Source organism: Triticum aestivum, chromosome 3B (genome assembly GCF_018294505.1).
Source record: "Triticum aestivum cultivar Chinese Spring chromosome 3B, IWGSC CS RefSeq v2.1, whole genome shotgun sequence".
NCBI lineage: Eukaryota > Viridiplantae > Streptophyta > Magnoliopsida > Poales > Poaceae > Triticum > Triticum aestivum.
In genome coordinates this window covers 829306177-829448491 of record NC_057801.1, presented here as the reverse complement: position 1 = coordinate 829448491, position 142315 = coordinate 829306177, and the positions used below count along the sequence as shown (strand labels likewise).

The 142315-nt window shown below is 44.6% G+C and overlaps 8 protein-coding genes and 2 pseudogenes across 12 annotated transcripts; 4 read left to right on the top strand and 6 right to left on the bottom strand.

Annotated features, from left to right (window-relative positions):
* Positions 1-3580: 3580 nt before the first annotated feature.
* On the bottom strand, positions 3581-15586 carry LOC123068060 (probable Histone-lysine N-methyltransferase ATXR5; annotated as a pseudogene).
* A 5528-nt stretch (positions 15587-21114) lies between these two features.
* On the bottom strand, positions 21115-23995 carry LOC123066908 (probable Histone-lysine N-methyltransferase ATXR5). Its single transcript, XM_044489890.1, has 6 exons — positions 23640-23995; positions 23421-23519; positions 22324-22547; positions 22141-22241; positions 21848-22060; positions 21115-21765 (listed from the first exon to the last, which is right to left on the bottom strand). The coding sequence occupies exons 1-6, from the start codon at positions 23974-23976 to the stop codon at positions 21606-21608; spliced, it is 1134 nt and encodes a 377-aa protein (XP_044345825.1). The 5' UTR covers positions 23977-23995; the 3' UTR covers positions 21115-21605.
* Positions 23996-28223: 4228 nt separating this feature from the next.
* LOC123072733 (uridylate kinase) lies at positions 28224-31890 on the bottom strand. 2 transcript variants are annotated; one of them, XM_044496360.1, is made up of 7 exons: positions 31597-31890; positions 30992-31139; positions 30846-30899; positions 30496-30587; positions 29614-29840; positions 28676-28852; positions 28224-28599 (listed from the first exon to the last, which is right to left on the bottom strand). In XM_044496360.1, exons 1-7 carry the CDS (start codon positions 31797-31799, stop codon positions 28442-28444), a joined length of 1059 nt encoding a protein of 352 aa, XP_044352295.1. In that variant the 5' UTR covers positions 31800-31890; the 3' UTR covers positions 28224-28441. The 2 variants fall into 2 exon arrangements, with proteins under 2 accessions (XP_044352295.1, XP_044352296.1); XM_044496361.1 differs by having other exon boundaries at positions 30992-31136; positions 31597-31875.
* A 15669-nt stretch (positions 31891-47559) lies between these two features.
* On the top strand, positions 47560-49291 carry LOC123066907 (uncharacterized). The gene is made up of 2 exons (XM_044489888.1): positions 47560-48630; positions 49060-49291. The coding sequence occupies exons 1-2, from the start codon at positions 47563-47565 to the stop codon at positions 49114-49116; spliced, it is 1125 nt and encodes a 374-aa protein (XP_044345823.1). The 5' UTR covers positions 47560-47562; the 3' UTR covers positions 49117-49291.
* A 3837-nt stretch (positions 49292-53128) lies between these two features.
* On the top strand, positions 53129-58448 carry LOC123072732 (uncharacterized). 2 transcript variants are annotated; one of them, XM_044496358.1, is made up of 10 exons: positions 53129-53372; positions 54175-54231; positions 54337-54459; positions 54551-55568; positions 55677-55821; positions 56026-56287; positions 56475-56694; positions 56796-56919; positions 57496-57714; positions 57959-58448. In XM_044496358.1, exons 4-10 carry the CDS (start codon positions 54628-54630, stop codon positions 58370-58372), a joined length of 2325 nt encoding a protein of 774 aa, XP_044352293.1. In that variant the 5' UTR covers positions 53129-53372; positions 54175-54231; positions 54337-54459; positions 54551-54627; the 3' UTR covers positions 58373-58448. The 2 variants fall into 2 exon arrangements, with proteins under 2 accessions (XP_044352293.1, XP_044352294.1); XM_044496359.1 differs by lacking the exon at positions 54337-54459.
* An 8085-nt stretch (positions 58449-66533) lies between these two features.
* Positions 66534-70625, top strand: LOC123066906 (cysteine-rich receptor-like protein kinase 15). Its single transcript, XM_044489887.1, has 7 exons — positions 66534-66913; positions 67005-67149; positions 67394-67655; positions 67862-68081; positions 68181-68304; positions 68965-69183; positions 69467-70625. Exons 1-7 carry the CDS (start codon positions 66618-66620, stop codon positions 69878-69880), a joined length of 1680 nt encoding a protein of 559 aa, XP_044345822.1. The 5' UTR covers positions 66534-66617; the 3' UTR covers positions 69881-70625.
* Positions 70626-72543: 1918 nt separating this feature from the next.
* LOC123068059 (DNA-directed RNA polymerase V subunit 1-like) lies at positions 72544-83373 on the top strand (annotated as a pseudogene).
* A 547-nt stretch (positions 83374-83920) lies between these two features.
* Positions 83921-85328, bottom strand: LOC123072731 (protein MITOFERRINLIKE 1, chloroplastic). The gene has a single exon (XM_044496357.1). The coding sequence runs from the start codon at positions 85243-85245 to the stop codon at positions 84121-84123; it is 1125 nt and encodes a 374-aa protein (XP_044352292.1). The 5' UTR covers positions 85246-85328; the 3' UTR covers positions 83921-84120.
* Positions 85329-86217: 889 nt separating this feature from the next.
* On the bottom strand, positions 86218-91159 carry LOC123072730 (PH, RCC1 and FYVE domains-containing protein 1). Of its 3 annotated transcripts, none has more exons than XM_044496355.1 (6): positions 90856-91159; positions 88022-90046; positions 87790-87936; positions 87228-87642; positions 87104-87167; positions 86302-86761 (listed from the first exon to the last, which is right to left on the bottom strand). In XM_044496355.1, exons 2-6 carry the CDS (start codon positions 89942-89944, stop codon positions 86632-86634), a joined length of 2679 nt encoding a protein of 892 aa, XP_044352290.1. In that variant the 5' UTR covers positions 89945-90046; positions 90856-91159; the 3' UTR covers positions 86302-86631. The 3 variants fall into 3 exon arrangements, with proteins under 3 accessions (XP_044352289.1, XP_044352290.1, XP_044352291.1); XM_044496356.1 differs by having other exon boundaries at positions 87104-87117; XM_044496354.1 differs by having other exon boundaries at positions 86218-86761; positions 87104-87642; positions 90856-91157.
* Positions 91160-103751: 12592 nt separating this feature from the next.
* Positions 103752-106978, bottom strand: LOC123066904 (uncharacterized). Its single transcript, XM_044489886.1, has 10 exons — positions 106341-106978; positions 106023-106214; positions 105534-105641; positions 105406-105444; positions 105216-105311; positions 105036-105128; positions 104785-104901; positions 104655-104687; positions 104500-104550; positions 103752-104410 (listed from the first exon to the last, which is right to left on the bottom strand). The coding sequence occupies exons 1-10, from the start codon at positions 106905-106907 to the stop codon at positions 104321-104323; spliced, it is 1386 nt and encodes a 461-aa protein (XP_044345821.1). The 5' UTR covers positions 106908-106978; the 3' UTR covers positions 103752-104320.
* Positions 106979-142315: the final 35337 nt, after the last annotated feature.

Genomic DNA, 142315 nt, shown 5'->3' with positions numbered 1-142315 from the left:
ACCAGCTCGGAAAGCCAGTCGCGCGAGGTTCAAGAACTCAAGGCACAAGTGGCGCGGATTCCGAAGATTGTCCAAGAGCAAGTGCAACAACAACTGGGAACGACGCTCACCGCCATTGTGCCTACCTTGATTCAGGGGTTGTAGACGTGGATTGCGGGCGGCCAACAGAGGCCGCCCCCGGTTCCCAGCTTCACGGCCAGCAACTCGCACAACGCGCATGCGGCGCCATTGGTGTCTCCGGCGGATGCGGTATTGGTGTCTCCGGCACCGGCACGGGCATTGGAGCTTAATGCACCCGGGTGTACGCTGGCCGGCACCTCGGCAGCAAGCGGCCCCTCCGTCAGTTGCATGCCCGTCGTTGGTGGTACCTCGACATTAGCCGAGCTCGACGCCATCACGGTAACTAAGCCTCTCGGCTGATGACTTGCCTTTGACTGGGCATCCCTGACGCCCTACATGTTTACGCAGGGTGCCGCCGACGTTCCATGCACTCTCCTACACTTCGTGGGCGGTGAGTTGATCGATGTCGCCAAGGGCAGGGCAACCCCGTGTTCCATGGTAATCCGATGCCACCCACCGTGTATTGGGTTGAACTGGTTCGGGTGCTGCCAGGCTGCGACGAGTTGTTACCTCCGATTTGACCCGCTAGGGCCGACGAAGATGATGTGATGACCCTCAGCGCCTTCGTAAGCTGGCCCCTGCTTTGGCCGAAGAGCCAGATTCGTTTGGGGGCGGGGGACACCACCCCACAGACAACACCGCCAGTCGTGCCGGCGCCAAGCCATGGCAAGACCGCCGCAATGCTACCGGACATGCCGGACATCCCTATGGCACAGGATCCGGACATGCATATGGCACAGGATCCAGACAACAACGACAACGACTACGGTACATTTACCAACGTCAATAAGTACTTTGCCGAACATGGGTATGGTGACGAATTCTTCGGGCCTCCTTCTCAAGAACCCAACCCTGAAAAAGACGACCGCGATCTAGCTGGTACCATGGAGAAACCCAATTGCAACAGGCGTCGTCTGGCGTTTAGTTCTCAGGAGACGCCTCCAGCTTCCGCCTTCACCGAGCCTCAGATAGCCGAGGTGCAAAATATTATCAGCCCCAACACACTCAAGAAGGCGGTCTCTGAGCAGAACTCGATCCCGTTACAGCAGCAGAAGAAGAAGGGACGGAAACGAAAGAATAACAAGGGCGGTGCGAGCCAGCCGGCACCGAGTATGATCCGTGCTTAGAACGGGCCACCTTCACCTAAGGATATCTCGAGGAGGGTGCATGTGGCGGGTAGGCCGATGCTACCGACTAATCTGCTCAATGCTGCAACCGGTGCTATGTGGAGTCTGCATGACAGTGTTCTTTCTTTGGAGAAGCGGCGTCTCTCCGAGAATGATGTGGCATACCCGGTTTTCGTGGCCAAGGTGCCAGAGGGCAAGGGCTTTGTGGATAGCGCCATCGGGGGTATGATCGTCCTGCGGTTTGATGACATCTTTGCTATGTTTAACCTTCATCCGCTGCACTACACCTTCGTTCGGCTATTTTCGCCGAGTATGGAGATGCAGATCATTAGAGACAAGACCCCGGACATCGTGATAGTCGACCCCTTCTACATGCGTGCCAAGATCTTGGGCAGTGCTGGGGACCGGCAAGTCACGAGTTCACACCTCGAAGGCATCATTCTGGCAAACCCAGATAAGGATAACCTCCTCGTGCCTAACTTTCCCGAGTAATTCATCCCCTCACCACCCCGTAACATATGATTTCTTAGATTTTGATCGTTCTTTTTTTTCTAACATTCCGTGTTTTGTGCAGTGACACACATTGCACACTCATCCTCTTAAGCCCGAAATATTCCATGGCCATGTATTTCGATCCGGACCGTGAGTAGAAGATAGACTATACAAATATCAAGAAAGTTCTTGATGATGCTCTCCCCGGCTGCGCCAGATCTGGCGGCACCTTCAAGAGGCCAATTCGTAGGTACGGCAAGCACGTGTTCACCCACAATATGACGTTCCCCTGCGTCAAGCAGCCGCCTGGCGGTCAGAAGGATGCCTACTACGCCCTCCATCACGTGCGGGTGATCGTATGGGACCATAATCACCTTCTGCTACCAAATAATCTCAAAGATTGGGCCACACGCTTGTCAGCAATCCAGGACGCGGACATCAGACAAGAATTCTTTCGCATCTGGTCGGAGTTTGCGGAAATCATCCATCAAGATGTCCTTCGTACCTCGGGGCAGTTCTACCTCAGATCTCAACCGTCCAATAGCGAGATAGAAACAACGCTACAAATGCAGGCTTACAACACCCGCGATTTCATGACCATCACGAACGACGGAGGCTTCATCCACGCTCCGGTCCCTGAGTCGAGTCGAAAGTAGTCATGCTATGTAGTTCTGAAATGTCGATTGGCTCATGTTGTAATATTAAACTTTAATGAACTTGTATGTCTCTTTGGTTTGGACAGTCGTTCAACTTATATGTAATCGATGCTATTTATTAGTAGGACCATGAATCGTGCTATTAATGTGTTGCTTTTCTCTTCCGATCCTTTTGTTGCATACTTATATATTGCTTATGTAGTATCTGTGAATTGCTACTAACGTTTTGTTTGGCTGGTGCATAGAGATGTTGTCGTATGTCGTGTACAAGGGTAAGGTTCCCGGAGTCTACGACGACTGGGAGGAGTGTCGGAGATAGGTTCACCGTTTTAGCGGTAACAGTTACAAAGGGTACACCACTAAGGCGGAGACGGAAGTTAGATACGTGCGCTATCTAGCGGGAGAGAGGAGGGAGCGTTGGAGGAACCGGATGAAGACCAGTTTCATCGTGATTATGCTCATCGTGATGACCGCAGCTCTCTTCTATGTGATGGTAGTTTAGATGATCGATATCGACTTGTAATGTGAATACAAACTCGCTACTCGCGTCTCAAGACTTGTAATGTTCTAACTTTGTTCGGTATTTTAAATTCAGAGACTAATATGATAAATTGTATTCGGAGACTAATCTTCTATTGTATTCGATAAATCTGTTGTTTATATGTTGTTCTCTCCATATTCTGTGCAGTAATATATTTTGTAACCTATGCAAATATTAGAAAAAAAAATCCCTAATATTCATACTAGTGGCGCACCACTCAGCACTTTAGTGGCACACTGGAAAAAGCACACTAGTGGCGCATCATCAACAAGTGCACCATTAGTAAGCCAGAGCACATGGGTAAATATGACACCCTGGGAGGCATACTAATGGCGCACCGTGGGATATACTAATGGCGCACTGCCTGGTGCGCCATTAGTATACCAGATACTAATGGCGCACCTGTGGTGCGCCATTAGTAAAAAGTTCTAATGGCGTGATGCTAGTGGCGCACCTGTAGTGCGCCATTAGTAGCCAAAACAGGTGCGCCACTAGTAGGCCTTTTCCTAGTAGTGTAGGGAATTCTTCTGGCAACGGAACTACATAGAAGTTAATAGATTTCAGAGGCAATGTTGAAAATGCCACCATTAATCCCTATTATCACCCAAACTCCTTGATGTTGGGCAGGTCAGAACTATTGGGAGTTAGACAAAATTAAGTGTTCGGTACGCATACTCATGCCCATTATAGTCATAGTATAGCTTCTTGCCACAAGCTAAGTCGTGGCAGAGATCAACAAGACATGGCTCTCACCATCGATGTCGTATCTCACACACTTGATGTTCTGCTTCTTCTTGCCATCCATGAAGGAGTTCGATGATATTAGATTAGTATAACTATATAAGTGATGCCTAACACATTTTACGTCCATAAGGTTGGAAGTGACTACTAACGGAGTGCGGTCGTTGTTGCCATTAATAAGTGGGGGGTGTTGCCCCGTCTGTGAAGGAAAAATATCAAGCTTCTTGGAAGTATCCGCTGGTGATAGTCTGATATATGGGTCATTATACTATCACAACCATCATTCTCCTTGATCCAAATAATCAAGGTCAAAAGTGTATTTTGTAAAGAATATCATATCCTTACTAACTGCATCAACCTGCATATACTAAAGCTAAAAAGATAAGTTGTGTTAGTTTACTTCTTCTGTACTAGAAATCACAAATATGATAGAAGCATAATGGATCCAAGAACATACCCCTCGCGGGAATCAAAAACCACAAGAAGTAGATGGCATCCTCGTCTGTTTAACATGTTTTTGCAAAGTTCGATGGTGTCTTTATCCTCTCATGAAAGAACCTCGAAAGTAAAAGAGTGTATTGTTAGGCACCATGAAATAACAAATACAGTATCCTATTTTAAGTAGAAATTTGCTAACCTGCATATCACCTTCCTCCAATTTCGATTTAGGGGCCATACTAGGCACATAAGTCAGCTCATTACTGAACTCCATTTTTGATGATGTCAAAGGTGGTGGCCGTAGAAGCCATCTGTCCATAGACATAAGTCAGCCACAATAGGCATATGGAAACCCCATTTGCATAGGAAGAAACAATAGAGCTACTTGTCCATAGAAAGAAAGAAACATGGGCACATATGTACTCCTAGATAAAGGGACATGAATCCCCGAAGCCGAAAGTAACCTACTTGTTTTTCTCACAAAAGCATCTTCGGGAGGGCACGGAGGCCCTCCACCACCATTAAGAATACTTTTCCAGATTATGAAGGAAACTAGGCCAAAATTATCGAGAGTATGGTGCTACCAGTAAAAAGAATTGGAAGACGGGGAGTGATGTACTTAATTTGAATTGATAATTTATGTGAGATTTGTAAACTACTTCCACCTCTTTTGATAGTATGGTGCTACCAGTGTATATGCCATTTGTTTTAGCAATAACCATGATGGCTCTATATTTTACGCATTTTTAGAGCTCATATGTTGCATGTTCTCTTTATATATCATGTCTCATTGAACCAAATGTATGTCCATTATGCATGATTACCGATTTTTGCGCTTTTCATTGTGAGTATTGCACATTTTGTATTTATTTAGTTTTTATTAGTTTTCCTTCATTTCCTGTGTCTATAGTTGTATTGGAGCAACCTAGGAACAAGCACAATGAAAGGAGCAAGGATGGATTCAATACGGGGTCAGTCAGGGGTCAAACTTAGCCATTTCGAAGGTCGGAAAAAGTCATTTTTCTAGAGTGCTCCTGTAAGTGCATCTAGTGCTCCTTAGTGATTTTGGTGTATTGAAGACTTATAGGTTAAGGGTCTAATGTGTTTATGAGTGTACACAGGTCTATAAGTCTATGAGGAGTTTGATATTTACAGAGAAAGTCGACCCCTAAAAATGAATATCTTCGACTGAAGATTTTGGTATTTCTGAAGACTTTCATGAAGACTTTGAAAGTGAAGAAATTGGTGTGTCCGTGAAGACTTGATATACATGCGAGGAATATGAAGCTTGAAGACTTTCGTTTTCATAGTTTTGTTTTTCTCCTTCTTGAGTCATAGGAAACACCGTACTGTTAAAGGGGGTCGAAGAAATACTAAGGAAAAATTTCCATGTGATGCTCAACTCAAAATCCTACACCTAGCAATCCCTTCGAGTGAAGCCATTGGAAATCTCATACAGTTCGGTCAATTTCTTCAGTGACAGAGACAAAGTTCTTCTGGTCGCTGAGGAATTTCTTCTGACTGAGGAGTTAGGAATTTGCCAGTGCGGATTGCCTACACAGTGAGGAACATGATAGCCCTGAGGAATTTGAGAGTCAAATTTCCGACCGTTGCTGTGCTACGCGCCAGCTATCCCAAAATATCTTATCAACATAACGGTCATATCATTGAAGGGCATTTATGTCTTATCATGTCGGGCTGCTCCCTAGGCTATAAATAGCCGCCCCCTACAACCACTAGCTGGTTGGCTGCTCCGAGAGAAACTGACACTTGTCATTTGAGAGCAACCCATCCTCCGAGGACTTTGAGCGAAAATCATCGAGTGAGGAAAATCCAAACCCAAACACCCACAAACCCAAAGTGATTGAGCATCACTGAAGAGATTGATCCTGCGTGGATCCGACGCTTGTTACCTTTGAAGACTGTGCTTCTTCCAGACGGTTAGGCGTCATGGTCTAGAGCATCCAAGAGGAATTGTGGATCGCCGAGTGACCGAAGTCTGTGAAGGTTTGGAAGTCGCCTGAAGACTTACCACGAGTGATTGGACGAGGTCTGTGTGACCTTAGTTCAAGGAGAATACGGTGAGGACTTGGTGTCCTGAGCTGCGTGCTCAGTGACTGGGTGTCCGGGACTGTGTGTCCTCGAGTTTAAATACTCAGCCGCTCCAACCAGATGTACAACTGAGACAGCAGTTGGAACTGGTCTACCAAATCATTGTCTTCACCAACCTTACTGGTTCTATTTCCTCAACTCTTTCATTTCCTCATTACTGTGTTGAGTGTTTGTTCATATCTGTGTTTGAAGACTTTGACTGAAGACTTTCTCAATTTCCTCAGTTCAATTTCTTCAGTCTGTTTGTCTTCATCTTGTGTTATCCTGTGTTTACGCTTTCTGTACTCTGTGTCTGTCTTCATTTCATCATGATGACCATGTGTGTATTCTGTCATGCTTACTTCTGAGTACTTATTCCGCTGCAAGTAGTTCTTCGCTAAGAAATTTCCTCATCGGCAAATTCCTCAGTGAAGAATTCATAAAAATCGCCTATTCACCCCCCCCTCTAGTCGATATAACGCACTTTCAATTGGTATCAGAGCAAGGTACTCCCTTGTTCTGTGTGATTTTGGTTTAACCACCTGGAGTTCTAGTTATGTCGACCGCAGGTATGATCAAGGTCTCTGCTGGGTGTCCTACCTTCGATGGCACGGACTACCCCTACTGGAAGAATAAGATGCGAATGCATCTTGAAGCAATTGACAACGATCTCTGGTACGTTGTGGAAAATGGTGTTCCCTCAGTCACACCTTCCCTGAATGCTGCTGATGTGAAGAGATTCAAGCAACTCGATTCTCAAGCGAAGAATATCATATGTGGTCATCTGAGTAAAGGGCAGTATGGTAGAGTGAGTGCTTTGGAAACTGCTAAGCTTATCTGGGATAGGCTCTCCAAAGTAAACGAAGGAGTCTCAACTCAACGTGACTCTCGTGTTGACGTTCTTCGCAATCTCTTCAACCGCTTCAAAAGACTCGACAATGAAAATGTTCAGCAAACCTTCGATCGCCTCACTGATATCTCAAATGAGCTTCAAGCGCTCGGTGCCACTGACATCACCGATCATGAGGTGGTGAAGAAATTGCTGAGATCACTCGATTCGTCATTTGACACTCTGGCACTGATGATTCAAGAGCGTGCTGATTACAAGTCACTAGATCCCGCTGATATCCTCGAGAGGCTAAATACTCATGAGTTCCAGCTTGCTGAAAAGAGAGATCTCTATGGTTCAAGCTATGGCAAACCACGTGCCCTGAAGGCCAAGGCAGTGTCTGAATCGGAATGTGAAGATTCTGGTAGTAGCCTTGGTGATCCTGAAGAATTGAGCCAGGAGCTAGCACTGCTCGTGAAGAAATTCCAGAAATTCTCAAGACGTGGTCGCTTTGGAAAATCTTCAAGGAGCAGTGATTCCTCATCAAGTGACTATAAGAGAAGGCTATGCCACAAATGCAAGAAGCCTGGTCACTACATTCAAGATTGTCCTCGGTGGGACAAGGAACTAAAGAAGAAGAAATACAAGGATTACAGTTCTAATGATGCCAAGAGGAAGAAGAAATCTTCAAAGTCTTCATCATCAAAATCCTCGAAGTCTTCATCTCACAAGAAGAGCAGCTCCAAGAAGGCTCGGGCATTCATTGGCAAGGAAATGGATTCTGAGGCTGAATCTGAGGATAATGAGGAAGAGGAGGCATCCGAGGAGTCTGAGTCAGGTGTGGCAAGTCTAGCTCTTGCTACCGCATTTGTCAGCAAGTCTATCTTCAACTCTGAAGAAAATGGCAACACCAACAATGCTGATGAAGGCAATGACGACTACGCTCCCACCTATTGCTTCATGGCAAAGGCTGCCAAGGTAACTAAATACCCCTCCTCTGAATCAAGTGAGGATGAATCTGATGAAAATCTTAAGCCTAGCTACTCCAAACTTGCTAAGATTGCTGTGAAACAACAAAAGGCTATTGAAAAACTTCAAAACATGCTAGACAAAAGTGATGATATGTTGGGTGATGAAATGGACCGCACTAAAGACTTAACTGAAAATCTTCAGAGACTTCAGTCTAAGTTTGACAACCTTCAAAGTCATCATAAAACCCTCTTAACTGATCACGAGAAGCTTTCTTATGAATTTCTTCAAAGAAAGCAAGATCTTGAGAAGCTAAGAGTGAGTTATGAAGATCTTCAGAAGGAGCGCGATTCATTACTTGCTCAACAAATCAGCGCTACTCGGGAAGAATTTGATCCTCCATGCTTAAAGTGCATTGAACGTGAATCTGCTAATTCTTCACCTGAATGTTCAAATGCTTCAAATGTTACAAATTCTTCACCTGCCTCTGCTATCACTAATTCCTTATCTGAGTACATTGCTAGTATCACTGACGATGCAGGGCTGAAGGAATTGTATATGACAGGCATGTACAAAAGTCTCAAAGGGCATCAGACTCTTTGTGATGTGCTTAAAAAGTAGATCCTCCACAGAAATCCTAGGAAAGAGGGTATTGCCTTTGAGAGGAAACTCAATGCTGATGGAACATATTGGAAGCCTGAGCAGTACCCCAAAACCTCATGGGTTGCTGCAAAGGGACCTCCAATTGATCCATCTAACTTATCTGGCTTTACATGTGAATCTCCTCATTCTTCTGATGAGTCATTTGACTCCAACTATAAACTGTTCAAAAATCAGAATGGTGAAGTATTTGCTAGATATGTTGGCACTAACTGCAGGAACGGTTCCCCTATGAAGAAAATCTGGGTTCCCAAAAGTTATGTTGAAAGTCTTCAGGTGAATGTCCTCATGACACCACCAGTGAAGAATAGGAACCCCAGATCAAACTCTTCATATGGACCAAATTCTTCATATGGATCCAAGTCCTCATACGGACCAAATTCCTCACATGGATCAAATTCCTCAAAAGGATCAAAATCCTCATATGAACATCATCGTGCTAACAACTCTGTTTCGCAGGGTAGAGCTAAGGGCTATGAATATGTGCATTATTCTTCAAATCATTATGTTCATAAGTCCTCAAAGAATTTCTCTGCTTATTCATATGCTTACCCTAACCCCTCTTATGTGAAACGAAATGGTTTGGCATCTTTGCCACCTTTCTCATATGGTGCTCGCAGAGTGATGAACTCTTTGCCACCCCTCCAGATGTGGGTGGTGAAGAAAAAGAACTAATCTCTTATGCAGGGTCAGGCCTCTAGACGTGCTTTAACGTCTGAAGAATTTGCTGGGGGGCTGACAAAATGCCTGAAAGGACACAGGCGAATCATGATGAAATGAACCTTCATTTCACCCGTCCTCATACTGATTATCTGATCAAATTACTTGATGAAATTGAACTGATGATACTGATGTCATATTCTTCACTGATGAAGTATATGAGTGTGTAAGCTGCACTAATTCATCTGCAGGATGATCAACCCAAAGCAAATGAGTGGGTCCTCGATAATGGATGTACAAATCACATGACTGGTGACAAGAATCTATTGATGGATGCTCCATTAACACCGTCACATCTGAAGCATATCATCTTCGCTGACAAAGGCAAAAGTCAGGTATTGGGTCTAGGTAAGGTTACGATCTCTAAGGATCGACACATGGACAAAGTCATGCTTGTCGAGTCCTTAGGATACAACCTCATGTCTGTCTCAATGCTTTGTGATCTTGATATGGTTGTTGTCTTTGGCAAGTATCATTGTGTTGTGATCATGGAAGCTGACAATTCCAAAGTCTTCGAAGGCTTTAGGAGAGGAGACTTGTACATTGTTGATTTCTCTACAGGACCACAACCTGCCGTGTGCTTACTTGCAAAAGCTTCAGAAGGCTGGCTATGGCATCGACGACTTGGTCATGCTGGCATGAGGAATCTGCACACGCTCGCGAAGAAGAAGCATGTCATTGGCATTGAGAACGTCAAATTCCTCAAGGATCACCTGTGTGGTGCCTGTGAAGCTGGAAAAATGACCAAGGCCAAGCATCCAGCAAAGACTATCATGACCACCACTCGACCATTTGAATTGCTTCACATGGATCTCTTCGGTCCTAATCATTATTCTGCTGTGACTAATGATGCATCTCTATATGGCTTTGTTATTGTTGATGATTACTCTCGTTATACATGGGTACACATTGTTACTTACAAACATGAAGTGCAGGAAGTCTTCAAACGATTTTCCTCGAGGGCTTCAACCAACTTTGGTGTGAAGATCAAGCACATCAGGAGTGACAATGGAACTGAGTTCAAGAATTCCGGTCTTGATGGCTATCTTGATGAACTTGGTATTACTCATGAGTTATCTGCTCCTTATACTCCTCTAGCAAAATGGCGTCGTGGAGCGCAAGAACAGAACTCTTGTTGAGATGGCTCGCACTATGCTTGATGAATACAAAACGCCTCATCGGTTTTGGATTGATGCAATTGATACCGCGTGCCACATCATCAACAGAGTATATCTTCACAAATTCTTCAAGACGACTGCCTATGAACTCCTCACTGACAAGAAACCCAATGTGAGTTATTTCAAAGTCTTCGGTGCTAAATGTTGGATTAGAGATCCTCATCACAATGCTAAATTTGCACCAAAAGCACATGAAGGTTTTATGCTTGGTTACGGAAAGGACTCGCACACCTACAGAGTCTTCAACATCACTCTTCACAAGATTGTTGAAACTGTAGATGTGTGGTTCGATGAAACTAATGGCTCGCAAAGAGAGCACCTACCTTCTGTGATAGATGAACCAGCACCTGAGGATTCTATCAAGTTCAAGACAACTGAGGATATCATTCCTACCGAAGAATCTACTGAAGAATTTATTCCAGAACGCGAAGATCGACGAGCTGATGTACCTGAGGAAAATGCTGAAGAAAATGCTGATCAAATTCCTCAACGACAACCAGCTCATCCTCGCGTTGCAAAAGAAGTGCAAGTTGAAAAGATCATCGTTGACATTGAAGCACCAGGTCCTCTCACACGCTCAAAAGCTTCACATTTATCTAACTTTTGTGGGCACTATGCTTTTGTCTCTATCACAGAGCCCACTAAGGTAGATGAAGCATTTCTGGAGCCTGAGTGGATTCAGGCCATGCAAGAAGAATTACATCAGTTCGAGCTCAATAATGTCTGGGAACTGGTCAAACGTCCAGATCCTCGCAAGCATAATATCATCGACACAAAGTGGATCTACCGCAACAAGCAAGATGAAAATGGCCTTGTGGTGAGGAATAAGGCACGACTTGTAGCTCAAGGCTACACACAGGTTGAAGGAATTAATTTCGATGAAACTTTTGCACCTGTTGCTAGACTTGAGGCTATTCACATATTACTTGCTTATGCTAACCATCATAATATTATCTTACAACAAATGGATGTGAAAAGTGCATTCCTCAATGGTAAGCTTGAGGAAGAAGTATATGTTGCTCAACCCCCAGGTTTTGAAGATCCAAAGAATCCTGACAAAGTCTTCAGACTCAACAAGGCCCTCTATGGCCTCAAGCAGGCCTCAGGCATGGTATGATACTTTGAAGGAATTCTTCGTGAAGAATGGCTTCACACCCGGTTCACTTGACCCTACTATCTTTACTAAATCTTATGATGGTGAACTGTTTGTGTGCCAAATATACATTGATGATATTATCTTTGGCTGTACTGACCAACATTATAGTGATGAATTTGCCTATATGATGAGTGAAGAATATCAAATGTCTATGATGGGAGAGTTGAAATTCTTTTTAGGTCTTCAAATTCGTCAACAGCACAATGGCATATTCATATCTCAGGAGAAATACCTCAAGGAAGTTATGAGGAAATTCGGCATGCAAGATTGCAAAGGAGTCAAAATTCCTATGCCCACAAATGGCCATCTATGCACTGATGAAAATGGTATTGACTTCGATCACAAGGTATACCACTCCATGATTGGTTCTTTATTGTACTTATGTGCATCTAGGCCAGATATAATGCTTAGTGTTTGCATGTGTGCCCGATTTCAAGCTACACCGAAGGAATCACACCATAAGGCTGTGAAACATATTCTTCGATATCTAGCTCACACACCAACACTAGGATTATGGTACCCCAAGGGCTCTACTTTTGATCTCATTGGATATTATGACTCTGACTATGCTAGTGATCGTGTGGACCACAAGTAGTTCTTCGCTAAGGAATTTCCTCACCGGCAAATTCCTCAGTGAAGAATTCATAAAAATCGCCTATTCACCCCCCCCCCTCTAGTCGATATAACGCACTTTCAGCTCCAAATCAAGATCTAAGACTATAAATGGATCGGCATCATTCATACGAATCCAATGAGCTCAAGAACTTCAAATTCTGAGTTCGTATGAAGAAATGGCTGTCGTTTTACTAGAGAGAGATTGCACAAAAAGACAGCGTTCTGCGGTCATTTGACGTAAGACAGTGAAGGAAATATGCCCTAGAGGCAATAATAAAGTTGTTATTTTATATTTCCTTATTTCATGATAAATGTTTATTATTCATGCTAGAATTGTATTAACCGGAAACTTGATACACGTGTTGATACATAGACAAAATACCGTGTCCCTAGTAAGCCTCCACTAGACTAGCTCGTTGATCAAAGATGGTTAAGTTTCCTAACCATAGACATGTGTTGTATTTGATGAACGGGATCACATCATTAGTGGAATGATGTGATGGACAAGACCCATCTGTTAGCTTAGCATAATGATCGTTCAGTTTTATTGCTACTGCTTTCTTCGTGTCAAATATATATTCCTCTGACTATGAGATTATGCAACTCCCGGACACCGGAGGAATGCCTTGTGTGCTATCAAACATCACAACGTAACTGGGTGATTATAAAGATGCTCTACAGGTATCTCTGAAGGTGTTTGTTGGGTTGGCATAGATCGAGATTAGGATTTGTCACTCCGAGTATCGGAGACATATCTCTGGGCCCTCTCGGTAATGCACATCATATGAAGCCTTGCAAGCAATGTGACTAATGAGTTAGTTACGGGATGATGCACTACGGAACGAGTAAAGAGACTTGCCGGTAATGAGATTGAACTAGGTATAGAGATACCGACGATCAAATCTCGGGCAACTAACATATGATGACAAAGGGAATAGCAATGTTGACATTGCGGTTTGACCGATAAAGATCTTCGTAGAATATGTGGGAACCAATATGAGAATCCAGGTTCCGCTATTGGTTATTGACCGGAGAGGTGTCTCAGTCATGTCTACATAGTTCTCGAACTCGTAGGGTCCGCACGCTTAACGTTCGATGACGATTAATATTATATGAGTTATATGTTTCGGTGAACGAAGGTTGTTCGGAGTCCCAGATGAGATCACGGACATGACGAGGAGTCTCGAAATGGTCGAGAGATGAAGATTGATATATTGTAAGGTTACATTCGGACACCGGAATGGTTTCGGGAAGTTTCGGATATTTTTCGGAGTACCGGGAGGTTACCAGAACCCCCGGGGAAGTAATGGACCAACATGGGCCACAGAAGAGAGAGGGGACAGCCCACAAAGGGTGGCCGCCCCCTCCCCCATGGGAGTCCGCATTAGACTAGGGGGCGGCGCCCCCTTTCCCACTCCAACTCCCTCTCCCTTTCCCCCTTTGCTACTCCGGAAAGAAGGAAAAAAGGGGGGCGAATCCTACTAGGAGTGGAGTCCTAGTAATACTCCCCACCATGGCGTGCGCCCCTGGTGGTCGGCCTCCTCCTCCCTCCTTTATATACAGGGGCAAGGGGGCACCCCAAAGGCACAACATTGTCTTAGCCGTGTGCGGTGCCCCCCTCCACCGTTTACTCCTCCGATAGTATCATCGTAGTGCTTAGGTGAAGTACTGCACGGATCACATCACCAACACCGTCATCACGCCGTCATGCTGACGGAACTCATCGACTCCATCAACACTCTGCTGGATCAAGAGATCGAGGTACGTCATCGAGCTGAACGTGTGCAAAACTCAGAGGTGTCGTACGTTCGGTACTTGATCGGTTGATTCGAGAAGACGTTTGACTACATCAACCGCATTAAGTTAATGCTTCCTCTTTAGGTCTACGAGGGTACGTGGACACACTCTCCCCTCTCGTTGCTATGCATCTCCTAGATAGATCTTGCTTGACCGTAGGAAATTTCTTGAAATTGCATGCTACGTTTCCCAACACACAGCTCCGAAAGTTTCCCTTCTAGACGGAAATCTTCATAGATTTCGTCCCCGTTCGATCCCACGGGATCCTTGTCTCGTAAATAAGAGATTGGGAGAGGATTAGGCTCGTTGTGAGCCCCTGGGTGAATCCCATCAAGGGAGGAGGCTAGGGAAGCTCTCCATATAAGTAATACACAACCCTAGCCGCTGTCTCTGATGCTCCATCAACATTCATTGATCCACACAGCCATTATCCACATCCATTGTTGCTCCAAAACAACCTCCATAGAGAAGATAATGGCCAATCCAAGAGGAAGAAGAAGGGATGCATCTACCACGCGCACCGGCCTTCGAGCTGGTGCGGTCTTCACCGCTAGCGGGCCGTCAACACCATCACCGGCGCCGCTATGCTCCTCTCCTCCACCGACTTCATGCTGGCTTGTAACTTGCCCTGTCCCTCTATGATGTTTGAGTAGTTGTGTTAGTTCTCAGGATTTTGGTGAACCCTTCCATGATTAGGACTTTGTTGAATAAGCTATCCAATATTCTCTTTATATGTGTTGCGTTGATTTTCTCATGGTGTTGTGAAGGTTGCCACACAGCATTATCCCCTTGTGGACTTCAGACAAGTCATTGGTGAGAAGGATAGTTGTGGAGGGTAGGTGGTGACATGACATATTCTCGCTTCCTCCCTGATCATTGCAATAGGGATTAGTGGAGAACCATAGAATTTAAGGCCGTGACCACGGGGAGTTCACTCCCCTTAATCATCGTTGTGATAACCGGAGTGGGGAAGCACGGAACACGGTAACCTTAGTGGGGATGAGTACTTTATATGGCTCCACCCACGCGAGATCATATATAAGTGGCTTAGTGATACAATTAGATAGCCAAGTTTATCATGTGTTGTCAGCATCGTACTTGTGGTGATGACTCCAATTCCCTCGTGAACATTTACTACCCAAGCATCATTTCACGAAGTTAGTCTCTTTACTTTTCTGTCTTTTATTTCTTGTTCATAGTTTAGTAAACACTATCCCTTTTATTTGTGTTCCTAGCAACTTACTAAAGAAGGTTATTCCCTAATTACAGTTTGGGTGTGTATGCAGTTCATAAAGTGGCAGCGTAGCCGCGGGTTTTGTGGTGCCTTCCTATTCGCTTCATGTGGGTTTGACACTCTATTTATCACGAGAGTGCTATAACAGCCATGTGCACTTGCAGGCCATCAGACCTCAGTTTGTGTATATGACATTTTTCCAGCAATGCCCTCTAGCACCATCGCCCGCAGAGAAGTATTAGGTTCTTGGAAAGTTGTAAGTGACAAATTATAAATAATTGATTCCAGATCCTAATTATGTTTACATGTTTTGTCAAGGTGTAATGAAAATTTCTGGAATTTGTCAAAAAAAATCTTCGCAACCAATTGTGACTCCTTCTCTTACTTTCAAATAAAAACACCACAAATACGCACGGGCTAGTTGTGACAAATGAGGCGCCCGAAGTCTAAGGAGCAGGGTAACTAGGAAGTACTTGAGAAGTTGCAAACAATTTTACAGATTTCGAACTATTTTTTGAAATTATGAGCAATTTTTTACAAATATAAAGAAATTTAAAATTCCAAAAAAAAAACGTGAACATTCTTTGGTTTTGTAAACAAACCTTGAAAACACGAACATCATTTGAAATTCCGGACATCTTTTTAATAAATACAACCATTTTTAAAAATTCTAGAACATTTTTCTAAAATGGAAATGTCTTTTGAAATTTTGAATATTTTTGAATTTAAGAACAATATTTTGAAATGTTGAACCTTTTTTCAAATTCAAACAAATTTTAAAAGCAAAAAACTTTGTTTAAAATTTCTAACAATTTTTAAATTGCGTCTTTATTTTTAAAAAATAATGTTAACATTGTTTGAAATTTCTAACCATCTTCAAATTTCTAGGTGTGCCTTCTGCCTGCTAGTAGTGACAAATGAGGCGCCCGGAGTCTAAGGAGCAGCATAACTAGGAAATACTTGAAAAGTTGCAAACAATTTTTAAAAAATTAAACATTGTTTGAAATCTCTAGGTGTGCCTTCTGCCTGCTAGTAGTGAGAAATGAGGCGCCCAAAGTCTAAGGAGCAGCGTAACTAGAAAATACCTGAAAAGTTGCAAACAATTTTGAAATTTCTAACCATTTTTAAATTGCGGACAGATTTTAAAAAAAACTAACAATTTTTAAATTTCTAACCATTTTTAAATTGCAGACAGATTTTAAAAAAAACTAACAATTTTTGGAAACATGAACCATTTTTGTAAATTTGCAATTGTTTGGAACAAGAAAAAGAACAAAGAAAATGAATATAAAAAGGAGAAGAATCCAAAAAAACGATGAAGAAAAAACAACTGAAAAAGTGAAGAAAAGTAAAAAAAGAGAAAAATTAAATGAAGAAGGAAAAGAAACAAATCATGAAGGCAAAACCGATTCGGGAACCTTCTAGAAGGTTCCCAAAACCGGTCAGAACCTTCTAATCTTCCCAAAACCGGGATGTTCGCATAAAAAAACAATGTGGGTCGTCCCATGTTGCGAACTAGCTATGAACAGGGGTGCGTGAAAGCTTGCTATCCATGTGCCCGAACCATGAGTTGGTCGTGAGATTTTATGGATTTCACCTCTAGCCTACCCCAACTTGTTTGGGACTAAAGGCTTTGTTGTTGTTGTTGTTGTTGTTGTTGTTGTTGTTGTTGTTGTTGTTGTTTGTTTATTTGTTTGTTTGGGCCGTCCCATGTTGCAGCCAAGGATGTGTGTAGCCTTGACATTCTGTCACAAAATGCGACGACTAGGAAATTGCCATTACGTAGATATTTCCTCCGTTTTTATTTACTCTGCGTATTAGTGTTGACTAAAGTCAGACTTCGTAAAATTTGACCAAGTTTACAAAAAATAATATAGACATTTATCATAAGAAATCAATGTGGTGTGAAAGTACATTTAATAATAAATTTAATAGTATTAATTTGCTATTACATATGTTAATATTTTTGTTTATAAACTTTGTCAAAGTTTACAAAGCTTGACTTTGAGCAAAGCTAATACGCGGACTAAATAAAAAGGAACGAAGTACGTGGCTTAACCATCGTTGGCTCCTGCGTGGGATTGTGCATATGTTTGCTTGGCACGCATGTGTATGTGGGACCGGGTTTCAACTGAAAAAAAAAGTATGTGGGACTTATTTTGAGGTAAAAGAGTATGTGGTGCGGGGAAAAAGTCCATTTTAAACCCTGAATTTGTAGGGGTTCGGCGAAATGAATCCTCAAGTCGAAATCCCGGTCGATTACACCCTGAACTATGTAATCCCGGTCTAAATCGAACCTTCGGGTCGTTTGGATGGCCGGGATTCAGACATTTCGCAGAGGGCGCCCACCAGCTCCTGCTGGGCCAGCCCGCTTTATTTTTTCGGTTCAAAAACAAAAATCCGCAAAGGGCCCTACACTCTGCTCCCTGCTGGGCCGGCCCGCATAATAATTTTCGTTAAAAAACAAAAAAAACGGTCTGGCTCAAACACGAGACCCCATGTTGGTGTTGTTTGATCGAAAAAAAAGAAACTTCTGAACTAGAATTTCAAAAATAAAAAAAGTTCACAAGTTTTATTAAAAAAAGTTCACGGATCTAGAAAAAGCTCAACAATTTTGAAAACAAGTTCATGGGTTTTCAAAAGAAAAGTCCATGGATTTGGGAAAAAATCACAGTTTCTGAAAAACAAACTATTAAATTGAAAATGTGTTCGTGGATCTTTTTCTTTATTATTTCTTTTTATCTTTTCTTTTTTCTTTCATTTCTTTTTCACGGATTAAGGAAATATTCAATGTACTTTCCAAAAATTTCACTCATTTATAAAAACTTTCATCTTGTATTAGAAATTTGTTCAGTGTATATAGCACAATTGTTGAATATATTTTAGAAAATTGTTCAACATATATTACAAAAATGTTCATCTATTAATACTTTTTTCAAAAATGCTATCATATATTTGCCGCAAGTTTGAATTATCTTCCACACACCTTTTTCATTTTTGTTCGCGTTTCCTAAAATGCGCACAATACAAATTTTGTTTGCTTTTTCAAAAAAAAGTTTTTGTTTTAACTTTTATGTCGCTAAATTAAAAAAATCCTGTTATATATTTTCTAAAAATACTAAATACTGTTCACAATCTAAAAAAGTGTTCGTGTTTTTCATAATTTGTTTGTTTTCCTTTTTTTTAAAATTGTTCGCGTTTTTGGAATCTGTTTGGGGTTTGCAAATTTTGTTCGTGTTAATTTTTAAATCAGAATTACAAAACATCTTCACTTTTCCGGAAATATGGAATACAAAAAAGTGCGGTATCTTAAAACTGCTTGCAGTTTTCATGAAATATTTTTGAAAATGTTTTCCAATCTCAACTGTTGTCTATTCTTATAGATTTCTGCACCAACATTTTTAAGTTGTTGTGTACGGTGTAGTGGCTAATGGCTCGTGGTTCGTCTAGGCGGTCGTGGGGTCGAGTCATGGTACTCGCTAATTATTTTTTTCTCGCGGAAAGGGAAGCGAGACAACAGGCGGGTTGCTGGGCCGGCCCTGTCGTGCGTCATGTGCGTCGATTTGCTGACATGCCGCTCCTTGGCCCACCAGCTAGACAAATCCCGGTTGATTTTTGCCAGGGTTTGATTTAGACCGGGATTACATAGTTCAAGGTGCAATCGACCGGGATTTTGACTTGGGGGTTCATTTCGCCAAACCCCTACAAATTCAAGGTTTAAAATGGACTTTTTCCATGGTGCGGGCGCCCCTATGTCTGGCTTGACGCGGACAGGCCTTCAGCACTTTTATTTCTTCTGTTTTGTTTCACGTCTTTGCATTGGGTTTTCTGCATTACTTTTTTCATTTTTGCTTGTATTTCAAAATATTCTGATTATATCTATTATAAATATCACTTCATATACAGAAGTTGAAAAAATTTAATCATGCATAAAAAATGTTTCTAATATATAAAAAAATGTAAATGTGTATGAAAAATAGATATCAAAACATATATATGAAAATATGTTAATTTTGTATTTGAAAATGTATAAACTCTAAATAAAAAATATCCCTAATGTATATAAACAATATCCCAATGTTTAGGGGAAAAGTAAACACCAAAAAAAATATTAATCATGTATTTGAAAAGTGTTAAACGTGTATATAAGAAATGTTGCTGGGGTATAGAAAAAATATACAATGTGTATGGGAAAAAGTAGACAACCTGCTTGTATTTCAAAATATTCTGATTATATCTATTATAAATATCACTTCATATACAGAAGTTGAAAAAATTTAATCATGCATAAAAAATGTTTCTAATATATAAAAAAAATGTAAATGTGTATGAAAAATAGATATCAAAACATATATATGAAAATATGTTAATTTTGTATTTGAAAATGTATAAACTCTAAATAAAAAATATCCCTAATGTATATAAACAATATCCCAATGTTTAGGGGAAAAGTAAACACCAAAAAAAATATTAATCATGTATTTGAAAAGTGTTAAACGTGTATATAAGAAATGTTGCTGGGGTATAGAAAAAATATACAATGTGTATGGGAAAAAGTAGACAACAAAAGGTATAAGTTTTTAAAAATGTTAAACACATATTTGAAAAATGTTTAACTGTATATGAAAAATGTTGAGCATGCATAAAAAATGTGTTGGGTGTATAAGAAATATGTATGTTCTGTACGGAAAAAATTAGACATCAAAGCATATATTTGAAAGAAAAACATATACATATATAGTGTTGAACCTGTATTAAGAAATGTTTTATATGTATACCAAAAATGTGCAATGTGTATGAAAACATATACATCAAAGTATTTGATTTACTTGAAAAACAATGTTAATCATTTATTTGAAAAATGTTTAACATGTATTATAAAATGTTCTTGACGTGTACGAAAGATGTACATTGTGTAACAAAAATGTAGATATGTGTTGAAATAAATAAAAAATTAAAGAAACATAAGAAAGAAATGAAAGAAAACTGAACAGAAAAAGGAAACAAGAAAACCGGGAGGGGGGGTGGTGCAAAAAAGAGAAAATCAAGAAAGAAAGAAACAACCATAGAAAAACAACAAAAAGGCGCGAAAATGAAAAAAAATGTGAAAACGAGAAAGAAACAAATAAAACCAGTGAAAAAGCAAAGGAAACTAAAGTTATAGCAAAGAAAAAAGAAAACCCAAAGAGAACCAGTAAAAAAACGAAAACTGAGAAAGAAATAAAGAAAACTGAAGAAAACAGAGAAAAAAAAGAAAGAACCCAATAAAAACCGAGAAAGAAAGGTAAAACCCATTAAAACCCCAAAAAACCGTTGAAAATCAAAAGAAAAAACAAATAAATCCGTGAGGAAAACAACAACAAAATAAAGAAATGAAAAAATGGACCGAAACGTTCTAAAAGGTTCCCATAAACTTTGTAACTTGTAGTTGTCAAACTAAATTGATAGCATGACACATTTTGTTTCTATGGTGTCAAATCAATTATACATTTTGGTAACTTTTTAGTTATGGGTTCATAGCATAGCATGATCTAAACACATACACAGTAGCACTGCATACATTCTCTGCAAAAACTTTTCTTGGCGAAATCAGCAGCACTGGATCATCTTCAAGAGGTTACAAAGGCAAGGAAGTTCTGCTCGTAGCTTGCCACGGCTTCTGAAAGTTGGGAGGTGTCAAAGGAACAAATAAATAAAATACCCAGCAGCAATAGGGCAATAATAACAAAGTAAAAGAAAACCACAGCACCAACAGGGAAAGCATATTTCATCATCCGAAATAACTGAACATAGAGAACAATTCCCCAACAAATGGGGTGAACATTTCTCTTCCAGTTTCAAATGTACCACTAATTGGGACACAACAGCTACTTAACCATTCGACAGAGAGAGACAGGGGCAGATAGATATTTACTCCTATAGAAAGGGGCATGAATCCCCGAGAAAGACTCTAGTCGAGCAGGAACTCCGCAACAACAATGAATATGAATAAGACAACGACATCTTGGGAGGTCAGGAGAAAAAGAAAATGAAGATCCCACTTGTCTCTCTCCACAGCTGAATGAAGACTGTTTTCACTACTAGATACTAACAACATCAGCATGTATATTGTTCGCCATCGGGGACCTCTTCTGGCAATTGAACTGTATATAAGTTACTGGATTTCAGCGGCAATGCTGAAACTGCCGCCATTAATCGCCCAGACTCCTTGATGCTGGGCAGGTCAGAACTATTGGGGGAGTTAGACGAAATGATGCGTTGGGTACGCATACTCATGCCCGTTGTAGTCGTAGTACAGCTTCTCACCACGAGCTATATCACGGCAAGCGACCAGCAAGACATGGCACTCGCCGTCGATGTCGTACCTCACACACTTGACGTTCTGCTTTTTCTTTCCATCACTGCAGGAATTGGACGATATTAGAGTGGCGTAAGTAATGCTTAACACATGTACATTCATAAGGATAGGCAGCGACTACTTACGGAGTGTGGTTGTTGATGCCGTTAATAAAGCGGGCGATGTTTCCACGTTTGTCGGGGCAGATGACAAGCTTCTGGGAAGGATCCGCTGGTGACAGAAGGGTCATTATACTATCACAGCCATCATTTTCCCTGTTCTTTAAATAATCAACATCACCAGCGTATTCAGTTAAGAATGTGAGATCTTTAATATATGCATCAGCCTGCACAGTGAAGCTGAAAACAAATATGTGTTAGTTTAATTGCTCCATACTGAAAAATGAAGAAACGTCAGAAGAATAATTCCGAAAACATACCCCTCATGGGAATCAAAAACCACCAGAAGAGGAGGGCATTCTCCTCTTTTCAACATGCTTCTGCAAAGTTCAATGGTTTCCTTGTCCTCTTTTGAAAGAACCTTGAAAGTCAACAAGTGTATCGTTAGGCACCAAGAGATCAAGAAATACATTATACTGTTTTTAGGTACAAAAATTGCTAACCTGCATACCACCTTCCTCCAGTTTTGCTTGATTGGCAGATATAGGGGCCATACTCGGCACATAAGTCAGCTCATTGCTGAACTCCATTTTCGACGATGTCAATGCAGTGGCTGCAGAAGCCATCTGTTCAAGCCTTCGAACTCTATCTGCAGTGGGCACAAATGGCAGTAGCCTCCTCTTCTTCTTGTGCATAACAAGAGATCGTCTCTTTCGCCTCTTAGCATCTGTATACAAGTATGAAGTAATGAATAAATGCAGTGAGCTATATGCAGGATACTATTGGATTGGAGATATATGCAGTTGTTAAGTAGCTGTTGCGTCCCAACAAACTAAAAATTTCAGTTAATTGGAGATATATGCAGGATACAATTGGATTCACCGGTCAGACATCAAAACAAAACAGTTCATGAATCAACATACAACACCCCCTTTTCTCCCATCAGATGTGCATCCTACACGTATTTGGTCATGTTTTATATAAACTACAAAATGTGGCGGCTTTTTTATGGCTCAATGAAAGCAAGGGAGATCATCAACATTATGTACATGTAGCATATCCCCACGAATAAATGGAACACATTTAATCCGTACAAACTTGACCGGTCTATTTAAATAACACATCCCTATTACCAAAATAAAACTGTGGTATTAAGGTCAAATTAAAGCTTTTTAACGATGCTTTCCCGCGTATTTCCAGCAGTGATGTTTTTGCCGCGCAATTCTGGCGGCGGTAGCTTTCCCGCGCATTTCCTGCGGTGATAGCTCACTGCATTTCTCAATGTTCATAACCCTACTGTGACATATACATAGGATACTACTGTGTCGACAGGCCAGCCTAGCAAAACAAAACAAACAACAAACTAATCAACACACAACACCCACATAGTGTAAACCTTTAATCCTACCAGATGTGTATCATACACATAATCAGTCAAGTATTCAGATGAACTATTTGCACCTTATGGATTATCTGCACCATCAGCAGATGGCAATGCAGTGTGTGCAACAATTGCGCGACGATTCCTCATCGCAGACTCCCTAGCTTAGATGAACAAAATCCATGCGATTCAAAATTTGAGGGGATAAGAAAAAATTACCCTGAGAAAGCCCGCACTTTGCCGGCCGGACGGCGCCGCCCTCCGCGCCCTTCTCGATCCGGAAGAAATCGACGATCTTGCTCTGCTTCAACGGGAAACCTGGCGGAAAATCCAACCGACAAGAGGACGAGATGAGATGAAATTTTTCACGGCAGGCGAGGAAAGGGGAGGGGGGAGCGGGAATGGCGAGATCGAGCGGCGGCGGGCGGAGGGACGCACGGATGATGGAGGTCGGGGCGCAGTCGGGGCAGAGCCAGGAGCCGAGCGGGACGGCGGGGAGGATGGGGCGGAGGCAGAAGGTGTGGCGGGCGCGGTCGCAGATGTCGCAGAGGAGCAGCTCCTCGTCGCGGTCCCCGGCGCCGCACGCCCCGCAGAGGGCCATCACGTGGCGCGCGCGGGCGAGGGGCGGCGGCGCGTCGGCGGGGCGCGCCCGGCGCATCACGTCGGAGATCGAGCAGAAGCGGCGCGGCTCCGGCGGCGAGCGGGGCGGGGGCGCCGCCGCCGTCCGCTTCCTCCGCAGCTCCGGCGAGCTCGTCGACGGCGCGAGGGGTGCCATGGGGGGACGGGAGGGAGGGGTTGGGTGGGGGTGGGGTGGGGGGGGGGGCGGCTGTGACTCGGCGAGGCCGGTGGGCTCCTCTCACTCTGTGTCGCCTTCGCCGTTGGGGGGGGAGGTGCGTAAATAGGAGAAACCCGGAGGTGACCGTTGGAAATGTCGCCCCTCCCCAAGGCCCAACCCTCCTTGCTGCCTGCCAAATTCTGTTGAGCCCATCAGTTTCTTTCCTCTTAAGGATCCAAAATTTCAAAATCTTTTGAAATCCTTTCACACACACTCACATACATTGTGTTCACAAGCCAGGTGATTTTGTTTCGATCCTCTCGGACCAATGCTGGAGCGCGGGACAATGCGGGAGGGTACCGCGCGCGTGTTCGGTTACAGCGCGGGAATGAGTACGTGCGGTGCCGTGGCGCGAAGGGTTAACACATTCTTTTTTGAATTACGTGAGATTGAAAGCTGGTGTGGAAAATCATCAATGTTACAGCGCGGGAACGGGCACGTGCGGTGCGGTGCCGTGGCGCGAAGGGTTAAAATGTTTTTTTTTGTTTAATTACGTGAGATCGACCGTTGGCGTGAAGAAATCTGTTCGAGATGATAGGTTCACCTGCCGGAGGGTGATGCGAGCATGCCAGCGCCCGCATGGAGAGATAGAGACGGCATTATTGCGGTGGACTGATATTTTTGGAAATTAATAAACGCCGGCCAAAAAGAATATATTCTCTCGCTGGAAATGTAGACGGAATTAATTTCGGTCATTTATTATTTTCAAATTTCTACAACAGAAATATCTTCCTGTAAATTGGACGTTATTACTTTCGACCATTTATTATTTTAAAATCTCTAAAATGCAAATATCTTCCTGTAAATTGGATGTTATTAATTTCAAGCAATTATTGTTTTCAAATTTTTAAAAGGGAAATATCTTGCTGTAAATTGGTTGTTATTAATTCTGAGCATTTATTCTATTCAAAAATTGAAAAGGAGACCTCATTCTGAATTGCCACGCGGCCTTTTCCCCTGAACTTGAAATCGCTCCCTGGTGTTACCAATGGAGGTTTTTTTGGATGGTAATATCTGGGGAACGTTCTGTGGGAGCATTTTCCCAACGAACGCTCAAATTGTCATGCAATTTCAACTAAAGTTGTCATGGCAATTTTACAGAACTTTTCATGATCGGAAGATAAAGTTGCCATGTATCGCCAAAAAATGCCAATGATTTTGATTTATTTATTTTTGCCATCCATTTGATCTGAATCCAATGGTTGTGGGGGTGTTCACTAAGATCTCCCTCCTAGGGAACGTTGGACAGTTATTATTTCCCTTTTTTGTACTTATGAGTTGTTGATTTTTCTTCTAAGAGTTTTCGAGTTGTTCTTGGAGGTTCGGATAATGTAGAATGTTCTATTAATACATGGGAAAAATATGTGAGGTTGACGGAGTTATGAGGGTTGTAAAGACACTGTTCACTAGCAAATGGATGGATATGGGTATTCCGTACGATATCGTACCGTATGTATTCGAGTCCACGTGAAAACTTGCGAGCATAGAAAAATATAGGGTTCATTGTTCACCTACCGCGCTGGTGTGAATAGACCATCGCCCATGTGGAGAGATATGGACAATATTAGTGTAAGATATTAAACTACAATAGTATTACGATATATTCATACTTAGAGTAAATAACAAATGCCAGTAGTGATATTTATTCCACTATAAAAAAATTAGACTTTACGTTTTTCAAGCATTTTTAAAAGATTAGAAAAGAGATCCTCTCCATGTTACCATGTGACTTTAACTATTTTTCAAAATTTTAAAATCACACCATCTCTGAGATTACCAAAATATGGCATATAGATCAGCAATGTTTCTTTTCAGGGGACGGGAGTTATATTTTGGTCCTATTGGATTACTATCGAGGATGGAATAATGTAGTGTATTCCACTATGAACGATGAAATGAGGTTAATGTAGTTACATGGATTGTACGGACACAGTTACACTCGCACGTGAAAATGGATGTGTGTGTTCCATATGATGCCTTATCGCAAAGAGTTAATGCGTCTTTTGAGTCATAGGAAATCATTGTGCGAGCGCCGATAAATCCTAGAGATGATATGCTCACCTACCGTGGTGTAGTGAATAGACCACCACGTACATGGAGAGACAATGCTATTGTGATATGTCATTTGTTTCATAATTCAAATGAATCCATTAACGCTTTTCGATTTTGAGAGTGTGTTGGCCTGCTCTCATGCCGACTCGCCATGTCCACATAGTTGGTGTTATAGTTGACGGAAATCTGACTCGTGTGATCAATTTGTGTTATTTTTGAAGTTTTTTTATTTCACCCACCATGCAAGTTTGCGTACAATGGATGCAATTAACTCTATACACAATGGAAAACAATGAAACACACGAGGGCAATGACGTTGTGTAGGTCGTACAGACACTACCGTGCACATGCAATGGATATGGGTGTTAATTACGAGTGCGATGCCTTGTGGTGAAGAGTTGATGCATCTTTTCTATCGTAGATGTCATCATGCGAGTGCTGATAAAACCCTAGGGTTGATATGTTCACCTACTGCAGCATAGCAAATAGATCACCATCTTTTGAAAAACAAAACCTCATCCACATTATCATGTGGCTTTATTCTTATTTCTACCATTTTGAAATCACATAGTCTTGCTTCCCAGTTCTGTTAGTACCAAATTATGGCATATAGTTTAGCACTTGTCTCTTCAAAGGACATGAGTATTATTTGGGTCCTCTTAGACTATTGTTGGAGCGTAGAATAATGCAGTACGGTCTGTTTTGGACAATGAAAAACATGAGGTTGATGAAGTTATGCGGATTGTACGGATAAGCCGCGCACGTGAAATGGTTATCATATGGCACAATGCCTTGTTGCGGCGAGTTGATGTGCCTTTATGAGTCACATGAAATTATCTTGTGAGCACCGACAAATCCTATGTTTGGCAGCTTCACCTACCATGGTGTAGTGAATATATCACCAGCCATGTGGAGAGATAGGAATGATTGCTGTGATATGACCTTTGTTTCATATTTTAGATCCATTTTTTCTATAGAAGTAGATGTTACTACCTTAAAAAAAATCAAAAAGAGAACATATCCACATTACCACATGACCTTTTTTTTTCAGAATTTGAAACCACATTGTATGTTCCACCAGTTTCAAAGTTATGGCATATAGATTACATTTTTTGTCCTTCAGGGGAGGGGAGTTTTATCTTTGGTCCTATTGGACTATCGAGGGTGGAATGAACGATGAAGATGCATTAGGTCAATAAAGTTATGTGGGTCGTACGAAAACAATGCATTGACTCGTGAAATCGATATGGGTGTTTCGTATGATGCCTTGTCATGAAGAGTTAATGCATCTTTTTGTGTCAAGTGAAATCATCTCACGAGCGCTGACTAGGGTTGATATCTCCACCCACCGTAGTGTAGTGAATAGATTATCACCCATGTGGAGAGACAGGAACGATATTATTGCGATATGTCCTTTGTTTCATATTTTAAAAGAATTATTTCACAACAAAAAGTACATGTCATTACTTTAAGGCATTTACTGTTTTTGAATCTTACAAAGGAGAACCCTGTCCTCTTTAGTACTCGGCTTTTTCTTTTTTCTTTTCCAAAGTTTGAAATCGCATCTTCTCTCTCACTGAATTTGTCGGTGGTAAGTTACATCATTTGTGTTAGTGTTTTTTTTCTCTCCAAGGGGATCTTTTTTTCACTCCTTTTAGATTACAGTTGCGGTAGAATACTGTAGGAAGTTATATCATGAATGATGGAACCACCTCACTGGCACAAGAAATGCTTGAATTGTCAAATGTCATGTACGTTTTCTCCTGAAAATAACATTTACTTTTGGGCAACTTGTTACTTGCAAAAATATGTGGGTCATTTGGAAAACAGCCATGTGCTCCATGGTACTTTGCAGATTTTCTGTCAAGTCCAAATTTTGTACTCCCTCCATGGTATTGTACTAGCACAACATTGGACATTCTCTTTTCTTAGGCCCACATGCCAGTCACACATGGACGGCACATTTGAGGGCAGATATGTAATATCAAATGGCATTGATCTCAGTCTTGTAAATATTATCTACGTTTTTCAAAATAAAATATACCGTTTCGACCTCCCACAATTTTTCCAGTAAAGAAGATAGAGAGGAAACCAGACTAGAAACCCTCACCTTCTGTTGCTCACCAACACCATCAGGAGCAATAGAAGTATTATTTAGGTTCAGCCACCATACCATACATGCCACAGGAGACTACTCCTACATTCATTCTATCATACACAGCATAGCAGCAGTTTTCTGCGAATTTTTATGTCCGGAGCGGTTTCTCTTCTTCGAGTATTACAATTGAACCGGTACTACTTGGATAGCTAACCTATTCTATAATCCAGCTAGGGAGACAGACAGCTCTTGGATTCACCACTCACTAACCAAGATCTTGTCTTCTTGATCCAGCGAACCCTCCGTGCTTTCGCGGTATTCCAGATTCCTTGTGCAGCCTATGAAGGTACCGACCTTCTCGCCGACGATGGCTTTCGCGATGTTTCCAGTGTTTTGCAGGTTGAACACGACAACTGCAAAGTTAAGCACCAAGATTAAAATCGACGATCGGAAACAGTAAGAAGCCTCAGAAACCGATATCGCCCGTACCAGGAATGTTGTTCTCCTGGCATAGTGTGACGGCAGTCATGTCCATTACTGAGAGGTCTCTTGAGATCACCTCGTTGTAGCTCACTGTCTCGAGGATGCGGGCATTTGGGTTATGCTTGGGGTTCGCATCATACACACCATCAACGTTTGTTGCCTTGAGCACTACCTCTGCGTTGACTATACACATAATACAAGAAGAATGGTCAAGGCAAAATAAATAGAGAAAAAAAAAGTTACTATTCAAACAGTACTGTTCATTTCGAAAGTAGCCTATACCTCATAATAATATGTTTCTATAGGCACAACACAGATTGTCATTTATCACTGTTTATGTAAAGAAATTAGTAGACACACTATAACTAGAGGCCAACAATGTTGCCCATGGGCTAGCACAATACTGTAGATCTGTACTGTGGTTGTTTTTTTGCTAAACGTTGTGCCGGCCTGCGTGCTGGGCCAAGTTGACCATGATTGTAACCATACTGCTATTCACTAATTAATACAAAAAAAGGTAAATACACTGTAACTGACCCAGAAAAATAAAGCTAGAACCCGAAACCAGCTTAAATAGATGCATTGTTTCTCTAACCTACTTGTTGGACTGTTATTTTTCATTTTCAACTTAATACGCACAGGGATCTTCATTAATACTTAATATACTTAATACAACATCAAATAAACTCAGTGGAGTGCTTATGTGGGTGGTCATGTAGTCCCATTAGCCACAGTTGCAAGGAGCATGACCATTAATAAGATGAAAAAAATACACTGAATGTTTCACAGTATTACATATATGTAGCTAAACCTATGGCATGAGAAGACACTGGACGATCAAGAACCATTCATAAGCACCAGTTTTTCTAAGCGAAAGAAATTTCTCCAACTTTTAATGATTAAAGCGGTTCATACTGCATAGCGAAGATTAAGGACGAACTCACTTTCTGCACAACGGAGAGCAGCAGCTGTATCAGTTGTGAAGAATGGGTTCCCTGTCCCAGCAGCAAATATAACAACTCTTCCTTTCTCTAAGTGCCTGATTGCTCTTCGGCGTATGTATGGTTCTGCGACTTCTGAAATACGGAATGCAGTTTGGACACGGGTCGGTATCCCAATGCTCTCCATTGTTGCTTGAAGAAATATTGCATTCATCACAGTGGCCATCATACTGAATTGGCGGAAAGCAGGAAAAAGGTTGCACGGGCAGATTCAGCCCCAAATTATTTACTATAACGACAAATCATGTGGTTACTTAACAAGAAATGCCTTTGTAACAAAAAAAATAATGGACAGAAACTAGGTTATAAATTACAGGTAGCCTTGAGCTTGCACAAAAATGTAGACAATATATAGTCATGGATTAAATGGTTTGTAAGATGCAATTATTGTTACACTCAGTTAAGTTAATTAGTCAATGGAAATTCCTATTCTAGCAGATTAGGATGTGCTTACGCGATGGGTGCGGTGAGCCATGATACTACAGATATTATACTAGCAAAAAAGTTGGCATGAATTATGGTTTATGAGATGCAATTATAGTTACATTCAGTTGATTATTGAAATGAAATTCTTGTTCTAGCAGATATAAATGCGCTTACGTAATGGGCACAATGAACCATAATAGCACAAACATTAAACTGGCCAAATAGTTGGCATGAATCAAATAACAAGCACACTCTGCTCCTACCAAAATGTGTTGATATTGCATGGCTCGAGCTCATAGCACATCTCATGGCATTTGAACTTCTTTTCTAGGCTATTTGGCAGGTTGATAGAATTATTTAATACTGCAGTTTACAACAGGCATGGAGTATAATTCATACCCGATGTAATCCGCCGAGGAGCGGTCAAGACCACTACATCCAGCCCAAGAGGCCCCACGGAAGATATTGCCGCCACCAACAACAATAGCAACCTGCAATTGCTCTCCTTTTTAAATGCACAGCACATTATTTTACTAGAGAAGACAAGAGAAACATATACATATAACATGAGAACTCTGGCTTGGGATGCATTGCAATTCAAGTGTTGAATTAATACCATCAGACCGAAACAACCCAAATTCACTTCATTTGGTGCCAGTCTATCTATTTGGAATGAATCAGTTTCATTGTCCATAAACGTAACCCAATAAATAACCAGCAAAAAAATGAAGGCATCACGGATGGCACACCTCTACGCCTAGTTTGGTGACGGAAGCAACCTCTCTTGCAATTGCCATTGTAACCTGCGACAGACCACGTAATTACATTAACTACATGATGCACACACACATGAGCCGTTCAAATTCAAAGATACACCTCCAAAAAGCAGCCTCACCTTTGGGTCAATGTTTTCCGTATGATCCCCGGCAAGCGCTTCGCCGCTTACCTTTAGCAAAACCCTTTGCCATTTATACGGCCTTTTAGACCTGGAGCTTTCATCAAGCATAAGGCCGCTGAACTGTGGCATCAGCGATGCCTGACTGCTGCCAAATGAAAGAGGGCAGGGTGCATCATGAAAGTGCTTCAACTGAATGAAATCGACAGGCAAGCAGCTAACTGCATCAGGACCTAAAGAGAAAGTCGTAATTGACGATCTTTGCCTTGCATGACAACAAATAGAGAGAAATTGATATTGATATGTATGTAGGAAGCCACTACCGACTCAAATAAGCTGCCTATGGCTATGGATGGACGCGGTTCAGTGGCATGACCGCTACTGGTATCATCTAGTGAAATATTTAGCACTGTCAGTGACGCCGTCCGCTGCAGCTAACTTATCTGGCCTTGGCTCTCCGGGTGAACAGACTCGGCACGACGCGGAGGCATTCCGTCGAACACCCCGCAGGCGCACTCGCCACGGCGACATCAGGCCAGAGCGCGCGGCCTTGCCGCGAAAACAAAGGAAAAACGAACCGTGCGGGGCACGGCGGGGCCGCGTACCCGTTACCGGAGTAGGAGCCGTTGCCGTTGCTGGAGTCGGCGGCGGCGGCGGCGACGGAGGCGCGCTGGGGCGCGGCGGCGAGGGAGAGGAGGGGCCGGAGCAGCGCCGGCGAGGAGGAGGGCGGGGAGGCGGCGGGCTGGGGCGAGGGGAGGCGCAGGTGGAGGAGGGAGGAGGGGGGCACGCCGGCGGCCGCCGCAACCATGGTGGCCGGGGGGAGTGAGGAGGATGGGAATGGGAATGGGAATTGCTTCACGAAATCCACGCGAGCGAGCGAGAGATATTTTTTTGAACCGGACGGCATCGGATAGCAGTCCGTGCCCGTGCGTGCCTTCGCTTTCGCCGGGGTCGGAGCTGGGCCTTCGCTTTCGCCGGGGTCGGAGCCGGGCCTGCTGGACCGTCGACGGGCCAAGAGAGCAGCCCAACGCCCAGCAAGCTCGAACACCACGGATTTTTCTGTTTCAGAACCGAGCGCGGGAGATCCTAAGCCGCGCCTTTAGCGCCGCTATGGCTTACTAGCGCCCACGCGGTTCCCACCTAGGCCTGGCCCAAACAAGGCCGACGCGACCGTTCGGGACGCTGTTAAGAACGAAAAAACAGCAAAAAAGATGACGTTTGGAATGTTTTTTTTTCATTTTTTCACAATTTTAAAAAATGTTCCTGTTTTAAAAATTCTTCACAAATCCCAAAATGTGTTCATATTTGGGAATTTTAAAAATGTTCCTGTTTCATTTTTGCAGGAGATTCAAAAATGTTCCTTTAAAAAATGTTCACAAGTTTAAAAACTCGTTCAAATTTTGTTCAGGAATTTTGACATATGTTCAGATTTCCAAATTTTGTTTTGGAATTTGGAAAAATGTTCCTGTTTCAAAAGAATTGTTCATGATTTTCAAAAGTTGTTCACTATTTCAAAAAATTAATTTTGTTTTAAAAATAATTATTGTTTTCTATATTAGTTCACAATTTCGATAAATGTTCACAATATTTCAAAATTTGTTCTCGTTTTCAAAATATGTTCTCAATTTCAAAGAAATCCATATTTCAAAAAATGTTCTTGTTTTCATAATTTGTTCACAATTTCAGAAAAATGTTCATGTTTCAAAAAATGTTCGGGAATTTCAAAAAATGTTCTCGTTTTCAGATAGAAACACAATTTCAGAACAATGTTGATGTTTGAAAAATGTTCGCGGTTTCAACATTGTGATCGCAATTTCAAAAAATATCCCTGTGTTTTTTGTTCGCATTTCCAAAACACATATGAATACAAATATTGTTCGCATTTTTAAAAAATATTCATGTTTTATTTCTTTTGGGTTTGAATTAAAAAAATGTGTTTTTCAATTTTTGTTTAAAAATATAATTTGTGGTCTTAGAAAATATTTAGGAATTTCCAAAAAAGGAAATAGAACATCACTTTTTTCGAAAACTGTTTGTAATATATAAAATAATTGCGTGATTTCAAAACTGTTTGCAACTTTGAAGGAATGTTTTTCAAATCTCAACCTTACTGTGTATTCTTATAGTGTTTTGCACCTTTATGTACATCCGCCATTCTCTGGCTTAGTGGCTAATGGCTCACAGTTATGACAGTTATGACTGTGCATGTGCACCTTTATGTACGTGCGACTGTGCTGTGCTATCGCGTGATAGGAAAACAACGAACGGGCGCGTTGGTGGGCCGGCCCAGTCGCACGTCCACCCTGTGCGTCGAGTTTCTTCATGACGCAAAATGCGTCGTATAGGAACTCGCATTGAAGGAATCAAACCAGCAACCATAGGCTTGCACATGCATCCTCCCAACTACTCCAGCTGTCTTCCATTGCTTGTACCAAACCAACGCGCAACTTAAATAACCGAGCACAACCGGACTTGTCTACTGTATCAAACCGGATCTAGTTACTCTACCGAACATCTTTAAAAAAAGTGCACATTTTTTCTGAAATTGTATATTTTGAAAAAGTGCGAACATTTTTTGAATATCTGAAAAAAATCATAGACAGGAACATCTTTTCGCATATGCAAAAAAATTGAAAACTGCAGGAAATGTTTCAAAAAAACATGAACCATTTTCTGAAGTTCTATACAAATTATGAAATACAAAACAAATTTCAAAACTGCAAACATTTTTTGAATTTTTCAACAAATATTTGAAAATGCAACATTTGATGAAATTACGAAAATATGAAACCGCACACATGTTTTGAATTTGTGAACAAATATTTGAAAATGGAACTTCATGAAATATCTAACAAAAAAATTTGAAAGCACGAACATTTTTTTGATATTCCTGTACACTTTGAAACGTGAACTTTCAATTTCGGATCAAATTTTGCAACTGCAAACATTTTTTTACAATTTCAGAGGTATATTTGAAATATGAACGTTTTCTAAATTTGTGAACAAATTTGCAAATACATGAACATTTTTTGAAATTCTGGTACATTTTTTGAATTTAGGAACATATTTTCTAAAGCACAACATATTTTAAAATATGAAAAATGAATTTAAAAATAAGAAATGTCAACATGAAAAAGGAAAAAGGTGAAATAAAATGAAAAATTAAAAAGGAAAGGAAAAGACAGGAACATTTTTTCGCATATGTGAACAAAAAGTTGAAACCGCAGAAAATGTTTTCAAAAAACCTGAACCAGCTTTTGAAGTTGTGAACAAATTATGAAATTTTGTACAAAATTTGAAACCATGACAATTTTTGAATTTTTGAACAAATATTTGAATATGCAACATTTGATGAAATTATGAAACCACAAGCATTTTTTGAATTTGTGAACAAGTATTTGAAAGTGAAACTACATGAAGTATCTAACAAGAAATTTAAAACCACGAACATGTTTTGAAATTCCAGAAAACTTTTTCAAATGCGAACATTTTTTAATTTCAGACCAAAATTTGCAACCGCAAACATTTTTTTACTATTCCAGAAGTATTTATGAAATATGACATTTTCTAAATTTATTAACAAATTTTCAAATACATGAAAGTTTTTTAAAATTCTTGTACATTTTGTGAATTTATGAGCATATTTTATAAAGTGGAACATATTTTAAAATCAGAAAAAATTGAATTTACAAAAATACAAATATCAACATGAAAAAGGAAAAAGAAGGCGAAAATAAAAACTGAAATGAGAAAGAAAAAGGAAACAGCAAAATGAAAAGAAAAAATAAACAAGAAAAAAAACACTAAAAGAAAAAACGAAATCCAAAAAGAAATAGGAAAACCGGTTCAGGGAACCTTCTAGAAGGTCCCAAAACCAGGAAAACTGGCTGGGAAACACTAGATGGTTCCCAAAACAGAAAGTGCTGCAACCCCGTTAGTGAGCCGGTAGTGTGCGAAAGGTCGACATTTAGATGAAACGTGCGTGTAATAGGGAATTCCCGCCTTCGGCGCCCCCGTTAGCGAACCCAGCGCCCGCTGCGTCGCTTGCATGGGCTTGCCCCAGCAACGCGCGCTAGCCGTCCACTCGATCGCTTGTTTTTTCTTTTCTCTTCCCCAAAATTGCTACATTATGTCATGATTTCTGTTAGGAAAAAAACCAACCGGTTTTCTACAGTACATACTCTTGTTCTTAGGAAAGAGTTCATCGAATGTGAAAAAAAGTTCATTGAAATTTAGAAAAAGTTCATAGAATTTGCAAAATAGTTCATCAATTTTGAAAAAAATAATCATCGAATACGAAAAAAGTTCATTGAATTTGAAAAAAGTTCATCAAATTTTAAAAAATTCTATCGAATATGAAAAAAGTTCATTTATTTTCAAAAAAAGTTTATCGAATTTGAGAAAAAGTTCATTATATTCAAAAAAAGTTCATCGAAGTAGAAAAAAAGTTCGCCAGATTTGAAAAAAGTTCATCCATTATGGAAAAAGTTCAGTGAATTTGTAAACAAAAAGTTCATCCATTTTTCCGGAAAAAAAGTGAAGAAAGAAATTATCTCGAATTTGAAAAAAGGGAAAAAGGAAAGATGAAAGAAGAAAGGATAAAAAAGATGTAAGTTATCACATCAAGCTTGGTGGCGCGGCGGTTGTTGCGTCGTCTCATGTAGCGAGAGGTCCGACCGTTAGTAGCGAACGAAGGGAGGGGGTGTGCGTGCCCGTTTGTGGAAACAACTGTATCGGGCGGAAAGGACGCCAAATAGGATTTGGGTTCAGAAAAATTGTTGTCATACCAACGGCAAGAAGAGGAGGAAAGACTAACTCGGCAACAAACAAACTAGCAGGGGGCCAAGACACACCTCTTCTAGAGAGGGCGGTGGCTGAGGCCACCTATGTTTGAGTCAAGAGGTATGGCACCGCGAAGATTTTAACCTTGGGCCCATGACCAAAACTCATCCTTGAAGCACAAGTACCATAAAAAATGGTTAATGTGAAAGACTAGATGAATTTATGCATAATGGGGGGAGGGAGAGTTCATTGAGAGAACAACACTCCCCCTATGTCCATGCCTACACCTAAACTAGACAACATGTTGAATGCGGTGGATGTGCAAGGGTTCAAGATACATTGCTCGAATCAATGATATTTAGCTCATGCCTTAACTCACGAAATCTTGCTTCATCCAAGGGCTTAGTGAAAATATCTGCAAGGTTATCATGAGTGTTGACATACTTGAGCTCAATCTCCCCTGGACTAATGTGAACCCGAATGAAGTGATACCGAATCTCAATATGCTTCGTCTTGAAATATTGCACCGGGTTGAGAGATATCTTGATGGCACTTCCATTATCACACCAAAGAGGCACTTTGTCACAAATGATACCGTACTCCTTTAAAGTTTGCCTCATCCATAAGAGTTGTGCACAACAACTACCGGCCGCCACATATTCCACTTCGGTGGACGAGAGAGACACACAACTTTGCTTCTTGGAAGACCAACTCACCAAAGAGCAACCAAGAAATTGGCACCCTCCGGAGGTGGACTTCCTATCCACTTTGTCTCCCCGCCCAATCGGAATCCGTAAATCCTTCAAGCTTGAAGTTTGCTCCTCTTGGGTACCATAAGCCAAAGTTTGGGGTATGAGCCAAATATCGAAAGATTCGCTTGACCGCCACAAAGTGACTTTCCTTCGGTGCCGCTTGAAACCGTGCACATATTCCCACACTCAACATGATATCCGGTCTAGATGCACAAAGGTAAAGCAAGGAGCCAATCATGGAGCGATATACCTTTTGATCCACCACTTTACCATTGGGATCAATGTCAAGTTGGCACTTGGTAGGCATTGGAGTAGAAGCCGGCTTGACATCACTTAGCTTGAATCTTTTTAGCATGTCTTGAGTGTATTTGGCTTGGTTGATGAAGGTACCTTCTCTTCTTTGCTTGATATCGAAACCAAGGAAGAACTTCAACTCTCCCATCGAAGACATCTTGAACTTAGAGGTCATGAGAGCGGCAAATTCTTCATTGAAAGCTTTGTTAGGGGCACCAAAGATAATATCATCAACATATAGTTGGCATACAAACAACTCCCCTTTGACCTTCTTAGTAAAAAGAGTGGGATCAATTTGCCCAACCTCAGATCCATGATCTTGTAACAACTCGGTAAGGTGGTCATACCACACACGTGGGGCTTGCTTAAGGCCATAGAGTGCCTTATCGAGTTGATACACATGATCCGGAAGGTAGGGATCCTCGAACTCGAGGGCTTGCTGGACATAAACCAACTCATTAATAGGACCATTAAGAAAAGCACTCTTCACATCCATTTGTTGTAACTTAAAGTTGTGATGGGAAGCATAAGCAATCAACAAACGAATGGATTCAAGGCAAGCAACGGGAGCAAAGGTTTCACCGTAGTCGATACCCTCGACTTGGGAGTAGCCTTGTGCTACCAATCTTGCCTTGTTGCGAATGATACCATGGGCATCTTGCTTGTTCTTGAAAATCCACTTGGTTCCAATGACGTTGTGGTTCCCCGACGGCCTTGGCACCAATCTCTACACCTTGTTGTACTCAAAGTTGTTAAGTTCTTCATGCATGGCATTGAGCCAATCTGAATCTTCGAGCGCCTCATAGACCTTTTGGGGTTCAACACAAGAGACAAACACGTGATGTTCACAATAGTTTGCTAATTGTCTATGAGTGCTTACCCCCTTTCTTAGGCTTCCAACCACATTCTCCATGAGATGGCCTTTGGTGGTGAGCTTGGAAGCAATCTTCACGGCACGACACTCTAATTCCTCCTCGGATGTGGAATGAGGAGGATTAACTTGATTATCTTGAGCGCCGTCATGAACTTGTTCAAGATCTTGAGCTTGCTCTTGATCTTGAACTTGCTCGAGGGGGAGAACTTGACCTTGGGCATCATTTGGTGGTTCATCACCATCTTGAGGTTGATCTTGCCCTTGGTCTTGTTCACGAGGTTGAGGGCCTTCACTTTGTTCTTTGGAAGCGTGTGGGTCTTGGGTTGGTGATGGCTCCACTTGAGTGGAGCATTGTCCTTCTCCTTCGGCCACAAGGGGTTCCTCAATGGGTAGGATATGACCCACACCCATTCTTCTTATGGCTTGGGGAGGAATTTCATCACCTACATCACAAGTACCACTTTGCTCCACTTGGGAGCCGTTATTTTCGTCAAACTCCATGTTACACGTTTCCTCAATGAGTCCGGTGGACTTCTTGAGAACACGGTAAGCATGAGAGTTTGTAGCATAACCAACAAATATGCCCTCATAAACTCTAGCCTCAAATTTAGACAAACGAACACCTTTCTTGAGAATGAAACACTTACACCCGAACACCTGGAAGTACTTGAGGTTGGGCTTGTTACCGGTAAGTATTTCATAAGGAGTCTTGTTCAAGCCTTTGCGGAGATAGAGCCGATTGGATGCATGACATGCTGTGTTGATGGCTTCATCCCAAAAGTTGTATGGAGACTTGAACTCCGCCATCATGGTCCTTGCCGCATCCATCAACGTCCGGTTCTTCCTCTCCGCAACACCATTTTGTTGAGGGGTATATGGAGCAGCATATTGATGCTTGATCTCCTCATCACTAAGAAACTCATCCAAGGTGTAGTTCTTGAACTCGGTGCCGTTGTCACTTCTTATTGTCAAGATCTTTGCATCATGTTGACATTGAGCTTCATTTGCAAAGTCGATGACGGTTTGTTGAGTTTCACTCTTCCTCTTGAAGAAATATACCCAAGTGTATCTTGAATAATCATCCACAATCACCAAGCAATACTTTCTACCCCCAAGACTATCAAAGGATGGAGGCCCAAAGAGGTCCATGTGAAGGAGCTCCAAGGGTCTCTTAGAGTAGATGATAGTTGTGGGAGGGTGAGCCTTCTCATGAAGCCTTCCTTCGATGCAAGCACTGCAAGCACGATCTTTGGCAAAACTAACATTTGTTAGTCCACGGACATGGTCCCACTTTAGAAGACTTTGCAAAGATCTCATATTGACGTGGGCTAAACGGCGATGCCAAAGCCATCCCACATCAACTTTAGCTATTAGGCATGTCGCGGTCTTAGTGGGTCGCTCCAAAAAGTTTATCACATAGAGACCATTCTCGACATGCCCAACAAAGGCTACTTTAAGAGTCTTGCTCCACAAGAGGGCCACGGTATCAATATCAAAGAAAGTGGCAAAGCCCATGAGTGCAAGTTGATGAACGGAAAGTAAATTGTACGCAAGGGACTCAACAAGCATGACTTTCTTGATCGTTAGATCATGATAAATGACAACCTTGCCAAAACTCAATACCTTAGAAGATGAGGCATCACCCCAGTCGACATTGGTGGGCATAGATGGGATCTTTTGCACATCCACCACCAAGTCCTTGCTTCCAGTCATATGATTCGTTGCTCCACTATCGAGCAACCATGACCCCCCACCGGAAGAAAACACTTACAAGAGATCAATGCTTGGTTTTAGGTACCCATTGAGTAATGGGTCCTTTGATGTTAGTAACTAGGGTCTTAGGAACTCAAATAGACCATTCAATGTACTCATAAGGAGAACCAACAAATTTAGCATAAACATGCCCATCACTAGCACGGCACAACACATAAGAAGGGTTAAAGTCACCGGCTTTGTTGGAAGAAGTGGCTTTGCCCTTTTTGACATCATCATCCTTCACATTGTTCTTCTTCTCCTTAGGAGCACCCTCTCCCTCCTTCACAAAAGTTTGCTTAAGAGGGGGAGGTCGTTTGGTCTTATCGCTCTTCTTCTCGTTCTTCTTCTTATCCTTGGACTTGGGTGTGAACCCAACTCCCTCCTTGGCCACAACTTCCTTTTGATTGCTCAGAAGGTCATTGAGGTTCTTCTCACCTTGTATGCATGACACAAGGCCTTTCTCGAGTTGTTCCTTCAACTTGGCATTTTCCTCCACAAGATGCACATGCTCACAACACGGGTTAGTACGTAGCATTTGCGTTATCAATTAGGACCATGTGAGGAAAGGTGGCTTTCTCCTTGGTTAGCGTCACTTGGAGTTGAACATGAGACTCCTTGAGGCTAGCATGACCACCCTTCAAAGCCTTGTGAGCCTTGTCAAGTAGATCAAACTCCTCTTTGAGTCTAGCAAGGTCAACCCCAAGTTTAGCCTTCTCGGAGATTAACACACGAGAGACAACAAGAGTATGATCAAGATCTTTCTTTTATTTAGCATGGTCATCGTTGAGTGACTCCTCAAAAGCCAAACGGTGACCACGCTCTTCCTCAAGAGCGTTAGAGAGATCCGAAATCTCATCGGCATAGTCACGACTATGACCTTCCATCTTAGAGATGGTTCCTTCATGAGCCTCGATCATGTCATTAGCTTCACCAAGTTGTTCCAAGAGAGCAACAAAGTGCTTCTTGGATTTGCCCTTGAGTTTACTCATAAAGGACTCAAATTCATTCATCTCGTCATTAGTCCCCTCATTTTCATCAATGCAATCCGTCAAGGAGGGATTAGTAATGATGGTGGTTTTGATGTTGGTGGTTACCTTGTTAGTGGCTTTAGCCATGAGGCACTTGGCGGTGATGTTCTCCTTGGGCGAATCGAAGAGAGACACCCGGGGAGTTGTGGCAATGGCAACGGAGGCCATGGTCATTGTTTCTCCATCTTCAACATCATCGTCATCCTCATGGTATTCTTCTTGGACCACTAACCCTCGAGTAGGAGTCTTCTTGGTGAAGTTGTTCTTGTTTGGGAAGGACTTGGCTTTGTCTTTTCGAATGAGCTTGCCACCATTGTCTTCCCGCTTCTCGTAAGGACAATCCACAACAAAGTGACTCACATTGCCACAATTGTAACAAGTTCTCACTCGTTGCTTGCCCTTGAAACCACTAGAATTGGTCTTGTTGAAATTGGGCCCTATGTTCTTCTTGCTCCAAAATTGCCTTGAAGCAAGAGCCATGTGCTCATGATAATCATATTTTGTATCCTCGGGATTGCCCTCCTCATCTTCCTCTTCTTCCTCTTCTTCCACAATGACCTTGGCCTTCAATGCAAGATTGGACTTCTTTGTTCTTTGAGAACGGAGCACCGCGTTGTCGGCGGTCTTGTCCAAGATGCTCATTGCAACAAACTCATCCAACACTTCACTTGAGGTCATGGAGTGGAAGTCTGGTCTTTGACGGATGACGGACGACATGTCCTTGTTGTAGGGCATCATGGCCTTGAGGAACTTGCGCTTGATCCAATTGTCATCCGTGTCGTTGCTCCCATGATCTCGGAGTGAGACCACGAGTTTGGTTACTCTCCGAAAGAGCTCACAAGGTTCTTCATCTTCTTTCATTGCAAACTCATCGGCTTCATCTTGCACCACTTCATAGTTGGAGCGTTGAATGCTTGCGCTTCCCCGATAGAGTGACACAACACAATGCCATGCGTCTTTGGCCATGGCGTAGGGTCGAAGATGAGGGAGATCTTCGGGGAGAATAGCATCTTGGATGATGAAGAGAGCATTCTCATTGAATTGATTATCCACGACTTCTCTAGGGGTGAAGTTGCTTCGGTCATGTGGATAGAAACCTTCTTCAATTCTCCACAGGTTAGTATTCACATGATTTAAATGACGCTTGAAGCGATACACACAAGAATCAAAATCCTCATTTTTCACAATCTTAGGAGGAGGACCGACATGATTTAAATGAGTAGAGGGAATCGGTCCTCCGTAAGTTGGAGGTTCCACATGGGCAAAGATGCCGATGCCATTTCTACCACTAGTAGAAGGACCCTTTTCACTATTAGCTTCCCCCTTATCGGAGTTAGCATCCGTCACCTTGTTGGTGGGGTCACCCACTTTCATCGGCGAGGTAGATAGTTTAAGTCCTTCTAAGAATTTAGTAAACATGCTTTCAACCTCGGTCTTCATGGAGGTTTTCAATGTGTCCAAAGCCACATTGAATTCCTCACGAGAGACCGCGGTTCCCCCATCGGCCGTAGACGAGGTAGGATTCACACCGGAGTGCTCCTCCACACCGTCTGTGGTGTCAACCATACTCTTCGGACGACAAAGTCCTTAATAAAGAGATGAGGCTCTGATACCAATTGAAAGGATCGATATAGTTGACTAGAGGGGGGGTGAATAGGCAACTAATACTTTTTATACTTTTCTTTACCAAATTAAACTTTGCATCAAAGTAGGTTGTCTAGATATGCAACTAGGTGAGCAACCTATATGATGCAACAATGGCTAGCACAAAAGCAAGCAAGGGATACAACACAAATAAGCTTGCACAAGTAAAGGCACGAGGTAACCAAGAGTGGAGCCGGTGAAGATGAGGATGTGTTACCGAAGTTCCTTCCTTTTGAGGGGAAGTACGTCTCCGTTAGAGCGGTGTGGAGGGACAATGCTCCCCAAGAAACCACTAGGGCCACCGTAATCTCCTCACGCCCTCACGCCCTCACACAATGCGAGATGTCGTGATTCCACTATTGGTGCCCTTGAAGGCGGCGACCGAACCTTTACAAACAAGGTTGGGGCAATCTCCACAACTTAATTGGAGGCTCCCAACGACACCACGAAGCTTCACCACAAAGGACTATGGCTCCGCGCTGACCTCAACCGTCTAGGGTGCTCAAACACCCAAGAGTAACAAGATCCGCTAGGGATTAGTGAGGGGAATCAAATTTCTCTTGGTGGAAGTGTATATCTGGGCCTTCTCAACCACTCCCGAGCAAATCAACAAGTTTGATTGGCTAGAGAGAGAGATCGGGCGAAAATGGAGCTTGGAGCAACAATGGAGCTTTTGGGGGAAGAGGTAGGTCAACGTTGGGGAAGAAGACCCCCTTATATAGTGGGGGGAACAATCCAACCATTAACCCCCCAAGCAGCCCCGCAGAGAGCGGTACTACCGCTGGGGTGGGCGGTACTACCGCTGAGCCAGCGGTACTACCGTCCCACTTAGCGGTACTGCCGCACAACGAGAAGGAGCGAGGACCTAGACCCTGAGCGGTACTACCGTGGTGGTAAGGGCGGTACTACCGCTTGGGAGCGGTACTACCGCCTCTACTGCCGCTGCTAGTGCCGCAAAACCCGACACGAGAAAAGGAGCCCTCGAGTCAAGGTGGTAGGGGTGCGGAGCCGCAGCGGTACTATGGTGGAAGGCTCCAAGCGGTACTACCGCTTGTGCGCTTGGGCGGTACTACCGCTGTGGCCCGCGGTACTACCACTGGGACCAGTCAAAGCAGCCACAAAGAGGAAAGAGTACTCCATTGAAGCGGGAAGGTTCAGCGGGTGCGATAAGGAAGTGTACGTGTTGATTCCACCCTAGCCTTACCAAAGCGTACCCACTCTTGATAGTATGGTGACTCCTACGAAACTAGTCCACCAACATAGAAACGAAAGAGCTGCACCGTCTTGAATAACACACCGAGGGGAGGAAATCTTCTCGTGCCAAAAGATAAATCTCTGAAAAGCTCAATGCACACGATTAGTCCGCAAACGCATTGTCATCAATCACCAAAACACCTCAGGGGTAAATATGCCCTTACATCGTCTCCATGAGCGGTGGGGTTCAAGACCCTTGAAGTGAAGATGCGATGGTCCACGGAGTAGAACATGGGAGATGGATCGGCCCAATTTAGACACAATGCCCTAACGCCTCCCAAGCCCTACTCATCCTCCAAGGAGTCCATGACCTGTCCATCACCGGTGCTGGTGGACCTGAGGCTGATGATGGATGTGGACGGTCCGTCATTGTCCACCTGCCACATGCGCCCCCGAAAGTTGGACGGTAGCGTGTAGGACGTGAAGCTGGCGGCGCCCTCATCCTCGACCGCCTGCGCCACCTCGTAGAGCGCTCGCTGTTCAGCGATGAAGTTCAGGTTCCACTCGACCATGGCGGCCACAACCTCCATGCTTGCGCGCTGGTAGTAGATTTGTCCCTCCGCCAGCCGGTGCTGCTCGAGGAGGAACATGTTATACCGCTGCTCCTCCTGAGCTTGCTGGAACGCCGACATAGGCATCGGCGCAAGATGCTCCTCCCTGGTGCCGTCGAAGTGCGCCTGTGTTGCTCCATGGTTAAGCCGGCATGCACAGGTGCGGGGTCTCGCATGGAATCGTTGTTGGAGTCCGGTCCATCATAGGATCATCGTTGGAGACCTCGGGCGAGCTGACCGGCATGCCGTGCACGGTCCGCCGGGCGGCTGCAAAGGCGGCCACCTCATGCTTCTCTCCGACGACTGGCTCTCCCACAAAGCGCTAGAGCTTGCAGTCATGGCGAATACGGTGCAAGGGTGGAGGATGTGGAGCGGATGTGTTGTGCTGTGGAGTTAGCGCCGCCTTTAAATAGAGAATTCCCGTGAGGCCAAGCGTCAGGGTGCATCAATGCGCGGTGCCGGAGTTGGTTCCTCAGCCGGCGAACAGACGGGACTTGAACGGGTGTGGTAGATATCCGTCCAGCCCCATCAAGTAAACGTCTCTCCGGCATTGAATAGGCCTGGACACCGGGAACGCGACGCAGGCGGTGCCCTCGGCTGATGCGCCGTTTTAATGCCGGTGCCAGTGAGAGGCCGCGTCCGCTCTAGGCAGGCGTCAATACGAAGCAGCCGCTACACAGCGACATGAATGCCGGCAGTTGGCGTCGGGCGGGAAAGTACACAGGATAGGAGGATGGTTTTGGGTGTACCAAGTTAGTCAGACGCGAAGTAGCAGCGGTCCAGATGCCCGCAAAGCCACCCTCATTTTGTTTTCAGTTTGCGGGAAAAAGTGTATCCGGACCGCCGAGCGGACCGATACAGAACCGTGTTGGATGGTAAAATAAGTCCGGACCGCGCGGTCGAGACGGTTTGAGCTTTGGCGTTGGAGATGCCCTAAGTCCAGCATGATTTGCCGAGTTTCTCTTTTTTTTTTTGCCCTTTGCCAAGTATTTTGAATGCTCGGCAAACATATTTGTTTTGGCCGGTAGCAGTTATTTCCTGTAGGGGAAAAGTCTAAAATAAACCTTAAATTTGTACTTTGAGTCTGAATTGAACCCTAACCTCAAAATCCTTGAAATCGGCACCCTAAACTCTTTAATCCCAGTCTATCCCGGCGTTTTTTTTGCTGAGACCTCGTTTGTACTGGGGGGATTGCACATGTAACCGGGGGGAGGGGGGAGGGCAGCGCTAGCTGGGCTGGCTATGGGCCCTACTTCAATCGTTCTCGCCCCGTGGGCTCTCACCATACACAAACCCAACTGAAGCCTCCTTCTTCATCGATCGGTATTGTGGGCTCTGCAATTGCATTGCTCAGTCGCATGCATTGCGCTGCACAGTGCTAGCAGGATCAACCGATCTCCCTCGTCTCCGCTCGACCTTGTACGTTCCCGTGCTCGTTTTACTTGCTGGCTTGGCTGGCATGGCCGAGGAGCAGCAGCACAAAGTGGCGCGCGTCGTGGCGTGCATGATCAGTAAATGCATGTGCTTCTGCTGTAATCAATTTGATAACGTGATGGTGTGCAGCTGCAGCTGCGGTGCTCTGTCTTAGCTGCACGTTGTGCTATATCCCGGAGAGCGCCGTTGCAAAGAACGGGCTTCATGGAGTCCCTTTTCAAAAAAAAAATATTCAAAATATATTAAGAAATTTCAAATAACTGGCAAGATGCCCGTGCGTTGCACGGAACATCATGATGCATTTTTTTTACAAAACACCTGTTGTGGAGTGGCGTAGCTAGGGGATGGCCAGGGTGGTCCATGGACGACCCTGTAATTTCTCCATAGCTTGTATTTAGTGTAGTAAAAAAATTCTTTAAAAATAAATAATCTTATGTAAATGTTTCTATTAATGGACAACCCTGGCGTATTGGGCTGGCTACGCCACTAGAGGAGTGGGACGCGGTAGTGATTGATGGTCGGACTTAGCGGAGGCATGGGGATGGACGATGTCGGCAGCGGCCACCATGCCAGATTGTTCCAGAGGCTTCCTTTTTTATTTACTCAACAATGAAGTTGTGGGAGATAAGGATGAACGAGAGAGGAGTGGGTATCCTTTTGCAAAATTGCCATAGTTTCTTTCTATCCGTCAGATATAGATCGGACGATCTATATTGTAAGATGGCAGGCACACCATCATCACCAACTCGGTTTTTTTATAACAGTAGAGATATTTTTTTGGAAGAAATACATATGCATGTTCTTCAAGTATGTACAAAATTTTAGCAAATTTGATTATTTGCATAGTGCATAAAAAGGATAAATATCAGTCCCAAAAACAAAAAAGAAAAGGCATATTTCAATTCATGCATTTATCTTTTTGTGTGCATCCCTTTTTTTTAGAAAAACATCCAATCTATTCATTATCAATTATGATATTACAATGAATACCCGAAATAAAAAAATACATCCAGATCCGTACAGCACCTAGTGACGACTACAATCATTGAAGCAAGCTGAAGGCCCGCCGCCTTCATCATCCCTCCTTCCCTGAACTCGGGCAAGACTTGTTGTAGTAAACAGTCGAAAAGTCATTGTGCTAATACCCTATAGGACCAGCGCATGACAACAGAAAACCGCTGTCATTGAAGAGAAGCTTATATCAGAATGATCCAATCTGTAGCCACCTGACCCCACGAACAAAGACTGGATCCACGCGGATCCACTGAAGACAAACACCGACCGAATCCCACGAGATCTGTCGGAGACAAACCTCCACACGCCTTCTGATGACGCTAGAAGCACCACCGAGATGGAGCTAGGCGTAAAGAATCTTACTCCATCTTCAGAGAACTGCGCCGCTTTATTTCTCTGAGTAGGACACAGAACAGAAGAGAAAACTCAAAAAAGCATATAGAAACGAAGCCCTCCCAATGTACATCACATATTAACACACTCTATATGTTTATAAAATTTTATACATGTATACTACAATCATATATCTATGTGTATACTTTTTTCAGATTTTTTTTGGATGTGAAAAAAGTTTTTTTTTTCTTTGAAGGAAAAATAAAGAGCTCCGTGGAGCTCGGTTGCTGTTTGCACTTTTCAATATCCCGTCCCTTTCTTCTCTAGTACTCATCCAGCTCAATCTTTGTTTTTTTGGTAAATTACCGATCCAGCTCATTCTAGTTTCGAACGAAGTGAGAAGAGTTGTAGCACTTCATTCTAGCAATGCTCGTATTGCTTTAACTCGTCCTATTTTTTAACTAATAACAGAACACGATATAGATAACAACTAGTCATCTTATTTCGCCAGCCAACGCGCACAGAGTGGCGCTCAACCAGACGCCGAGCGAACCCCGCCACTTATGCAATCCCCCAGGCACAAACAAGCTCTTAGCCAAAAAGGGCCTGGATAGACCGGGATCAGAGAGAATAGGGTGCTAATTTCAGGGATTTGAAGGTCAAGGTTTGATTCAAACTGAGAGTACAAATTCAAGGTTTATTTTAGACTTTTCTCTTTCCTGTAGTGACTTCACGGGGATGACTGGCCGTGACCCGTGAGAGAGCCGGGATTCAAGTAGTTTTGTTTGTCCGTTGTATCCTTGCATGGACCGGTGAGGAGCCGGGACAGCGCTGCATTTGGCGTAGACGACGGGCCATGTGCGTCTCCATCCATCAGCCGGCCGCACTGTCTCTCTCCCTCGCTGAAAACTTCAAGGCGCGCCATTTCATCGGTTTCTCCATCCGCGCTTGTCCATTTCATTTCACGGGTCATGCGATGCGTATGCCGTGCGACTTCGCTCCATTTATCGGCGTCACGCCTCCACACGCGCCGGCCTCCGCTCCCCGTCTACTTCACTCGTCGTGTGTGAGCAGCCCTTGCATTCGCCTATTTCCTGTTACACGACGGACGACCGTCTTGCGAGCGGGAGAGGCTACGACGATGAGCACCGGGAAGGCGCCCGCGCTCTACCACGTCCGCGCCCGATCGCTTACGAGCAAGCTGCTCGACCTCGACTCCTCGCCGGCGTGCCCCTCCCCGCCGCCGTTCCGGTCCCGCTCCCACGCCTCCGTGCCGTTTCTCTGGGAGGACGCGCCGGGGAAACCCAAGCTGCGTGCACCCCGGCCGACCGCTCTCTTGCTCCCTTCCGCGAGCCCAGCCCCGGTTCTTGCTGACGGCGGCGCGACTGCCGCCAGAGTGGCCGGCGGTCACGAGGACGGTGCCCCTGCCCATGCGCGCCCCGTGCTGCTCAAGCTGAAGCTGCCGCCGCGGCTGCAAGCGGCGGAGCACCCGCTCTCCTCCCCCAAGACCGTGCTCCAGGGCCCCTACTTCGGCGGCGGCGGAAACAAGCCGCCGAGGCCGCTTAGGAGGATCGCGAGGACGGCGAGCTGCCAGATGAATCTGCGCGCCGGCGGGGGTCTCTTTGTTTGGAGGAAGGGCGCGGCAACGGCAACGGCATCAGCGGGCAGCAAGGAGGGCGGCCACTGTCAGCTCTACGCCGTGGCGCCGGACGCGTCGTGCTGTTCGCCGGCGGCGTCGTCGGCGTCCTCGTCGTCGTCGTCGTCGATGTCCTACTTCTTTGATGACCACAGCCGCAGGCAGGCCGACGGGCGCGAGGACTCGGAGGATGGCGAGGCAGGCGCCGACGGCGGCAAGGGGTCGGTGAGGATCACCAGGTTCAGGAGGAACCGAAGCCTTCCCACTATGTCCAGATCGCATCTCTGGGTGAGTTCTCCTTTTCTCTTCTCTCTGCTCTGTTTCTTCCTAGGACAGAGTTTGCACTCCTCTACTGTAGATCTTTCGGTTGTACTCCTTCCGTCCCGAATTACTCGTCGTAGAAATGGATAGATATGAGAGGGACAACAAGTAAAATGGTTTTAAGCAAACTACTTTTACGCATGATACCAACATCTGCCCATCCCCTGTTGGTGTTTTAGTCGGTCTCTCGAGCTATCTGCTGCACTGAAAATACACAAATTTCTCAAGAATCTAGAAGAATAGAAGTCCACACATGGCTGAAGTTAAAGTAAATTTGGTGCACACCCGTTCTTATCAGTTGTTTCACATCACATACGCATGCAAATACAATAATGCAAAAAAATGTTTCTGCTGGCATGCAAATACAATAATGCAAAAAAATGTTTCTGCTGGCAGGCCAACATCCGCAAGGGCGTCAAGCAGATTAGTCCATGGAGCTACAAGCCTACATAGAGGGAGTATCACCGTACGCCTGACAGATAAAGTGTGGCTAAAAGTGCAGCTGCTTTATGCGCCGCAATATGTTGCCAATTTAATGCAACAAAGGTAGCAACCATGTATGCGCTTTATATGGATAATGACGATGTACCTGTTGCAAATTTAACGCAATAAAGGTAGCAATGTTTTATGTGCGGTTGCAGTTAATGATATCAGAGCAAGGCTAATAGTGTATTGATGTAGGATTTTTATCGTTACTTGTATTCGGCGTTAAATGGATTTTTATCGCAAATAGAGGGATACAACGTCAATTTAAGGTCATGCCAAAGATACGTCAAGCTTTGCTTTCATATGGGTAGAGGCTTTGCTGCCATCCCTTTATTATGATGGAATGTTTTGCTTCTATGGTTGGCTAAATGTCAAGCTTTGCTTTCTTATGGCTGGATGCCAAGTATATGTGATGTTGAGGGAATAGCTAAAGTTTTGTATTGGATCCCTCCCGAGTCCTACAAGGCATCCATTGGATGGTCAACAAAAGGCAAAAGAAGTGGTGGTCAATGCAAGTCCAAGCAAGCTACCGCGGGTCCAGGAAAACCACCCGGTCAACAAAAGTCCAAACAAGTAAAAACCGAAAGAGAGAATAAAAGACCAAGTCAAAATAGGAAGAGCGAATAAAAGACCATCGCAAAACGGGAAGATATAAAAGAACAAGTGAAAGCTGAAGGCAAAGAAGCAAAGAAGACCAAGCCCAAGAAGAAAACATTGATATGATGGAAAAATTACCCCCATGGGCCACAATTCCCCCTAGCCCAACTGGGAAGTTACAGTCTCATGGACTAAAAGATTACCGCCTTCTACCCTCCCACATATTCATCATGAGGATAGATTTGATCATTTGTTAAGCAGCCCTAGGTAATAAAGAGCTCCCCATAGGCATACCATTCACTATCACTTGAATAAACTCGTGATGAGACATTTCTCCCCTCCTTAGAAACAATGTTCAAAGGGGTCGGGTTTCGGAGTACGCGGACCTTGCAAGAGTCGGCACCCGGGATCGGCGATATGAAAATCAAATTAATTAATGTTTCAGAACTGTCATACCAAGATGATGGTATCGACTGAATCTCCCTGGTTACTCCAAGAGGATTCCATTCCTTTCCATCATCATAGAAGATCATGGCAATTAGAAACCTAGGATCAATCAAGGAGATTCAATCCAGAAATTCATTTGGTATGACAGTTCTACAACGAGGACTTGGTCAGACATGCCTCCAGGCCAAGCTTGCGAACCAGCCTAGCATGTTTGATCTCATCGGCACACACACACGCGCGCACACACACACACACACACACACACACACACACACACACACACACACACACACGCACGCACGCACGCACACACGCACACACGCACACGCACACACACGCACGCGCACACACACACACATGATTATTTCTGTCGATGACCATGAATATCAAACATAACATAACACGGAAATAAGCAAACAAGGAAGATATTAATGGAGTATGATTAGAGCGTACACTTCGAGCTTCTGAATGTGGTTCGATGTGTGGTGGCTACCACGCTTCCACGATGCTATTGCTGCTAGATCTTGGAGCTCCATCCTGGACGTTGCCAAAAGCAACAAGCTCTGTCGCTAGCAAGCTCTGTCTGACTATAGGAGGAAAAAGGAAGGGGGCATCTTCATAATGTTTCATGCATCCCTGTGTTCCTATTTGTACACCAGGAGTGGTAATCCCCAACATTGTTTCCTTATGTTGTTGTGGTTTGATCACATTCCTTCTTCCTCGAGAAATCAATGGAAAATGAGCAAGAGCCATTAGTTTACAAACCGGACTAATAACCCCCCCCCCCCCCCCCCCCCCCCCCACACACACACCTAGGTGATGTCTGCCAAGTTCAATTTTGCACTCAGTCATGCCACCCCTTCTAATAATCTCGTTTCCTAATGCCTCATAATACTTTCATTGATAATTAGCCTTTTATAGTGTATTCTTTTGCTTGGAGAACCGTGTAATAATTTGAAGATCTTCCTTAGTCATGACTTGCTCTCAAGAACTCGTATGTGAGACAATGATGTTAGTATGATATTCATATGTGTGACAATGATTTTCCTTATGTTTGTTTTATAACATTTTATGATACTCGAACATATATGTTACTTTCATATGTGCCGCAAAATGCTAAGAAATGACTCAACATCGTTTAATCAGAACATAATATAGTCCAGGGGCATAACAAAATTTTCATCAGGTATATAAAAAATTAAGCTAATGGGACAGAAACATAAAAGAACTAGATGCCTATGCATAGCAACAACTTATGCATAGTGACAACTGATGTGATGATTTTTGCTCGATCATCTTCTGCAAACCGAGTATCACATAAGATATCCCGAGACCAAGAGTCCAGGTGAAGAGGAGGTAGTCTGATGCCAAACCAAGCAAACGCTTCTTCCCAGAAGTGTTGCGCATGAGTGCAGTGAATAAGGGCATGCACGAGATCTTCCTCCATGGCCAAGCAAAAATTTCATCTATCAATGACTGCGATATGACAGTGTTTGAGTGTGCACTCATTAGGCAGGATCCCGTTGAAGTACACACCGTACCACCAAAACACACAAACCTTTGGGATAACTTTGAGTTTCCACAGAGAACTCCACAACTGTTTTTCATCTCTTGAAGCACCGGTATCCGCCCCTTCTCCTAGAGCAACACGCTCGTTCTGAGTCATTAGAGCACGGTACGCCGATTTAACAGTATAGTTACCTGAAGTCTCAAAGGCCCAAGGAAAAACATCATCACCACCCCCACGCCTGATTGGTATGTTAAGGACCGCATCCGCGTCTGGGCAATGAAAGTAGATCGAACTAGCTCCTGTCGCCACGACCAGTTCTCCGGATCAATGAGATCCGACACCAATTGGACAGTGATATTTGCAGGTTTCATCAAAGGGGACATAGAGATTGTTCCCGGAATCCATTTATCTGTCCAAGCACCAATGGAAGTCCCATTTCCCACTCTTTTAATCAAGCCTGCCTTCAGAGCTTCTCTGCCAGCTATGATCGCCCTCCAAGTTGCAGAAGCAGACTTAGGAACTGTTGCATGCATAAAATCCGTGTCAGGGAAGTAGCGGCCCTTCAACACCCTTGCACAGAGCGAATTTGGATTGGTTAAAAACCTCCATCCGTGTTTGCCAAGTAGCGCAAGGTTAAAGTGGTGATGTTCTCGAAAACCCATGCCTCCCTTGTATTTCGGTGTCGCTAGACTCTTCCACGACACCCTATGCATTCCATTCTTGTCAAGAGAGCTACTCCAGAAATATTTAGCCATTGAAGAAGTAAGAGTCTTACATACTTGGAGTAGCTCATGTGTTTACTGTGTTGATGTGACCTAGTTATGAGGTATATATAGGAATACATGTGAGAGAGAGACTTGAAGTAGAGCACAAATCATACATGATTTAAACATATTTTATCTCTAACTCCTATCTCTCTATTGGAAACATGTTCATACTTCGAACAGGGTCGTGATGCAAAGGAAGGCGCAATGAATCTAAGTGAAGTACGGATCTCTCTTCCTTTGTTCTTAGCATCACACACACACACACACACACACACACAAACGTGCAAGCGCGCGCATGCAGACACAAATCGGGATGCCGTAACAGTTTTTGGCTTCAAGAATTACAATCCATGGATATAACCATATGGGATCATGAATCAAGCTGAACTAACATTTGTATATTCTTTTGTGATGAAGAAATGGTCAAGATCCTAAATCATGATCATTAACAGATTTAACCAAAAAAAAAACAAAATCTAAATCATGGTCGGGCCCTCTAAGGATTCCAGCTAGTGTCTCTGCGAGTCTGGGTGCTTAAAGCCACGACTTGGGGCATTCGGGATACTTTCAGAAAGCAAAATATGCACTTACTTTTTTAAACGGATGAGTATGACTGTATGAGCTAGCCCCTACCCACCAGCAGCAACACACAGTGCATCTCCGTGTCTATCTCTAAAAACAGTAGCTCCACCGTCGGCAGCACAAAACGCGTCTGCATCTTTTGTGGAGGGAAGGAAGGCGTCTCTACTTGCAGAGAAACCCCTCCGCGTTGTGCCTGTGTGCCTAAACCCTGTAGAAGAAAGATGCTCGCAATTTCACTGTGACGTCGCCGGAGGCGACGAGGACGAACCCCGAGCTCGGCGGCGGCGTGAGGCCGCTTGCCCCACATATCCTCTCTTCAGGTACGCACTCCTCTCACTGCCGTCGGGCGGAGTTGGGCGCACGCACCCGCCGGTTGGGGTGCTCGGATTTGTCGCCTGAGGGTGTCGCTGTCGCGCTAGCCGATGAGGGTGGCGCGCAGGTCGACCGGAGCTGGGGCTTCTGGAATCGCCCGGATCTGAGGGGATCCAGGGGTGCGCGGGTCACGACGAGGGCACGGGCGGGCTGACGGGTCGGGGCTCAGGAGTCCGGACCAAGGTAGCGGGCAGCTCCCTTGAGTACCGGACAAGTTGCACAATGGCATGCAGAGAGGGAGACCCAATTTTGGGGAATTGGACAAGGGGACTGTGTGGCCCCTCGCCCTTGGAAATATATACTCTAGTTGATAGTTCCAGCCTTAGCAAATAAGTAGATGCTCAGTTCAGAAAAAAAAAAGAATTGACAGTTTGGGCCTTAAAAACAGAGTGTCGCACAAGAAGATAAAATTCCTCTCAGAAACACTAGTACTACTAGTAGTAAGAAGATACTATATAGGAGTATAATATTAATGATGCTCAACAAACCTTGCAGCCAAATCGAACCCCAAATGCTTGGAATCATGCAACAAGTGCTATTGGTAGCACCGCAAGCAGCTTACCGGCATTTGCACCTGCCGCCTTAGCCAAGCAACTTAGATTGCTCTATACACGTCCCACTGCACGCATCAGAGCCAACAAAGTTACTCCTACTTACTTGCGAACGTTCCATCCAGCTTAATTTTCACCCGTATCTAACCCCACGCGCAGCGTCCGTGCTGATAACTCATCCTCCCTTTAATGGCTTCAGGAACTTCCACGGCATCCGGAACTCGCCATCACTATACAGCAGAGTTATCTTCTCCAGGTTGGTAATTTTTTTTTTATCATCATAATCAAGTAAGTTGGTTCTTGTTGCAAATTCTCTAACGGACACGATCTTGTGCTTTCTTGTTACTTTCAATGTGTTCAGCTGGTGGCATCCCCACAGCTGGAGATTCATTCCCCTCTCGGAGTAGTTCAGATAGGGTAGAAGCGGTGACTTGCAGAAGATTGTGCTACTCCCCTTAAATCTCTATCATACTCTTGCTTACCTGTATGTATCTAATTAACGTAGATTTTAATTTAATTCGGACTCTAGTTTGAGTGCAAGCTTTTAACTATCATCTTCTGCAAATTTGTTTCAGTTGCTCCAGTCACTTGTGTCGCTTCCGTCTGAAACTTCACCAACATTGCCTCCAAAACTTTTGCCTGAGCCAAACTAATGATCAGCTACATGATTCAAGCCGTCGTGGAGATGATTCTATGTAGAGCCGCCACGGGGGTTCTAGGGGCCATGATCTATGTGTCCATTTGTATGTTCATGGAGTATATGCTTTTCAAGAATGCACGTGACAACATCATGTTCCTTGAAGCTGAGCTCGAGGCAATGCAGGCCTTCGTCTTGAAGATGTCCAAGGTAGAGGAGCTTCACGAGCGAGATAAGTACTGGATGAAGAAGATGCAGAAACTTTCCCACGACATTGACTACAGCATCAGCGTCTTCATGTTGCTTGGATTTCGATATGATAAAAACGTCAAGCCAAAAGGTTTCGAGAGCCTCATAATCGGGACCGGGAACCTACTGATATTTATAAGGCTTCGCTCTATGATACTAAGGGAGGTGAATAATCTCGTAGACCGAGTCATTGAGTTGGGGCAGCGGCATGGAAGGTACAAAGTTGATTACAACATCTCCAAGGCTACCATCCGGTATCTGCAAAGCTCCTTCACGGAGCGCGCAGGACGACTCCTGGTCAAGCTGCTCACTCTTCTGCTCGAGGAGTACAAGCTTTTCAAGAGTGCGTGCGATAAGATCGTGTTCCTCAAACCCGAGGTTGAGACAATGAATGCTTTCCTTTTGAAGATGTCCCAGGTACAAGAGCCTGACGAGCAAGACAAGTACTGGATGAAGGAGATGCAGAAGCTGTCCCACGACATCCAGGACAGCGTCAACGACTTCATGCTCTGTGTATATGATAACCCCACCAAGCCAAAAGGTTTCAAGGGCTTCATAATCAGGGCAACAAACCTACTGAAATATATCAAGACTCGCCGTGGGATATTAAAAAAGGTCAATAATCTCCAAGCCCTAGTCATTAAGGTGTGGCAGCGGCATGCAAGGTACAAAGTTGATTACAAAATCGCCAAGGCTAGCAATTCCAGGTTTGCTCTGAAGATTTATCTCATCCCATTACTAATGGTAGGCTGACCAACAAGCTCTACTGGGACCCACTTGTCAGAATTACTCAAAGTGTAATGATTATGTGACAGGTTAATGGAACATGATGTCTTGGAGCATATACTTGATGGCACAAAGGAACCAACGAATCTACCGTTTGAACTTCTGAAGAGCATCACTAGAAATTTCTCTGAAAACAGAGAAATTGGTCGGGGTGGATTTGGAATTGTTTACAAGGTAACACTGAGTTTGTAGACCAACTTCAGAAATATAATAACAAATCAATGTGGATATTGTCGAGCCAAATTGTTTGGTGGTGGGTTTATTACCAGAACGACTAATTTGGGTACCAATATTAAAAAAAAAAACTAGACTGCAACATTAAATTTTTTTCACTACTGAAATGAATATGGTCCTTATACTCATAAGAGAAGTTTACAGGGTGTACTCCCAAATGAGATTGTTGCTGTGAAGAGGATTTTCAGCCACCACACGATCGATGAGAAGATATTTTATCGTGAAGTTAACAGTCTGTTGAATGTTAACCATGAAAATGTTGTCCGGTTTCTTGGCTACTGTGCTTCTACTGAGCATTCTGCAATGAAGATTGAAGGATCAAGAGAGTATATTTACGCTGAGATAAGAGAAAGATTGCTCTGTTTTGAGCATATCGGCAATGGAAGCCTTCATGAATATATTACTGGTACATTAATGTCACATGTATTTCAGTTCTTTTCTTGACCTCTTTATTGTCATTCCTCTTTTGCTTCTACTTTGGAAGTCATAATCGACGATTAAAGGGATTGAATAGAAAATAATAATGTGTTAGTACACAAATGAAATACTGGAACATATCATGCTTCCCTAATATTGTTTCTTCTTTTCGGCAGACGAATTAAGGGGACTTGACTGGAATAGACGTTATCAGATAATAAAGCAAATTTGTGATGGTTTGCTTTATCTTCACAAGGAAAAGCATATTTTTCATATGGATTTGAAACCTGATAATATACTTCTAGATAACCACATGGTGGCGAAAATCGCGGATTTTGGATTGTCAAGACTTGATGAAAAATCACAAACAATGGATGCAAATCGTTGTGTAACATTGTAAGTTGTGCATTTAAAGAACCAAAATTGATTTTCTTTTCATTTACTCTCTTACATTCTCCTTATGTGATAATGTATCAAATTGCGGTATGTTTGTGCAGAGGATATTGCTGTCCTGAATACCTACTTGGTGGTAAGATGTCGGTCAGATCAGACATCTATAGTTTGGGCGTAATAATCATTGAACTGGTGACAGGATGTAAAGATATCCCTGAGAACAGTAATGTAAGAATGTTCTATCTGATGGTCCCTTTCTTGATGCTGGCTAGAAATATGCTAATATGCATAATGTTAGTATTTATCCCTGTACTCGTACTGAATTGCATAATATAATATATTAACATGTTACTTCATGGCATGTCTATCTGTATATCGGGATAATAAGTTAAACTTGGTGATACACTCAAAGCCCCTAGAACAGGATAACTCTCAAACACCCCTGGCTCGCTCACTAAACAACTATACAGATATTTGTTCTCCACCACCAGTTTTGTGGAGTTCCTTTAGGAACTAGCCACCCAACTATCCAAGGTCATGTGTTCTATGGTGGTGGCATATTTTCCGACAACTTTGGCCATTCTAGGGTTTGATTTACCGTTGATGGAGGCATCTTCAAGATCTAATGCCCCTGTGAACACTATTATTTCCTCCTGCTCCTGTCATCATTTGTTGGTGTTTGAGTAGGAAGTTGTGCCACAACTGTTTAGATTCGTGTAATAAGAAAAATGAGTGAGTTTGCACACTGTACATTTTGAAATACGTATTTTTGCGTTGTCCTAAATATGCTATGTGAAATGACAGGTGCTGAGGAGATGGAGGCATAGATGGAATAAATCACTGAAGGAAACACCATGGGCTTACCAGCAATTACAAATAACTAAATGCATCGGAATAGGCCTACATTGTCAGGAAAGTGATCCATACAAACGGCCATTTATATGGGATGTCATACATGATATCAACGAAACTGAAGATACCTTGGGACAAACCAGCAATGCCGATGAATCTGACGCTGACCAGGTATGCTTATAACATGTCATCAGGACCCTACTAGTTTTTCACAGGGCTTCCCTCGTCAATTTCAGAACTAGGCTTACCAAATATATTTCAGTGGGAATACAAGATTTCTGGAAGCATATAATTTTAATTACAACTATTTATATATACATCAACTTTTTCCTTGGTCAAAAATTCAAAATACACTTGAAATAGTACTCCTAATAAGTTTGTTCATAGTAATTTATATGTTGCTCTTTTGTTGCAGATAAGGCCCCACTGGGATGATGATATGCTTGGAATTGAGCCCCTCAAGCTACATTTTCATTTTGAACCTAACAAGCAGATATCATGCCTACTTCAGTTAGCTAACGATACAACTACTAGCATTGCCTTCAGTATACAATCGGTGAGCCCGATGCCATACTGCATACAACCAAACAAAGGAATTGTGCCGCCACTATCCAGTTGTGCCGTTGACATAACATTACAGTCGCAAAGTAAGCCACTGAAGGACATGCAGCACCTGGGTGAGTTCGTCGTGCGGAGCACCAAAGTAGCTGATGGAGTTACAACTGAGGAGATAACTTCAGACATGTTCAGTAAAGTGTCCGGTGAAGTTGTTGATGAGGTTAACGTGGATGTTGTTTTTGACATGCCACTATTACTTGAGGAAGCTTGAGTATCCGTGTGTAACACTTCAATTTGGCAACTAGGATTAACAAATAACGATAATCTGAGGAATTGCTTGATTAAAATATCACCGTCTCACAAACGATGCATGATGGCTATGCAGTGGCCGGCAGAGATGCAAAATACTAAAATGTGTATGTTAAAATGATCTCACTCGTGGCATAATATTAAAATGGCACATGGTGACATAATATTAAAATGGCACATGGTTGCATTGAATGATCTCACTCGTGCCATGTGTATGTTAGCCAGAGGGTCGTGGTGCTGTACGACTCTTTTGGACGGCTAACCTACGAGGGCTGTTACTATGTGAAGGTGTATGATCCTCATGGACGTGATATTTCTCAGCCCAAGCTCAAATGAGCTCGGTTAAACAGTAAATTATGAAAGAATTTTTTAAAATTCAAAAATTCTGAAAAAATAGCAAACATTGAAAAAAAATATGGATGCTTGCAAAATTTTATCATGAAATAATATTCATGGAAGTCATAGCAAAAAAAAATGATGCTCCAAAAGTGCTATTTTCAAAAGCATTTTGGAGTTCTGATTTTTTTACTTTTGCCATGACTTTCACGAGTCTTCTTTCATGATGAAATTTTGCAAGCATCAAGAAAACTTGTCGATGTTTGCCACCAAAAAAATTCAGAAGTTTTTGAATACATGTTCCATTTTTTTGAATTTACTATTCATCCTGAGCTCATTTGCGCTCGGGAGTAGAATAAGACTTTCGGATTCTTATTGTTGTCTAATATGGTAACAAAGTTCTTTTCTTCTGACAAGGAGCGGATTATATTAAGCAACATATCATGAACTTTGCAAGCATATGTAATACCGATGCGGCTCTCTACCGGCTGGATCGAACTTCTATTTATAAGTTCGTTGAAGTATCTCTCTCTGAGATCAAATAACCCCATCTCTTGTTCCTCTTCATGAATAAAACTTCCGCATACCCACTTCCATGCCAATGTTTCTTTTTTAATGGTAAAATCCTCAGGATATATGCTTAGATGCACTAGACATGTCCGCAGATAGCATGGCAGATCATAATAGCTAAACAACAATATCTTACTCATGTTCTCCACATGTTCATTGACTCCATTCCCAAAGCCGATAGAGTTGCAAACCTTAGACCAATCCTCAATTGGTTTACTTGCCAACAAACTAGCCAGTGTAATGATAGCAAGTGGTACACCACCGCATTTTTGTACAATTTGTTGAGATAACTCATTTAGTTCATCACATGAGCATTTTCTTTTACCACCAAACAATCTTGTATACAATAACTCAGAGTCATCACCGGATAGTGGTTGTAGCATGTAAACATCACCAGCCACCGTTGCAACTTCATAACTACAAGTGGTTCTGATTATTTTACTTCCACAATTACTAGCTATCAAAGGGCACTTGATTATTTCCCATGCTTCACCATCCACCGGATAGTGGAAGCTTATTGTGCCCGCAAGTTTATCATTCACTTTTTGTCTTTGTACCCGTCAGTAACTACACTTACACTCTGCCATCATGTGACGCGGAGTCAAATACTGGGCAATGATGTCCAATATTCTTAGACAAATGACATGTGCGAACATCGACCACCAATTTCTATTTGATTTTGTCATGCGTAATATTGGATTTGGTGATTTTGTGTCTGCCTGGCAGTTCACTAGTTCAGAAATAACCACATACATACAATAAACCAAGTTCACAGATACCAAAAGAGGGCAAAATGTAACATGGCCAACATTTAATTAGTGAAGGTGATGAAACATTTGATTTTGGATTTGTGTATCGTGTCATCATTCCTTATGTATGTATGTGTTAAATATGATTGTTTTACTTGACTGTTGGGTTGGTGCAGACATGCAGTCAACTTGATTATTATTAAAAAAATTATACTATTTGCCTTTTAGATACATCATGTAACGCCGACATTGATGATGTGGGGGCAAGCGGTCGTGGTGTCCCATCGTTGCCTCTCGAACCATGTTGGAACTAAATATATTTTGTATGGTATATATATCTAACATATTATAGGTCTAACTAGTGGTCAAAGTTGTAACATAATACGGCATATGTCTCATACATCATCAGTCTAGCTCATGATCATAGGAAAACTCAGAATATGTATTAGGCCTTATAAACCTAGAGAGAGTAGGTACACAAGTTAAGCAAGATAGTGAGAATGGCACTCCTCTAGCTAACATTGTCATCGACCACGAACTGAGCAAGCTCGGATGGATAAGTTTCTTGTGATGGAACCAACCCATCAAGCTTGAAGTCCTAAATTTGGCACTGATGGTCACATTTTTAGGGATTTATTTTAGGCCATTCGCCGATGTGCATGCAGTGAGAGGAGTCGATCCCGTCGACGACTGCGAAGTCATCCTCGTGCGTTGCTGAGCTGAGTCGTCGACCGGCTTCATCCATCTCTGTCTCGCCGGTCGTGCACGGCGTAGCTGTCACCACTCGACCTCCCAGTAGCCTTGACTAACCGGCGAAATATATTGGAGCAATCACGTACGTGCGTGTGCACCACCAAAAACGGGGTGACGATTATCTTCAACTGCGAAATGCAATGCACCATTTTGGCAGTTACCTGTTGCTTGTTCCTTCCACTCGTGTCTATAAATACGGGGATCCATGTACACAGGCAGCAACACACAGCTCAAAGCTTTCGTTCAACTAGCTACCTAGCCATTATATACAATAATGGCGTCCCTCGCCGGAGCTGCCCGTATCCTGGTGGTGGCGCTGCTGGTCGTCTTCTCCGCGGTGATCATGGGCGGCCACGGAGCCGCCGGCCGCGACATCAGGGGTTAGTGCCTGCCTCAAAACTAGCCAACCGTACATTCTTCCCATCCTATATATCCTCAAAAGCATCATAGTACGTATGAACAAAGTTGTTGTTCCCTTTTTCAGGTCCACAAGGGGTAGTAATCGGCAGCCCACCGCGTGGCATCATACATCGGCCTCGCATTCCATGCACCCGGTTCTTCAGATGCCCCGGCGGCGGCGGCGCACCTCCCCCTGCCCCGGACAGCAGAGGGATTGGAGGACAGCCTTGATGCATACGTTCAAACGAGCTATCGTATAACCAAATTGGACCATATATACCAGCAGATAGTCATAATGTCTGCTTCTGCTCCATCGTGTGCTTGGTACCATCACTACTTGATGCGGAATAAAAGCTGAGTATATGGCCCTGCCCACGTGTGGGTCGTGTGCTATGTTTTTTGAACACAGTACAAACGTAAGCGCTCATATACACGCGCATATGTTACAATGTGTAATCAATGAAACTGCTTTGGTTCAAATAATTAAAATTATTGTGTCAAGCCTCTCAAAAATTACTGTTCTAACTATAATAAGCTGAAGCAAGGGTGAGGAATCCGCCCCTATCACTCCACACTAGCGCAAGCTGACCCGCAGATGATGCCCGAGCAGTGCAGCCCAAAGCCGATCCTTTGTGGGATCCAATGCATCGCCCGTGTGTCACCTCCTCGATCTGGCACACCGCCAATGGCATGGCATGCCCGGACTTCGCCTCCACCAGGAAGCTTCACCTGCGTCGCTAACTGCAAATTGGATAGATTGTCGTGCCGGAGGTCCTGAAGACAATCCAAACTGCGACTAGACAGAGGAGTGTGTAGCACAAACCTCACAAAGTTGCCCGACGGAGCTATATCTGGCTGAGCTTCATCTGACGGAGATATAACTGGAGAACAAAAACACATGGCAATGTCTTGTGTGGAGCTTCCACATGCCGCAGCCGTGGTGAACTGATGCTAATCATAAAGTGTCCGACTACTGACATCATCCTCTAACTCGTTGTCGTCGTTTTGTCACGGCAGATGTCCTCGTGTGAGAACTAAGTCGTGAGGCCATCACTGCTAGGTGTTCGCTTGAACGGGGTTGGTCGGAATCGAGAGACGCGAGTTTTACTCAGGTTCGGCCCCCACGCGATGGAGGTAAAAGCCTACATCCTGCTTGATTGCAATTGATGATGATGATCCCGATTACAAGGGTGCTATTTCGCTATCTCTATTCTCGAGAGCTTCTATTTTCATCTTGTCTAAAACTTGTCTGTCTATCATCACATGTCCTCGTCTTTTGACGACCCCGGAGCCCACTTTATATAATAGCAGGGTCCCTGGGGTTTATAATAGGTTTCGAGTCCTACTCTTAATTGGAGTCCTACTCTAAGTCTTGTTGGTCTTTTGTGCCTTTCAAGTTAGAAGTATCCATCCGGTGTATGATCCTTTGGGCCGGCAATAGCAAACCGGGTCTCCTCTTCCGAACCAATCAACCCAAACCGGGTCAATCCTCCACCGGGTCTCGCTTCCCTTGTCATGGAACTTTTCTCTTCTTGGACCTTCTCCCCGAGCCAGCCCATTGGGCTCCTGTCAAGCCGGCCTCCTGTCGGGTCTCGTCACTAGGCCCTAGATTCCTCCTTGTCATCTTATCTTAACACGGAAAACAGGGCGACCCATAGAGCCTTCAAGCTCTAGGCCGGGTCAAACCTTTAACCGGGTTATAACCGTGGGAAATATCCCCAATATTAGCCCCCAGATTAGCTTGAATTTATTCATGCTAAGCTCCTGAAATAAGAATAATAATTATGATAAAGGACCAGCTCGTTCAAATAGCCGGCATATTCAATGAACCAGCTCCTGTAAAAATCCAGGTTTCTTTGTCATATCAACACTCTGGCTTCATAATCAACTTGCTGACACTGAATCCTCACAGGAAAATATCACATCTGATGTTGAGCCAGTTTTCAGTGCTTCACTTGATAAAAATTTTGGGAATAAAAACCCATCTGATGTTGAACCGGCTTTCTGGGCCTTCTAAGAATAGCTTGGAGCAAATAAACTTTATAAATTTTTCCTTCGAGAATATGAGACCCAGTTCGCTCAGAACTGAAGACTTGAAGGTATTCCTCCCTTATATCCATATTACGTGTAGGCCCCAAGTCTTAAGAGTGGAAAGTAGTGAGAGATTAAGACTTGCTTAAATATAAATGTTGCAACTTTTGAGAAATCCAGGTTGTTCATCTGAGTCACCAATCATAAATTGAATGTTTTGTATTTCACATGTGTAGCCCCCAAGGGCCGGATCATCAGTATGTGATGGGCTGGGTCTTCAATTTGGACCTTATGGCCTGTTTAAACAACTGAATGTTGTAGCCCGCAAGTGTCGGGTTGTCTTGGTTGAAGCAACCTGGGGCTTGAACTTAGTTTTCGATGTTTGTAGATGTATAGCTACAAATAGTGCATCCCCCAAGGGTTGGGTTAGCTATGCTCATCAATCTGGAACTTAAACTATCTGTAGAGGCAATGACTGTAGCCCCCAAAGGTTAGGTCACAATTAATTGTGAGTCGGGTCTTATTTGTCGAAACTGTAAACTTTGCCAGGATCTAGTGGTAGCCCTTAGGTGTCGGGCCATCATTATGGGATGGGCCGGTTCTTCAATGAAAGTTGTTTAAAAAGACAATACATTAGCTCCCAAGTGTCATGGTGCATGCTTGCAACAACATGAGACTTTCATTCTGAATGCAATCTTGAATTGAATAATGTAGCCCCCAAGTGTTGGGTCGTGTGCCTGTGGCAACTCGTGATTCTTCCTTCTATTGTAGAATAAAATCAGATCCATTGTAGCCCCCAAGTGTCTGGTCGTATTGCCTGCAGCAGCTCAGGACTTCTGAGTCTGAGGGACAGTCTACAGCAGAATAATCATATTTCTGAAAAAACATTGATATTCGGCCCGATGGTCTTGTAATAAACTAGGAAATTTAATGTCCTTATCTGGATGATGTTGCTGGGTCCTTTGCATATCAATGCTGAATTTGTTGCCGAATCCATCACGAGTGCTGCCTTGCATAACACTTCATATTTCATTGCCTTTAATAAAGCCAGTTGCCATGATCTTTGCCATGATATCCTTACTTGAATTTTTCTTCTTCATTGTAGCATTGGAATGATCCAATTTGTGAGTTGCCATCAGTAATTTATTATACCATACTCCGTCTTGAATTTAGAAAGAATAGCCATCTCTCTAAGTTGGCTGCAATTTTTTCAAAATCGGCAGTGATAGCCAGCGTGTTGGTTACCGAACGAAATTTTGAGATTTCGCGTGGTTACCGCGTTTATCGACCCCCTCAAGACACACTCATAGCGAGCAAAAAATTCAAATATTATGAAAATTTTGAATTCAAATGCTCACCTTATAGTTAAATATACGCCACTATAAAAACAAAACTGGTCATGGCCTAGTGGCAAAGCGAGTTTGAGTCTGGGCTCACCCTTTTTTTATTTCTTTTTGAAGATATAAAAGTTAAAAAACCGATGTCATGACATCTTCAAAGCGGACCCTCAAACCTTCACTATATTCCACCACATGCATGGTTCTCAACTACATACTCTCCTCCCAACCGGTTTACTTTTGAATAGCATTGGATGGCTCCCTCCCGTGTCATGTCCGCGGACCATGTCCGGACAGAAAAATGAATATATACTGGATACATTTGCCGGTCAGCTTTGGAGATGCCCTATAATTATGGGAGTGACCAGGGGTCGAACTCGTATCATATGAGCAAGCGGCAGTTGTGGTTGAACAACTGATACGGCAGGGCAAGGTTGGTGGTATTTAAGAGTTAAATACTTACCTATATCGAGTTCAAAGAATTAGAATTCAAAATTTCATCCGATTTTTTTTGGTATTTCTTGGTTACCGTGAATTTTGGTACCCCTCGAGAAAAAAGGTCCACTCGGGGCCTTTATCAACAATTCGACACCACTCTGATAAATGACAACGCCATAGGAAAAGCCAAAAATCAATATTCACATTGCCACAGCTGCTCCAACTTCATCGGGAATGAATAATTTGAAGACCCTGCGAGACATGGTCCGGGGTACTCAGATCCACGGTTCTCCACCCTCCCATAGCTACAGCGGTCGACGGAGGCCAGGGGAACCCGCAGCGGCACAAACGTCTTTAGGGGATGTGCAAGTCGCTCCTGATCGCTCCTCTCAGGAAAAATGTTTCTGCATATGATAGTTGTTTAGATGATCTTCATACATTTTTTTAGGGATACCTTTTGGTTTTTGTTACTTCTGGATCTAGTGTCTTGTTGTTTGTATTACTTTTAACCGCATTGTTTCAGATTGAGGATTAATTTGTAAGTGGATGCTCCCTCCGCTTTTGTATTCAAGGCCGCGATGTTATTTTTCAGATATCAAGAAAAGAAACAAACTAATAAATGGCACAACTAATTGTGTGAAAATCATCTCGTGTTTTGTGCTAATTAAACATGTTGCATGTGGTCTCTCTTTCACTATGTCTGCGTGGAAGGTTTGCATTAATAAGCATCATCGTACATGGCAAAATTGAATCAATTCTCCCTGTAGAGATACAAATTCTATTTTGATAGTGGCGCTGTATCTAAAAACCAGAGAGAGTACATTCTCAAAAAACAAAAAAAAACATAGAGAGTACTCCCTTCTCCAGGATGAAGAGTATGACGAAATTAATCACAGGTCGAGGGGAGTGAAGCACTATGTACGTATGGCTTTCTTTTCCTCGGGAATGTTGGCCCTCAAGAAAATATCAGATGTAGACTACGTACACAAACGAAGGGCAACCAAGATACAACAGAAAGGGATCAACTCTTCACAGATGCTGATTTGGAAAGAAAGGAATGCACGGGTTTTCCGCAACAATCATGAAAGAGGCGAAGAGTGGGTAATTGCTGGGGCTAGATTTTCGGGGAACATTTTCCTGCGAGAGTGATCCCTTTTAGTCGGTCCTGCATCGTCCTGTAACACTTAAAACTATGTTTTCCTCCTTATTTAATGAGATGAAGCAAAACTTTTTCCCCTGTTAAAAAAAAGACATAAGTGCATTTTATTCATTAATTTCCCTTGGCGTTTAAGACGACCCAGAGTCGGTCGTCGCTGGCCAGTGTGCAGGGTCATGGTCGTAATTTTCCTTGATGTTGAGATGACACCCGACTCTTGTGTCATCATTTTGTGTCTAGCTATCACCATTCTAATCGACTACTTGGCACTAGCCTTGACTAACCAGAGAAATCTGAGCAATCCCGTCTCAGTCTGCACGCGTACTTTGTGCCCACCAACCAAAAGAGTGCCCGAGGGAAACTAGCAGCCAAGGGCCCAAGGTGATATACAACACAAAGCTCAAATTCAAAGCCTCTCGAGCTACACCCAAAGAAACAATGGCGTCCCTGGCCGGAGCTGTCCAACTCCTGGTGATCACGCAGCTGGTCGTCTCCACGCTGAGGCTCTTCCTAACAATGGAGGCATGTAGTTGCTTTTGCTTTGCAGATCCGATCCTCCACATCAATCCACGTCCTTATTCCCCCCGCCGATGCCGCGGACCGCTGCGGTATATCAACACTCACCGTGGAACACTTAAACTCAATAATCTCGAAGCCTTATTAGTCATCGAGTTGCAGCAGCGACGTGCAAGGTATGAAGTTGATGGCAACATCTCCAAGGCTTCCGATTCCAGGTTTGATCACTCTACGAGGATTTGTCTCATCTCACTGTCGTGAGAATTTCTACTGGAAGCCGACCATTTGTAAGAATTTGTTGGGTGCCAGGTGCATGGGACATGATGTGCTCGAGCATATACTTGATGGCACAGAGGAGCCGACGAATCTACCGTTCGAGCTTCTGAAGAACATCACCAGAAATTTCTCCGAAGAGAGAGAAATCGGTCATGGTGGATTTGGAATGGTTTACAAGGTAACACTGACTTTGCAAAGAATATTACGTACATGTATGATATTATGCACCTGCAAAATTTGACTTCAACAAGATAAAAGCAAACTTATGTGGCATGTTGTTAGGCCGGATTGTTTGGTGGTGGGTGTATTACCAATATCGAGTTCTTTGGGGACCACTATTTTGGAAAAATAAATAAAGAAAGAGATAAAAAATTCACAACTGAGATGATCATTCTCCTTATACTGATAAGAGATGTCAACAGGGTGTGCTCCGAAATGGGATTGTTGCTGTGAAGAGGATTTTCAGCCACCACACAATCAATGAAACGTTATTTTATCATGAAGTTAACAGTCTATTGAATGTTAACCATGAAAATGTAGTCCGATTTCTTGGATACTGTGCTTGTACCGAGGAAAAGGCAATGCGAATTGAAGGAGTAAGAGAATATATTTACGCCGAGATAAGAGAAAGACTGCTCTGTTTTGAGTATATTGGCAACGGGAGCCTTCGTGAATATGTTACTGGTAAGATAATGTTGCATGTAATTCATTTCCTTTCTTAACCTTTTTATGTTCAATCGCTTTTGCTTCTACTTAGATGTCACGGTCAAAAATTAAAGTGATTGAGTAGAAAATAATAATATTGTATACATCAGCTTGTAATTCTTCATGCACAAATGAAATGCCAGACCACACCATGCTTTCCTGATATTGTTTTTCTCTCTTCGCAGACGAGTTAAGGGGGCTTGAATGGAATACACGCTATCAGATAATAAAACAAATTTGTCATGGTTTGCATTACCTACACATGGAAAAGCATATTCTTCACATGGATGTGAAACCTGACAATATACTTCTAGATAAAGACATGGTGGCAAAAATCTCGGACTTTGGATTATCAAGACTGGATGAAAAATCACAAACAATGGACGCAAAACATTGTGTAACATTGTAAGTTGTGCATTAAAAGAACCAATTGTTTTTGGGGCATTTACTCTCTTGCATTCTCCTTATAGGATCATGTATTAAAATTACCGTATTTTTGTGCAGAGGATATTGCTCTCCGGAATACCTACTTGGTGGTAAGATGTCAGTCAAATCAGACATGTATAGCTTGGGTGTAATAATCATTGAACTGGTGACAGGATATAAAGATATCCCCGACAACAATAATGTAAGAATAGTCTTATCTGATGGTCCCTTTCTTGAAGTTGGCTAGAAACATGGTAATATGCATATTGTTAGTATTTATCCATATAATGCTACTAAATTGGCATAATATATTAATAGGCTACTTCATCGCATATTTTTTTTTGTATCAGAATAACAATTTAAACAAGGTGATCCTTTGCACTCAAAGCCCCTAGAACAAGAGAGCTCTCACGATCGCTCAGGGATTATTGGCCTCTGGCCTTTGTCTACGCCATTAATGTTATGTTCCTCATTACCACATGGTCATATAAAGCACCCCTGTATCTACACCCCTGGCCTCTTGCTAACTCAAATATCCACCACCATTTTTTCAAGTTTCTTTAGGAACTAGCCACCCAAATACCCAGGGTCATGCTTAGCAGCATCTTTTCGGACAAATTTGGGCATGCTAGGGTCGATTTATCGTCAGTGGAGGGACATCTTCAAGATATGGTGCCCCTGTGAATGTTGTTATTTCCTCCTCCTCCTCCTGACATCCTTTGTAGGTGTTTGAGTGGGAAGTTTGGGCCAGGAACACAACTATTTAGACTCTTTGTGTAATAAGAAAAATGAGCGAGCGTGCATACTTACATCTAGATTCTGTATTTTTGCTTTGTCCTAAATAAGCTATGTGAAATGGTAGGTACTGAGAAGATGGAGACATAGATGGAATAAATCACTGAAGGAAACACCATGGTCTTACCAGAAATTACAAATAACTAAATGCATCGGAATAGGCCTACATTGTCAGGAAAGTGACCCATACAGACGGCCATTTATACGAGACGTAATACATGACATCGACAGAAATGAAGGTACTTTTGGACAAAACAACAACGCTGATGAATTTTATGTTGACCAGGTAAGCTTATATCATTCCTATGTCATCAGGATCCCTATTAGTTTTTGACAAGTACTTTAGGTGTTGTTTCTTGAATGGTTTTCCAATGTTGCTTTGGTCATCAATATCAAAACTATGCTTACTAAATTTATTTAAGTAGGGGTGTAAGATTTCTAGAAGCATCTTAAATTATTTATATACACATCCAACCTTTTCTTTGGACATCATACAAGTTATAGAATTTGATATATCATAAGTTAGTGAGTTTGTTCATAATAATGCATGCATTGCTCTTTTGTTGTAGGTAAGGCCTTGTTGGGATGATGATATGCTTGATATTGAGCCGCTTAAGCTACATTTCCAATTTGAACTTAACAAGAAGATATCATGCCTACTTCATCTAGCCAACGGTACCACTACTACCATTGCCTTCGCTATACAATCCGTGAGCCCGATGCCATACTGCATACAACCGAATAAAGGAATTGTGCTACCACTATCTAGTTGTGCCATTGTGATAACATTACAACCACAAAGTAATCCACCAAAGGACATGCAACACCTGGGTGAGTTTGTCGTACGGAGCGCCAAAGTAATTGATGGAGTTACACCTGAGGAGATAACGTCAGACATGTTCAATAAAGTGTCAGGTGAAGTGGTTGATGAGGTGAACGTGGATGCTATTTTTGACATGCCACTACTACTTGGGGAAACTTAAGTATGCACGTGTAACACTCCTATTTAGCAACTAGGAATAAAATTTTGAATTTCGATAAACATGAATATCTTGTCGTACCAGCTTAATATGTTTCAAAGAAACCTTTATACTGGTCATGAGGAATGTAAAGCCATCTTAGGGAGAACTATGTTTTCGAGTGATATTTTAGTCTTCTTAACTTATGTTGTTGCAGGACTATTTTTTCAATATCATTGAGAATGGTACAATATACATTTTCTTGTGGACAGGGCATTTTAGCGCCCGAGCTCAGCTGGACCTGAAATCATGTCCATAGGTCCAGGCATGTTGATTGATGAAAATAGGGGCTGGCAGGTGCAGAGCGAGCTATAAAAAGTGAGCGTATTCATGGCAGGGGTAGAGAACAGTGCGGATACGGTGGGTCCAGAGCGTAGGCATGGCGTTGGTTTCGATTCCCTGACGGAATGCCGTTGTGTGTTAGTTCCAGCGCGTGGCACAGAATAGGCTTGATTGAGCTGTTTTTTGGGGGGAACAGGACGTTTGATTTCATAAGATACGTGGCTCAGAATTTAGTCCGTTCTCGTCATGCGCGGCTGCAGCTATCCAGCCGCGGACCTACGGCTGGATAGGAATAGGAAAAGACATGTCATTTGGTTCACACCAAAGGAATTTTTCCATTGAGTCTAGGCTCATTTTTATTTTCCTATGAAATATGGAGGATAGGAACCAATCCTATGTAGGAATAGGAATTCATTCCTATGAACCAAAGGGCTCTAAAGGAAAAACTCCTATAAGAATCTTATCCTATAGAATTCCTATGAAATTCCTCCAAACCAAAAGAGGCCGTAGTCTGTATTTGATTGTACGTGTTCAATTAGTGGGATGCTTGGACTTATCTTTGTAATACCACGAGGGCTATGTGATAACTTGCGGTTTTATCTATCATTTGATTTGGTCTCTGATGGTGCCCAATGTGTATGGTCAAGTGGTGGCTTGCATGTAGAACTAGCAGACATCTGGGTAATGAATTGCTCCTGCAGCCGCCTAGTGATGGATGTGTCGAGCCTATCTCCACACAACCAGCAGGCGACGGGGAGGAGTTCCTGATGATGCGCGATTGAGGACAAGATCCTGATGCCGACATCTGGTGTTTTGGCCAGGCGTACATGGGTATTCGGAGGAGAAAGGTGATCTGGAGAACAGAAGGAAGGAGTGAGGAGCGGAGGTAGATGTGGTATGCTAAGATCATGTTTGATGGATCCGTCGTCCGCGACAGACCAGGTAGGCTCAGAAAAGTCTCTGTTCCGTTTGTATTGTTAAGGACCTGGACGGCGATCTCCTCAACAGATAGTAATAAATGTGGTAGGCGACTTAACTGATTTAACAACATACACGGGAGATACGACCAAGAAATACGGCAGGAGGCCCACATCTCGAGGACAATAGACGGGTCCATCTGAGCACGGGATCAGAAACGAATTTTCGTTTTCTTGTCTCCTACTGTCAAGCCTAACGACTTGTCACTAGTGCAGAATTGTACTATTAAGCCACCTATAGCACATGATAGCATCAAACTGTGTGCGATGGATGCATCACACACATTACAAAAATCGAACCATGTGCCTGAAAGAGAACCGCGTGCGATGGCAACTCCATTGCGCTAGAATTGGGAAGGGACTCGTGTGCAATATTAGGCACACATTTCAGTTGTCCAATAACCCATGTCAATGTCAACACACAGGATTGTTGCATGTGAATTTTGTGTGTTACATGGCACGCGATTCAAATGAACGGATTGTGCGCGGTGATAGGAACCATCACATGCATTAGAGAATATATATACAGAGAATAAATGCATCGTGTGCCGAGTTCCTCACATGGTTGGCGGAATACAAAATCCTCTGTGATGTTTGCGTGCATCACGCACGTTCTACAAACTAGCTAATTTTACGTGTGTGTCGCAATGGCGGCATACATATGGTTCGACGCCAATCATGTCTGACATTAACTCACATCCACCATATTCTAGATTTTGATAAGATTTGATTTGAGTATGGGTAGGAAAGGGAAGGAATGTTTTGGTTTAGTTGAGCTTTTGGTAAGATATTGATTTGATTCGGGTATGGGTAGGGGGAGGCAAGGGAAGGGAAGTTTTCATTTAGTTGAAGTTTTTGTAAGATTTGTTATAACAATTATACTCTATAGGGACCTCCCATACAGTCTTTTTTTGTAAAAGAAAAATGATTTGAATTGATTGAGTTAATCTAGGACATGGTTTGGGAAAGATTCTAGTTTGTTAATGTAGGACATGGGTTCCACGAGGACAATAAAACGTAATGTAGGACATGGAGTATCAGTTTGATTTAGATTACTCCAAAAAGGGGGAAAAATAGCCCGCTTGTTTTTTTTAATCAGAAAATAGCCCGCTTGTGGAAATGAGAAGAATTTTTTTTTTTTGAGGGTGGAAATGAGAAGAATTGAGAACTGGAGAAACAGACGGAAGAAACTGGAATCGAAACAGACAACACTTTTTGGCCCCTTTTTTTTAGTTTAGGAGACATACACTTAACTGCGTACTGCTGTGGTAGCGGCGTAGCGCAGCTCCCTCGCTCTCACTCTCACTCAACTTTCTTCCGGCCGACCATCAATCCATCCATCGGCGCAGCTCGGCCTCGGCGCCGGCGATGATGGAGACAGAGACGGCGATGGAGGCCGGCGACGACCCTGCGTTCGTCGCGGAGGGCACGGTCACCTGCATCAGGCTCGCCGTCGCCTCCAACCAGGAGATCGTAATGACCAAGCCTTTCTTCTCCCTCCACTTCTCTTTCTTCTCCTTCGTTCCAACCAACCATGGCCTCTTCATCTTCTCCTCCTCGTTCTTCATCTTTGCACCTTCAGAGCAAAACATCCGACATTGATGGTCGCCACCATTGTGCAGGTGAGGGCGCAGCCGATGAAGGAGGAGTTCCCGGTGACGCACCCGAGCCAGCTGGCCGGGAACCCCGCGCTGGGCCTGCCGCTGCAGCTTGGCCACTGCGACTCCTGCGGCGCCACCGACCTCGCCAAGTGCCAAGGTGACTCACTGCTTACTTGCTCTCTCTGTTTCACCTGCTTTTTCGAAAAGGAGGGACTCCCCGGCCTCTGCATCTGAGTGATGTATGCGGCCACATTTATAAATAAATAAAGTGGTTCAACAATGTCTTGCAATGTGCTGCAACAAAGGAGGCTGGCTCACAAAGAGCTAGCGAAATAAAACAAGGCCCAGACGCCACAACCGGCTGGCATAATATAGAGAGATAGGTAAACTAATCACCTATCCTATTACATGACGGTCATCCAAACCGGTTGAAGATATCCCGCGCTACCATCCCCCATCTGTTTCACCTGCTACTAACTGCAATCCGTATAGTAGCTTGCTTGGTTAGCCCATCAACTAATCCATGCAAAGAGCAAAAAAGAATGGAAGTGTCGCTGAACGTCTGCAAACATGCGGCTCAAATTTTCAACAGTACGCGATAAGTTAGAAACCAAATCGAAGCTAGATAAACTAAACTGGCTGTTTACTGGACCATAGGGGTTGACGATTCTGCATTGCCAGAGACTTTCTAACTGAAACTGGTGTTTTTTTTATTTTCTTTTGGTTTCTATGAACAACATGAACATGAACCAAAGGCTGTGCCATGAGATTCATCTCATCTTTTTTTAGATTTTCTACAAACAAGGTTGTATCTCTCTCTTTAAGTTAACATGGATAGTGGGTGCTACTTCACGTCTACAAACATGCACCTAATTTTTCTGGTCAGCTAGCTAGTTCAATGTGTGATAATCCTGCATAAAGAGTTCAGTGTGTGACAAGTTCAGAACCGAACTGGAGATAATTTTTCAGGTTCCTGAAACTAAATAGAACCAAATTAACTGAACGATATTCAACTACAGTTCACTTTTTGGTGAGCTAGCTAGTTCAGCGTGCGTTACCCATGCAAGAACAGTTCAGTCTGTGATAAGTTCAGAACCAAATTTGAGATAATTGTTCTGGTTCCTGAAACTAGATAAAACCAAACTGAACGATATTCAACTAAAGTTCAGTTTATTGGAACACAAGTAGTTATTTAGGTAAGATCACTTTGTCGGAACACAAGTAGATGGATACGATATGGTCGCAGCAATTATTCAAGTCACAGCTGAAATGACTACTCACTTGAGTGTTATACATCGTCAGAGACATTCTTGGTAAAATCAACTCTGCAGCATTTACCTCAATCAACTGAGAGATATCTCGCGCTCTCCTATGCTTCCGGAAATAGTCAAAAACTTTGCCATGGTCACAGCTTCTCTTTCCACCTGGAAAATATTCATCTAAGTCAGTTTACTGGAACATGACGTAAGTAGTTACCTCGGTTAGATCACTTTCTAGGAACATAAATTGTTTCATATGGTAATGGTCACACCTGGCTCAGCTGGCTGCTCAGTATAGTGTTGTATACATACTGAAATATATGGAAATTTACATGTCCATGTTAACTTCTGCAATTTTTTACCTAAGATACTGAATCAGAGACAGTGTGCCCATATGTATACATACTGCATCTTCAAATAAAATTCTGACAAACTCATCTTCTCATGGCTGGCTCAAGGTCATTTCGGGTTCATCAAACTGCCCGTATCCGTCTACCACCCGAGCCATATCTCCGAGCTGACGAAGATACTCAACATGATCTGCTTCAGCTGCCTCCAGTTCAAGAACTCCAAGGTACATGCAGAAATTAAATCCTCCCCAGGCATACTTCGATGAGTGATTTAGTGGCTAGAATTAACATGGAAGTTCTGTAATTTGCAACAGAAACAGAAAAATGTGGAAAAGGAGAGCAACTTCACCTCATGTTCATATTGTCAGGTAATTAAGTGATAACTGACAAAGAAGATCAAACTGTTCAAGTCTCCTCTAAGTTGCATTAGTAGGGTCGGGTTGGTCTGCATAATATACACATTCATATGTATAAGGTAGCCGGATCAATTGCTAGATAGATCTTAACTGAATCGTTCAAAGGTTGCTGCTGCAGAGATAGCATTAAGCAGTTAAATACAAAACAAGTGGACGAGCATAACTTGGATCTTCCCAGAAAGATGTATGATTTAATTCAAAAGCAACAGGTGCAGAGTTCAAAATGCATGCAGCAACTACAATATCAATTATCTCCGAAGTAAGCAGATGCCATGCTTTATTAAACACACATGGTTCAGTAGCCTAGACATTTGTTATGCAAAAATGGCACCACATCCACATTACCCAAATCCTCAAACAGTAGAATCTCAACTCGAAGTTCAAGGTTAAATTAAGACTATTAGTTAGGTTATTAACGGCTGGTGTTAGTTATTCGTTGTAGGTTTCTGAGTGTTGTTTTCCTTAAGCTTTCCAACTAACCAGCCACTATTATTTCCTTTGTCAAATTCTGCATTCCTCTTCTTCCAGGATCTCCCTCCAATACATGTTGCAAAAGTCAAGAAATCCAATGGAGCCCTTACCTTGGAGCTGAGAGTGCCATCCAGGAAAGAACTGGAAGAGGGATTTTGGAGCTTCCTCGATCAATTTGGCTTTCACACGAAGGGCAGCTCTCACTACCGTCGTTTATTCGCCGAAGAGGTACTAGTACTAGCCACCCTGCAAGGGAGGAGGATGTAGAACAAAAGTCTCAGAACTTAGTTGCTCTGCTTTGCATTAAAGACAAGACAAATTAATGAATACTTCGGAATTAATAGGTGCTAGAGATACTCACATTTTGTTCTTCTGTTTCTTAGGTTCAGAAAATAATGGAGAAGATCTCTGAAAAAACAAGAAGCCAGATTGCTGCTAAGGGATATATTCTTCAGGATGGATTTGTGATGAGCAATCTCCCTGTTCCACCAAACTGCCTCCGCGCTTACAATGTTTTAGATGAAACACTCATGTGCTCTCCGGTAAGTACCTTTTGAGACTCATCACTCATCTACTTTTGGTTGCATCAGAATTTCCTTCATTTCATCCTCACTCCTGAATTTTTCTCTCCCTTCTTTAGGATGCCTCCACAAACTTGCTGAGGAAAATCGTACTCAACGTACATGGAATCAACAGCTCAAGGGTTGGCCCCCCAACCTTCCAAGAACATGAGGTGGAAGCAGATGATCTTCAGGTTGCCATTGCTGACTACATCAAGCATGCAGGAACAGCAAGGGTATGTAGATAATGTTACATATAATCTTGCTGCATGAAGGCAGTGTACGAATAATATCAAAGGATGTCAGCAGTGCATGTATCCATGGAGAGTAGAAATATCTTGAGCAGTAAAAATATCAACAGACGTCGGCAAGGCTAGTTAGCTTAGTAGCTAAGGTACCTGCGTGTAGTGAATATGTTTGAGTTGTAATCAAGTACTACCTTCTAGCATGTGTGTACGTGGTACTAGCTAGTTTCTAGGTGTGTGAGGTGGATGTCCTAGGTGTGTGAGGTGGCTGTACACGTGCAGCACCAACCTATCTTGTAATCCCCTATAAAAGGGCATGCATCCATCTCTTGTAAACCCAAGCAATGAAGCTTCAAAGTTAGTAGTGTACGTGAGCCTTCCCAGTGCAAGTGTGTGTGCATTGATCCTGAGAGAGCTAGTTACTTTTAGTTATCTAACAATTGGCATCAGAGCTAGGTTATGACAAAGATGATGCCGCGCGACACTACGACGATGGTGCCCAGTGGATCGGGCAACCCGGCGATAGCAGCGGCAGCAGCAGGGAAGATTCTGTTTCCGCAACTGACAAGGACAAACTACGCAGCATGGGCGATGAGGATGAAGTACCTCCTGCGAGCACATGGTGCATGGGGTGTCGTTGATCGTGAGAGCTCGTCCAAGGAGGTTGATGAAAGCAAGGAGGAGCTAGCCATGATAATCATCTCACAGTCAATCGACGACGCGACGCTACTACGAGTGGCAGAAAAGGAGTCCGCATCTGATGTATGGGCGGCACTACGCTCCATGCATGTGGGTGTTGAGCGCGTCCGAGAGTCAAGGATCCAGTCATTGCGCTCTGAATTTGATAACCTCAAGATGGCTGATGGAGAGTCTGTGGATGATTTTGCGACGAAGTTCACGACACTCGTGGGGCATATTCGTGAACTCGGAGACCCGATGGAGGAGAAGTATGTGGTGAAGAAGTTGTTGCGAGCCGTCTCCAACAAATTCATCCATGTTGCTTCATCGATTGCGTTGTTTAGTGATGTCAACAAGATGGCCATGGAGGAGGCCATTGGGTCACTTAAGGCGCACGAGGAGCTCTTGAAAGGGATGGAGCCGAGAGGTGTAGACGAGCAACTTCTTATGACCAGAGGACACGACTCGTCGCGAGGACGAGGTCGTGGTCGTGGTCGTGGCTATGGGCGTGGTGGAGGACTCAAAGACAAAAGTGAAGTCCAGTGCTATAGCTGTCATGAGCTTGGACATTTTTCATATGAGTGTCCAGAGAAGAAACATAAAGCACTCCTTGCTCATCGTGATGACGATGAGCCTGCACTCCTGTAAGAAAAGTTGAGGGGAGTGCACGCCTGACGGTGTGATGCCGTTAGGGACTGTGCACAAATGACAGTGGTGTGATGCCATTGTCATATGAAGTGAAGCGTTGGTGTGAGGCCAACAATGTTGGTGGTGTGAGGCCATCATAGTGAGGAGTCAGTGTGATGATGGTGTGATGTCATCATTACAGAAGGGTCGGTGTGATGCCGACGATAGTGGTGCGATGCCATTGTCACAAGAAGTATCGCTATGATGTCGATAGTCGGTGTGATGCCGGCAAGAGAGTGGTGTGATTCCACTTTGACAAGATGTTAGTGTGACGCTGACAAATAAGGCACTTGGTGTGATGTCAGTGCCAGTTGAGACGACGTGGAGCAGTCATGAGAAGCTGTTGTTGAGGATGCGGGTTATCTGCATAAGTGAATTCAAGGAGCAACAAGATTAGGGGGGTGAATGTTACATATAATCTTGCTGCATGAAGGCAGTGTACGAATAATATCAAAGGATGTCAGCAGTGCATGTATCCATGGAGAGTAGAAATATCTTGAGCAGTAAAAATATCAACAGACGTTGGCAAGGCTAGTTAGCTTAGTAGCTAAGGTACCTGCGTGTAGTGAATATGTTTGAGTTGTAATCAAGTACTACCTTCTAGCATGTGTGTACGTGGTACTAGCTAGTTTCTAGGTGTGTGAGGTGGATGTCCTAGGTGTGTGAGGTGGCTGTACACGTGCAGCACCAACCTATCTTGTAATCCCCTATAAAAGGGCATGCATCCATATCTTGTAAACCCAAGCAATGAAGCTTCAAAGTTAGTAGTGTACGTGAGCCTTCCCAGTGCAAGTGTGTGTGCATTGATCCTGAGAGAGCTAGTTACTTTTAGTTATCTAACAGATAATATGTAAATGAAGTGCATCCTATCTACTTGATCAAAACTGTGTGTTCATATCTGGTGTCATGTATCTTTCATAGGGTCCTCAAGATATCACCTTTAAAAGTCTGCCTGCAACAAAACAATGGCAGCAAAAGATGAAGTCGCTATGTATCAGCAAGAGCTCAAGCTTCTCATGCCGTGGTGTGATCACAGGTGACCCATACATTCCTATGAATGTGGTAGGAGTGCCTGATGAAGTAGCAAGGCGAATGTCGGTACAAGAGCGTGTGACAGACTACAACATTGCTCAGCTGCAAGGCATGATGGATAGAGGTCTTTGCCTGACACATGAAGATGCTAATTCTATCACGCACTCCTTGGATGTGGGGAAAGAAAATAAGAAACGGACCATACTAAAGGTTGGTGAGCCGGTCAACCGGAGAATTCTGGATGGAGATGCGGTATTTGTCAACAGGCCACCAAGCACCGACAAGCACTCGGTCCAAGCAATGTATGTCCGTGTACATACTGATCACACCATCAAGATCAACCCACTCATATGTGGACCACTTGGGGCAGATTTCGATGGCGACTGTGTCCACATTTTCTTCCCAAGGTCACTGTCAGCAAGGGCTGAAGCTATAGAGCTCTTCACAGTGGAGAAGCAGCTGGTCAGCTCTCACAATGCAAAGCTGAATTTTCAGCTCAAGAATGATTGCTTACTAGCTTTAAAGAAAATGTCTGCTAGAAAGTATTCCAGAAGGGAGGCCAATGAACTTTTAAATGCAATGTTCACGGCAGGGTTGATTCCCAAGAAGCGACTATCAGGTGGACCAGAGTGGAGTTTCGCTCAGATTCTAGAGACGGTACTACCACAGGAAAACAAAATATTAATCAGAGACTTGGTTGCTGGCACTATTACCATCTCATCAGTTCTCCATAGAATTTCTAAATCTTCTACAGCCCCTACTAATGGAATCATAGTGTCCAGAATCCAATACCAAAGACAATTCAGCATCAGACACTTGATCTTGACAAGTTACGGAAACCAATTGTGGACTTCATTACTTCTTCTGACATTCGCTTCTTGGTTGACCAAAAGAGAGATTCAGCCATGACCAAAGTAGTGGAGCAGATTGGTTTCTTGGGACATCAGCTGCAGCGCAACGGAAGATTATATTCTGGCAGCTTGGTAGAGGATTGCCTATCCAAGTCGCTAAGCAAGTGTGGCAGCAGCACCAATGGTTGCCATCCTTTGGAGGCACATGGTTTTGTCAGGAACTCATTTTGCAATGGACTGAACCCATATGAGGACCTACTTCATTCAATATCTGCAAGGGAGAAGACAATACGCGCATCTAAAGGACTTGTGGAGCCAGGCGTTCTCTTCAAGAACATGATGGCAATGCTCCGGGATGTTGTAGCATGCTATGATGGAACCATAAGAAACTTGTGCAGAAATTCAGTTATTAAGTTTGACTCGACAGATTCATCCAGTTCTGTGACACCAGGAGATCCTGTTGGTATCTTGGCAGCCACTGCGGTTACAAATGCTGCATACAAGGCAGTGTTAGACCCAAATCAGAACAACATGGCCTCATGGGACTCAATGAAGGTGAGAGGCTCATTTGACCAGTTCCATCTAAGACTTCAGTTCATATGTTTTGACTTGTGGTTGTTGCATCTGCAGGAAGTACTACTCACAAGAGCTAGCTCTCGAAATGAAAATGACCAAAAAATAATTATGTATCTGAGCAAATGCTCCTGTGGGGATAATTTTTGCATGGAGAGAGCATCACTCGCAGTTCAAGCCTGCTTAAAGAGGACCGAAGTAGAAGACTGTGCTACTGAGATCTCAATCCAGTATGTACCGTTCATACTTCCATAATTATTTATCACAAGTTTCAGCTTTACACTGTGTTATAAAGTTATAAGCCAAAATCAAATCAAAGTAACTACTTCTTGCACATTTCAGTGTATACTGTGCTAGGCTCACAATCGTTGTCTTGTTTCAGTTATCAACAACAAAATATTCAACCAAAACATGGTCTTGTTGGCCACATTCACCTTGACAAGGTATTTTAACTTTTCTCCTACTTTTCAAATAGTATAACTGTTTCAGCATTATCATCAAGACTATATGTTGAAGAAATCATTTTGTGCCCTTACAGAAGCAACTGGATGAAATGAACATAAGTATGGAAGGTATTCTTCAGAAATGCCAGAAAGAAATATATAGATGCAGAAAGAATAAGGGGCAGGTGAATCAACTTATGAAGAGAGTTGTGATCTCAAGGTGCTACGACCTTTTATTGTTTTAACCTTGAAATAGTAACTTCTTCTGAAAGAATATTCCAATGGTTGGATTTAATTTTTAGATCCACTAAGATTTGAGTTCTTTATTTGGTAACTTAAGTTGAATAATGCCTTTCATTGGGTATTTAGGCATGCTATATTGAGAAAATCAAGCATGAATTTTAAATGATCTATTCTCTAGTTTCTGAACATAATCTGACATTTCTTCTTTGCAGTGAATGTATGTGCTACCAGGATGCAGATGACGAGGAACAGGTCTCTTGTTTGCAGTTTTTCCTAACTGAAAGTGTCACCACACGAATGGATGAATCTTCTGCGCGAGTTGTCCAGTTGATGGCCAATACCATTTCTCCTATACTCTTGGACACAATCATAAAAGGTAAACCAAAAGTTCGTAGTCATACTAGGTATCATGCATGTAGAAAATCCAGATAAATATGTTGATAGTTACGTCTTATGCAATTCTTCTTACTAAACAGATGTTCTCTTGCATTTTCTCCCAGGAGATCCACGAGTTCAGGAGGTGAACATAATATGGGTTGAACCACAAGACACGTGTTGGGTCCAGAACTCCGGTATAGAACAGAAGGGCGAACTGGCGCTGGTAATCACAATGGATAAAAACTCAACTGGGGAGAGTGGTGATGTCTGGGGAACAGCAATGGATGCTTGCACCCCTGTGATGGATCTGATCGACACTACCAGGTCTGTGCCCTACAGCATCCAACGAGTTCAGGAAGGGTTTGGAATTTCCTCAGCCTTCGGTCGAGTCACACAGGTCCAGCAAGTTCTTGCTTTTTTTTTACCTTCCTGATGAATTCAGTAGCTTCTATTTAAAAATTACTCATGTTCTGCTCTTCTTCTTTTTATCCTTTCGACCATCCCTTCCAGCACCTTTCCAAGGCAGTTGGAATGGTTACAAAATCAGTTCTCGAAGAACACCTGACAACTGTTGCAAGCAGCATGACCTGCACAGGTAACTTGCATGGCTTCAACAGCTATGGTTACAAGGCCACATTCAGGTCCCTCAAGATTCAGGCACCCTTCATGAAGGCTACACTCGCTGTAAGTCCTCCATTCAATTTTGTTTTCAACTCCCCATTGGTACAACAAACATTTCACCTGCCTATGTTCTCTCATGTGTGCAACATGCAATTATTTTCTCCCTTCTCCTCTGAACCTCTTTGTCTTTTACAGTCAGCAGGCAATGAGAACCTTGGAGGGTATGGTTTGTATGAATACCTCACAGAGGTAGAAACAACAAGAGCCGCTGAAGATAATATGATTGTTCCATACGGTTCCTGCTTGTATGATGTTGACAACCTTGAAGAAGATGGAATCGAAGAGGATGAAGTCTTATGTTTGGGAGGAAACAGTCCAATCACTTGGACAGACAGGCCAAAAGCAAATCTCCTGCTGCATGATCTTCAAGGTTGGAGGGCTGAACAAGGGCACCAAAAAGTGCCAGTTGCAAATGGGCAACATGGTAAACATGTCGCCACAGAGTCAAGTGGCACTAGTGGATGGAACCAGAGAAGTTCTACCACGAAAGTTTATCAGAGAAGGCAACGTAATAGTAATTGGAGCTCAGATGCAACACAGCAAGATGGTAACCCGAGTTGGAACAAAGCATATGTGGCAGGCCCAAGCAACTTTGCCATTACAGGGCCATCAAGTGGTGCTAGTGGATGGAACCAGAGCAGTTCTACCACGAAAGTTTATAAGAGAAGGCAATTTGATAGTAATTGGAGCTCAGATGCAACACAACAAGATGGTAACCCAAGTTGGAAGAAAGCAAATGTGGCAGGCCAGGGCAACTTTGCCATTACAGGGCCATCTAGCTCTGGCGGATGGAGTAGAAAGACCAATAATCTTGCTAGAGGTCGAGGTGGTGGTAGAGGTGCAATCTGGAAATCAGAGGGATCACACCGTGGAGGTAACAGTAGGTGGAAAGCCCAAAGAGCCAATACCACAAGCGCCCCGAACTTCCAAAATTCAGGACCATCCAACTTTGGTGGACGGAACATCAAGACCGGCAATCTTGGCCCATGCCGTGGCAGAGGACCAGCATGGAGATCAAACGGACCAAACCGGGGAGGTGGCAATAGTGGACAAAGAGGGAGTTCAAATTTTACACTAGCGGAACAGCAGATACATGCACAAGTTGATCCAATCATGAAAGAAGTAAAGAGGATCATCCGTGAATCAAGGTATAATATCTAGCCCATTGCAACTCTAAAAAGACACAATGTACTGAAAAGTAGCTACACTTCTTCAAGTAAATGATGATACGACTGTTCGACTGAAGTTTGAACATCACAAAGTTCAAGTAACTGCAATGATTGAAAAGTGCACCTTCTCTTGTAGACCCCAAGTGGCTTCTTCTCTATGTTCGTAATCCTTACTCGCAGTCCATCTATTCCCATACTTTGCAGGGATGGCATCAAGCTTTCTGGAGATAATGAGAGGTTCATTGTTGAAAATATTCTCATGTACCACCCAGAGAAGGAAAAGAAGATGGCAGGGAATAACAATTACATAATGGTAAGCAGCATACCTTTCTGTCCTCCGATGCATCACAAGAACCAAATTCCAAAATGGAAACTTGATGAAATTTCTTCCCCTGCTTGCAGGTTGCTAAGCATCAAAAGTTCTATAGCTCCAGGTGCTTGTACGTCGCATCCTCAGATGGTCCTCCTACAGATTTCTCCTACAAGAAGTGCCTAGAGAACATGATCAGGATTCACTACCCACGTGATGCAAGTTCATTCTGCAGAAAGTACTTCCAGTGATGAGCCATAGCATGTCCATTGGCGTCGAACTGTGTGTGCGCTTGCAGTAGTGCAATGTCTAACTCCCTGAAATGACCTCATCTGGCATACACGATTTATGTGGACTCTGATGTCCATAGACTTGTATAATTCGGTGTGCTTGAAGTTATTCTACAACTGTGATGCTATTTCTGAACATTAAGGAAACGAAACCTGGCATACATGAATTTCCCACAAACATACATATGTTATGCTTAAGAACATTTTATTACTGTGAGATTATTTCCGAGCAGTAGCAATCAAAAGTACCATGAATGCTTGAATTTTTGCATGAATGTTATTTCTTACTGTGTTAGAGAGTGTTTAATCCAACAATATGTTTTGAGTTAGTGGGAAACACACACAAAAAAATCAGATTTGTGGGCTTCATTGGAATCGTACACACACGCACACTGCCACAAATACACATACATGTAACAGAAGGAGTAGTGTGTGGAACATTACTTCAGGAACGCCAGCCTGAAAATGTGTGCCTCAAAATAACTTGCTACTAACAAAAGCAATGACAGGTTCATAACTGGCACATATTATTACTTGTTGTATCCTTCAAACAACTCTATAACTGAAATTGAAATGATGCTTAAGTGAATACATTTGGCAGGTACATTGTCTGCATAACAATATCATAGCTAGGTAGCTACAAGAAAACTGCACACTACCCGGAGCAAGCGATTACCTTCCTGAAAGAAGGGAAGGAATCGTACACACTCAAGCAGCGGCAACTCCGGTCTTGGTCTCGGCAGCGGCCTTCCTCTCGCACGATTCAAGGTATGACTTGAGGATCATGAGCCTGGCCGTCTCGAAGGCGCAGTAGCCAATGGCAGCGAAGCATGCGCTGTGCAGGACCCTCGGCCCGATCCCCCGGGACAGGCCCATCAGGCCTTCCTCGGCGATGACCTCCTGCATTGTGCCCACCACGGTGCGGCTCCCCTGGGCACCCACCCTGGTCATCAGCCGCGTCTTGACGACGTCGAGCGGGGTGGTGAGCCCCGCGGATATCGCACCAGCAAGCGCGCCGCACAGCACGCTCTCCCCCGGCGTCAGGTTGGCGCCGTTGCTCTTGCTGAGGGCGAAGGCCTTGAGGTACTCGAAGGAGGAGTAGCTGAGCACGCCGGCGGGGAGGTTGCGGAGGAGCGTGGCGGCGTAGCCCGCGTAGAGGCCGAAGAAGCCGTCGGCCCGGAGGATCTGGAGCAGCACCTGCCAGGACCTCCCCGTGGCGGCGCCCGACTGGAGGCGCTGCGTGATGAGCTCCTTGGGCACCATGATGGCGGAGGAGGAGATGTTGCCGCTGGCGCCGGCGAGCGGCGGCACGAGGAAGGGCGGCAGGTGCGGGCGCAGCAGCGACTTGGCGAGCTCGCAGGTGCCGAAGTAGATGGCCGAGGAGGTGGCGGAGCCGAGGATGACGGCGGAGAGGCCCCGGTAGAGGCCGAGCGGCCCGTCGGCGCGCAGGATGTCGGCGAACACCTGCCAGGAGCCCCGCGAGGCGGCCCCCGCCTGCAGACGGGTCTTGACGGCGTCGAGCGGCAGCAGCGCCGCGTAGGTGAAGGCCCCCGCCGCCGCCCCCGCGCACGCCCCGATGGCCGCCCGCTCCAGCGGCGTCGGCGCCTGCGGCTGGGACGGGGCGGCGGGGAGGGGCGCGGGGGCGGGGATGGAGAGCGTGGAGGAGGAGAAGACCGGGGCGCGGCCGCGGGGGGCGGCGGCGGCGGCGGCGGGGGAGTGGTGGAGGAGGAGCGAGGTGAGGTCGGAGAAGAGCGAGGGGAAGTCCTGCGAGCGGCCGGCGGCGCCCGGGAGCGCGAGGGAGAGCGGCTCCCTCGGGCGGCTCGACGGCGGCATCTCGCCGGCGCCGCCGCGGGGTGGAGGCGGGCGGGGGGATCTGGAGTCGTCGGAGGAGTGAGATTCGGGAGGATAATGCTGCGTGCGCGTGCGTGGTATCTTGATTACTAACCAGATGCCTTTTATTTCAAAATCGGTTTTCGTCCGGTTTTCCGTTAATTAACCGGACAGTTCTCTTCTTCTTAATTAACCAATGAGGCGAAATCTTTTGCCTTGGTTTCGAAAAAAGTAACTTGCAGTTCGAATTTAAACACTTTTGATTTGAAAAACGATGCGCTTGCGTTTGAATCCAAATCGTTCGTTTGAAAAATTGGGCGGTGCCCTTCCACGCTATGTTTTGTTTGTGTGTGGACGCGGTCGCGCCACATGAGTCGAAAGTTGAAAATGACGGAAATCAGACAAATATCATCCGCGGCAATAACGTCGAACGATTCGGAACGCAAAGGAATTATTCGCGACAACGATACCATGACATCAACTCCTAAATACTACTCCCTCCATTCCAAACTACTCGTCGTGGCTAAAACCACGACGAGTAATTTGGAACGGAGGGAGTACGTAGTCGAGTAACCCACGGGTGGTTACGAAACTTTTTTAATCACCGTAAAAATTTGAAATCAAATCTCCGTGCAAGGCAAGGAAGAAAAAAAAGTGTTAGCGAAAGGTGCCAAATAAAAGAAAAGAAAAGAAACATAAGGCACTATTTGCTGAAATTTTGTCTCTTCTATTTATCTTCATATATAAGCATTTTGTTTTCGATTAAATTCATAGACGCCCCCCCCCCCCAATTGCCTGATAACCAACCAAATGGATTCATGGCCAGCTAAGCCGCCACTGCTCTGGATTTGGTACACCCTCTGTTCCTAAACTGAACTGCAAAGACGTTCTATATTGAGAAACACAGCATGCATCAACATGGTTTCCAAACTGTATCATAGGCAACATTGTACTTGTACCACAACAACAACAACATCATCATCATCATCATCATCATCATCATCATCATGTATATCAGCTCTGCTCGACGCCACATCAGCACATACAAACAGATGCAAATGGAGAAACTCCTGCAGACGATGACTGAAGAATTTCTGTGGATTTTACAACACGAATTTGGCTACAGAATTGGGGAAAGAGAAGTGATTCCAGGCTCTGATGAACACATCCTCTCTTTCCCACACTAATAATTGTCACCTCTATATTTACATTACATCAGGGCAGCGCTACAAAGCCCCTGCATGCCTCTGCCTGCCCGCCTGCCTCGACGGGCGATCCGATCGCGAAACAAGAAAACGACTCACCGGCATTACAGGAGCAACACTGAGGCCTTCCCGGAAGCTCATACGACCCCCGATGGATGCCGAGGCAGCAAGGTCGGTCCTCAGGTCACCGGGCTGACCGGGTCGACGCGGCCGACGACACCCGCTCGGAGCTCCTCACGCCGTACCGCTCGTAGACCTTGTCGTGGTTCTCGTTCCACCAGCTCTCCGCTTGATGCTCCCCGAACCGTCTTCGGCTGGATATTAGGAATTTCAAAAAAAACAAAAGGTGAGGAACAGGCAAAATTAGAGGACGCGAATATGTCATGGTCCTCAATGAGATCCTGCCACGAGCTTTGTGCCTTCAGCAGAGTAGGTTGGCAGCAACTGCGGTGCTGATTAACCGACCGGGTTAGTTGTGTGACAAGAACACTGGACACATGTGGTGATTAGACAACTGAATCAGGAACAAACAAACAAACAGCCTTCTATTCTCAAGAGTGAATTGTTATAACCTACCATGTCATATTTATTAACGAATGAAACAAGACAGGGAGTGACAGTATTTAGGAGAGAAGCCGAGAAGAATATCAAATTACCTGAAGCGCACCCTCTTCAGATCCCGAGTCCCATCAAGAAGCGTCGTCAGTGTTATGTACACACCTGCTTCATACTGTTCAATCCATTCGGCCTTAACTTCGGTACTGGACAGTGACAACGTACCTCGAGATCTGTAACCATCCTCGCCGTTTTGGAGGGACATGGTATCCATGCTGGCACTATCAGCCGCCCTGCGGCTCGAGGCGAACAATTCATCACTACTGCTGCTGTGTGCTCTTCGATTCGAAAGCGCGCCGTCATGGGGGCTTGAAACCCTGTGCCTGTGAGCACTCACTTCATTGTTTTCATTAACACCCGGCGATCTCTGCTGACCTGAGACTCCATTTGGGTGCAAGGATCGTCCCGTGTGCAGGCTAGGCGTGTTCAGTGCATTGATAGACTCGTTCCGTGGCTGGTGAACTGAATCCAAATCAACGCTGGAGTAAATGGGAGCATGAGACTCGATTCCGTTTGGGAACTGTGACTGCTTTGCCTCATTGCCATCATCTGGAGGCAGTCTTTCAGCCATGTCCTTGAGCTACAAAAGCCACGGGAAAAGGCAGATTCGATAATCAGTCGAGAAGCAGATTTCAGTAATAACAGAGCCAACAGGAGGAAGTGGTACTAGTTGCACAAAAGTTTATATTAGATAATCAGTAGAGAAACAGATTTCAAGCTATATTACCTGTGCTGTTAGGGCTTTTATGACTTCCTTTGCAGCCTTGGACTTCGCAGACTCCTCTGCAACCAGCGTCATGGCCTCTTGTACTTTCTTAGCAGACTTCTGTAGCTCAAGTTCTTGGGCCTCACACCGGTGCCTCAGACTATCGACCTACCAAGATGCATAAATTAGGTTTCTGTTAACTAACAGACTAAAAACCAAGCCTACATACTGACATATGAATGTTATGAGATACCTGTCCCCGGAGTCTTTCAACTTCCTGATTTAACATCTCATTCTTTTTCGTAAGATTATCAGTAGCAGTTTTCGCAATAGAAAGGCCATGAGTTGTCGGAACTGGTGTGGTAGAACGTGGTGGACTAGGCTTACGAGAGAAGGGGGAGACAGCCCTGGAAGTATTTACCGATCGAACTGCTGGTGTGCGAGTTGGTCTTGGAACTGGTCTGCTCAGATCAGGCCCACCAGATAAAGCAATATCCCTCAACTGAAGAAGTGAACTCATTTGAGGAGACCGAAGAAATGAAAGAGCGTCTGTTTTCTTCCCTTGTTTTGCTGCCTTGCTATCCAAACTTCTAATCATATCCAAATTACTAGGGATAATTGCTTTAGCGAATTTAGTACTATCAGAATTGCTTTCACCTGAGTAGCGAGGCACGGACTCTTTCCTCTTATTGATTGCACTGGAGTCAATGGCATTGTTCAGTTTCAGAAAACAAGAATCACAAACACGGTAAGGCTTTCCAGGATTGGGAGCCAACGCTGCCCTCAACACCTTCCGCGAAGTGCACGCATTGCAATGGACATGTCCGCAATTATGGCAATTGTGCCTCTTCCGGGTAAACCCAAATGGTTGTCTACATGAGGTGCATTGCGACTGATCCGCCCCTGGCATCAACTTATGTTGGCATATGGCCGCTGTGAAGTTCGCACCACAGGAAATGTGCCGAACACCTCTGTCTCGTAAGGCTTCAACCAGCGTAGGTATTTTCCTGTCGTCTATATCTCCATGGCCCAGCCTTCCATTGGCTCCTTTTCCCCACGTGAACACCTCACTCTTAACTGTTAAAACCGCAACATGGTAGGAACCGCAAGCAACTTGAACAACCTGTTCACCCATAATCTCTTCGACTAAACATGGGAGCTTACCATCTGAGCGAGGATTTCCAAGCTGGCCATACACAGTATTGCCCATGCTCCAAACCTGTCCAGATGTTGTCAGACCCACAGTAAGGCCATGGCCGCATGCTATCCTGTGAAAATCGTAATCAATGAGTGAGGCCACACATGTCGGCTTAACTCGTGGGTCCTTGTCGCCGTGACCAAGTCGATGCTTGTCACCATCTCCCCATGTGAAGAGCTTTCCAGAAGATAAACTTGAACTAGACTGAGTCACTATAACTTCTACAACAGCTGCAGTGTGCCATACACCACAGGCGACAGCAATTGTTCTCAGCCCCGATAAAGACTCGACCTCCCTCGGGCATGATATACTTTCTCGGTTTCCATGGCCTAAAACTCCAAAAGTACCATCACCAAAGGTAAATAACTGGCCGGTTGTTGTGATCAAGGCTGTATGCCACGTTCCACAAGAAACATAAGCAACTTGCAGACCGTCCAGTGCTCCTGAAATCCTTTTAGGAATCCAGTGGCTTATGTCAGTACCATGGCCCAAAAGCCCAATGTTGTGTGTTCCATCTCCCCAGGTATACAGCTCCCCAGCTGTTGTCACGGCACAAGTATGGAACTCCCCACAAGCAACGAAATCCACGTCGGAAACCGCTAATGAATTGACTAGGTTTGGGCGAGCATAATCTTCTTGTGATCCATGGCCAAGGCGTCCTACAGACTCCTCACCCCATGTGAAGACTTCCCCGTTCTTGGTGACCAAAGCAGCATGCTTGACCCCGCAGTCCACGTGATACACATCAAGAACTAAATGGGACTCCAAGGGCTTGGGTAGCAGGACATCCTGCCTCACAGCCGACTTGATCACCGCATCAGAACCAGCTCTTGCAGCGCTTTCACAGATAACTTCACCCCAAACATACACGTCGCCTGACGATTCATAGTCATCTTGCGCGGAACCGTGGCTCGATGTGCTGGGGGCACTTGAGGTGCTTACTCTGATGACATCTGAAGCAGCCACCTTGGTGGGCATTTGTCACATCCGAAATCCGATCCCAAATGAGGTATGGTTCTAAGGACAGTACCGACAAATGCAGGCTCCTGATAAGATAAGATTGGCCAAATGTTGAACGACCTGCACGCACATTTTAACAACAGTGAGGTGACAGAAATCCCATTGCATAGGATCAAATATACAATAAAGTAAACACAAACAAAATTACATGAAGAAAGAGAAGCGGAAATTTCAGATGCTACGGCGACAATGGGCAGGTTCATGGGGAGCAAAACAACGGCACCCAACAAGGCTGAACGGCACCAGTATGGTGAGGTTTATTGTGAAGGCGATGCAGGTTACAGGTACAGAGTTATCCTACCATGAGAGCAGGGCCTAGGTTTGCAGTGCCAGGTGTAGCCTGCAAACCTAGAATTGTAATGACGCGAGCCGCATCTAGTTGCTTGTGATCTAACCTGTGCGGCCCTATGATTATGAAGCCGTGCAATCGGCTTGTTCAGGTTCTTGCTTCGTAAAAGTGTAAAAATGTACACTAATAATCGAAATGCGTGGAGTGGCATGGTCGCATCCCAGCATGAATCAACACGCTGTGAGCAATCCACTAGTCAGTCATGTGAGCAACAGGCACAAATCAAGCTATCCTGAGAGGCGCCGCCATGACCAGACTGCATCTCCAATTTCCAGTCAATCCCCTGCAGAAGCAGTCCATCCCCACCAACCCAGCCAGCGCCGCCGCAACTACTCCTACGAGCGAAGCGCCCCCGGCTCCCCCGCCGCGTTCCGCGGAGGAAACCGCCGGCCTCCGTCCGCCCCACGGCGCGAGAAACCGCCGCAGGAGGAGCCCTCCCCTGCTCTAGCCAAGCCGTTTCGGCGCCCGACACAGCCCCCACGGAGCACGCCAACGATAAAGCTGAGATTTTTCGCCGTACCTGACGGGGCGCAGGAACCTGGACCGCCGCGGAACCCTAGAGAGCTCGCTCCTCCTCCTCCTCTTCCGAGATCCGGGCGAACTGGGGGCGAGGACGGCGCGGCCGGGTCGCGGGCGGCGGGGGCCGGACGGGCGGGCGTCCGCGCGCCGGGGGCCTCGGCCTTGCTTCTGGAGGAGGAGGAGGAGGAGGCGGCGGTGGGCCGGCGGGCGGCGGCCGGAGGATGGGGAGGGGAGACCGGAGGCGGCTGCGCGGCGGCTTCTTCTCTCTCTCGCTGGTCTTGCACGCACGCTTTGCTTCTAGCGTTGCCCCTTTCTTTGTTCCGTATCATTTCCCCTTTTCTTTCTCCGTTTTGTTAATTTATTTACTCTCTCTGTTTTAAAATAAGTTTTAAACTAAAAGCACGACACTTATTTTGGGATGCAGGAATTTTTTTTTTTGTGAAACATAGTAATACACAGATGTGGCGCTCACACACGCACGCGCACCTACCCGCTCTGAACACCTTCGAGAGACTGAGTATGTAGGTATAGAGAAATAGTGCGCCGTTAATGACTTGAACTCGTCAGTGGTTGAGCGGAGGTGAAAAGTTCTGAGAAACAAGCTACTCATCACTAATATATCTACAATAATCTTCCGCGCCACCGGGATCGACATCATGTAACCCGGTCTTTTCCTTGAAAAACTTGGGTCAAATTTTGAACTCTTTCGATCGATATTCGGTCTCGGCTCCCTTTCATATACATAAACTATAGGCTAAAAGTTACGCCAGCACTTCAGCAAGATTTGCATAATTATTTTAAGAAAAAAAATGAGGTTACATAATTGCAAGTAATAACATGAATTAAGCTTAGGAGTATACAAGGTTACTGCGGTTTTGACAAAATCTGAACAATCAAGAACCAGCCAAGTCGATATTCTTGAGGCCTTAATTTAAACATCGATGGCGACGGTGACGGGAACTGGTTCAAAGAAGAAAAAGACACGAAGAACCGACCAAACTTAAAGAAAAGTCATATCTTCCTCAAAAGAGAAACAACGGTTTTTCTTTACTACTCCCTCCGTTCCTAAATACTTGTCTTTCTAGACATTTTAAATGACTACTACATACGGATGTATGTAGACATATTTTAGAGTGTAGATTCACTCATTTTGCTCCGTATGTAGTCACTTGTTGAAATGCCTAGAAAGACAAGTATTTAGGAACGGAGGGAGTAAGTGGCATTTTTTTGGACCTCAGCCTCTCGTGTCCAACAACTGATGTACCTTTCATTGCGGGCCTCGACGCCGAAGCTCGTTTGTTGGTATGTCATGATGTATGCCTACAATTCTTGAAATTCTAAATGAGCATTTTTGTGTAGTCCCATATTGATAGCTTGCAACGAAAATATTTATCGGGCAACATGGTCTAAATCTAGGGGTTACAAAGTCAATTTCAAGTAACTTAGGACAAGCATATCACTTTAGACGACTGACATGTGGTTGAACGGTTAGGACAATTATTGTATCATAAGCTGCAAGCGACCATACCTCGGGCTTTGGCGTGTATCAAGGAATTAACCACGATGGGCAAGGACCTGTTTGGTTCCAATAAGTCACCTGACTTATAAGTCAGGTGACTTAAAACCAGTGACTTATAAGTCACGTCTATTTGGTTGTCACCTGACTTATAAGTTACCTGACACACCTTCTCACACCAATCAATATCATGCAGGTGGTAGGACTCACGCAAAAGGGGGTGACTTATAAGTTTTAAGTTGGGGTGGAGCAACTTATGACTTATAAGTTGGGGTGACTTATAAGTCGGGTCTGTTTGGCAAAATAAGTCACTTTTTTCACTTTTCAACTTATAAGTTGGTGACTTATTTGAAACCAAACAGGCCCTAAGATGCACTCCCTCCGGTTCGAATTCCGGATTTATATACGCGGGTTTTAGTACGTTTGTCACTCACTTCAGTTTGTATGTACTCCCTCGGTCCCATAATATATTGAAATACCAAAACTTATTACTTTTTTAATGTTAAAAAACGTCTTATATTATAAGATGGGGGAGTATAATTCTACAGAGCGGCGCACCGGCCTAAAATTTCGGCCGGTCACGCGTAGGTCGTCCGATTTGATTAATTTAATCCATCCGATCGTATAGCACGTCGTTCTTTTTTTTTTGTACGCTGGTTGCCCACCTGCATCGCCCGGAAGTCGCTTATCCCATACGCCGTGGATGATGCATGCTGTCACGTGGGTGGAGCCCATCCAAATGATGATTGTGACTTCTCTCTGCTATGTGCACACAATAGTTTCAATAAAAAATGTACATAGAAGATCTGCGCTTGTTGTTAAACTGTACTTGTATGTAGCATTGCAGCAAAAAGTTCACAACAAAAATCAAAAAACACAAATAAAAAAAATCATATGTTTGTAACATAATTTATGTACTTTTATGACGAAAAAAGAACATACATTGTGCAAAAAAAAGCTCAAACCAAAAAACAAAAAAACTATGGAAGCAAAATTGTTATATGTTTTCTACAAATTTGCCAGTATAAATTTACAACTAAAAAAGCACTCATGTAGCAGTTCGCTGGGCCATTGCAACTTTCATGGAAGCGTGAGCCTCCAGGAAGCTTTTTTCTATTGCCGGTTGAAGCCTTTTTCATATACAATTGAAGCTTTTTTTGTCAAAGGTTGTAGCTTTTTCCATTGCACAGTGTCCTGATTGAATCTTTTGCATCAACCGTTGAAGCTTTTTCTGTCAACGGTTGAAGCTTTTTTCGTTGCACAGTATTCTGATTGAAGCTTTTGCATCTACGGTTGAACCTTTTCCTGTCAATGTTTCCAGCTTTTTTCCTTTTTCAGTGCCTCGTTGAAGCATTTCTGTCAATGGTAAGGAGAAAAAAAATGTAGGAAGAGATCAGAAAATCCCTTGAGGCCCACAGAATGCATGTGCCTGTTCCCAACGTTTCCCTATTATGTAACGTCATGTGACTTGTTCCCCGCAAAAAAACAAAAAAAAACACGTGACTTGTTCACTGGCTGGAGCTAATTTGTCGTCTCCGACCAAGCCAAACCCCGAACGAAGAAAACGTCGTGTCCTGATTGCCTTTACTATGGCTGGTTCAGCTCGGGCCCGCGGTCAGTCTCATGTACCTTGGGGGCCCATTTTTTTTTTTTGCGATGGACTTGGGGGCCCATCTGCAGGCACCAGAACAGTGCAGTTCATAGTATTACACTTGAGCTGTCAGGTTATTAGGGCAGCTTCATCGCATGACCCCAAATGGTCCGGTCGCGTTCGTTTGGGGTAAACGGACAGAAAAGACGGCCCAACGCGCGGAAGCAAACGGACCAATGTTCGGTCCATCTTTTACCGATCCCGGCCCAACTTTGGGCCGCGTTTGCGTCCATACGGACATGCGTGGACGGCGGGACGCGCACCTTTGTCCCCTGGGCTGCAAGTCAGGGACATAACCATTTTTCCTCTTTCCCTGCCCTGCATCCGCCCTCCACCCCCTGCCATTGCCGCCACCACCTCGTTCCCGGTCGCGTCGCCTTCCATCTAAGGCCGTCCGAACCACGACCACTCCATGCCATAGTCGGCCCACGTCCGCGTTTCGAAAGAGCTTTTTGCCGGTGTTCGTGGTTCCTTGTTGCCGGTGGGAGAGAAGCTACGGCCACCGGCGCCGCCCGTCGACCCCAACAACTTATGGCAGGCGCTACAAAGCCACAGGGCGGCGGCGGGACGGGCGCGCGTCTGCGCGCCGGGGGCCTCGGCCTTGCTTCTCGAGGAGTAGGAGGAGGAAAGGAGGAGGAGGAGGAGGAGGCAGCGGTGGAGGGCGGACGGTGGCCGAGGGAAGGGGGAGAGGGAGAGGAGACCGGAGGCGGCTTCTTCTTCTTCTCTCTCTCTCCCTCTAGTCTTGCATGCACGCAAGGAAGGGGCCGTTTTGTTTCCCCTTTTCTTTCACCCCTTTTCCCTCCATTTTGTTAATGTATTTACTCTCTCCGTTCCAAAAATAAGTTTTGAACTAAAACCACCATACTTATTTTGGGATGGAGGAGTCTTTTTTTGTGTGAAACATAGTACACGGATGTGACGCTCACACATGCACGCCTACCCACGATGAACACCTTCGATAGACTGGGTCGGTGGGTCTTCGAAGACAATGCGCCGTTGCTGACTTTGACTATTAGCAGCGTTAGTGGATGAGCGGAGATGAAAGGGTTTGAAACCGTGTTTTCGAGCCGAACGACTAGTCGATGAGTCGTAACTGGAAGTCGACTGAAACATCTCGACTAGTTGAGACTAGTCAATCGGCGCGGCATGACTTGTCAAGAATGGCTGCCCCAGAATGACTCGCCGACTCGAAAACCTTGATTTGAAAAACAAGCTACTGATCACTAATATATCTACAATAATCTTCCGCGTCACCGGGATCGGCATCTTGTAATCCTGTATTTTCCTGAAAAACTGGGGCAAATTTTGAACTCTTTTGATAAATTCGGTCTCAGCTCCCTTTCATATACATAAACTATAAGCCAAAAATTACGCCAGCACTTCGATGGGATTTCATAACTATTCCAGAAAAAAAAAGAGGTTAGATAATTGCAAGTAATAGTATGAATTAAGCTTAGGAGTATACAAGGTAACTACTGTTTTGATTAAATCTGAACAACCAAGGAGAGCAAAGTCGACATTCTTGAGGCCTTAATTTAAACATCGATACCACCGACGGTGATAGAAACTGGTTAAAAGAAGAAAAAGACACGAAGTGCCGACCAAACTTAAAGAAAAGCCATATCTTCCTCAAAAAAGAAACAACATGTTTTCTTTACTAAGAGGCAATTTTTGGACCTCATGCTCGAGTATCCAACAACTGATGTACCTTTCATTGTGGGCCTTGACGCCTAACATTTGTTGGTATGTCATGATGTATGCGTACAAATCTTGAAATTCTAAATGAGCATCTTTGCCTAGTCCCATATTGATAGCTTGCAACAAAAATAATTATCGGGCAACATGGTGTAAATTGAGGGACTACAAAATCAATTTCAAGTAATTTAGGACAAGCATATCACTCTAGACGACTGGCATGTGGCTGAATGGTTAGGACGCGGATTGTATTCTACTCCCTCCGTTCCAAAATACTTGACTTCCATTTGTCCAAAAATGGATGTTCCTATATACTAAAACATGTCTAGATACATCTATATTTTAACAAATGGAAGTCATGTATTGTGGAACGGAGGGAGTAACTTACAAGGGACCATACCTCGGGCTTTGACGTATCTGTGTCTCGTTAAGGCTGAATGATTTTTTCAACAGGAAAATGACAATCATGTCGGTGGCTCTATACATGTGATGACTTCATCAATCTTACGAGTTAAGACTCTGCAAGATCTATCTTGGGCACACCCGCGTCACGTCATGGTGGTGTATGTCTATATTGTACTCCCTTCTTGCCAAGCTAAGTGCATCTTAGCAAAAACTCGTACATCAAAGAAGAGCTCATACTACCCGTTTTGAATTAAATGTGCCGGGTAAGATGCACTCCCTCCGGTTTGAATTATAAGATGTTCTAACTTTTTTTTCTGAATTGAATTTATATAGACCCGTTTTAGTGTATTTGCTCACTAATTTCAGACTGTATGTAGTATATATATTGAAAATCCAAAACTTACTATAATTTGAAACGAAGGCGATATACTATTATGTAATATCACGTGACTTGTTCCCCGTAAAAAAAAAAACATGACTTGTACTGGCTGGAGCTTTTTTTTGAGGGGTCACTGGCTGGAGCTGATTTGTCGTCTCCGACCGAGCCAACCCAAAACGTCGTGACCTGTTGCCTTTACTATGGCTGCTTCAGCTCAGGCCCGCGGTCAGTCTCATGTACATTGGGGGCCCATCTGCACGTAGCAAAACATTGTACTTCCTCCATCCGAAAAAGCTTGTCTCAAGCTTGTCCCTCAAATGGATGTATCTAGTATCAATTCAGTGCTATATACATTCATTTAAAAGACAAATTTTTTCGGACGAAGGGAGTAGATCATAGTATTACACTCTACTCGAGGTGTCAAGGTAATACACTGCTAAATGACTACTACCTTGTACCAAAATATAAGACTTTTTAGTTCTTATATTTTTGGTACGGAGGGAGTAATACTTACTTCCCAATCAAAATAGAATATTATTCCAAACGCATTCCAAGTAATTGCAGTAAAACCTGACTTGTTGATCTTTTTGCTTTTCCAGTGATATATACATATCTAAGTAATAGTCATTCTGTCAGACAATAATGAAAATGTAATTTTTGTTTTTCTTGAAGACGAATACGATATTGCTCCTTTTTTCACAGTTGAACTTTTTTAAGATTACTTTTTGGGTTTAGGTGTTTTTTCGTTCTTTAAGAAAACTTATGCATGTAGTGCACGTAATATGTTCGGCAATTGGTTGAGGGGAATAGATAAACAATTTTCTAAACACATTCGTATGGGGGCGGCTGCCTTATGTTGGGCACTCTGGCTCACTAGGAATGATATTGTTTTTAACCGTAAATGTGTTTCTTCTTCTATGCAGGTTATTCATTTATGCTCGCGATGACTCCGTATGTGGTCTATCCTGCAGCGGCCGGAGAACAGAGACCTTTTTATGATGGCGTCTACACGGCTGGAGCGTTCGGCCAGGGAGATTTTCTACCCCCGTGGTGGCGGTGTGATCTTCGAATTGGATTGGCCCCGCTATAAGCTTGTTTTATTTTTTACTTGTGGCTGTTTAGCCATATTATTTTTGATCTAGACTTCTTCGAACTTTGGCTGTGTGCATCTAGCAATGCAGAGGCCGGGTGATCTTTGATGCGTCTGTATCAACTCGATAGTTCAATTCAATGAAAAACCCTTTATCGAAAAAAAGAAAACTTATGCATTATTATCATCATTCGTCGAAAAGATGGGGGAAAACGGACACGAGGTGACAGTTGCATGCAGTTTTTTTTTTGCAAAAAAACTTCCAATATATTCACTACTAGAAATAAAAATTACATCTAGATTCGTAGACCACCTAGCGACGACTACAAGCACCGAAGCGAGCCGAAGGCGCGTCGCCGTCATCGCCTCTCCATCGCTGGAGCCGGACACAACTTGTTGTAGTAGACAGTCGGGAAGTCGTCGTGCTAAGGCCCCATAGGACTAGCACCCCAGAACAGCAACCGCCGCCGATGAAAAATAACGTAAATCGGAAGGATCCAAACCAAAGACACAACTTGTTATAGCAGACAGTTGCATGCAGTTGGTAGACATTTCGTCTTTGCTAATTAGGTGGCATTTTTCTTTTCAATATCAGCAACTGAGAATCCAACAGCGTAGCGTACTGGTGTAGCTTTCGTGGTGGTGCTACTGTGCATGAAATATGTGTATTTCTATACATAATCCATGATTTTTCTGAACAAATAGTAAATAATTAGTCACGTGACTCGTTCTCTTCTTGCCTGAGCTAATCTTGTCGTCTCTGACTGAGTAAAAACTCACGCCCATAGAGAAAACGTCGTGACCCGTGACTGGCCTTTCCGTGGGGCGCTGTTCCTTCCGCCACATCCCCATGAACAAAAAATGGCGGATTACCATCACACCCCTAACACGGCTTCATCGTTGATATGGATTTTTGGACCTTCAAGGTGGCTCGGTTGAACCGTTAAACGAATCAAATCAGGGCAACACACTGAACACGTCATCGAACTTCAGATCTGACACCCCACATGATTAAAACGTCGGAGGAGAAAACCATACCTGTCATCCATGTACCACGAACCCAGCACACGGTCCAGTATCTTTCATATGCCATCGATGCAGACCACAATCTGCATCTGCTTCTGGACTATCTTTCAAGCTTAGTGCAGACATTGGAGCAAACGCCGCCGCAATGACGAAGCCTGAGAACACAGGTTGCACATCGGCAAGTGAGTTACACGTGTAAGTTATATACCTCCGTATTGAAATACATCCATTCTAAGCACGGCCTAAGATTGTTCCCTCCAAGGCCTCTCCGGCCGAAGGTGCGTTGTTGAAAGCACTTGGTGTCGTTCCCGAGGATCTGGCCACAGATAAGCAACATGTCAAGATCATTCGTGGTGTTGTTTTGAATGTTTGGCAAGTCCTTGCCGCCGCGCGAGGTGTTGGCCGAGACAAATATGGAGGTCAGCATGAGGTGGGGCCTTTGTGGTCAGGTGGTCAGTGTCGTAGTGTGTATGGAATCACACCCGGAGGGGCTGTGCTGGAATGTTGAGGGCCTGAATAATCAGAAGGCCGTGAGGTAGTAATGCCAGGTGACTTGTTCCCTGCAAAAGGAAAAGAAAAAAAAAACATCACGTGACTTGTTCACTGGCCGGAGCTAATTTGTCAACTTCGACCGAGCCAAATCCACCACGAAGAAAACGTCGTGACCTGAGTTTTGGCCTACAGAGTATCTATACCCAGGCACGCCAGACCCTCCTCAAACGTCCGGACGGTCCGCCCAATCATCAACCGGTCATGAAAATCTGACTTAGACGGGCGCCTCAAACGGTTCTCAAACGCCCGGGCTAACCGGCACCCCTCATATTCAGCCTAATAAGGGGCGGATATGGGGCACTCAGGCGCGCCCGCCATGTCGGACCCGCCCCACTCTGGCCCACCCGTCCCCACATATATTCGTCCCCATCCGTTCGCCGGACCAAACCCTGGCCACTTCGCACTCCTTTTCCCTCCACCCCCTCCGCCACCCGAGCTCACCTCCGGTGATTTTTTGGCCGTCTCCGACATAGGGAGCAGCAGATCTGACTCCGACCAGTCTGGATCCGTCGACTGGGGTGTCATCTCGTGCGGGTTGGAGGAGGCAATGGCGGTCCGCATTACACTCCGCCGCTCTCGGGAGGACATCGCGACTCCATAGCGTCGGCTCAACAGGCGCTCGGATCTGTTGGGCTGGATCATCGCGGTCCTGGCAGCTGGAAAATCTCTCCTTCCCCATCACTGGTCGAGTAGACTATGAGTCCCACCGGGAACAGTCAGCCCGCCGTGGGAAGGAGAGGATAAGGGTCGCCGAGGCCCGTATTATGGCGGAAATGGCGGCGGCTGATGCGGCGGCGCGGGTAGCCGTAGAGGAGGAAGCCATCCACACTCGCATTATGAAAAAACGACAGCGGAGGAATGTGCGCGCCCTCGCTCGAGAGCAGAATCGGGCGGTCCGTGCCATGGCTAGACTGCCACCGAAGGAGGACAACGACGCGCGAGGATAACTCCGACGACTAGCAGATCCGGCTCGATCCCTACCGCGTCTTTGACCGGTACTTCCGCGAGAAAGACGACAAGGGCGCCGAGAAAGGGCAAGGGCATGAGCAGCCGTGGGTGATCTCCATCGTAGCTAAACATACCAAATTTTGGTAGTTCGATGGTATGTTTAGTTAGTAGTGATGGAGTAGCCGGACGACGTGTGTGCATAGACGTAGTTGCAAGAGTTTGTATGAATTTGAGATATGATAATTGAGATGTCCAGATGTGGATTGTATTATTTGAGGCGTGATTTGAGAGACCGGATTTGCGCGCTTACCCGGCCTGCTTCAGCTCTGTGTGTGTTGGGGAGGGGGGGGGTGTGCAGCGCTCCCGTTACGCTCCAGCGCAGCGTTTTTTTTTTTGAACAAGCAAAGGCACCAAAAGGTGCCATGCTATCAGCGCAGTGATCATCAAATGCACAACTAAATTACACGGTGGGTTGTCATTATTACTACTGTTAATATGAACTTTTATTTATTGTTATTGATAGGAGTTTGAGTGGTTCTCGTACTACCTCGCAAAAAAAGTGCTCCTCGTACTCACTGAGCAAGCAGACACCATCATCACGATCTCCTCTGATTATTTGAATCGAGTAATCAAACCCGCCGTGTTCCCTCGTTCACAGGCAGCAGATCCCCCTCAGGATCATTGCAAAATTTCAAGCCACACCTTTCCCTCAAAAAATATAAATCAAGGCTCATCTTTATTTAAATAAATAAATTCTGCACACCTTTTTTTGGATTAGTTTTGATTGCTTACCACATATGTCACGCACACCTTCCGACAAGCTTCGTTGTGTAGTTCTATCAATTATCGTTGGGTGAGCAAGATAACTTGACACTAGACTACATTTTATTAGTTGATGATTGTGCGTCGAGTGTCAAATTCGTCTCGTTCATGTACGTTGAAACCCCCATTATAATGACAGTATATCTTTTGTTTTGTTCATTGACTTTTTGTTGACAAATTGTGATTCATAAAAAGCAGTATGGCCATTAATGTTTCCCTAGTAAAGGAGATAGACCTGGACTATGAGCCTTCTATGTGATAAACATAGAAGATTCATAGTAACGTTCTATCTTCTTTACAAAGGATCCAATAATGTCAGAAGTTTATCGCTTCTGCACAACCCGAGTATTTAATCTGGTCGACTAGCTCGTCACGCAGCAAGATGGGACTAATATGGGTGTGAAAATTTTAACTATGAGCAATTTTTTGGTGTGTTTTGACAGCCCAGCCGGCCCAAGACGGATGGGGTGGTCGTCGTGCATGACGTTGCATGTAATAGGTGGTTCAGAAATAGAGTATGCGGTTGCAAATGGTCAATTTTGAGGCCCGCCTGGACCCTGGTCACTGTCCGCGGGCGCGTTCAAGCGCGTCTACGGGCGTTTGAGGGGCCAAATTTGTTTACTCCTGCTGTAGATGCCCTAAGATCTTTCAATTCACTACTTTAGTGATTTAAAACGTCTTGTATTTGTCTACAAAGGGAAAAGACAAACCAACTTTGCAAGGGAAAGAAAACTATCACACGCGTCTGCTTAAAACAAAAACAAAGCTTTCGACAAGAACAACAAGTGTTTGGTTTTGTTTTGTTTTGTTTTGCCTAGAGTGATAGCTGAACAAGACAACAGAGCTCACATGCATGATGGGGGAACGCGGCATGGCAGACCAAGTAGTTTAGGCAGCTATACCGTGGACCGCTCCACGAAGAAGAAAACGCCCTGGTTGTGACGTGCCCTTCCGTGGGGTGGTTGCTCAACGGAATCGGGCTCGCAGCCAATGTCATGTAGGTCCACCTGCTAGCAGAACGAATCTGAATTTTATCTTAGGTGGCACTTTTTGCTGCTGTCAACTGTAAATAAATAAATGTGCAAGCTCAATAGTCCTTCTACCCACTTTTTTTTCGGCAGAACAATCTCTTGCTTAAAATATCATGGGCAGGAAACATTGTTTTGGGAGGACCGTTGGCTGCAGGGATTCCGCATTTGTGAGCTTGCACTGTCTGTTTATTATAGGGTTCCCAAGCGTGCAAGGCTGGCGCGCACAGTCTCAACAACCATGGAGGATGCATCGTGGGCAGGAGACATTGCGCCAAACATAATTGAGGCTGCGCTGTAGCAGTTCCTGCTCCTCTGGCGAGAGTAGCGACTGTGCAGCTGGATACGGGCACGCCGGACTCGGTTGCCTGGGCGTGGGAAAAGGATGGCACGTTCTCGGCACGCTCGGCGTATGCGGCAAGGTTTGCGGGGCTTGAGGTGGCACCTACGACTGCATTTACATGGGGATCGAGAGCACCTCTGACATGCAGTTTCTTTGCGTGGCTTGCTCTCAAGAATCGATGTTGGAGTTCCGACAGACTCGCCAAGTGCGGGCTACCTCATCAGGATGCGTGCCCTTTCTGCGATCAACAAGAGGAAACAATGAGTCATCTCATGGTGAGCTGCACCTTCTCAAAGGAAGTGGCACTGGATGAGCCTGGCCACAAATCGGCCGGAGCTGGAGCCTCGCGACGACGACACCTTCGGCTCTTGGGGTTTAAGGCAAGAGCAGCGACGAGACCAACAATGGACCATGAGAGCCTTGTGCTTGTTGGGCATGTGGGTGTTATGGACGCACCGGAATGATATCGTCTTTAATGGTGCAAGCCCCTTCACAGTACAAGTACTCAGACGGATCAAAAGGGAAGGAAGGGCGTGGAGGCAAGCAGGGCTTTTGAAAGCGGACTTGGATGGAGTGTTTGCGGGATTAGCAAGGTGGGGGTTCGGGGAGTAGTCGATTCATGTAACTACTCCATGTGGAGGTGGATGTAAGAGCCGTGTAAATATCATTGTAACACTGTGGATGGGAAGTCTTTCCCTTCTTCTTTATAAAATGACACGCACACTCGCGCGTATTCCAGAAAAAAAATATTGAAGATTACTAAGTCGAATCATGTTTGACCTCTCTACATTTTTTCAGTAAAAAAAGATGAGATACTATATTGTCCCTGTCGCTAAAAACGAGAGAGGTGGCACCTGATTGTGCATGCAATTCCAGGCAGCACACACAACCATTGCTTTTGGTTTGCTACCGGTACCTAACCTTTCGGCTGCACCTTAATCAACCGTCCAGAAGAAATAATCATCTTACATTTGTTTGGTGAGTTTGATTGATGTAGACAACAGAAACGAAACAAGCTTACACCGCACACATGAGACCATCATCGTAGTAAAATAAAAGCTTTCGGCAAAAGGAATTAAGCTCATATTGCAACTAAACAATTACTACAGAATGTAACAGGGGTGCTATTTGGTATCAGTATTTTATTTTGTTTTATTTGCATTTATAGTCGAACAACGCAGTGGAGCTCACGTGAGCAAAGCATGGCAGACCAAATAGGTTAGGTACTTAGGTTAGGTGGTTCACCAGTGTCTGTCTGTCTGGATAGGTGATCACCGGCAAGGTTTTGCGACACAACCCCTTCTATCTGTCTGCCTTACATATACATACATTTAATAAAACAATAATAACCTTGCAGCTACTCCCTCCATTTTAAAATAGATGACCCAACTTTATACTAACTTGATAGAATAAAGTTGGGTCATCTATTTTGGAACGGAGGGAGTACTTGTTTAAGCAAAATTACTAACTAAATAGGTAAATGAAAGGTACATGGCTCAGTAAGTTGGTTGCTGGCAGTACCATTTGCACTGCACCACATCATCCCATACCTGCTCCGCTGTATTAATTAGCTAGTTGCTGAACTTTCTGGCTTGTGTTTTCCAGACAAGCAGCAGCATGGACTCAACATATTAGACTCTTATCTGAAATGATTTACCCTTTGCATCCTTCAACAACAGTGACATTCATTCAGTCAAAATCTGCATGCATTTGAGTTTTGAGCTGATCACTCAAGGGTATGAGTTTGCGGCACACAATTTCGTGCTTGGAATCTCCTGCAGCTTATTTGGGGCACATTAAAGCCTCCCTCACGCCATTTTGCCGAAAAAGCTTTCCAGGTTGGCTCTTTTCCTGCCATGGGGTCAGCTCCATCCAAGTTGCCAAAGCCTCCGAGCAAGGCAGATAAACAAATTTATCCTCTGACCATATATAGGAGCAACAAAAACATGGCAACGGCGGCAAAAGGAACCGCTAATAAGCACGTCAGCAACAAACACATCTACGCTGGTATCTAGGCCTTGGCCTTGGGAATCAATCCTATGGCTTCTGCAACCTTGAGCTTCTTCCTGGCGTACTGCGCATACGTCTTCGGCAACGCGCGCTGAAATAGGAAAGAATGAGATACAATACTACACACAAAACATGCAGGGGGAACAATACTGCCTACCAATTAATATCTACACAACATACCTTGAATCTAACTTCCTGAGAAATCATCTCACGAGCTATCCAATCTGGAACCTATAGACACAAAGAGCGACATGATACATGAGCGGATATATAGTCTATATAATACGTAGATTCCAATTGATGCAAGACCACACCACCACACTACATATACGTACTTCCTTACTAATGCCCTCTGTGCACCGGCGGAGCTGCAAGGGAAAACGATGAAAACATTTGCATCGTAAGTGATACTAATTAGCCAATGAAAACACATACAGAACTACTATGAATGGAAAAAAAAACTACTTGTTGCTCCAGTTGCAAAAAGCCTCCGGGTCGCTTTAGCTCGTCCTTCAAAGTGTGTTGGCGCGATGGAACCGAATTCTCATTGCAAACTTCCTGCAGAGCATCTCTGAAACACATCTACAAGTTGTCCAAGGAAACAGAAAACAACATCAACATTCACCAAGCATAAATAGGGAAATAGCATTGAGAAACCCGATCAATTAAGAAACACTGTTATATAGTTCTGAAAAAGGCTGATGTACAATGCTGACCTGCTGCCCAGTAACCCGCTCCCAAATCTCAAAATAGGCACGGTCAAGACCTTTCACAAACACGACATAAAAGCGAGTCCTCCATATATACTCCTAAATTTAATCGAAAGATTGCAATTGTCAGACACAACCATGACTATAGCTGACAACCTAAATGAGCAAGGGACAAAGGAATCGTACCATGAAACCATAATATGCTAGACTGAAATCAATGTTGGGGAACTCTGCAGCAATCCTAATTGCTTGGTATAAACCTTTACGACGGATTTGATCCCACTAAATAGTAGAACAGGAAAGTTAATGTGATGCTACAATGCGTATGTAGAGATTAGTTGGCATTCCATGGTTTTGAGAGGTCATAAAGGCCTACCTCCGGAGTATCTTCTTTAAGCACATGATATTCAAGCCACTGTTAAGAACAGATGTTTGTTAGTCCAATTTCTTTTTTACTAAACAGAGTTTTAAACTTGGACTAGCTGATCGTTGCAGCATGCATACCTTAATTTCCTTGACCATCTTTTCCCAGTACAGCACATAGTCTCTATCAACTTCAGGGGTGTTATAAAACGCTATGTATTGGCTCAAGCTTTCATACTCACTCCAAGTCTGCACCAGAAAAGAAGGAAAACAACATATTACAGCTGTCCTGAGAAAAATGCATCACTATATTGAAAAGCCCTTCTATTTAATTGAAAAGCCGTTCTATCACAATTCACAACTATTGGCGAAGATGGTATAATTGTTGTCATTTTCTTCTAGGGTGCACATATTATGGTATTTTCCACAATTTAATGCAAGCACAAATATTTTTAACTATGCAATCTCCACAAGAAATAGAAATTGCAGTCATGATTCCGTAGCTGTAAGAGAAATATTTGGGGCCACCCGTTCAAAGGTAAGAAGAGAACTAGAGAAGAAGAAACTGGTTACTGTCTGCATGAGCACAGATTAAGTCCATATGCATCACTAAACTGAAAGTGTACTTACACAGTTAGGAAGGACTAGCCGCTGGTAGTCGCTCAAGGAAGAAAGTAAGCAGAGGTCGGAGTCGAAATACCAGCCAAAGGCGCCATCTTCCAGGTAAGGGGACAAGTCTTTGTCCCCCAAGGCAAGCTCAATAGGGCACTTGCGTTCCAATGTAGCGTCGTCTAGCTCGTCGATATGCTTTCCTTTCAACAACTACATAGATGGACAGACGAGTAAGAGGGTATACATATAACTACGTGTATATGATTGATCATAATAAACAGATAGGTGCCAGCATTGGTGTTCCTCCTCGGTGATATAAGAGGGTATATAACTAACCAGGCAAGCTTTGATGCGATAACGAACATACTTGACATGGAGCCTGTTGAACTGCTCTTGATTCAGTCTAGTGTCAGTGTCAATTTCAGCACTGCTGCGAGCCTTGAGCTCTTCAGAGTACTTGACGAATTCCTCCTCGGTGATATCATCCATCAGTGAGGAGGACGAATCAACTTCAGCCTCAGAATCTCCATCTCGTCCATGGACATCATCTGGTCCGCTCAAGAGCTTGTGGGCTTGGTACTGTACCAGAGCAGCCCGCAGCTCGTCATCGTAGAAATAAGGACGAACGAGGGCTTCGAAGGTTTCATCAGAAGGGAGATCTGGGCCTTCCTCGTCGGCGTAGGCTGGTAGAGGCAGCACGGCGAGGCGCGAGGCGAGCATCTCATGGTACCTGGACTCGTACTCGCGAGCCGGCGGCTCGTCGAGGGGTTCCGGCGCCGGTGCGCCGGAAGTCACGCTGCTGCTATCCGATTCGACAAGGGGGGCAGATAAAGATGCGCCTTCTTCACCACGGCGCCGGCGAGGAGACCTCCTGCGGCGGCGGCGGAGCCTCTTCTGCGGCATCGAACTCTGATCGCGATCGCACCGGTGGAATCGAAGTGACGGCGAGGGCTCTTGGGAGTACTTATATTATCAAGAAGACAATTCCTTTTCCCTAAAAAAAAAAGAAGACAATTCCTTTTGAATATGGTTTTTTTTCCTTCTCTCGCGAACTCCTTTTGAAACTGTTTATCCTTCTCTCGCCAACTCCTTTTGGTTATGTTTTTTCTTCTCTTGCCAACTCTTTTTGACTCCAATCTTTTTTTTAAGAGAGAATATCAAGGAGTGACTCATCGATGCAATCCGGAGTTACATCAAGGCGACCCCAAACCATGAACACATTTTACCATCCAACATGGTACCCTATCGGTCCGCGGACTGGTTCGGACGTCCGTTTTCCTGCAGACTGGAGACAAACTGGTTGGAGACTAGGGGTGGGGAGACTTTGTGGTAGCTTCATTGGGTAAACTCAATGAAATAAATCAAAGACTAACTGCTTAGTGTTGACTAACTCTCCTTTGTGTGACAATGAAACCCATAAGCTTCACTTCATGCCAAATCATGGACCGTCTCGGGCAAGTTGAAACCCTTATCAAACATCCAAAAATATTAAGAATTCATCACAACACATTGCTAACCCTTCAAGTGTGATCGAACATACATGTGAACTCATACATAAGCATAAGAGGATATCACCATATCATAACACACAATTCATATCAATCATAGCATGCCACCAGTGCCATATGACAAAATAAAACTTATCGAGCATAATGACAACACAATAGATCATTGGATAATAATTCTTTATATCAAACACCATGTTTAATTATGGGATTACAGAGGTTTTATGGATGAGTGAACCACTGTATAGAGGTGTGATTTGGTATTGGAGTTAGTGGTGAAGTCGACGGACATGATGATGATGGTTCCCCTCCCGCTGGCACTCCGGCACCACCTAAAGAGAGGGGGAAGGGCCCTACTTCTTCTCTTTTTTCTTCCTTGGCCTCCCTCCTAGGTGGGAGGAAATTTCTCTCTCTGTTCCTTGATGTTCATTGCCTCAGAAGGTCGAGATCCACCTCCAATATTGGATTAACCTACTCTGGCATAGTGCATATCAGGTCTCTCTTCTCCACCTCTGAATTCCCCTAGGCGGCGATGTAAACATTCTCTAAAAATAGGAGAAGGGTTTTCATGTATACTAGTAAAAATGCATGTGCGTTGCACCGGGCGAAAAATTAAATATAACATGCTCCATCAATCAACTTTATTTTTTGTTTTTCAGTAAATCATGATTTTTTTACTTTGAGAAGGTGTTTTTAAAAAAACTGAGAATATTTTAAAAAAATGGAATCATTTTTATGGTGATGAACATTTTTTTGGAATATTATATTTCATTTGTAATTTATTTTGCACTGTTTTTTGGGCTTGGCCCATTGAAAGATTTGTCACGCGCGCGCGCGCGCGCACACACACACGAACTCGATCTTTCTTCCCGTTCCCCATTCTTCTTCTCTACTATAGTGCCGCCGTCGCCTCCCTTGTCCCCGTCGTTCTTCACGTGCCATTATGCAGCACTTGAAACCAAAAAAAAAATCAATGACAAGCAACTATAAAATAACTTTTGATCAAAAAATCAGTGACAAGCAACTATAAAATATCTATTGATCAACACAGTACATGACTCGGTAGTACTTGTGATTTCCACAATATTATCATGTCAGAACCCACACCAAAATTGTACTCCATCACCTCTTATATTTGGCAACCAAAAAATTGTATATCCTGGTAAGCTCCAAAAGAATTTACATGTGGTGAAGAACTCCTTAAGTGATATCTTAAGTACAAACCAAACTCCAATGTGAATAGAATGAAATCAACGTTGGATTGTACTGCAACATGGATTTGAAACAGGCTACATATTAGATGTAATAAAAATTGTGGTCTAAGATATGTAGAAGTGCTCTTACCGATTTGCATGTTAAAACATTATATTTGATACCAGAATTTGCTAGTTGTTCCACATCTAACTTTTTATGAATGTCTCGGTGCCATCCAAAATCAGTAGTTATCTAGTGTATAAAATAATTGGTTAGAAAGCTGATTAAAAAATTAGAATATACAAAAAAGTATATAATGAATATAAAAATTTACGCAAAATCAATTCAAAACACTCAGAAACTGGAGTAGATGTTGGCATAGTTGGTGACATAGGTGATGGCTCCAGAACACCTGATTCGGATTTTTTTTTCTTTTTTGGAAGGCCGGTTATCAAAATCCACTGCAATGTTCAGTTTAGTGATGTCATCTATTTCTACAGTCATAACAAAAATAAAAGGTAAACCTCCAACCATTAGAAGCACTATCACTGGAATCGGTTGAAACAAAGGTAGTACATTATAGTCAGTTTACAGTTGGGATGTTACTGCATAAATTACCACTTCACCTCACCAAGTCACCAGTGACCACCACCTCTAGTCTAGCAGCATCTCTAGAGTACTGGTTTAAAAGACATGGGTAACCTCCTTGACAACATGGCCCCTGCTTGCTTACTGATGGATCGGATAGACAACCAAATCCTAAGTTTTTTTTTTTTACTTTCACCTCGATGGCCACCGGTTCATTTTCTCTATTTGTATAACCTTGATGTTCTAGTTTACGGGAAGACATACTTTTCTTATATGTGCACACTTTGTTTCTATCCTTTTTGGTTTCCAAGTAACAGAGCACCACCTACACCAGTTTCATTATAGATACATGTCTAAAGTACTTGCATCCATATGGCTATTTTGGATGCAAAACCAAAAGAAGACGTACTCGGTCTAACCCTGTAAACCACATCACAATTCCGATACATCAAAGGAACAACTTACATACTATCACGTAACAGCTAACAGACTATCAAATATGAAGATTCCTATTTTTGTTATGGACCGGAACATATCAAGTATATTCTGCATAAATTAATTAGTCCTTGAAACTGGAATCCTTGACCACTTTTGGTTTCTCAATCTGTGATGGAATATACCAGGACAATAGAAAAAGGACCAAACTAACATCGTGTATAAGGTGTCAACTCTATTCTTGAGGTCCAATAAGCAGCATGTATAACAAATTATGCAATTTGCATTCGTTCCTAGCAATATCATGTAAATGCAGCGTGTCTCGCATCAATATATCAGGACTGAGAGGGGAAACTTACAATCTGCACGTCAGTGTCATCGAGAGTGATTGTTGGCATGTCTGAGAGCCAAACCTCCTTGGACTCCACCTGATTTCAATCGGACGCCTCTGGCACCTGCACACACACACACGCGCGCGCGCGTGCGCGCGCACGCGCACACACACACAGAGAGAGAGAGAGAGAGAGAGAGAGAGATATGAAACCGGGCCGACTCAAACCAAGCTCACACCGACCTAATTCTACCAGGCTGAGGACCTTCTATCAGCAATCGGACATCAAATACATGCTGTTGCAGTAGCATGACTAAATAGGATGGGCGTATTTTTTATATTTTTCAAAAAAATCACCGTTGATTTTCAGCGCATTTCGAGAACTTTTATTTCTGCATAAAAACAACACCACGGTAGTTCAACTGAAAATAGCGTCAATCCAGGTTAGTTCTAATCAAATCATACCAAAATCATATGAAACTATTGTAAACATGGCATGAATACTTCATAAATTATAGACACGTTGGAGACGTATCATTAATCAAAGCTCGTTCTTCAGACCCGGAACCATTCCGGTGAACTGTTTCCAAACCCTGCCAGGCAAAGAGAATGATTACTTGATATCAGAAAATGAATGAAAGTTACCGATATGGTGCGATAATGATTGAACTTACTTCTAGAGCATTGTAGTCATGTCAGCATAATCCTTGGGATCTTTACGTCTCGAGTCTAAGACAGTTACTACTGCCACATCAAGGTTAATGGATAGCAGAATCAAGTGAAAGCTGCGCATGCATAACTCATCAATTACAGTACTTAACCTCGAGTAAGCGAAACCGAATATGCACAAGACAGTAACACTCACTTGAAGTTGTAAGGAAAGAGTATTTCCCTTTTGTTTTAATGTCAAAGGAACGCCTGTAGCAACTTTTCCTCAGTATCTTTGGCTCTGTTTTGTACCGACCATTCATTTACAGTATTTGGGCTAATGAACCTAATGTCATAGATTTGTAATCTTTTGCATCCGATTATCTTCAATCTGCATAATATTCTGAGGATAATTATATATACATGCAATGAGCGAGCTGAGCTAGAGACTTAATTACAGAAGTAATACTTACAGATAGTAGCAAGTCATGAGTTGTTTGTCAAGGGCCTCTTGATTGAATAACTGAAATAATTCCACAAATTCAAAAGGCATCAGGTCGACTCCAATGAAGTCATGCTCATCTTTAATTCTCACCATCAAACTATCATTCCCAGACTTGCTGCAGCTTTCCAAGTACCAGTCATGCAATCTTCGCATCATCGAGTTAGACGAATGAGCTGATCAGGTTTGACGAGAGGCTTCCCGTGCTCGTATCTAAAGATCTCCACTACCTCAGCCGTTTCAAACTGTACATCATTGCCCACGTAATCAGCAAGATTGGTAACGGGCAGTAGCGCCAGATGATTAGCGATATCGCTAGACACCTTGAGCAAGGGGCACGATTGCTTCTCCTGTTCGCCGAGCTGGGGAATTTTCTTCCCACATCTTCGTCTTGCAACACTGGTAGTACTCCCCGACCGCCGCGCTTCATCATATGGCCTCTCAATACAGCAGTCATAGTTGGATTGCGGCGGAGGCGGTGGTGGTCGCTTAAGGGCATACATAGTGCGCTTCGCTTTCACCAGATCTATTGTTTCCTTCGGAGGTGGACGTTTCCATTCAACATGCACTTTGGCCTCCACGATGTAATTGGTTTCCTCGCCAGTCCTCTCATATGAACTTTGGAGGAGCCCTGAGGCTTGGACCAGCTTTGAATTTGTTCCCGCCTTTTGTAGTGCTAGCCGCCGGAGCGGCGACAACTCTCTTCTGTCGTTTCTGAGGTGGCGGAGTCCGCTAACGCGCCGGAGACAGCTGAGGCAGAAGAGGACTCTGCTGAGGGGCCTCATCCGGCTAAGTCTGCTAAGGCGGCGTCCAGTTTGGAAGCTTGATGTTCTCCTTTCTCCATAGACAGGTATTCCTTAAAGTATTTTTCAGAAGAGTATCCCCTTCACATGCAGGGTAGTCAAGCTCCATGTGACGCCCGGATAATTAAGCTATAGTAATCCCATGTTAATGGTGCCATGTCACCACATTACTCTTGCTAATCCTCACTTGATCCAAATCACTATTCAAATTCATATTCAAATTAAAGTCCAAAATTCAAATTTCTCAAACATGAAAACTAAAATGTTCAATTTATGGCAAATAATCTCTAGATATTTGTCATGTCGATACCCATATTTTATAAAGAAATGCCCTTTAATGAATATAACATGGGCTAAAACAAATATATAAATGCTTTTTAATTTATAAAAACTCTAAACTAATTTATTTTAGTGCCAAAATAATTGAGATAGTGGTCTAACTATTAACACTCATTTAGGGCTAGTGTTATATTTATAAAGCATAAAAATAAAATAAAACTAAAAGAAAACCGAAAGGGTTAAAAAAAACAGAGCTTTAAAACAGTGGAAAAGCCCCCCCCCCACCCATTTATTTCCTGGGCCGTAGCCTACCCGGCCGGCCCAGGTGGCCCAGCTGCCACCTCTTCATCTTTGTCGTCTTCTCCCCACGCCCCCACTGTTCGTCCGACCGCGCCCGCGGTCGCTGACGGACCAGCTCACCGCCCCGCGCCGCTACAGCCCCCCCGGAAGGGATAAGGATGCCGCCTGCGCCCCCTCGATCCCCTCTCCCACTTCCCCCTGCCACTCCACTCGTTCTCGCCCTCTCCCCCATCTTCTCCACCGCACCCGATGCACTCGTCGCTGTGCCATCATCAGCGTCGCGGACTTCGTCGACCCCGCGCTGCGCTACCGCGTCCTGGAGCTTCCCCCTCGTCGTCTTCATCGAACCCAAGGAGGAGATCAAGTCAGGAAGCATCACATCGACGCCACGCCCTCCTTTCTTCTCCTTCCCCGACCTGGATCTCGCCGACGATTGCCACCGCTCCGCTGCACCCAGCGCCTCCCCGAGCAACTCCCCGTCATTGATGTGAGCAGCACCGCGTTTAGCCCTCCGTCCTCCCCCTCGATTTGCTATTGCTGCTGCTAGCTCCACCATTGCCGTAGCTTGCCGCCGCCTGGCTCGTCGCCGGTGCGTCTTTGATGACCTAATGGTCACGGGACCATGCTCGACATCCCTACCGCACCACGTAGGCCTCGCCTAGCCGCTTAGTGCGCTCTAAAGCGAGCTGTAGCCGCGCGCTCGTGCTCACCTGAGCGCCACCACCACCCTTCGTCGCCGCTCCGGCCAACCTTGGCCTCCCCTGCTGCTGCCACTACCACCGGGCGACGCGCGGCGCTGCCCGCGTCCGATCCCCTTTGGCCGCGCGTCGAATGGGCGCGGGAGGTGCGATCCCGAACCCCTCCGCATTCCTGTGGTCGCCGGGGCTCTGTCGCCGGTGCACCGCCATGGTTTGGACCTCCCTGGGGCACTGACGGGTGGCCCTAGGGTCATTAGCCACTAACCCCGGCCCTAAAACCCCCACTGACATGTGGACCCCCCCCCCACTTTAACTAATTAGGATAAGTTTAAATTAACTCTGTTAGTTAACCCAGCCACTGACAGCTCGGTCCCACCTACTAATTAGACTAATTTTTAAATAAATAAAACCTGTAAATAAACCGTCTCACTGACAGAAGGGACCCATTGGTCAGTTTGACCAGCCAATAGTCAAACTTTGACTGCTGACTGGGCTGCTGACTCAGCTCCCCTGGACCCACTTGTCATCCTGTGTGTACATTGTTGTGTACACAGAGCTGGGTGCACCTAGCATTTAGTCTTTATTTTCGAATTAATAATAATTTCAGAATATTGTTTAAATCTTTGAAAAACCATAGAGAATAATCCGGAACGCGGATGAAAAAGTTTTATATATGAAAGTTGCTCAGAACGACGACACAAATCTGAATGCGCAGCCCGTATGTCAGCCACACGCACCTAGCATAGCGAACCTGCAACATTTCACCTCTGGTTCATTTGTCCGAAAACGCGAAACACCGGGGATACTTTCCCGGATGTTTCCCCCCTTCGCTGATATCACCTACTGCCTCGTTGGGGCACACCTAACACCGCTCGTTGTCATGTCATGCATCGTCATAAGTATGCTTACCTCGGTTAGTGCCGCCTCGTCAGAACCTCGTCTGAAAATTTGTCACGTGACGTTCAACGTCGTGACCAACGTGGAAGCTATAACCCGGCGCAAGATCGAGTACGTCGGGAGAAAGAGCGAGCAGAATATCCAATGCCTTCTACTGAGATGGGAATAGCTACCAGAGCCGGTGGTTTTTCTTGTTTGGTACCGGCTTTGCGCAATGTGCGCCTGCCCAAAGATTTCAAGGGACCTCGAAAGGTGCCGAATTACACGGCCGACTTATAGCCCGAAGCATGGATCGAGAGTTATGAGATGGCCATGGAACTGTTGGAGGTCGGTGACGCGGCAATGGCTAAATACTTCACCATGATGTTAGATGGAACGACCCGGTCTTGGCTAAAAGGTTGACCACCTAATTCCATTGGTTCGTGGGAGGAGTTAAAAGCCCGTTTCATCCGGAACTTCAAAGACACCTATAAGCAATCCATGACGGTCGTGGATTTGACAAATTGTAAGCAGGGGGAAGGTGAATCTATCACCCATTGGGTATGCCGGGTCAAGGAGATAATTCATTCATCTCATAAGATGGATGCCGGCTCTGCAGCCCTTATATTGGAAAAGAATTGCAGCTTCAAGCCGCTAAGGCAGAAATTAGGGCGTCTTAAACGTGACTCCAAGGATATGGGTACGCTAATGGCGGCTCTGGTCAAATATGCCGATTCTGATAGTGCTAAGGATCCCGAGTCTGACGGTGAAAAGATAGGGAAGGACAATAGAAAGGGCCAACGGCACAACCCGGAGAATCAAAATAGCAATAAGCGTAAGGCAGATGATAACCCGGAACTTGTGGCTAACGTTAATACACAAGGTAACAATCAGAGGCATAAGGGTAAGTGGCCTCGATCCGGCGGGTTATACACCTTTCTTCATAGCCTATGGAGTCTAGGCAGCTTTACTAAGTGATATAAGGCCATGGGATATAACTCGTCTTCGGCTTTACGATACTTGAGCCACCGGCTCTTATGATATATATGTTTTTTGGACAATGTATATATTATATAAAGTAATAAAGCAGGACCTCTGTCCTTTTTTCACCCTGAAAAAAGTGTATATGTCTTTTTGACAGGTGGTGGAAACAACCAATAGGGACCGGATCAAATCTGAATCCGGTTTTACCTTTCGTCTGGCTTATGATCATATCTGAGTCTAGCCATGGTCATTTGGGGGCTTCTTGTTCAAACATAGGTCGTATCCGAACCAAAGAGAACATAGTTGTCAATACCCATTCGATCGGCATACTTGCCAAGCCTACTTGGGGGCTTCCTGGTCATATTTGAATCACAGCTTAACCCCTTTAGGTCTGACGTGGATCGTATATGAATCAGCGTCATTAAACAAATCTTATGGTCACTTGGGGGCTTCCTGTTCAAACATAGGTCGTATTCGAACCAAAGAGAACATAGCTGTCGATACCCACTTGATTGGCATCGCCACGGCACTGGGGGCTATATGATCGTATCCGAATCTTAGCTTAACCCCTTTGGAACGGTTTACTGATCGTATCCGAATCAGAGGCCTTTAAAAATATTTTTGATCATTCTGATACCTTGTGGAAAGCATTTTAAGGTGTTTTTTATCTTGCCGATTTAATATTCGTCACCCAGGGATATTTAAGTACCGGGTGAAGATTATATGAGCCGGGAAGATCATTCAAGGATTGCAAAATAAGGCAAGCAAAATTTAACACGCCAAGGAAGTAAAAGCCAGAAATATACAGCCATGGCGGCTTACAAAAAGCGTTAAGGGGTAAAAGCATGCACGAAGGCATGATGAGCATTGAGAAGTTATTTCTACCCTATTACATGACTCCCCTAGTCTGAATAGGTGAAGCATTGTATTTTGGCCAAACACCTGGTGATTCACTCCTTCGACGGGCTTGAAGGCTCCGGGTTACCCTTCTCCGCTTCTCCGTCGGCTGTTGTTTCCTGGAAAGTCGATGAAGCCCAATCAATGCCGCTCAAAGCTTCAAATTCAGCTTCATCATCTATTAAACCGGCCGGGTCCACTTCAGGGGCAAAAGTATGCTTACGAGTTGGAGGGATCAGGCTGACTTGATCATATGGAGCGTTTGGGATTTTCCGGTTGTTGCTATCATAAGCTGACGCATACTTGCTGAGGTCAGTATCATTTCCAATAAGGGTGGCCACCGGACGTATGGCCTTAACACAGGCGTGGAAGTCATGATCATCAAAGGCATTGTCGTCTTCCTTTAGACTCAGATATCCAAGAACAAGATCTGCCGGGTCTAGTTCTGGGAGCCATGCTTTTGCCCGGCTCAATGCAGCTACGGCCCCGGCTCTTGAAGATGAACGCCTTAAGTCTTGGATCCGCTGAGGAAGAAAGGCAAGGCTCTTCAAAACATCTTGCAAAAGGCGGGGGTGTGGAGTTGATAAAGCTACAACGGCCAGGGCACGTTGTGTCCCGGAGTATAGCTGTTCCACTAACGTATAAACTGCTTTCAGCTTGATCAGTGTGTTCTGCTTTAGATTGACACTCCTGGAGCCTGTATGTGCACAAGCATAATGGTAAGCCGGAAGTACTTATTACAATAGTCATTGTATGGTTTCCATGTTAAAACTATGTCACAGTAACTTACCAAAGATGGCTGAGACCATTTGGGATATTTGCTGTTTTAAGTTTGACAGCTCAGTTGTTGCTTCTGCAAGAGATGCTTCGGCTGTTTTGGCCCGAGTCACCAGGGAAGCCTTTTCATCAGCCCAAATTTTCCTTTCCGACTCAAAATTCTTCTTTAGTTTCTCATTTTCAGAGACACTAAATTCAAATTTGGAGTTAGCTTTTTGCGTCTCAAGCTCTTGAGTTTCCAGACGACTCTTCAGGGAAGCGAGCTCTGATTCAAATTGACTTATGGCAGCCTGCATTGACACCGGGTTATGGTAAGGATTCTAATAAGGTAAACATTCAAGTCCCAAGCACTTTACAAGTAAAGATACTTGGCACTTGGGGGCTAATGTATGCTGAAAGAAATTTTAACTTTATCTTGTCCGGTCAAACATATTAAGTCTCAAGCACCTTACAAGTAAGGATACTTGACACTTGGGGACTAATGTGTATTGCAAATTTAAAAAAAACCTTATGTTATACCAGGTTAAATAGATTCTTTTTAAGCCGGATAAGTTAACAAGCAACAGCAGATTTCTAAGTCTACAGCGTATTTGTTCATAAGCAATAGACTTAGGGGCTGGTACAGTATGTAAGACTCAGGTAAATCGTATAAGCTATACCTCAGATTTGTGCTATATTTGTTTCACCATGTCAATTTCCAGGTCACGGCTGTTATGAACCTGATTCAGATAGCCCGAGACTATGTCACCAATACTTAGCTGAGTATAATCAATGATGTCCTGCTTGGCTTTTTGGCGTTGAGCGAATTCTTCCTTGGCGGTACATTTGGCAAGGACGGTGGGCCGCCCTGGTTCAACGAACTGAGACTTCACAATCTCAACTTACGGGTCATTTCTTTTCACCGGGCTATGAGTTTCTGGGTTGTCAGAGTCATGGACAGCGTCTTTTGCAGGCGGGTCAGAGGTTGACACCGGAATGCTAAAAGCCGGCTCAGGCGGTGGCGGATGAATGGAGATATCAGGAGCGGATGAGTCAATCGCCGGTTCAGTGACCACCGGGTCTTGGGGCGGTTTGTTCTTCTTTGCCCTCTTGCTGGGCTTCACCTGCAGGTTGTTAACAAAAGTAGAAGGATGAGTATGCAAGCACAGGTAAAACAAAAAGTGCATCAGTTTATATTACCCGGGAGCAGTTTTGAAAGTCGATATGTTTGACTGCATGGATTCACCGGAAGAAGGAGAGGTGTCCTGATAGTTGGAGTCAGATGAATTGAGAGGTTGACGAATTAAGCCTGCTAAAGGTAGGACAGAACATAAATCGGAGATAACCTCAGTCCGACGCTTTCTGGTTACATCAGGTAAGCCGGAGGAGAGTTCTGCATCTTTGTTGTTCCGGGTCTGCCTCCGGCTCTCAAGCTGTTGTTGCTTCAAAATAAATTGAGGATCTTGATAAGCAAGTGCATGTGAAAATCTTACTTTCCGGGTCACCCTTCGGGTCTTTCGCTTTGGCAAAGGCTCTGAGTCGGAGGAGATTATAGTTACCTCTTCAGTGGCCGCTCGACTGTTCCCATATCCTCCTGAAAAGATAAAATGTCAGAGAGGTGATAACAAGGGACTTAAGAAAATTTAAAGATTACCTCTTCCTCATCTAAAGAGCTATCCTCCAATCTGAGTAAGTCGGAGGCGCTGGGTTTCTTTTTCTTCGAGGTTCCTACCTTGGTGGCTTTCCTTTCAGCTTTCTCGGTCGTTCTGGCTTGTTTGGCGGCTTCATGGTCATATTTGGCTTTCCAAAAGTCATCACCAGCCTGTGGGAAGAGTTAAAAAATCATGAGTATCAAGAAAGGTATCATATATCCATAAACATTTGTTATGATTGATAACTTACCGCAGGGGCTGGGTTATTCTTGCAAAATGGAAGTAATACGAAGGCGTTGCTCATCACAGTGCCTTCCTTCAGCAGTGACTGGGTTGTAGCTTCCACCACGTCATCTGGTAAGTCATCAGGGCTATGGCGTTGCGGATCAGTCTTTTCTCCCGTATAAGCACACATTAAGCCGGGGCGGCGGCTTAATGGAAGTATTCGCCAAGTAACCCAGACTCGGACCAGATTGATGCCATTTAACCCATTTCCCAACAGAGCTTTAATCTTCTGGATGGTAGGATTGAGAGGCATGCATTCAAGTGTTGTCATCTTGTCGGGTAACTGATGGTTAGATTCAAGGCGCATGGCGCGAAAGCCGCGCAGAGGCTTTTCATCAGCCGGAGAAGTGTCCTGACAGTAGAACCACGTATGGTTCCAAGATTTGGGGTGACTCGGCAGCTTAGCATATGGGAAAAGACAGTCTCTCCGTCGCTGGATTGATATGCCGCCAAGTTCAAGGCTGGGCCCGTTGGCACGTTCATTTTGCCGGTTCATGTAAAAAAGTTCCCTGAACAAAAGCAGGCTTGGCTCCTCTCCCAGGTATACCTCGCAGAAGACTTGAAAATTGCAGATATTTGACACGGAATTGGGTCCGATGTCTTGAGGTCTAAGGTCAAAGAAATTTAAAACCTCTCTGAAGAATTTTGAGTCGGGAGGAGCAAATCCGCGGCTCATATGATCCGTAAAAATTATTACTCCCCCTGCTTTGGGGTAAGGCTTTTCTTCAGAAGGGTCATGGGCACGGTACGACATGACGTCCTTTTTTGGCAGATGCCCAGACTTTACAAACTCAGCTAATTTGCTATTGGTCACTATGGATGGAACCCAATTGCAAGTTACAGGGGCCTTGGTAGCCTTAGGAGCCATCACAGCAATTGGCCTATGGAAAACAAGAAGATCCGATTCAATTTTAACCCGAGAGGAAAATCTTGACTATTTAAAATGGCGGCTTAATAAGGGGCCTAATGATATAAGGATGACTGTGCAACAATATTTAAGCCGCTACAAGTATCAAGTGCAATTCAACATTTTTCTGGGTCATGAGGAGCAGTCAAGGTTCTGTATCATTTATTTAAGCCGGACATCTCGACAGTTGTGTTCCAGGGCATTTACCAGACGAGGGTTGTCCGGGTTATAAAAACAAGTTTCATAGAGGACGATTATTAACTCTGGATCAAAATATTGCTCTGGAAAGGAAAAATTCCTAGACCTAAAAACAAAGCAGAGAAGCTCATATGCTCGAACAGGGGTACCACACAAGGGAAATGAGATCTATTCCTGTGCAGGATCAATGCAAGCAAACACCGCGACAGTTCTATGTAGTTCTGACGATCTAAACTGGGCATTGGAAGGAGCTAGAGAGGGTTTGGTGACAGACAATGATGAACACCGATGAACTCAGCCATGACCTAATGCAGATCTGAGAAAGGGAATGCGAAGAACTCACAGATACGGATGTGCCACGGAGGTGCACCGTAGATTTCTGGTCAGAATCAGGTCGATGCAGCGGCCTGAGTCGGTGAAGACGAGAGGTTCAGCGATGACGGCGACAGAGCTCGGGAGGAGGTGAGAAGAAGAAGATGACTGAGGGGGAAGACCTAGGTCGCTCTATTTATAAGGGAAGACTGACCGAGAGGGCGCAAAAAACAAGGAGATAGCATTCATTATCCAGCGGCTCTGGCGCCTCGATTCTCGGGATGGTTAGTAAAGAAAAAGATCCGTTGAAGATGTGACGGAATAAAATAAATGTTTAATGAAGATGACGTCACAGAGATTTAACCCGGAGTTAGATGATGACGTCACGGCGGGTTAAAATCCTTCGCGCAAGATAAAGACGACAGGGCGGTTCATAGGGTATTTTAAGATTGACATGAACCAGTCCAAATCAATCTGGGGCCTAATGTTGGGGATATAACTATTTGTGTAAGCCGCCCAAGAGGGGCCGGGTTACACAAAGAGGATTCATCGGAGAGAAGCCCAAGACAAGGCATGAAGATGATGGTTCATAAGAAGCTTAAAGCCCACCGGCGACTTAAGGCCCATTGTAATAAACCGCTATTACAGTATTACTTGTATCATAAGGTAGACTTAACTAGTCACCGAGTCGGACATTGTTTATGAGCCGGCCGGGACTCTGTAGGCTAGAGGGCGTCGACCTGTGTATATAAGGGGACGACCCGCTGGCGGCTTAGGGCAAGAAACAACTCATCGAGAGCCAGGCATAGCGTATCTCACTCCCTGGTCATCGAAACATCAATACCAACCCAACTAGACGTAGGCCTTACCTTCACCGTAAGGGGCCGAACTAGTATAAAATCTCTCATGTCCTTTGTCCCGATTAACCCCTTCAAGCTTCCTAGTTGCGATGGCTCCACAACTAAGTCCTTTCACGAGGACATCCGACGTGACAATTCCACGACACCCTTGTTGTCTTCGTCGAACCCAAGGACGAGATAAAGTCGGGGAGCATCACATCGACGCCACACCCTCCTTTCTTCTCCGGCCCCGACCCAGATCTCACCGACGATTGCCACCGCTCTGCTGCACCCAGCGCCTCCCCAAGTAACTCCCCGTCATTGATGTGAGCAGCGCCGTGTTTCCCCCTCCGTCCTCCCCCTCAATTTGCTATTGCTGCTGCTAGCTCTGCCATTGCCGCAGCTCGCTGCCGCCTGGCTTGTTGCCGGCGCGTCTCCGATGACCTAATGGTCACGGGACCATGCTCGCCGTCCCTACCGCACCACGTAGACCCCGCCTAGCCGCTTAGTGCGCTCGAAAGCAAGCTGTAGCCATGCGCTCGTGCTCACCCGAGCGCCACCGCCACCCTTCGTCGCCACTTCGGCCAACCTCGGCCTCCCCTACTGCTGCCACTACCACCGGGCGACGCGCGGCACTGCCTGCGTCCTATCACCTTTGGCCGCGCGTTGAATGGACACGGGAGGCGCGATCCCGAACCCCTCCGCATCCTTGTGGTCGCCGGGGCTCTGTCGCCGGCGCGCCGCCGTGGTTTGGACCTTCCTGGGGCACCGACAGGTGGCCCAAGGGTCATTAGCCACTAACCTCGGCCCTAAAAACCCCACTAACATGTGGACCCCCCACTTTAACTAATAAGGATTAGTTTAAATTAACTCTGTTAATTAACCCAGCCACTGACAGCACGGTCCCACCTACTAATTAGACTAATTTTTAAATAAATAAAACCTATAAATAAACTGTCTCACTGACAGAAGGGACCCACTGGTCAGTTTGACCAACCAACAGTCAAAGTTTGACTGCTGACTCGGCCCCCCTGGACCCAATTGTCATCCTCTGTGTACATTGTTGTGTACACATAGCTGGGTGCACCTAGCATTTAGTCTTTATTTTCGAATTAATAATAATTTCAAAATATTGTTTAAATCTTTGAAAAACCATAGAAAATAATTCATAACGCGGATGAAAATTTTTTATATATGAAAGTTGCTCAGAACGACGAGACGAATCTGAATGCGCAGCCCGTTTGTCAGCCACGCGCCCCTAGCATAGCGAACCCGCAACATTTCACCACTGGTTCATCTGTCCGAAAACGCGAAACACCGGGGATACTTTCCCGGATGTTTCCCCGCTTCGCTGATATCATCTACTGCCTCGTTGGGGCACATCTAACACCGCTCGTTGTCATGTCATGCATGTGTTTGCATTATATTTATTGTTTCTTCCCCCTCTTCTCCCGCTAGACACCGAGACCGACGCTGCTGCTACCCAGTAGGACTACGGGAGTTGACGACCCCTCCTTCTTGCCAGAGCAACCAGGCAAGCCCCCCTGGTCACCAGATATCGCCTATTCCTTCACTCTACTTCTTGCATTAGTGTAGTGTAGCATGTTACTGTTTCGGGTAATCCTATTCTGTTGCATAGCCTGTCATTGTTGCTATAGTTGTTGATACCTTACCTGCAATCCTAAATGCTTAGTATAGGATGCTAGTTTATCATTTGTGACCCTACATTCTTGTCCGTCTTCCTTGCTATACTATCGTGCCATGATCACTCAGGAGGTGATCACGGGTATATACTTACATACATACATACTATACATATGGTGACTAAAGTCGGGTCGGCTCGTAGAGTACCCGCAAGTGATTTCGATGTGGGGGATGGAAGGACAGGTGGCTCCATCCCGATAAAGGTGGGCCTGGGTTCCCGACGGCCCTGACTATTACTTTGTGGCGGAGCGACAGGGCAGGTTGAGACCACCTAGGCGAGAGGTGGGCCTGGCCCTGGTCGGCGTGTGCGGTTACTTCATAATAACATGCTTAACGAGATCTTGGTATTTGATCTGAGTCTGGCCAGTGGCCTATACGCACTAACCAACTACGCGGGAACAGTTATGGGCACTCGACGTCGTGGTATCACCCGAAGCCTTCTAGACGTCAGCGACTGAGCGACACGCGCCGGATTGGACTGGAACACCTACTCTTGTATTAGGGAGGCTAGGTCTGCTTCCGGCCACCCACGCAACGTGCATGTGTGCAATGGGCGATGGGCCCAGACCCCTGCGTGCTTAGGATTTAGACCGGCGTGCGAACCTCTCTGTTAGGCCAAGGTGGGGCTGCGACGTGTTGATCTTCCGAGGCCGGGCATGACCCAGGAAAGTGTGTCTGGCCAGAGGGATCGAGCGTGTTGGGTTATGTGGTGCACCCCTGCAGGGAAGTTTATCTATTCGAATAGTCGTGTCCCTCGGTAAAAGGACGACCCGGAGTTGTACCTTGACCTTATGACAACTAGAACCAGATATTTAATAAAACACACCCAGACAAGTTCCAGAGACAACCCGGTGATCGCTTTTCCACAAGGCGACAAGGGAAGGATCGCCTGGTAGGATTATGCTATGCGACGCTACTTGGAGGACTTCAATCTACTCTCTTCTACATGCTGCAAGACGGAGGCTGCCAGAAGCGTAGTCTTCGATAGGACTAGCTATCCCCCTCTTATTCTGGCATTCTGCAGTTTAGTCCACCCATATTGCCTCTTTACACATATACCCATGCATATGTAGTGTAGATCCTTGCTTGCGAGTACTTTGGATGAGTACTCACGGTTGCTTTGCTCCCTCTTTTCCCCCTTTATCCTCTTCTTCTCGGATGCCGCAACCAGATTTCGGAGCCTAGGAGCCAGACGCCACCGTCAACTGAAATAACATGTGGTGCCCCCATGTTTGGTTTTGGTAATTGATGACAATTTCTATGGACTAATGGTTGTCTTGAGTTATATTTGAAGTATTTGTCCATAGGCTTTTCTTGAAGTCCATGTGTTGGTTTCAAGGAGTTTATGAGTTGACCAAGGTGCTATTAAGGAATTATCAAAAGATTGGTCATGTGAGTGTTGAGCTTATTGCAAGCATGTCTTGAAGAAGAAGATTGTGTGATCATTCATGCTTACCTTCAAGACATCATCCAAATGAAGAGAGTTGGAAAGATTCAAGGTTGATCCAGACTAAGTCAAGAGTGAATCAAGTTGATCAACTCACAAAGCGTAGAAGATGTACCGAGAGGGATCAAGTGATCCCATGGTATGGAAAGCATTGTCCATTGCACTTTGTGTACTAACCCATGGTCTATGTGAGATTTCTTTGTGGGGTTAGGTACGTGTCCATGGGCTTGCGTCAAGAGGAAGATATCATACAACCCATGGAAAGGATGACATCAAGTGGTGATCGTCATGAAGATTGTCGTGTGCAAGTTCAAGTGGAGCATCACGAAGAAATCAAGTACTTGAATCTTGCCCATTGTGGTGTCAATGGACTTGTGAAGATGTGCCAAAGAGTGGCTCACCAATAGTGGACTATGGGGGAGCAATCATCTAGTCTTCATCGAGCCAACGCAATCAAGAAAGGTGGTCCAACTTGAGGGAGTCAAGATCGTCATCATCTAGCTCAAGTGGACCATGTGCAAGGCAAATGTTTTCCCTTGATAGGTTTTCTATTTTACCGGTCTCGTGGTGGTAGTTGGGAGACCGGGTTATAGGATCGTTTGCCGTACTACCAAGGGGGCTCTCAAGTTGGTAGCTTGATCGTATCATTAGTAGAGAGCTCAAACCATTGCATCCTTGCATCATGTTTCTTGGTTCTTGTTTGGTTCTCTTTGTGAGTCTTAGAGCTTATGGTTATCTTGATGACTAGCTTGAGTTCATCGAAAACGGAGTTCGCATGCGTCTTCTATGATGTTTTCGGTGTTGGAGGTTTTACCGGTCTTATCCGAGGAAGGGTTCTCACCATTTTCTTATGGGCCTTTTCTAATTTGCTTCTTATTGATATTTCTATCAAGGTTGTTGTCGGTGTCAAAACCGGCAGATCTCGGGTAGGGGGTCCCGAACTGTGCGTCTAGGCGGATGGTAACATGAGACAAGGGACACGATGTTCTTACCCAGGTTCGGGCCCTCTCGATGGAGGTAAAACCCTACTCCTGCTTGATTAATATTGATGATATGGGTAGTACAAGAGTTGATCTACCATGAGATCAGAGAGGATAAACCCTAGAAGCTAGCCTATGGTATGATTGTTGTTCGTCCTACGGACTAAAACTCTCCGGTTTATATAGACACCGAAGAGGGCTAGGGTTACACAGAGTTGGTTACAATGGGAGGAGATCTTCATATCAAATCGCCAAGCTTGCCTTCCACGCCAAGGAAAGTCCTATCCGTACACGGAGCAAAGTCTTCAATCTTGTATCTTCATAGTACGGGAGTTTGGCCAAAGGTCATAGTCCGGCCATCCGAACACCCCCTAATCAAGGACTCCCTCAATAGCCCCTGAACGAGGCTTTCAATGACGACGAGTCCGGTACGCAAATTATCTTCGGCATTGCAAGGCGGGTTCCTCCTCCAAATACTCCATAGAAGATGTTGAATACAAGGATAGTGTCCGCCTCTGCAAAATAAGTCCCACATGCCACCGTAGAGAGAATAATATCTGCACAAATCTAATCTGCTGACATATTCCGCAGCGTGACATCATGCCACGGCCATGCCTTTATTTGAATCGTTTTACTGTTCCACCTCAGCGCGTTTAGTGAGGCGGTTTCCTTGGCACGTCTTGTCAAAGCAGAGATCGTGTCCCCTTATTCCGGGATTCTCATCAATACGGGCGTGGGTAACCCAACCGCGCCATTAACCGCGGCGCTTGGGAGATAAGCGAGTTTTATTGGGCTGGTGGGGGCTCATAGTCTCGGCCGCCCATATAAGGGGATAAGGATCCACCCTTTCCATTCACGCCTTCTTCCTCCCTTGCTCGTCCATCCCCGCGCACTCGAACTCCAGCGCCCAAGTCCGCAGTTCCTACCTCGACCCTTCTCCAATCATGTCCGGAGCGGGAGGCAGATGGATGGCCTCCTCCCTCACGGAGGGGCAAGTAAAAAAGTTGAGGAAGGCCGGATACTTGTCTGATGACATCGCGCACCGGCTTCCCAAGGAGGGGCTACTCGTCCCCACCCCTAGGCCCCATGAGAGGGTTGTGTTTCTCCCCCATTTCCTCCGCGGACTGGGCTTTCCTCTTCACCCGTTCGTCTGGGGGCTCATGTTCTACTACGGCCTGGACTTCCACGATCTGGCCCTGAACTTCATCCTCAACATTTCGGCGTTCATCATCATATGTGAGGCCTTCCTCCGCATCCAGCCTCACTTTGGCTTATGGCTGAAGATCTTCAGCGTCAAGCCGAAGGTCATGGGCGGACGTCAAGCGGAGTGCGGAGGCGCCATGGTGGGCAAGATAGCCAACGTCACATGGCTCGAGGGCGCCTTTGTAGAGACCATCAAAGGATGGTAATCGGGGTGGTTCTATATCACCGAGCCGCGTGACCCTGAATGGGCAGCGGCCCCCGAATTTCGATCCGGCATCCCCACTCGGCTCACATCTTGGAAGGAGACGGGCCTATTGTGGGGTAGTCCAGAAGAGGTGATTGGACTCCAGACCTGCGTCCGAGACCTGGTGAACAAGAAGGTTAAGCTTGTCAACGTAGTCCAGTTCATGCTCTTCCGCCGGATTCTCCCGTGTCAACGACGGGCCTTCACCTTGTGGGAGTTCGACCCGGCCCAGCACTAGACTCTGTCCCGGCTTTTTGACACAAAGCACAAGGACGCTTGGAAGGTGCTATTCAAGAGCTCCGAGGTCTCCCCACCTGTCACCGAGGATCGCGGATTCTGCGCCAAGCGCCAAGCCACCGAAGTAAGCTTGCCTTTAGTCTTTCTCAGGACACTTGATTTTTATGGTTTGATTCCATGCAGGATCTAAACTCCTGCTCCTTTGACAGGACTGGAAGAGGACATCCGGGCAGTTTGGCTGCCCGGCCCCTTTGCCCGAAGGCCCAGCAGACGCGCGCTTGACGAAGCTGCTAGTTCCGGCACCTCACGTGGTGCCGGAGAAGAAGGCCAAGAAGAAGGCCACGGGGACCCGAAAGAGTTCCCGGCGCCTGGTGGTGTCAGATTCATCGCCTGACAACCCCAAAGCACCCTCCACCTCTAAGGACGAGGAGGAGGAAGAAGAAGAAGAAGAAGCCTCTCCCCCTCTAGCGAGGGGAGGAAAGAAAAGGAAGGCCGCCCCGACTGGGGGGGGGGTGGGGGGTGGGGCGGAGGGTCCAAGAAGGGGAGGACCCTTCTGCCGGACTACGCCTCCGATGCCGAAGACGGCGGGGAGGAATGGCCATCCAGGGTCAAGCCCCTGGCAAAATCGTAAGTATCCGGATACCAGAATAACTTATGGCGCTCCCTTGATGGATGGTACCTTCTGACGCCGAATTCAATTATGCAGTCCGCCCTGGGCTCAGCTCGGCGATTCGTCGAGCGACTCCCTGGACTCGTCGGATGTGAATAGCGCTTCACTTCCGACAACCTCCTCCCCTCTCCCTACAGACGACGCTGAGATGGAGTCCCAAAAGGGGCTAAACCAGGAGGAGGTGGTTCTGGAGGCGCCACAAGGCAGCCTCCCGGACTCCAGGCCCAAAGGGTGTAAAACCCCCAGAGGGATCTAAGTCTGGCCCTGGGCCGGACACCGCTCCGGAAACAACAACGGTTACAGAGTCCGGCAGGCAGCCCCTTTGTAAGAAAGGCGTGGCTACGACGCCGGCGGCCTCCGTCCAACCGGAGACGCCGGACAATTTGCCGGAGGTGCTTAACGGTGCCTCCATCGACGAGGAGCACCGCACTGTTATGAGTGCGGTGATTCAGAAGGTTCAGTCCGCCAAGAGCGGACTGACAGAAGCCTGTACCAGCCTGCTAACAGGCTTCAAGGTATGTAAAACATATAAAAATGTTACCGCATAGACAGTAGCCCCTGATGCTTAGTTCGGCATTCGAAAAGAAAAGCCGAGCTGAGGATCTAAAAAGATATACGCAGGAGTCTAACATAAATGTGTCAATATGGGAATGCAGGCTGCGCTGCTGACCTCTGCCGCACTGACTGCGGAGGTCGATACATTGAAGAAGAGCCTCGAGCGGTCCGAGAATGAGCTCGGCCGTGCCAAGAAGCAGCTCAAAGACAAAGAGGGTATGTAATACCGTATGTAAATGTATATAGAAATACGGACCCGCCACCGCTGGGCAAGGAGTATCACAAGCCCGAGATGTATTATGAGGGCGTCCTGAAGGGTGCCCACATTATAGCGGGTGAATGCTCCAAAGATGTAATTTTTGAGTAGACTCGCATCTATTATCCTGTACGCTGAAAACTTTGTTCATATGCGCTAAGCAATGCTTGTTAATTTAAAATATTACCTTCTGTGCGGCCGTTTATCAAATCTGAGAGATGCAAGTCATCGGCTCCTGCCCCCATGCCACGAGTGCTGGGGTGTTCGGGATAAACCTGAGCGCTCTTGTTCCCATTCTTGGGTCCATCTAGGGAGGCGCTCAGCACAACGAACAAGGCCATCGGGCTTATAGTGCTTTATCACTCTCACTTAGCCATAGAATTCTATAATTTTAAATTTCGGCGAAGCCCCTAGTATTCGGAAGACCGAGTTCGGGGTGCTATCCACGTCTGGGCCAGATAAATCCGGCTCCTCGCTCGAAGCGGCATAAGTCTTTAGGGACTCGAAAGACCTCACAAACAGCGACTGGTTTCTCGCATTATCATGACGGTCAGTTTTAGTTTTCTCTACTGAGGTGTTAACCCAGCTCAACTGGGGCACAATCGCAGTAGTTCTCCCAGCGCTATCTTAGCCAACATTGCAGAACATAAGGTACCAAAACATGGGAGCCGGGCAAACCCAACTATTGACCCAAGACATGATTCGGAGCTGATGCATATAGTGCTATAAGTTCGGGGTGCCGCACTCATGAGAGTGTTCGGTCTTCTCACACCGTGTTATGGGGTGCTGAAGCCCCTGGTGTATTGGCCATACCAAAGTGTACGGTTGCGAAATGTCATGACTGAACATATTTGTAAAAAAAAGATGAATACAATAATAGATAAGAGCTATATATTGTTTATTAAAGGGGGCTGCTATGAAAGCAGAATGATACAAATAGTGCGGTAGGCAAGAGATGGGATTATTTGACATATCCCCCTCCAGGGGCAAGCTGTGAGACTTTTAAGTAAAACGGGTATTTAGCACGTTATAGAGACCACCTGGACATTTGATGTGGCTTGTGCTCTCCCTGGCTGTTGCATCGTGTGTTCGGCGAGTGTATTGCCGGACAGGTCTTCCGAATAGTTGGGTCCTGAAAGTAATAAAAAAAGGAAACGGTAGAATAGGGAGCCCCTAGTGCGGTTAAGCCGCATTCTGGGAGTGCCGTAGTTGTGCCCCTCCCCTTATGCCCATGGTATTTCCAAAGCGTAATTATGTATGCGTGGTACCGCCATCGCCATCTGGCGAGGGATGGGGAGGGAGCGTTCGGTGTTTCCATTTACCGTAATGACTCCGCGAGGGCCTGGCATCTTGAGCTTGAGATATGCGTAGTGCGGCACCGCATTGAATTTTGCGAATGCGGTTCGTCCGAGCAGGGCATGATAGCCACTGTGGAATGGGACTATGTCGAAGATTAACTCTTCGCTTCGGAAATTATCCGGGGATCCGAAGACCACTTCGAGTGTAACCGAGCCTGTACAACTGGCTTCTACACCTGGTATGACTCCTTTAAAGGTTGTTTTTGTGGGTTTAATCCTAGAGGGATCTATACCCATTTTCCGCACTGTATCCTGATAAAGCAGGTTTAGGCTGCTGCCGCCGTCCATGAGGACTCTAGTGAGGTGAAATCCGTCAATGATTGGGTCTAGGACCAATGCGGCGAATCCGCCGTGACGGATGCTAGTGGGGTGGTCCCTTCGATCAAAAGTGATCGGGCAGGAGGACCATGGGTTGAACTTTGGGGCGACCGGCTCCAACGCGTAGACGTCCTTGAGAGCATGCTTTCGCTCCCTTTTGGGGATATGGGTTGCGTATATCATGTTCATCGTCCACACTTGCGGGGGGAAACCCTTCTGTCCTCTGATGTTCGGCGTCCGGGTCCCTCCTCGTCCTCGCTATGCAGTCCCTTGTCTCTGGTTTCGGCACTTAACTTGCATGCCTGCTTGAACACCCAACAATCCCTGTTGGTGTGGTTGGCTGGTTGTTCGGGGGTGCCGTGTATCTGGCACGAGTGATCGAGTATCCGGTCTAAGCTGGATGGGCCCAGAGGGTTTCCTTTGAATGGCTTCTTCTGCTGACCTGGTTTAGAGCCTCTGAATCCGGCATTAACTGCTGTATCCTCAGTGTTGTCGCTGTTAATGCGGCGCTTGTGCTTGTTGCGACGTGACCTGCCATTGTTGTCCTTGGTATCCGAATTGCCAGGGCTCTTGGTTATGTTATTGCTACGAGCTAGCCAGCTGTCTTCTCCCGCGCAAAAGCGGGTCATGAGTGTCGTGAGGGCTGCCATAGATTTCGGCTTTTCCTGTCCTAGGTGCCGGGCAAGCCATTCGTCTCGGATGTTGTGCTTGAAGGCTGCAAGGGCCTCAGCGTCTGGACAGTCGACTATTTGATTTTTCTTGGTTAGGAACCGTGTCCAAAATTGTCTGGCCGATTCCTCTGGATGCTGGATTATGTGGCTTAGGTCATCGGCGTCTGGTGGTCGCACATAAATGCCCTGGAAGTTGTCAAGGAACGCGGATTCCAGGTCCTCCCAGCAACTAATTGACTCTGCTGGCAGGTTGTTAAGCCAATGCCGAGCTGGTCCTTTAAGCTTGAGCGGGAGGTATTTGATGGCATGTAGATCATCACCACGGGCCATGTGGATATGAAGGAGATAATCCTCAATCCATACCGCAGGATCTGTTGTGCCATCGTATGATTCGATGTTTACGGGTTTAAAACCCTCGGGGATTTGATGATCCATTACTTCGTCTGTGAAGCATAGTGGGTGTGTGGCGCCCCTATACTGGGCTATATCGCGATGCAGCTCGGATGAGCTTTGTCTTTTGTGTTCGGCCTGGCCGTATTTATCATATCCCGCGTGATGGTTATCGTCACGCGACGAGGGGCGCCCACGCGATCCGTAGATCGATCTTGTTTGCCTTGCCTTATTCTCCAATATGTCTCGCAGATCTGTTGCGTCTCCCCGCGCTCTGGTATTTTTTGAGCGGTGCCGGGGTGCGGCTTGGGTCGAGGGCCGGAAGGCCTCTCTGTCGCGGCCACGGGGTGGCCGATCGGGCGCATCGTACGCTGGTGATGTAGGTTTAGTTGCTTCCTCCTCAAGTTGGGGTAGCAGCCTGCACTTTGGGTAGCTCTTGGAGGGGCGTTCGAGTTTATATTCTTCGTCCGCCAGGACTTCAGTTCATCTGTCGGCTAGCAAGTCTTGGTCAGCTCTAAGCTGCTGCTGCTTTTTCTTGAGGCTGCTTGCCGTGGCCATAAGCCTGAGTTTGAAACGCTCTTGTTCGACGGGATCCTCTGGCACGATGAATTCGTCATCGTCGAGGCTTGCCTCGTCTTCGGAGGGAGGCATATAATTGTCGTCCTCGACCTTCCTGTCCGCAGCTCTCTCATGAGGGTTGGCTCCCTCGTTCTCCTGCGCTGAATCCTGCTGGAGGGGGTTGTCTTTGGCACTATCCGGGGTGTTGTTGTCTCCGGTGCCGGACTCGCCGTTTTTACTTTGGCGGGATTTAGAGCGGCGCCGCTGATGTCGGCGCTTGGGTTGCTTCTTGGAGGGGTCATCCTCCGTTTTTTCATCGCCATCCCCTGCTTTGGGGCTGTCCACCATGTATATGTCATATGACGAGGTGGCTTTCCAGTGCCCTATAGGTGCTGGTTCTTGGTCGTCTCCTTCATCGGCGTCCATACCGTTGATGTCTTCGGAGTCGAAGTCGAGCATGTCGGTTAAATCGTCGATAGTGGCTACGAAGTGGGTGGTGGGTGGGTTTCGAATTTCTTCGTCGTCCGCATCCCAACCATGCTGACCATAGTCCGGCTAGGGCTTTCCTGACAAACAGAGAGACTTTAGTGAATTCAGGATATCGCCAATGGGCGAGTGCTGAAAGACGTCCGCGGCGGTGAACTCCATGATCGGAGCCCAATCGGGTTCGATCGGAAGAGGTGCGGAAGATTCGAAATTCGAGGAGTCCGGCACCCTGAAGTCATAGGCCTCGCAAAGGACTAGGCGGATGTTCGGCTCTATCGCCGTAGAGATTGTGGCTCCTGGGGCGGCGTCTAACCATCCGGCCCCAACTGGCGCAGTCGGCTCCGAGCTAATGGTCGGAGCGGGCACCTGAGCGACGCTCTGGGCGTTGTCCGGCGGTAGAGCTAAATCATGCCCATCGTGACAGTGCGGCGTGCTCAGCCGTGGCTCGAATCCGTCGAAGATCAAGTCCCCGCGGATGTCGGCTGTGTAGTTTAAACTTTCAAACCTGACCTGATGACCAGGGGCGTAGCTTTTGATCTGCTCCAGATGGCCAAACAAATTGGCCCGCAGTGCGAAGCCGCCGAATACGAAGATCTGTCCGGGGAGAAAAGTCTCACCCTGGACCATGTTGTGGTTGATGATCGAAGAAGGCATCGGGCCTAAAGGTGACGACACAGAGGAACTCTCAATGAAAGCACCAATGTCGGTGTCAAAATCGGCGGATCTCGGGTAGGGGGTCCCGAACTGTGCGTCTAGGCGGATGGTAACAGGAGACAAGGGACACGATGTTTTTACCCAGGTTCGGGCCCTCTCGATGGAGGTAAAACCCTACTCCTGCTTGATTAATATTGATGATATGGGTAGTACAAGAGTTGATCTACCACGAGATCAGAGAGGCTAAACCCTAGAAGCTAGCCTATGGTATGATTGTTGTTCGTCCTACGGACTAAAACTCTCTGGTTTATATAGACACCGGAGAGGGCTAGGGTTACACAGAGTCGGTTACAATGGGAGGAGATCTTCATATCAAATCGCCAAGCTTGCCTTCCACGCCAAGGAAAGTCCTATCCGGACACGGGACGAAGTCTTCAATCTTGTATCTTCATAGTCCGGGAGTCCGGCCAAAGGTCATAGTCCGGCCATCCGGACACCCCCTAATCCAGGACTCCCTCAGTTGTGTTAGCCCATGTCGTTAGCTTTCCAACAAAGTTGGTTTCGTTGAATTCGGAGTCCGTTTGTAAAAGTTGTGGCTGTTTTGGTAAAGGCTGCAGCGGTACTACCGCGACTAGAGCGGATGTAAATTTTTACTACCGCTCCAGAGCTGTACTACCGCGGCTCCTGAGCGGTAGTACCGCTCCGTACCAAAATCTTGTGTTTTGCTCAGCGGAGGTAGGCACGGAAGTATTTTTTTAGTACCGCTCGCAAGCAGTAGTACCGGTACCATTTGCGGTGGTACCGTGAGGTCGAGCGGTAGTACCGTGAGGACGAGTGGTAGTACCGCTGCGGCGGTTCTCTGGCCTTTTGCCTCCTCGTTGTTGTTTTTCAAAGGGGTACTACCGCCCTAGCGGTAGTACCGCTCCTTGGAGCGGTAGTACTGCTCTGTGCGGGCTGTGAGCATAACGGTTGGATTTTTCCCCACCTATAAAAGGGGGTCTTCTTCCCCATTGAACCTTATCTCTTAAGCTCGTGTTCTTCCCCCATTGTTGACCTTCTTCAAGCTTGCTAACTCTCAATCCCTCCAATGATTCTTGCTAGTTCTTGAGGGAAAAGAGAGAGGAGATCCAGATCCACGTTTCCACCAATCACTTTCTCCTCTAAGTGAGGGTAACCCCTTGGATCTAGATCTTGGAGTTCTTCATATTCTTCTTTCGTTCTTCCTCTCATTTTCCTCCCTAGCATTAGTTGCTTTGGTGGGATTTGGGAGAGAAGGACTTGGGCACTTCGTGTGCCCTTGCCATTGCATTTGGTGCATCGGTTTGAGTTCTCCACGTGATACGTGGAAGTTACTAGTTGAGAAGCTTATTACTCTTGGGTGCTTGGTAACCTTGAGCTTGTTACTCTTGGGTGTTTGGACACCCTAGAGCTTGTTCCTCTTGGGTGCCATGGCTCCCTAGACGGTTGGTGTTGTTCGGAGCTCAATCATTGTGGTGTAAAGCTCCGGGCCAGCATCGGGGTCTCTAATTAGGTTGTGGAGATCGCACCGAGCAATTTGACGGGTACTAGTGACCACCCCCAAGGGTTGCCAAAGTGTATGGGTTAGGTGACCGCCCCCAAGGGTTGCCATTTGTACGGGTTCGGTGACCGCCCTCAAGGGTCCCTTAGTGGAATCACGACATGTTGCATTGTGCGAGGGCGTGAGGATATTACGGTGGACCTAGTGGCTTCTTGGGGAGCATTGTGCCTCCACACCGCTTCAAATGGAGATTAGCATCCGCAAGGGTGTGAACTTCGGGATACATCGTCGTCTCTGAGTGCCTCGGTTATCTCTTACCCGAGCCCTTTACTTATGCACTTTACTTTGTGATAGCCATATTGTTCTTTGTCATATATCTTGCTATCACATAGTTGCTTATCTTGCTTAGCATAAGTTTTTGGTGCATATAGGTGAGCCTAGTTGTTGTAGGTTTTGTGCTTGACAAATTAACCGTTAGGTTTATTCCGCATTTGTTCAAGCCTCTACCGTAATTATTTTAAAACGCCTATTCACCCCCCCTCTAGGCGACATCCACGATCTTTCAATTGGTATCAGAGCCTCGTCTCTCTTTGTTGGGCTTAACCGCCTAGAGAGTAAAGATGTCGACTAGGGGATTAGGTTTCTCTGACACTCTTAGTTTCGATGGCACAAATTTTGATGTTTGGGTAATTCGCATGCTTAATCTCTTTAGGGTCATGGACCAAATTTAGAGCAAATTGTAGATATGGGTTTTTCTCCTCCAAAGGATCCCCAAAGATTATCTTTAGAGGATGAGAAAAACTCTTATCTCAATGCTCAAGCTTCTAATGTTCTTTTCGATGCTTTGAGCAATGTAGTTATATTTCAACTCATGCCGTTTTGGGATGCTCATGAGTTGTGGACAAAGCTTCAAGATAAATATGGTATGTCCAAGATTTGTAAGGATGATCGTTCTCCCTCCACCTTCGGCCGTGTTGCATTCTCAACTTCTTCTACTTCACCTACATGTGGTTTGCCACAAGGTAATGACATGGTGAGTAGTGGTGTTCATTGCAATGATGATAGTGGGCTTATTGTTGATAATACTTCATCACTTTCTTGTTGCAATGCTTCATCTTTGGACTTTAGCACTTCGAGCACTCCAAATGTTTCACATGCTTGTGTTGATAGTTCTTGCATATCATGTAGAAATTTCTTGAATAAATCTCATGATGATATGCTTGCTATATCTTGTTGCCATGATAAAAATGCATGTATTTCCTCGAGTTGTTGTGCTAACAATGTAGAGGAAACCCAGGACTCCATGGAACAAGATGTGGTCTTGAATGGTGCTTCAAGGGATCCTACATCATCATCTATTGCTTTTTGCCTTATGGCCAAGGCTTCAAAGGTATCTCCCACTTTGAATCCCAATATATCTTGTGATGATATTGATGATGGCAAGAGTGATGATGATGTCGATTATGATGAAGAGAATGATGATGTTGCCTCCTTAAAAACTAAGGGGGAAATGATTTTTAAAGCTCTTCTTAAGAATAAAATTGCTCGTTCCAACTTCATGGAAATCATGTCGATTGCTATTGAGAGCAAGAAATATATTGATGAGTTGGAATCTCGTCTTGAGGAGCATGAGGTCACCATTGATAAAATGGAAGGTCTTGAGCGTGATTACGCTAATGAGATTGCGGACCTCTCGCAAGCTCTTGAACTTGAACAAACCACCAAGGAATCGCTTGAGGAGACTTTTGCTCTAGAATTATCTAGAGTGAAGGAATCTAATGATAGAGCTCTTGAGGTGGCCAATGTTTTTGAAACTAAAAATGCTAAGCTTGAAGTTGCTCATGCTAGACTCCTTGAGGATTTTGAGCACCACGAAAATGGCTCAAGGGTCATCAAGGGTAAGCTCATCAAACTCACCGAGTCTCATGCTCAACTTGAAGCTTCTTATTTAAAAGAGCTCTCCAAATTGCCTTCTCCTCTTGTTGTTAATGATGATGCTTGTGCTACTAACCTTATTTTTTGTGAAGCATCCATTATAAAGGAGAATGTTGAGCCAAGGGCTCAACTTGAGTTGCTATCTAGCAAGTATGGGAAATTGGAAGAAAGTCATGAAAAGCTTTCTAGCTCTCATGATGATCTTCTTGTATCGCATAATGTGCTAAAATATCTCATGAGGCTATGATTGCTAACGTAACATATAGTGAGCCTCATGTGGATATTAGCACTACTTTTAGTCAAAATGCTATATTGCCTTGTGCTAGTCCTCGTAATTTGTCTATGCATAACATTGGTACATCTTGTGATGAATTGCTTTCCTTGCCTTGTTGCTCTAATGATGAATCTTATACTTCCTCTAGTACTTGTGTTGAGACTAACCATGTAGAGGAAATCAAAGAGCTCAAGGACCAAGTCACTTCTTTGAAGAAAGACTTGGAAAAGAGTCATGAAGGGAAATCCACACTCAACAATATCTTGAGTGTGCAAAAATCCCCCAATGACAAAGGTGGACTTGGATTCAACACCAACAAGAAGAAGAAGTCCAAGTTGAACAAGAAGAAGGGCCAAGAACAAGTCAAGAATTCGGCCAAGATTGTTTTCTTCAAGTGCAAAATTGAAGGGCATCATGTGAGATCTTTCCCATTGAAGAAGAAGGCCATTAGTGACAAGCAACAAGGGAAGCGGCCACAAGTTCAATCTCATTCTCAACCACAAGTTGAAGAAATGCCTCTTCCCAAGAATACTCAAGCTAATGCTTCTCAAGTTGAGAAATCAAGTGAGAAGAAAGTGAAGAGTAGACGTTGCTACTTATGTCGTGAGAAAGGTCACGTTGCTTCTTCATGCACTAGTGGTAACTTATCCAACCCAATTATTATTGATAATATCTATTATATTGGGAAGGATAAGGTTGGCAATGTGTTTGCCAAGTTTGTTGGTACACAAAGTGGTGTCAAGAAAAGAACCATTTGGGTTGCCAAGACTATTGTGACTAACCTCTTAGGACCCAACTTGGTTGGGGACCAACAAGCTCAAACTTGATCAATAGGTGTTGTTGGAGGATATTGGAGACTTGGCTACATTGTGAAGAATTAAGGGGACTTCATCATTCTTATCGTCTCAAGCCAAGTCAATTGGGTTATCAAGTTTCTATGTTATATCCAATGTTCCTCCTTGCGGTGACGTGTACTTAAATTGTTTACATTGATAGTTACTTGCCCCTAAGCATGTTGTGGTTTTGTACCTTGCATGTGTTTGTATATGATGTGTTTCCAATTTGCTTAACTTGAGTAATCAAGTATGTGTATGTTGGTTTGCACATCATGTACGTGTGTGTCGTGCGTTGAGCCTTTGCGCATCTTGTTTGTATGTTAGTTGGATCTTGTGAGAGATTAACGGAACATCCCATTTTGGGGGAGTGATGTACTTTGTGCTCCACATGGTCTCATAAATGTGTGTACATGAGGAATACCACCTAGTATTGATATTGCAAGCTTATATAGTCACTATGTGGTATGTCTTCTCATGAGAAATTCAAATTCTAAATAGTCCATTAATTATCTCTTGTTGGATCCTCTTATTACCTCTTGTTAAGTTTTCCTTAATTGGTATCACATTATGGGGGAGTAATATGCTATGTGCATATTACAAGCCTAGAAAATGTGTACATTTGAGATATTATCACCTAGAATTGATATTGTAAATTATCTTGTTCCTAGGTGACATGTTAGCTCTACAAGTTGCAATTTGCTTGTGTTTGGTATGAAGATGATGTCAGATATCCTTGCTATCTACCACCGGGAATTACTTCCAAATACTTCTTGTCTTTTGTCAATTGGTACTCACTTATGTGTGGTAGAAATTATTGATCATCTTCACGTTGGAGTTTGCTTTTTTTTTGCCTTATCTCTTGTCAAGTTTGTGTCAACTCCCATTGCCTTCTGTGTCACTTGAGGATCTTGTTGTTTTCTTGATCTTATCTAGTGTTTTCTTGATATAGTGAAAGTGGTGATCCTACCTTGTGCATTTTGTATTCAATTGCAAATTCTCTATAATGCACAACTCGTGGGGGAGCTATCCTATTTTCTATAAAACAGTAATCTTGTGATCCATTTTAAGTGTGTGTTGGTGGAAGGCAAGCCGTTTCTTTTTGGTACTTGTGCCATCATGAAACTTTGTAGAGAGCTTGGTTTGTTTGGAACCATCCTCTCTTTTGGGAGTTTGATATAATTTTGTGTGTTCCAATGGATATCTCATTCCTTGATGTATCTTTGATATCTTCCAAGTGATGATTTCTCTATTTGGTATCCTTTTCACTTGGTATTTCCTTTTTTGGTATCGGTTCTTGAAAGTATTAAGCATGCATATTAACTTCATGTAGTTTCCTTTGACCCAATATATAGGGGAATCTCCACCAAGTCTCATATCGGATGAGATGTGTATGAAATTCATTTTCATATCTATTTGCACATATTTATGTGGAGATTGTCCTATGTATTGATGTTTCTAACCCTTTGGTCCCAATGAGTTTGGGTACCATTTTGTTTGTGTTGTTGTTCCAGGAACAATTGGAGATGCATTGGATACTCGGCTCATTCAAAAGGAAGGTGTTGTCACCATGTGCTTATTGGAGTCAAGCTAGGATGATCAATGAACTACTTTCTACCTTCAATTGGTTTCTACTACATCCTTCCAATGCTATCTCGGTATCAAGTATCATCATCTACTACATGCAGACATTTATTGCATCAACCGTGTGTAGGTTGTATCATGGCATGTTATTCATTCTTTCTTGTGATATTTGTTTCCTTTCTGAAAGCATCCCAACAATGATCTCTTGTTGCTAGTTGTGATGTCTTTGATGGTTGTGTGGTAGGAATTCATTTATATACAATAAGACCATATCTAGCCATGTGCTATGCTTCCAAGCAAATATTCTATTGGTATATCTATGACTTCCTTTTGGATATCTTGTTCCTTCGTGTTGTAACTATTCCGGGTGTACATCCTTCTTTGTAGATATATATCATCATGATTTCGTTTACCTAGAATCTTATACACTTGAGAGAAGTTGCATGTCTATATGATATCCTTTCTTTCACGTCTACCTTGTCTTTCTTTTGTTTTTTTCTTTGGTGGCTCCATGAAAGCTTTTGCCTTGAGTGTGTGTCTTATCTCGTTGCATCTTGATGCACTCTTGTGTGGTGAAGATTATTTTCCTCATGCTTATCTCTATGAGGCTTTTTCCATCTTGGTATCCCTCGTCTGGATGAGGCTTTCATCTTCTATCTTCACCATGGGTTGTCACAAGTGTTGGTTATTCTTTTTACATTTTTAGTGTGCTTGTGAACCCTTTTGCTTGGTGTGTGTGGGGAGGACATGTCATGTACCGTGTATCTCATTTACCCAAGACTATGTTGATGCTCATCCTTATATTAGTCTTCTCAAGTGCTTTGTCATGACTCACACACATCATTTTGGTTGAGCCTATTCTTAAGTTGCTTCTTTTACATGTTGCTCAACCATGTGCTTGTGCTAGGCTTTGTTTCCTATATGCTCACTTGCACTAGTTGTGAGTTTCTATTGATTTTGGGGGAGCTATGATCCTATTTTGTGCACTTTGTATCCAATACAAATATTCTTATTTGTTCACAAATCATGAGGAGCTTCTCTAGTTTCTTTAGAACACTCCTCTGCTCATATCATAATATAATTTATTCTTGTGGCTCATAGGATCCTTTGTGTAGTTGGTTCAATTGATATCCTTTGATTGCTTGCTTCAATTGGTATATTTTGATTGCTTCATTGCTTGTGTCTCTCTTTGTTATGTCTTTGTGGCATATCATTCTTTAGCAATCTTTGTGCCTCAATATAGTTTGTGTTCCTCCAAGTATTTACCTTTGGGTATGTGTATTGCATTCCACTCTCTTGTTGAGAAATACACAATTTATGGAGGACCATAATTTATATCGGCCTTCTTAGATTTTTGCCCATTTTGGCAATCGATGCCAATGGGGGAGAAGTTTCAGAGAGTTTTGTGGAGAAGTTTAGAGAGTTATCTCCTCTTGCTTTGGTTTTGTTCCTTAGTTATCTCCTCTTGCTTTGGTTTTGTTCCTCAGCATTTGCATCTCATTCGCATGCACTATTGGTTGTTGCATTGCATGGTGATGCATAATTCCTTATGTAAACTCTCCTGAAAGTGATTGTCATCAATTACCAAAATGGGGGGAGATTGAAAGAACATGCGGTGCCCCCATGTTTGGTTTTGGTAATTGATGACAATCTCTATGGACTAATGGTTGTCTTGAGTTATATTTGAAGGATTTGTCCATAGGCTTTTCTTGAAGTCCATGTGTTGGTTTCAAGGAGTTTATGAGTTGACCAAGGTGCTATTAAGGAATTATCCAAAGATTGGTCATGTGAGTGTTGAGCTTATTGCAAGCATGTCTTGAAGAAGAATATTGTGTGATCATTCATGTTTACCTTCAAGACATCATCCAAATGAAGAGAGTTGGAAAGATTCAAGGTTGATCAAGACTAAGTCAAGAGTGAACAAAATAGATCAACTCACAAAGCGTAGAAGATGTACCGAGAGGGATCAAGTGATCCCATGGTATGGTAAGCATTGTCCATTGCACTTTGTGTACTAACCCATGGTCTATGTGAGAGTTCTATGTGGGGTTAGGTACGTGTCCATGGGCTTGCGTCAAGAGGAAGATATCATACAACCCATGGAAAGGATGACATCAAGTGGTGATCGTCATGAAGATTGTCGTGTGCAAGTTCAAGTGGAGCATCACGAAGAAATCAAGTACTTGAATCTTGCCCATTGTGGTGTCAATGGACTTGTGAAGATGTGCCAAAGAGTGGCTCACCAATAGTGGACTATGGGGGAGCAATCATCTAGTCTTCATCGAGTCAACGCAATCAAGAAAGGTGGTCCAACTTGAGGGAGTCAAGATCGTCATCATCTAGCTCAAGTGGACCATGTGCAAGGCAAATGTTTGCCCTTGATAGGTTTTCTATTTTACTGGTCTCGTGGTGGTAGTTGGGAGACCGGGTTATAGGATCGTTTGCCGTACTATCAAGGGGGCTCTCAAGTTGGTAGCTTGATCGTATCGTTAGTAGAGAGCTCAAAACATTGCATCCTTGCATCATGTTTCTTGGTTCTTGTTTTGTTCTCTTTGTGAGTCTTAGAGCTTATGGTCATCTTGATGACAAGCTTGAGTTCATCGAAAACGGAGTTCACATGCGTCTTCTATGATGTTTTCGGTGTTGGAGGTTTTACCGATCTTATCCGAGGAAGGGTTCTCACCATTTTCTTATGGGCCTTTTCTAATTTGCTTCTTATTGATATTTCTATCAAGGTTGTGTTAGCCCATTGTCGGTGTCAAAACCGGTGGATCTCGGGTAGGGGGTCCCGAACTGTGCGTCTAGGCGGATGGTAATAGGAGACAAGGGACACGATGTTTTTACCCAGGTTCGGGCCCTCTCGATGGAGGTAAAACACTACTCCTGCTTGATTAATATTGATGATATGGGTAGTACAAGAGTAGATCTACCACGAGATCAGAGAGGCTAAACCCTAGAAGCTAGCCTATGGTATATTGTTGTTCGTCCTATGGACTAAAACCCTCCGGTTTATATAGACACCGGAGAGGGCTAGGGTTACACAGAGTCGGTTACAATGGGAGGAGATCATCATATCGTATCGCCAAGCTTGCCTTCCACGCCAAGGAAAGTCCTATCCGGACACGGGACGAAGTCTTCAATCTTGTATCTTCATAGTCCGGGAGTCCGGCCAAAGGTCATAGTCCGGCCATCCGGACACCCCCTAATCCAGGACTCCCTCAGTAGCCCCTGAACCAGGCTTGCAAATTGTCTTCGGCATTGCAAGGCGGGTTCCTCCTCCGAATACTTCATAGAAGATGTTGAACACAAGGATAGTGTCCGGCTCTGCAAAATAGTTTCCCCATACCACCGTAGAGAGAATAATATTCGCACAAATCTAATCTACTGACGTATTCCGTAGCGTGACATCATGCCACAGCCAAGCCTTTATTCGAATCATTTTACTG

What these genes read in the sequence shown, in the direction of transcription:
- LOC123066908 (XM_044489890.1), bottom strand. Translation starts at nt 23,976, where the DNA reads ATGGCACCCCTCGCGCCGTCGACGAGCTCGCCGGAGCTGCGGAGGAAG. An exon ending in CGCCCCGACCTCCATCATCC is followed by an intron (nt 23,520 to 23,639) that starts GTGCGTCCCTCC and finishes ATTTTCCGCCAG; the next exon opens with GTTTCCCGTTGAAGCAGAGC. An exon ending in GGCATCAACAACCACACTCC is followed by an intron (nt 21,766 to 21,847) that starts GTAAGTAGTCGC and finishes CAATTCCTGCAG; the next exon opens with TGATGGAAAGAAAAAGCAGA.
- LOC123072733 (XM_044496360.1), bottom strand. Translation starts at nt 31,799, where the DNA reads ATGGTTGCGGCGGCCGCCGGCGTGCCCCCCTCCTCCCTCCTCCACCTG. An exon ending in TCACCAAACTAGGCGTAGAG is followed by an intron (nt 30,588 to 30,845) that starts GTGTGCCATCCG and finishes GAGCAATTGCAG; the next exon opens with GTTGCTATTGTTGTTGGTGG. An exon ending in TGCTCTCCGTTGTGCAGAAA is followed by an intron (nt 28,853 to 29,613) that starts GTGAGTTCGTCC and finishes TTATGTGTATAG; the next exon opens with TCAACGCAGAGGTAGTGCTC.
- LOC123066907 (XM_044489888.1), top strand. Translation starts at nt 47,563, where the DNA reads ATGTGCGTCTCCATCCATCAGCCGGCCGCACTGTCTCTCTCCCTCGCT. An exon ending in TGTCCAGATCGCATCTCTGG is followed by an intron (nt 48,631 to 49,059) that starts GTGAGTTCTCCT and finishes TTCTGCTGGCAG; the next exon opens with GCCAACATCCGCAAGGGCGT.
- LOC123072732 (XM_044496359.1), top strand. Translation starts at nt 54,628, where the DNA reads ATGATCAGCTACATGATTCAAGCCGTCGTGGAGATGATTCTATGTAGA. An exon ending in ATATCCCTGAGAACAGTAAT is followed by an intron (nt 56,920 to 57,495) that starts GTAAGAATGTTC and finishes GTGAAATGACAG; the next exon opens with GTGCTGAGGAGATGGAGGCA. An exon ending in ATGAATCTGACGCTGACCAG is followed by an intron (nt 57,715 to 57,958) that starts GTATGCTTATAA and finishes CTTTTGTTGCAG; the next exon opens with ATAAGGCCCCACTGGGATGA.
- LOC123066906 (XM_044489887.1), top strand. Translation starts at nt 66,618, where the DNA reads ATGGCGTCCCTGGCCGGAGCTGTCCAACTCCTGGTGATCACGCAGCTG. An exon ending in GATTTGGAATGGTTTACAAG is followed by an intron (nt 67,150 to 67,393) that starts GTAACACTGACT and finishes AGATGTCAACAG; the next exon opens with GGTGTGCTCCGAAATGGGAT. An exon ending in GCAAAACATTGTGTAACATT is followed by an intron (nt 68,082 to 68,180) that starts GTAAGTTGTGCA and finishes ATTTTTGTGCAG; the next exon opens with AGGATATTGCTCTCCGGAAT.
- LOC123072731 (XM_044496357.1), bottom strand. Translation starts at nt 85,245, where the DNA reads ATGCCGCCGTCGAGCCGCCCGAGGGAGCCGCTCTCCCTCGCGCTCCCG.
- LOC123072730 (XM_044496354.1), bottom strand. Translation starts at nt 89,944, where the DNA reads ATGCCCACCAAGGTGGCTGCTTCAGATGTCATCAGAGTAAGCACCTCA. An exon ending in TTGAAAGACTCCGGGGACAG is followed by an intron (nt 87,937 to 88,021) that starts GTATCTCATAAC and finishes GCATCTTGGTAG; the next exon opens with GTCGATAGTCTGAGGCACCG. An exon ending in CTGAAGAGGGTGCGCTTCAG is followed by an intron (nt 86,762 to 87,103) that starts GTAATTTGATAT and finishes CCTAATATCCAG; the next exon opens with CCGAAGACGGTTCGGGGAGC.
- LOC123066904 (XM_044489886.1), bottom strand. Translation starts at nt 106,907, where the DNA reads ATGCCGCAGAAGAGGCTCCGCCGCCGCCGCAGGAGGTCTCCTCGCCGG. An exon ending in AGATGGTCAAGGAAATTAAG is followed by an intron (nt 105,445 to 105,533) that starts GTATGCATGCTG and finishes TGTTCTTAACAG; the next exon opens with TGGCTTGAATATCATGTGCT. An exon ending in CTCAGGAAGTTAGATTCAAG is followed by an intron (nt 104,411 to 104,499) that starts GTATGTTGTGTA and finishes TTCCTATTTCAG; the next exon opens with CGCGCGTTGCCGAAGACGTA.